Raw genomic sequence first — 144179 nt, 5'->3', positions numbered from 1 at the left:
CCTCATGATCCACCCACTTGGCCTCCCAAAGTGCTGGGATTACAGGCGCGAGCCACCATGCCCGGCGTGATAGATATATTTTAAAATGCACAACATTACTAATCATGAGAGAGATGCAAATTAAAACCACAGTGATACACTATTGCACACATGTAAAAATGGCTATTACCAAAAAGATGAAAGATAACAAATGCTGGCCAGGACATGGAGAAAAGGGAACACTGTTGGTGATACTGTAAATTAGTGCAGCCATTACGGAAGACAGTATGAAGTTTCCTCAAAAAGCTGAAATTAGAATTACTGCATGATTCAGCAATCCCACTATTGGGTATATACTCAAAGGAATTGAAATCAGTATGCCGAAGACATGCCTGCATTTCCATGTTCATTACAGCATTATTCACAATAGCCAAGATATGGAATCACCCTAGGTGTCTATCAATGGATGAGTGGAGTTTTAAAATGTGATATATATACACAATGGAATACAATTTGGCCTTGAAAAGTCAGGAAATTCTGTCATTTGCGATAACGTGGATGAACCTAGAGGACAGTATTTTAAGTGACATAAACCAGACACAGAGAGACAAATACCATATGATCTCATTTATATGCAGAATCAAAAAAAGTCAGATTCATGGAAATAAACCAGGCACAGAGAGACAAATACCATATGATCTCATTTATAGGCAGAATCAAAAAAAGTCAGACTCTGTAATCCCAGCACTTTGGGAGGCCAAGGTGGGCAGATCATGACATCAGGAGATCGAGACCATCCTGGCTAACACAGTGAAACCCCGTCTCTACTAAAAAATACAAAAAATTAGCCAGGCATGGTGGCGGGCGCCTGTAGTCCCAGCTACTTGGGAGGCTGAGGCAGGAGAATGGCGTGAGCCCAAAAAAAAAAAAGTCAGACTCATGGAAGTAGGGAATACATTAGAGGTTACCAGAGGCTGGGGATGGGGGTGGGACAGGAAAAGAAGAGACACTGGTCAACAAGTATGAAGTTACAGTTAAAAGAAAGAAGTTCTGGTGTTCTATTGCACAGCACAGTGCTATAGTTAATAATAATGTAATAATAATAATAATGTATGGTATATTTCAAAAGAGGTAAAAGGGAGGATTTTATTTTTATTTTTATTTTTTTGAGATATTAGAGTCTCACTCTTGTCACCCAGGCTGGAGGGCAGTGCCGCAATCTCAGCTCACTACAACCTCTGCCTTCCCAGGTTCAAGCGATTCTCCTGCCTCAGCCTCCCAAGTAGCTCGGATTACAGGCACCCATCACTATACCCAGCTAATTTTTGTATTTTTACTGGAGATGGGGTTTCGCCATGTTGGCCAGGTTGGTGTCGAACTCCTGACCTCAGGTGATCTGCCCACCTTGGCCTCCCAAAGTGCTGGGATTACAGACGTGAGCCACCGCACTGGGCAAGAGAGGATTTTAAATGTTCTCACTACAAAGAAATGATAAATATTTGAGATGACAGATATGCTGATTAGCCAGATGATCATTCCACAATGCATACACGTATTGAAACATCACATTGTACCCCATAAATATATACAATTATTACTTGTCAATTAAAAATAAAATCAAACTTTTAAAAAATTACCTGACGCATTGTAAATGTCCCAAAAATATAAGCTACTACATACATCAGAATTATTAAAAGTATTTTGTGAGGAATCAGAAGTATAACCTCATATCAGATTTACCTTCCTTAAACAAAATTTTTTAACTTAGCACTGCTAATTGTGAAATTTGCAGTTATCAAATCATTTCTTCCTGCTATGAAGAAATAATTTGGCTCCCAAAAATCAATGGAAAGGAATTTGGATATTTTTATTTTACTTTTTTACTTTTTATTTCACTAGCTTTAGGGTACAAGTAGATTTTGGTTATATAGATGAATTGTATAGTGGTGAAGTCTGAGATTTTAGTGCACCCCACACTCAAGTAGTGCACACTGTACCCAATAGGTAGTTTTTTATCCTTCACTGCCCTCCCAGTCTCCGCACTTCTGAGTCTCCAATGACCATTATAACATTCTATAGGCCTTTGTGTACCCACAGCTTAGCTCCTACTTACAAGTGGGAAGCTATTTCACTTATAATAATGGCTTCCAACTCCATCCAAGTTGCTGTGAAAGATATTATTTCATTCTTTTTTATGGATGAGTATTGTTTCATGTGTATATATACCACATTTTCTTTATCTACTTGTCAGCTGATAGACACCCAGGTTGGTTCCATATCTTTGCAATTGTGGATTGTGCTGTGATAAACATATGCATGCAAGTGTCTTTTTGATATAATGACTTCTTTTCCTTTGGGTAGATTTGGATTGCTAGATCAAATGGTAATCTGCTTTAAGCTCTTTGAGAAATCTCCATACTGTCTAGTGGAAGAGAATTTGAAACAGTTTATATAAAGATAAATGTTGGTTTACAGATGTTCTAAGTAGAACAAAACAATAAATCCTTTAAAAATACTTGCTTAAGAGTCAGAATTTATAATTTTGCAGTGGTGTACCTCAAAGGTGGCAGAGATATTTCTACTTAAGGAAAGTTGACAAGGTTTGTTATCTTGCTTTTATCTCAAGATAAAATTATCTCGGGGGACAAAAACTAAAGCATTTTCTTTCACTGACAAATAGAAAATTATTGGCTATGAGCAAGAACAGGCCCCAAACGCCACACACTCCAGGTGACCAAAGCTTCAGAAGTCTTCATGAATCTCAGTAAAAGCTCATGGCGCTCATACCTGTGATCATATCCTGCCCAGGAATGTGCACTGCCTCTTTGCACCAAAGCAATAAACCAGTATTGTTGCTATGTATAGATTTTATTCATACTGAGATTTCGGGAAGGTCATTCTCCAGCACCCGCTGTTTCTCTTTTCCATCTATGGACTGAACGTTTAGTTCTTGATTGTCTTAAGAATGTTTACTCATTCCCAGATGCCGGTTTTGTTCCATTTGGCAGGAGAGAGAGAGGAGGGTGCTTAGGCACAAAAGAGGCAGATGACATGGCAGTATTTTCTTTCTCTATTTTGGTACAGTAGTGATATTCACAGGGTATGACTCAATTTATGAAGTTGCTATGTTGACTCATGAAAATCGTTTTTTTCCTAACTCCTGTCCTCCTTCTCATTGCTCTAAGGATCAAAGTTTAAAGCCATTTGGGATCATCTACTGACAACAACTGTCTTTGGAATTATCTTAAAATACTAAATGCCTACGTGTAAAGTTGAAAGACTTTTATCAAGGCAATGTCCTAGCCACAGTGGGAAATAAGCCCAAACAGGAAATGAATATGAATTCATTCTGATCACATTAAGTAGGAAAATCTGGGCACACAGTGGGAAGAGCTTAGCTAGGTACAGCAAAGGGTTGGCAAGGATTAATCTTATTTTGGTACTGTGAGTATTAGGCAGGCTAACATCAGGCTCAAGATCAACCACTTGGTAGTTAGAAAGAGCTTCACTAAGCTTGGTTATACCTCCAAAAAGCACTTCTATTACAAGGCAGCATATTGAGGAACCCCTACCCAGTGAAGAATTTAACCATGGATAAAAATTAATAAGTAAACCTTTCTTGATACCTTCACTTTTACAGTGCCCTACGACTGTTAGGACTTTGTATGAGTACATTTTGTTTATGCTTCACAACAATCCTATAAAAATCACATATTACTCACCCCATTTTCAGGTGGTAGAACCTAGGTCTCTTAAACTGTCAAGGTTGGTTTCATATCTTTGCAATTGTTAAAACGAAAGATCCAGAGCTAGAATTCAGCTCTCCTAACTACTGGCCCAGTAATTTCAAGCAGTTATCTCTCTTTTATAAAGGGAAAGCATCTTCCATTCTCACAGGAAGTGCTGTAACATTCAGTTGGGCTTGAATTCCGCTGGAGGGCATGTAGTATATGTAACCTCCCCTGAGGCCCTCCACAGAAGAGACTCTGCCCTCCCAGACGTATGCCAGCACTAGGGTCCCTGTTTTCCGGGTCTCTGTTATTCTCTGGAGTCTGGATTGGAGCCCTGAGCAACACAAATCATAACAGGACTGAGGAGCACAATGTCATGTCATTTTTCCTCACCACGAGCATTTGCTTTTTGCATGGCCTTTGGGAATCCCACAGATTCAATTTGGTTCATTTCAACAAATACATAAGGAGAATTTAGTCTTTCATCCTAACAGCCAAACTGTCAGTCAAACTGAATAGGAATATAAGGAACAGAGAAGATCTCAAGGACTAATATTGTTTGTAAGCCACCTGTGGCGAAAAGTATTTTCCAGAGATGATCACAACAGCGTCACCCATCTCACCTCCCTTCTTACCACGTAATCATCACATTAAGTGGTGGGTCTGCTGGTTCCCATTCAGATGAATATGGGTGAAACTTTACAATAGCTTTTACCAATAGGGTACAACAAAAATAAACCTATCTGCTAGATCATTAAAACGCCATTCACTTTTACCTTGTTCTCTTGGGGCACTTGCTCAAAAAACCCAGTCTCCATGCTATGAGGAAGCACAAACTACCATACAAAGAGACTCAATGAAGATGCCACCTGTAAATACTCTAGTCAGACAGCCCAGCTGAGGTCTCAGGCAAACATGAGCATCAACCACCAGACACGTGAGTGACATGCTCCAAATATTTCTAGCGTCCAGCTATTGAGTCACTCCAACTTCAAGATGGAGCCGAGATCCCTTCTTAGGGGCCTACAGCTCCCCACTCCAGGCATGGAAATAAAGGAAAGTCTTGATTACTTTCAAGGAAAATTCCAAGCACCTAACCAGCCTTGAAAAGTAAATAGGCAACCTGATAAGGAAAAAGGTAATAGTAGCTTAAGTCAATAGCCAAGGAAGTTAGAGTCACAAGATATTTGGTTCCAGTACAGAAACTAAAGATCACATCTTAACATATGTCCCTGTCTTGTATTTCAGAAACGTGGACTCCCACCACACGGATCCATCAGCAGGGAGACCTCAGGAAAGAGAGAATTTGGGGACTGAACTCTGACTGTGATTCTTTTTTCTTCCTGAGGGGCCTGGAGCTCACACCTGTGAGCTGGAGCTAGTATTCTTTTCTGCTGACCCCAAATGTTTAAACAAAGCTTATCATCCTAAACCAATTGCCAATCAGAAAATTTCGGAAGCTACCTATGACCTGTAAGCCCCCACTTCAAGATATTCCACCTTTTTAGGCCAAAACCAATGTGTACCCTCCATGTATTGATTTATAATTTTGCCCCCAATTTCTGCTTTCCTGGAATTTACCTGTCTTTAAAAACCCTTACCTCCCAGTCACTGGGGAGTTCAGGATTTAAGCATTAACTGTCTGATCCTTTCTTCTTGGAGCCCTGCAAATAAACACCTTTCTTTCTACCAATGCAAACCTCAGTGTAGATATATATGATCTTACTGCACCAGGCAAGCAGACCCCAGTTTGGTCTGTAACTTTTTTATTTTTTTTTTTAGAGGAAGTCTCACTCTCACCCAGGCTGGAGTGCGGTGGTGCAATCTCGGCTCACTGCAACCTCTGCCTCCTTGGTTCAAGCAATTCTCCTGCCTCAGCCTACAGAGTAGCTGAGATTACAGACATACACCACCATGCCCAGCTAAGTTTTGTATTTTTAGTAGAGATGGGGTTTCACCATATTGGTCAGGCTGGTCTCAAATTCCTGTCCTCAGGTGATCCACCTGCCTCGGCCTCCCACAGTGCTGGGATTACAGGCGTGAGGCACCACACCCAGCCTTGTTCTGTAACATTTTTAGTGACTTAGTTTAGGCACCAGAAAACGTAGAGCGGAAGCAAGCTACCCTAACTGTGCTCTGTCCAAATTACTGACCCACAGAATGTATGAGCCGAAGGTTTCACCCCTCTAAGTTTGGGGGTAGTTGTTACAGCAGTAATAGCTGAAATAGTTGTTACAGCAGTAATAGCTGAAATTCTGTCCCTAATATGTGGTTCAAAAAAGGTTCTCTGTCAACATAACCCCAATCTGCAAACAAGTGGGTGAGTTGGATGAGACCACATTTAAAACTCCAACAGGCTTCTATCAGACCTCAGAAACAGGAAAAAACTGTCCCTTGCTTGATGACATCAGCACACCTTGTTATTGGCTGTAAGTCATGCTGAACATTATTTTAACCACTGTGAGATCCCTCCCTCTCATTTTATAATTAGACCTTTGCTGAATCAGCCTTTCCTCAAATGATCAACCAAGGGAAATTTTTATCTTCCCCAGAGCCACAATCCTGCAGCAGTTTTGAGCAAATTACTGCAGAAGCAGTATTTCTTCTAGGCCCATGGCAATTGTAATCTCTCATTATTTGCCAAATAATTAATGAATTTTGAGAATCTAGGCATCAGGGAGAGGCAGGGACAATTTTGAATCTTTTTCCTACAGTATGAGATAATGTATGCAAAGCATTAACATTTGTTAGATTGGGCTCCCCGGAAAACAAAACCTGGAATCGAGACATATGTGCAGTTTTACCAGGAAGTGATTTCAGGAGAGTTAAACCTATAAGGAAGGCAGGAATGGGCAGAGGGAGAGGCTGAACTGCAGTGTGAATGCAGCTAGTACTGTGGTTGATCTTACAATGAGATCTGGCACTAGCATGTCCCTACAGATACGTCCCAAACAGACATGTGATTTGTAATCCTGGAACCACCAGTAATTTGTTACTGGTAAACATCTGATGGTATATGCGGCATAAACCTGGGTAAGGCAGTTACTTGTGGCTGAGTACAATTCCCGTCAAGAGCGAGCTGTGAGCTATCAGCAGCTGATATTTCCAGCAGTTGAAGGATGGATATCTCAGTCCTGAAGAGGGGATCTGGGCAGAGCACCCCAGTATCTATTACAGTGCACACCGTATACCACTATTATTCACTTCTTTTTTATTATGTTTTCTAGAAACAGGGTCTTGCTCTGTCACCCAGGTTGGAGTACAGTGGAGCAATTATAGCTCACTGCAACCTTGGACTCCTGAGCTCAAGTGATCCTCCCACCTCAGCCTCCTGAGTAGCTGGCACTATTGGAGCGCACCACCATGCCTGGCTAAATTCTTTTTAAATTTTTTTTGTAGAGACGGGGTCTCACTATGTTGCCTAGGCTAGTCTTGAATTCCTGGCCTTCACCACCAGATGGATGGTCTGGTGACCAGACATATCCTGGAAAATGGTGCCCCATCTTCTAAGGGGGTCATCTCCAAGCTGGCACCTCAGCTGTGTCTCTGAGAAACCTTTCTGTCACTCTGTCAAGGCAGCAGACCCAGACCCCTACAAACTTCAGTGAGGTGGTAGGCCCCTGAATTTCCAAAGGTTTATCACCCATCCTTGGAAGCACATGTGTCTTACCAAGTACTTGTCACTTCTTGTCATCTAGCTCAATGACTATGTCATCAACATGATGAATGAATCTGATGTTCTACAGAATTTACAGATGATTACAGATCCCTTTGGACTACAACATGACTGAAGGAGGAAAGGTTAACACAGACATGGGGAAAGACTACGACAATACTCTCCTCTGTCTCATATGAATGAAAACTGCTTATGTGTCTCCTTCCTGAGAGATGAAAAGTAATATATGTGCTAGGTCAATGTGCGCATGTCCTATGCCAGAGGCTGTGTTAATCTGCTCCAGCAAAAGTGCTGCATCCAGCACGGCAGCTGCAATTGAGATTACTACTTGCTTGTTTGCAGCAGTTGAACCATCTGGTTTCTGCAGGGATCAGACCAGTGGACTTCTCCAGTGATTCACTTAGGAAATTTCTATTTCCTGCCTCTGCAATCTCTGCAGGTCTCAGGGCCTTGATTGTTACAAAGGAAATGCAATTTCACTAGATTTGACAGAGACCACCATCCTTGCATTCTTTAGGTATTTTAAGGAGTGGCATTAATCTTTCCTCAGCATTAAAAATGTTCAAGGTTGCAGGACATGGTATTTACTTTGATTCACTATCTGGGCCCGGGATAAATTGGGAAGAGGGGTCAGATTCAGAGCCTTTCACTTTGCCTCCTTCACTTCTATGAGCTCTCTTACCCCCCCAGGTCAAGGAACCAATGTGAGTGTTCTGCCAGCTACTAAGTCTGGCCCTTCCAGTTATACTTTAGGGGACAAAAGAAATAGCATCTTCATAGGTCCATGGGCTAGATGGACTCACAGTTAGCCAGTCCTGAGTCAAGACTCCATCTACCACCCACTGGGGGTCAGGGTGCCACTTTGAGTTTCCAGGTACTAATAAAGTCAGACTCTGTGCCCAACAATCCTCACAAGTCTGGGTGTCCTCCTTTCCCCAGTGCATGTTTTCCTAGCAAATGTTCATAGGTCTATTTGGGGAAAGATACAGAGGATTACACGGTATTGCAGTGTGTTTCCTTACAGGACGCTGGCCTCTCCTTCAATCAATGGGTTTAGAGTCTGAGAGTTGGCCCAAGTTCAAGAATTGAGCAAGATAGATCATGACTTTTATTGAGGTGATTGCCCTTGGTTTCCCGGTCATCCATCCTTGGTTTGTTTTGATTGTATAAATTAAGTAGTATCCTTTCGGCTGCCTGACTCTCCTGCTTCTAGGAATACAGTGTCCCATTCAGCATCTCCAAGCTTTCTGCAGATTGATACCCCTGGCTGCCCCTCTGGTTTTGTCACTTATTGTGATATTTGTATCTTTCTTCCAAGGGTTAAAATGCCATCTGGTCTCTAATATTCCAGATTTTTATCACCCCATTGCTTTCAGGGGCCCAGCTCTATAATAGTATCTGAGCCTCTCAGTGGTTCCAGTGCCCCTCCAGCAACACCTTCTTATTACTTGATTAAACTGAGTGTCTTCTGGGTTCTCCCACAGACTTAGTAGCTGGCAGAACACTCGGGTTTTCTGGCTCTAAGTGGTGTACCCACTATCCTATTCCCACTTTCCTCAATCATTTGACCTTTTCTGTATTAATCTGTTCTTGCAATGCAATAAAGAAATACCTGAGACTAGGTAACTTATAAAGAAAAGAGGCTTAATTGGCTCATGTGTTCTGCAGGCTACATAAGAAGCATAGTGGCTTCTGCTTCTGGGGAGGCCTCAGGAAACTTACAATCATGGTAGAAGGTGAAGGGGTAGCAGGCACATCTTACATGGCTGGAGCAGAAGAAAGATAGACAGAGGTGGGGGAGGGGCTACACACTTTTAAACAACCAGATCTCACAGAGCTATAACACAAGAACAGCATTGCGGGATGGCGATAAACCATTCGTGAGAAACCACCCCCCTCCCCACCCTGCCCCACATGCTCCAATCACCTCCCACCAGGCCCTACCTCCAGATTAGGGATTGTATTTGAACATGAGATTTGGGTGAGGACACAGATCCAAACCAAATCCCCTTCCTTCACCACCTGCCAGTAAATCTTAACTTTTATTATCTTAAGCAGCTCAACCTCAGTATTCTACCTATTCCTAGTTTCCATTAGTAGTTCAGATGAAAGACAGAGAAATAATGGTAAGCAGTTTGGGAGATAAGCTCCTAGAATACATAGATATAATTAAGACAAATTTAGTTTCTATTTCAACTTATATTGCTTGTCATGTCTTCAGCGAGCAAGAAAATAGCTGTCTTAGAAAATTTGCCAAATGAGTTCTTTTTATTGAGAAATTGTGTCATTATTTATTGATGCCTCCGTGAAAACCTAATAGAACTCCATCTGCCATATAGAAAGTAATTACCTTCCAATGATCTGATGATTTTATAGATATGCAGCTAATATTAGAAATTTGCTGTAGAAACTGAAAAAATTGTTGAATACCACCTTGAGCCCTGCAAAAACCAATGAAATGTATGTTTGCTTTTATCCTGGAGAAAAACTGAAATAATTTACTTCCTTGTCTCTGTTGGACCTGCTGCTAAAACAGGACCTGATTTTACCCTTGTGATTAGCCTGTTCCATTCTGGTACTTGGTCAGATATTGCCAAGTGAATTTCATTCTTAATCTTCATGGGCTAGCAGCCTACAATAACATAGAACAATTCTACCACCCTTTAGTCTAAGCAGGGGCTATCCAAAATTGTAAATGCTTTATTCCATTTTAACCAAGCAGAAAGTCAGATTCTCATAGGAGTATGTTGCTTAGACCTGTAAATCAGCTTAGAAAATTCACTGATTGTTAAATGAATGTTTCCTGAAAAACAAAGTTAACTAGTGGAAGATGGGGTGAGAGAAACTTTGGGCTAAATGGGCTACATCTTCCATGACCAGACTTGGAAAACTTTTAGATATTTACATCCATTTCTTAAGAGTAAATTTCATAAAAACAGGCCATTTGCTGATCTGATATCCTTTCTTTAGGGAAATAATCTGTGTATCTAAATGAAAGTGCTCCACCTCCACACACACACACACAAAAGAAACACAAGACAATCTTTATTAGTGTCCATCTAGCTCTCAGGTTAAAAAGACAATCCTAAAGCCTACGCACGGTGGTTTACGCCTATAATCCCCCCATGTTGGGAGGCTGAGGTGGGAGGATAGCTTGAGTTCAGGAGGTCAATGCTGCAGTGAGCTGTGATTACACTACTGTACTCCAGCCTGGGTGATACAGCGAGACCTTGTCTGAAACAAACAAACAAACAAAAAACAGTCTATCTGTTCTGCTGGCTCACCAGCCATTAAAGCTGGAATCCAGCTGTCTGAAAGTGAACTGAAAGACACTCTTACTTCATCCCATAGATGGATTCTGGTATCACTTTGGCTTGATTTTGGCAGGGAATGTTGTGGGAACAGGACCAGAATAAGAACCAGCCCTGATAAGTTCCTGCCAGGTTCTCCATGTGGGTTAAGAAATGGAGCTAGGAAAAATGAGAGGAAATCCTTTGTAAAAACACAGAATAAAATAAACAGATTTCTTTAAATTGCCAGTCAGACCCAGTGGACATATGAACATCACGAAGGCAAAGGAGAAGCTTGCAATGTACTGTTTCCCAAATTACTTTTCTCTCCCCTTGAGCTTCAAGAAAGTGATATTCCTATTTCTGGCAAGGTTCAAGTGAATTCTATTTGGGGTTGGTTTGCAGCACTTAAATTGCTTCGGGGCCTGTTATGATTGGAATTCTGTTTCCTCAGTGTCACTGTAACAAAATACGATCTCCTTAAAGTAGTAATTATCAGAAAATCAGGACCATACCACTTAGCCAGCACTATGCAGAGGGTAAGGGGAGATTGTAGTGGTATCTTAGCTTTCTCCAACCACTCTTGTTAACACAAGGTAATTTGGGGGTCTCTTGATGCCTGGAAAAACATGACATCATTGGGGGTAATCTCTTTTATCACGTATGCTGAGGCATCCAAATGGGTCTTTGGAGAGGACTTAATTAGCAACTGTGGCCCTCAGCTCCATATGTATCCTGATGACACTCAGATTTATCTTTCCCTCCCTTAAGACATTAGTGAGGAAGATGAAAAATGAACGGTCCTTGCTAAATGCACAGTCCTTAGAGCTCGCAGGAAATAAATATACTGTCTCCAAAATAAGAACTATCTAAAGAAGATAAACTTGTTGCTTCCCCTCAGTTCCCCTGATTCTCTCTACTTCCTGTTTGCTTTTTCCATTGTTTTGTTTCAGTATTTATATACAGTACCTGTAATGGGAGATAGTCAAAGAATAGATTTAATGTCCCCAAAGGCAGTGGGCTACATGTCAAAATGAGAGGTTGATTTCCAGGCCTAAGTCAACTGATTGAATAATCTAAAGTAAGGGAAGAAAATAATTCATTGTGTACATTGGGAATTGTGTTAGCTGCAAGTAACAGAAAACCAACCTAAAAGAAACTTCAACCAATAAAGTTGTAATCTGTTGTTGGATTAGCTGACTGTTGGCATAGGATTAGCAGCTCAATACTCTCAGGACTTTGGTCTTTGAAACTGTTTTGGCCCTTCACTCAGAGTTTCAAGGTGACTGTTGGAGCTCCAAGTATCATGTCTTACTCAAAACAGGAAGAAGAGAAGTCAGTACCAAAATATCTGTAAAATTCCCCAGAAAATACTCTCTGGCCAAAAGTACTTAGCATGGCCAATCCTGGCTTCAAGGGTGGCTGCAAAAGTATTTCACTTTCCTGGCCTCTGTGACAAATGTGACAAAAGGCAAGCTGATTGGGAATGACTCTTTTGCCAACACAGTCAAGAGTCTGCCATGTCCAGGATGTTGTTTTCCTCAACAGTTCAGCCATAAGAACAGAAGAAGAACAGTTCAGCCATAAGAATTATTTTTATTTCAGAAAACATTTTAGAATAAAAGAGGTGACACTGTTCAGAACTGTGCCAAAAAATAGAAGCTAATCAAGACTGCCCTGGGGAAATTGGCATATATGGCTACCCTAGCTATAGACAAAATAGTCTGAGAAATGAGCCCCTCTTTCTTTAGCAGCTTGATTGGACAACTGAAAATCTGCTTCTCTAGTGAGGAGAGTCTCTCAGGCTGAACCCAGAGTTGTCCAATGTCCTTTTCTGTTTATGCCTCCCAGCTACCCTCAGTTTTGGAGAAGGCCAGACCACTTTTCCACGGGAGCCTTTGTCATGACCATGTCTTAGTCCATTTGTGTTGCTATAAAGGAAATACCTGAGGCTGGGTAATTTATAAAGAAAACAGATTTGTTTGGCTCATGGCTCCGCAGGCTATAAAACAAGAATGGTGCCAACATCTGCATCTGGTGAGGACTTCATGGAGCTTCCACTCACGGTGGAAGGTAAAGGAAAGCAGCATCACCTGGCTAGAAAGAATGAAAGAGAGTGAGGGAAGGGAGGTGTCTGACTCTTAACCAACCAGATCTCACATGAACTAAGAGGGAGAATTCACTGGATTCCATGAGAATGGCAGGAAGTCATTCATGAGGGATCCTCCCTGATGAATGGGAGGCCCCAAACACCTCCCACTAGGCCTCACCTCCAACATGAGAGATCAAATTTCAACATGAGATTTGGAGGGAACACGTATCCAAATGATAACAGACCATTTGGCAAATAATGCTCAGAGCCCCTCTCTCTTGCTTTTATTCAGATGAAGCCTTTTGAGTACATACTGTCCTTGCCTTTCACTTGCCTGCCATCCTGCCTGTGTCCATGAAGATGACAGTGCTCCACAAGACAGAGAGTCTCACAAATGAGACATTTCTGTCATTTACAGAGAATGGAGGTGCTGTCTCCCCACCTGTCTTCATAGTGGGGTTCTCCTTAAAGACAAACAAGAAGTTTGCCAGTAGCATACATGGAAACTTACCTGAGCATTTGACTTTTCTATCCTTACTTTATACCCTTATTCATTCATAAGGACAACAAATAATGTTGGAGTGGAATTTTGTCCCTGGCACCCGATTCCAATGTGGTATAAGGTTATTTCTACTCTTATAGTTAGAAATAGTTTCTGATGCCAGAGCATATCACTGGAATACTAATAAATGTATGGCTCTATCTTGAATTCTAGTTATTTTTATATAACTTATCTTTCTAATTTGATGAAGGTTTTTATTATCCTCTCAAAAGCTTTTTCAGCTTTTCAAATTTTCTACTATAAGCAAAATGCAATGTTCCTTTTATTTTTTGTTTTTTCTGTGATTTTTTCCTGAATTTTTAAGGAATGCATACTTGGAAGAAATCAAATATCACAGAAAGAAAGAGTAAAAAGTGAAGGTTATCTATAATTGTATCCTACCACCTTTGCTAACTATCAGAGATAACCACGAATAATATTTGGTATATACATATATATACAGATATATATTTTAATGCATTACTGACATATATGCATATAAAATTTGTTTCCGTGAGATGCATACAATTTTAATTTTTCAGTCTATGAGTATATTGTACATCATTCTTTTTAATGACTATAATGTGCGCTATTATCACTAATGGTGTGAGAAATTCTTTGGATATTGAAGCCACTGTGGATTGTGGCAGTTCTTTCGAATGGGAAAGATAGGAAAATTTTACATGGCTATAGTAGCAAAACTATTAGAGAATTATACTTTACAATGGAACAAAGTATACAAATAGGCTATAGTTTTCTCCCATAAAATATTATGAAGTAAGATTTTTCCAAAATATCTTCTATTTCCAGAGTGAGGACAGAACCAGCTTTGTATGAATGCCACATTCTGTGGTTTTCACTTATCCTGGAAGTGACATTCATCCTATTAAAATTGTTAAATAAATTTAACACATTCATCCTATTAAAACTGTTTAACAGTTTTAATAGAATGAATGTCACTTCAAGGATCTTTTGTTTTTCAAAACAACAAAGAATAACCATTTCCATAGTCTAGATATAATTATATACATTAAAATAAGCCATTCTTTTAAATAAAATGTTAACATTCCCCCACATACTTGACATTTTTCTCTAATGAATACACTGTTGTACTGGCATTTTCTTATAATGTGTTATTTTAAGGGCTCCTTTTTCTAACATTGTAAATTTAACCAGCATGAGCTAATTAATGAGCTCAAGTTACCCTTCCTTTCCCTCCAAACCTTAACTACCCACCCAGTCTTTTAGAATTCATTCCCAGGCTTTAAGACCACTTAGAATTTAGAAAACTTTTTTATTTTGAGTGCACCGTGATTATTTCCCTACTTGTTTAATCATTTTCTTTCTCTACTAATACTTCCATAGCACAAAATTCACATTTTTTTGTAATTCTGCAGCTTTTTCTACCAAACCCCCAAAGCATAAACTACATGAATCTGAAATATGTGTGTTTGTTTGTTTGACACTAATTCTCTTTCTCCCACTGGCAGACAATCTTACTCCTAAGTTTATGAGGCCATATTCTCTGTTCATGGAGCACTTGGCATGTTATTGACTTAAAATTACAGAGTGGTTTAGGAAAGATCAAAACAGAATCCTCAAGGAAGTCCATTTAACCTCTTAGTATCTCTTTTAACTTTTCAGTAATGTGTGTTTGTAAAATCTAGTGTTTGCTTTATTTAATCCCTTCATTTGTGTCATCCAATCTCCAGTAATAGAAAGTGTGATATAGACACAAAAGCTTAGGGACCAGTGTGCTATAAAACCTATGCTTACCCTCTAGGGCAGCAGTCCTCAAAATGTGGCACACAGAGCCCAAGGGTCCCCAGGAAACTTTCAGGAACTCTGTCTGCAGAAACACTTTCAGAGGGTCCACAGGGTCAAAATTATTTTCATAATAATACTAAGACACTATTTTCCATTTTGTTGCATTGATATTTGCATTGATGATGCAAAAGTAATGGTGGACAGAACTGCCAGTACCTTACAAAATCAAGGCACAACATGTATTTGAAAAAAAAAAAAAAAAAAAAGCCAGTTTCACTTAAGAACGTCCTTGATGAAGCAAGACTTTTGATATTATTAAATCTCAACCCTTGAGGTACACTCTTTAATACTTTGTGTGCCAAAATGGGAAGTACGCATATCTAAGTACAATTGTTGTCTTGAGGGAAACTGTTGTGCAATTGATTTTTAACCTGAACTACCTATTTCTTCCTGGAACACCAATTTTATCAGAAAGAATGACGGCAGACAAATAATGATTTGGACTTGGATATTTGCAAAATATTTTCTCAAAAAAAGAATGAAAGAAGCCTGTCGCTTCTAGGAAAACCGATTGCATTTTTTGCTAATGATAATACTTAAACTTTCTATCAAAAATTGGTATTATGGAAAACATTTGCCTGCCATAATGAGTTTGACAACTTCCCAAGATTTAGAGATTTTTCTGATATCAGTGCTGAAAGTGACTTTTTTATATTTTAGAATTATGTCAACATTTTGAAGATCTGTATAACTTGCTGAACCAACATTTTCCAAATGATCAAGACATAATATTACAAAGTCATATATGGGTAAAAAGACCATTCAAAGTGTAGTGTAGACTAATAGGTTTTTACATGACAGAGTACAAAATGTTCATTGATATGGTTTTAGAGTTTATTTGTAACTAACCTTTAAGAAACTATAACTTGTCGGCTGGGCGCGGTGGCTCATGCCTGTAATCCCAGCACTTTGGGAAGCTGAGGTGGGCGGATCACGAGGTCAGGAGATCGAGACCATCCTGGCTAACACTGTGAAACCCCGTCTCTACTAAAAATACAAAAAAATTAGCCAGGCGTGGTGGCAGGTGCCTGAGGCAGGAGAATGGCATGAACCCGGGAGGCGGAGCTTGCAGTGAGTCAAGATGGCGCCACTGCACTCCAGCCTGGGCGACAGCAAGACTCCGTCTCAAAAGAAAAAAAGAAACTATAACTTGTCAAATTTAGGTGTAATAAAGGAAAATATCCACAACTATCTGAAAAGTCTATTAAAATTCTTTTTTTCTCCCTTTAGCATGTTAGCCTGAATTTTCTTCATAAACTTCAATCAATAGGACATATTGCAACAGACTAAATATGCATTTGAGAATCCTGCTGTCTTTTATCAGTTCAGACATTTAAAATATTTGCAAAAATAAAGCAATGCTACCCTATTCAGTATTGTTTTGCTAGATAGGGTTTTCTTTGCTTAAATAACATATTTTTATATTACCATATAATGAGTTTTTTATTTTTAAATAAAATATTTTTAATTATCAGTTTTACTTTAATACAGTAGATATTGATAGATATAATGCACATAAACAAAAGTTCTTTCAGACCTTCAGTTTTTAAGAGTATAAAGAGTTCTTGAGATTAAAAACATTGAGAAATGCTGTTCTAGTAAAATGTTCATAAAGGGAAAAAAGTGAGTATACAAATTTCATTGACTAATGTAGGAACCAAAGGATAAGAAATCAAATAAATTTTTACTAGGTCTTCCTATTGCTCAGGTTCATTTGGTTGCAAACAACCAGCTCATGGAAAGCCCACATCAACCAGGACTACTACACGTTTTAGCTTCAGCAACCATCATCAATTAACAATGTCCCTGTGGATGTATTAGTTCAAATTTGTGAGAGATCAAGCCTATTTGTCTCAGCTAACAATTATCATCTCTGGGAAGATTCCTCCATCTGAAAGCCTGCCATAGTTCACTGCTCAGCCTATGGTCGGGCCACCCCTGAGTGGTTACATCAGTGGCCACTCTAGAGGAAAGAACAGCCCACCATTGTTTTGGAGAGAAGAAGACTTTGAGTGAGACCAGTAAAAGCCAGAAGGAAAAATCAAGTGTAACAGGAAAATGGAGTGACATGTTCACAAACTCTGTTTCATAGTCTAATACAGCACACCCATGACAGGTTACTGTGACTTAGACCAGGCTTGCAAAATTAAGGCTAGGACTGAGAATAAAATCCAGGTCTCAACTTGCCTTCCAGAACCTTTGCAATTAATTCATGTTTTGAAATCTTTATCAATCTTTGATGCATTAGGGGTCATCCTCCAACCACTGCCCACCCTAGCATCCACCAGTCCTGTCACATGTTGACCCTAAACTGCCCACCTTAATCCACTTTGAACTATACTCCTCTTTCTGTAGAAACAAGCCAACCATTTGTATTCCTCTCTCCATCATTACTAACCATAAGAATAAAAAAAAGTATACCTCGACTCATCAAAGATAGAAAATGCTGAGGTTGTACAGAATAAAGCCCAGTATTTCATCCCACTTTGTTTTTTTCTGAGGCCTTTTGATCTGCACGTTTTTTTCTCCCTCCATCTCTCCTGTCTTCTTAGAAATAACATGGACTCTCCCTAGGGGATGCGAAGAGCAGACACATGGATTCTTTGACAAATCAATAATGGCAAAAAAAAAATGTATTAGTTAACAAGATTATTAGTTCCCCCTTTTCAGGGAAAAAAAAACCATCATATTGTATCATACTGTTTCCCAAGAGCTTCAGAAGCACCACTGACTAGCAACACAGAGAAAGCTACGGTCAGAGCAAACCTTTTCAAACATTTAATAATTGACAGCCCTTACCACGGAGGTTGGGGAAGCAGAACTGGTGTGACTGACCTTGAAGCATCTCCTTCCCCTCCATTCACTCCTTTCTCAAAACTTGCTTCACTTTGACACTAAGGCTTACCAAGGCAAAAGCAGACAAAATAAAGGTCTTTTAAGAACTTAAATGACACCAAAACTTTCCAATTGCACTTCAGAATAATACATTAGTTTTATTGTGACAAGTGGTCCCTCTCAATTCTCACTCACACTTTCTTTTCTCTCTGCAGCAGAAACCACTTTTATTAAGTATAAATCCATTCTCAGTTTTTGCAGTATTGTCCAATTGAAGGGCATCTCTTCCCTCAACCAGGACCTGGCCCAGTGGCTGGCACGTAGTGGATACAGTATGTTTGTGTGAAATGAAGGAATTCAACATAGCATTCATTTTGATTTACTCTAGATCTTTACTTTCATTAAGAAAACATTAAGGGTACAAATGTGAGATAATTATAAGAGAAGGTGAAGGGGTACCAAAAAAGTTTTTTAAAGTTATTTGTTTAGATAAAGTTGGTCTAAAAAATAACATGAAACTAACAGTTTTTTCTTTTTTTTTATTTTGAGACAGAGTCTTACTGTATCTCCCAGGCCGGAGTGCAGTGGCACAATCTCGGCTCACTGCAACATCTGCCTCCAGGATTCAAGTGATTCTCGTGCCTCAGCCTCCCAAGCAGCTGTGATTAGAGGTGCCCGCCACCATACCTGGCTAATTTTTGTATTTTTTGTGGAGACAGGTTTCACCATGTTGGCCAGGCTGGTCTCAAACTCCTGACCTCTAGTGATCCGCCCACCTCAGCCTCCCAAAGTGCTGGGATTACAGGTGTGAGCCACCACACCCAGCCAAAACTAACAGTTTTAAAACTAAAAAGTAAATCAGTTTAATCTGCGAGTGCTCAGCATTTCTCCTTGGATAGGCCACATATGTTTTTGGGCATCATTTTTATTTCATCAGCTAGTGCATGAAGTTATTTAAGAATTGTTTCAATGCACGTAACAACCATATGCCCCAGATTTCCTAGGGCTGTCCAAATTCCATGCACTTGCATTCTTTTCCATAACATCACTGTGCTTAACATAGTGTTATTTATCTCTCTTGGACCTTCACTTTAATTAAAAAATCAAAAAAACTTATCCTCAGACTCTATCACTTTATCCCCTTTTTGTCTTCCAGAGTTAGTAGCACAGAGCCATCCACAGAACAGAAGTTCATCATGTTTATTGATTATCTAATTAATCAATTAATCAATTAGTGGATATATGCGTTACATGGTGGCTTCCCTAAAAACTCATTCCCATCATGGAAAACATAAATCAAGTATTATTTATTTATTTATTTATTTAACTTTAAGTTCTGGGATACATGTGCAAAACATGCAGGTTTGTTATATAGGTATACATGTGCCATGGTGGTTTGCTGCACCCATCAACCCGTCATTTGGTTTTAAGCCCTGCATGAATTAGGTATTTGTCCTAATGCTCTCCCTCCCCTTGCTCCCAGCCCCCCAACAGGCCCCGGTGTGTAATGTTCCCCTCCCTGTGACAATGCGTTCCCATTGTTCAACTCCTACTTATGAGTGAGAATATGTGGCATTTGGTTTTCTGTTCCTGTGTTAGTTTGCTGAGAATGATGGCTTCCAGTTTCACCCATGTCCCTGCAAAGACATGAACTCATTCTTTTTTATGGCTGCATAGTATTCCATGGTGTATATGTGCCACATTTTCTTTATCCAGTCTATCACTGGGTATTTGGGCATTTGAGTTGGTTCCAAGTCTTTGCTATTGTACATAGTGCTGCAATAAACATACATGTGCATATGTCTTTATAGCAGAATGATTTATAATCCTTTGGGTATACACCCAGTAATGAGATTGCTGGGTCAAATGGTATTTCTGGTTCTAGATCCTTGAGGAATTGCCACACTGTCTTCCACAATGGTTGAACTAATTTACACTCCCAACAGTGTGAAAGCATTTCTATTTCTCCACATCCTCTCCAGCATCTGCTGTTTCCTGACTTTTTAATGATCACCATTCTAAATGGCTTGAGATGGTATCTCATTGTGGTTTTGATTTGCATTTCTCTAACAACCAGTGATGATGAGCTTTTTTTCATACGTTTGTTGGCCACATAAATGTCTTCTTTTGAGGACTGTCTGTTCATATCCTTTGCCCACTTTTTAATGGGGTTGTTTTTTTCTTGTACATTCGTTTAAGTTCCTTGTAGATTCTGGATATTAGCCCTTTGTCAGATAGACTGCAAAAATTTTCTCCCATTCTGTAGGTTACCTGTTCACTCTGATGATAGTTTCTTTTGCTGTGCAGAAGCTCTTTAGTTTAATTAGATCCCTCAAATATTGTTTCATTTTAAAATACCCTTAAGGAAGAAGATAATACTGCAAAATGGCTAAGAAGACAGCCTCTGAACTGAAAATTTGGAAGTATTTCTTCTCTGTGCACTCCCCTATTCACCTGCTATAACAAACTCAACACCCATTTTCCTAGACATAATATAATTGAACTCCCAAAGGGGGCCAAAGTGGAAAGATGAGTGATTATAAAATTTTGCTGAAAGATATGTTCCATTGTTTACAAACTTATAGAAAGAAGGAAGAAAAGGATGGGAGAAGAGTATACTAGATGTCTGCTCTGAGTTAGTCAGGGTTCTTCAGAGAGATAAAACCAACAAGATATGTAAGAGGGAGGGTTATCAGGGAATTGGCTCACACAAACACAGAGGTAGAGAAGTATCACCATAGGCTGTCAGCAAGCTAGAAAACAGGAGAAACCAATAGCAAGGCTTAGTCCAAGTCTAGAAGCCTCAAAAACAGAGAAGCCAACGACGAAGCCCTCAGTCTGTGCCTGAAGGCTCAAGAGCCCCTGGGAGGCTGCAAGTACAAGTCCCAGAGTCCAAAAGCTGAAGAACCTGGAGTCTGATGTCCAAGGGCAGGAGGAGAAAAAGCAGGGAAGGGAGAGGGCAAGAGCAGAGAGTGAGTATCCCCATTCTTTCCCATGTTTGTCCCAACCGGGGCTCCCAGCTGATTGGGTGGTACCCCCATATTGAGAGCTGGAAATCCTCTCTCAGTCCACTGACTCACAGCAAACTCCCCTGAAAGCACTGTCTGAAAGCAGACATACCCAGAAACAATGCTTCACCAGCCATCAAGGCATCCCTCAACCCAGTCAAGTTGTCCCCTAAAATTAATCATGACATCTTCTCAAATGGTGTTTAACATTCCCTCACTTAATTACTTCCAAATTTCCACCAAAACGCCTAAAAAGACAAAGAAAAAGATAAAACTTACCAATATCAAATAATGAGGCTGATTGTCAACCTGTTGCCAACTATAAGAGTAGCTTTCACTGTCTAGGAAGCTAATGGTCTCAGAGTCAACCCTGCAGCTTCCATGGCCCCCCTCCCCTTCAGAGAAAGCCACTCTAGAGCTTCACTGTCAGTACCCAATAGTCACTTGTGGCATTTTTAATTTTAATTTAAAGTGATTAAAATTGAATAAAATTAAAAGTCTAGTTCCTCAGTACTAGATAGCCACAGTGGCTAGTGGAGGCCACACTGAACAGCACAGATACAGAACATGTCCATCATCACCTGAGGTTCTGTTAGCCAGGCATACTTTTAGAACAGGATCTGGGTGGGCTCTGCCTTTCAATCCTGATCACTCCCCTTTGTATATGCTATATGCAAAACATTTTCTTTGTTTTTTCATTTGTTTATTTGAAATGGAGCCTCCTTCTGTCATCTAGGCTAGAGTACAGTAGCACAACCTTGGCTTACTGTAACCTCCGCCTCCCAGGTTCAAGCAATTCTCCTACCTCAACCTCCCGAGATTACAGGCGCCTGCCATCACATCCAGCTAATTTTTATATTTTTAGTAGAGACGGGGTTTCACCATGTTGGCCATGGTTGGCCAGGCTGATCTCAAACTCCTGACCTCAGGTGATGTGCCCTCCTCGGCCTCCCCAAGTGCTGGGATTATAGGTGTGAGCCACCATGCCCAGCCCATTTTCTTTGCAACTTATTTTGGCTCTACAGTGATTCCTTTGAACTAGATATTTCAAATCCTTCCCTGCTTCTTGATCAGCCTCTACCCAGGAAACTAGCGCCATTTTCCCTGTTTATGCCCTGCCCATTTCTACACAGAGACCAAGTTGTCCCCGCCATCACTGTCTATTATCTGCTGAGTGGAGGAAGGTTAGATAGTAATTCATAGAGGACTCAAGGCTAGAGATTTCCACCTATTTTCCCCAGTTTCCTTCCCTGCCCAGGCACCTGACCCTATCCTGATGAGGGACACAAGCCTGACTCTCTGAGGTGAAATTTTCTGTCCAAACAAGGAGATGTAACAAGGTACCTATAATCCTAGCACACAAGCTTCCAGAAACTTGTTGCTAAAGGTGAGAATTAGAGATATCAGAAGGTGCCAGGCGCAGTCGCTCACGCCTGTAATCCCAGCACTTTGGGAGGTCGACGTGGGCGGATCACAAGGTCTGGAGTTCGAGACCATCCTGGCCAACGTGGTAGAACCCCGTCTCTACTACAAAATACAAAAAATGAGCCAGGTGTGGTGGCACACTCCTGTAGTCTTAGCTACTCGGGAGGCTGAGGCAGGAGAATTGCTTGAACCCGAGAGGCAAAGGTTGCAGTGAGCTGAGATCGCATCACTGAACTCCAGCCTGGTGACAGAGTGAGACTCCACCTCAAAAAAAAAAAAGAGAGAGAAAGATATCAGAAGGAACTCCAGCCATCCTGTGAACCAACAACGGGTATAAAAAAGCATGGAGGAAAAACATCTGCAATACAAAGCATATAGATGAAAACAGCTCATCACATAATAAAAAAGATTAATGAGAAAAGACCCACACGCAGATATTTCTTTTTTTTTTTTTTAATTATACTTTGAGTTCTAGGGTACATGTACACAACATGCAGGTTTGTTACATATGTATACATGTGCCATGTTGGTGTGCTGCACCCATTAACTCATCATTTACATTAGGTATTTCTCTTAATGCCATCCCTCCCCCCACTCCATGACAGGCCCCAGTGTGTGATGTTCCCCACCCTGTGTCCAAGTGTTCTCATTGTTCAATTCCCACCTATGAGTGAGAACATGTGGTGTTTGGTTTTCTGTCCTTGCAATAGTTTGCTCAGAATGATGGTTTCCAGCTTCATCCATGTACCTACAAAGGATGTGAACTCATCCTTTTTTATGGCTGCATAGTATTCCGTGGTGTATATGTGCCACATTTTCTTAATCCAGTCTATCATTGATGGACATTTGGGTTGATTCCAAGTCTTTGCTATTGTGAATAGTGCTGCAATAAACATACGTCACACCTGGATATTTCATGGTTATTGACTAAAAGGAAAAAGTATTTAAAGCATCCAGATCTTTAGAGATAGGTAATCTGAAAAGAAATAAAAATCAAACTGGCCTCAGACTTCTCTGAAATAAACACTGGATTTCAACAAAGCAATGTCGACATTATTTTGAAAGAAAAATGATTTACTCTGAGAAGTTTTTCACTAGCTGAGTTATTCATAAGTGATAAAAATGAAAAGACACAAAGTAAACTGCTTACATTCCTGTATTAAAGTAAGTTTCAATAACTAGAGGTTGGGAAAGATGGAAGAGTAGAAAGCACCAGGAGTCTGGCCGTGCTTGTAGACAACAATTATACTGGCAAAATCTGCCTAATGTAACTATTTTTGCAACTCTGGAGTCTACTGTAAGCTTGCAAATTCCAGGGGAAGGTATGAAGGTAAAAGCACAATTAATTTTAATTTTAGCTCTTAGAACGGTAGCAGCTACCCATCCCCCAGTTCTTGGAGCAACTTGCATGCAGCCTATAGGATCCAGGGTGGGCAAAAAGGATGTTGTCTTCCATATATTAGAGATCTGCATCCGATCACTGATTGCTACTTGTGATCACAGAGGTGCAGACAAGAATGTGGGCAGACTTTGTTGTTGTACCTCCCTGAATTGTTGCAGGCTCCTTCCCATCTGGCTGAAGTGACTTCCAGAGGATTCAAAGGGCCAGCACCCTTTTTGTTTCCTCCCTTCATTTTTCACCTTTTGTGAATGACAGATTAGAAACCAGGATATCAAAAAAAACAGTTGCATATACAGGAAAAATTAGAAAATGATCTCACATGCCCATAGAAAGGCACAGGCTCAGAAAAGACTTGAGAAGATCTTAAGTTTACATCTCAAACTGGCACAGAGTTAGCCTACAACAATCAAAAAACAAAAACAATAAACAATAACAAAAAAAAAAAAAAGCAAACCTGGGCAAAGAGGAGAATCTGATTTCCAAAGATACATTATCAAATTCAAATACTGTTTTCAACAAAAAAAAATCACAAGACATACAAAGAAACAAGAATGTATGGCACATTCAAAGGAGAAAAAAATTAATCAACAGAAATTGGCCTTGAAAAGACCTGATGACAGATTCACTACACAAAGATGCTCAAAGAACTTAAGGAATATGTGGAGAAAGTCCAGAAAATCATGTTATTAACAAGATAGAAATACCAATAAAGATGTAGAAAATCTAAAAAGAAAACAAAAAGAAATTCTGGAGCTGAAAAGTACAACTGAAATAAAAATTCACTAAAGCAATTAAAAGGCAGATTTTAGGAGGCATAAAAAAGAATCACTGAACTTCAATATAAGACAATGGAAGTTATTGAGTATGAAGAACAGAAAGAAAAAAGGTGAAGAAAGTAAACAGAACCTAAGGGATATGTGTGTCACCATCAAAAAGACCAACTTATGCATTATGAGAATTTCACAAGGAGAAAAGAGGGAAAGAGGTAAAGAAAATATTTGAAGAAATAATAATAGAAAAATTACCAAAATTGATGAAAGAAATGAATATAGATGTCCAAGAAGCTCAACAAACTCCAAGAAAGATGAATTCAAAGAGAATTGCACCAAGCCACATTAAGAGAGAATCTTGAGAGTAGCAAGAGAAAAGCTACTTGTCACATAAAAGAGATACTCAATAAAATTAACAGCAGATTTCTCACTAGAAATTTTGGAAGCCAGAAGTCTGTGGGCTCATGCTCACACACTCAAAGTGCTGGAAGAAAAACACTGTCAAACAAGAATTCTATGTTGGACATTTGGGTTGGTTCCAAGTCTTTGCTATTGTGAATATTGCCACAATAAACATACGTGTGCATGTGTCCTTATAGCAGCATGATTTATAATCCTTTGGGTATATACCCAGTAATGGGATTGCTGGGTCAAATGGTATTTCTAGTTCTAGATCCCTGAGGAATTGCCACACTGACTTCCACAATGGTTGAACTAGTTTACAGTCCCACCAACAGTGTAAAAGTGTTCCTATTTCTCCACATCCTCTCCAGCACCTGTTGTTTCCTGACTTTTGAATGATGGCCATTCTAAGTGGTGTGAGATGGTATCTCATTGTGGTTTTGATTTGCATTTGTCTGATGGCCAGTGATGATGAGCATTTTTTCATGTGTTTTTTGGCTGCATAAATGTCTTCTTTTGAGAAGTGTCTGTTCATATCCTTCACCCACTTTATGACGGGATTTTTTTTTCTTGTAAAATTGTTTGAGTTCATTGTAGATTCTGGATATTAGCCCTTTGTCAGATGAGTAGGTCGTGAAAATTTTCTCCCATTTTATAGGTTGCCTGTTCACTCTGATGGTAGTTTCTTTTGCTGTGCAGAAGCTCTTTAATTTAATTAGATCCCATTTGTCAATTTTGGCTTTTGTTCCCATTGCTTTTGGTGTTTCAGACATGAAGTCCTTGCCCATGCCTATGTCCTGAATGGAGTGCCCAGGTTTTCTTCTAGGGTTTTTTATGTTTTTAGGTCTAACATGTAAGTCTTTAATCCATCTTGAATTAATTTTTGTATAAGGTGTAAGGAAGGGATCCAGTTTCAGCTTTCTACATATGGCTAGCCAGTTTTCCCAGCACCATTTAGTAAATAGGGACTCCTTTCCCCATTTCTTGTTTTTGTCAGGTTTGTCAAAGATCAGATAGTTGTAGATATGCGGCATTATTTCTGAGGGCTTTGTTCTGTTCCATTGGTCGATATCTCTGTTTTGGTACCAGTACCATGCTGTTTTGGTTACTGTAGCCTTGTAGTATAGTTTGAAGTCAGGTAGCATGATGCCTCCAGCTTTGTTCTTTTGGGTTAGGATTGACTTGGTGATGCGGGCTCTTTTTTGGTTCCATATGAACTTTAAAGTAGTTTTTTCCAATTCTGTGAAGAAAGTCATTGGTAGCTTGATGGGGATGGCATTGAATCTATAAATTACCTTGGGCAGTATGGCCATTTTCATGATATTGACTCTTTCTACCCATGAGCATGGAATGTTCCTCCATTTGTTTGTATCCTCTTTTATTTCATTGAGCAGTGGTTTGTAGTTTTTCTTGAAGAGGTCCTTCACATCCCTTGTAAGTTGGATTCCTAGGTATTTTATTCTCTTTGAAGCAATTGTGAATGGGAGTTCACTCATGATTTGGCTCTCTGTTTGTCTGTTATTGGTGTATAAGAATGCTTGTGATTTTTGTACATTGATTCTGTATCCTGAGACTTTGCTTTAGTTGCTTATCAGCTTAAGGAGATTTGGGGCTGAGGCGATGGGGTTTTCTAGATATACAATCATGTCATCTGCAAACAGGGACAATTTGACTTCTTTTCCTAATTGAATGCCCTTTATTTCCTTCTCCTGCCTGATTGCCCTGGCCAGAACTTCCAACACTATGTTGAATAGGAGTAGTGAGAGAGGGCATCCCTGTCTTGTGCCAGTTTTCAAAGGGAATGCTTCCAGTTTTTGTCCATTCAGTATGATATTGGCTGTGGGTTTGTCATAGATAGCTCTGATTATTTTGAGATATGTCCCATCAATACCTAAGTTATTGAGAGTTTTTAGCATGAAGGGTTGTTGAATTTTGTCAAAGGCCTTTTCTGCATCTATTGAGATAATCATGTGGTTTTTGTCTTTGGTTCTGTTTATATGCTGGATTACATTTATTGATTTGCATATGTTGAACCAGCCTTGCATCCCAGGGATGAAGCCCACTTGATCATGATCTATAAGCTTTTTGATGTGCTGCTGGATTCGGTTTGCCAGTATTTTATTGAGGATTTTTGCATCAATGTTCATCAAGGATATTGGTCTAAAATTCTCTTTTTTTGTTGTGTCTTTGCCAGGCTTTGGTGTCAGGATGATGCTGGCCTCATAAAATGAGTTAGGGAGGATTCCCTCTTTTTCTATTGATTGGAATAATTTCAGAAGGAATAGTACCAGCTCCTCCTTATACCTCTGGTAGAATTCGGCTGTGAATCCATCTGGTCTTGGACTTTTTTTGGTTGGTAAGCTATTAATTATTGCCTCAATTTCAGAGCCTGTTATTGGTCTATTCAGAGATTTAACTTCTTCTTCCTGGTTTAGTCTTGGGAGAGTGTATGTGTCGAGGAATTTATCCATTTCTTCTAGATTTTCTAGTTTATTTGCATAGAGGTGTTTATAGTATTCTCTGATGGTAGTTTGTATTTCTGCGGGATTGGTGGTGATATCCCCTTTATCATTTTTTATTGCATCTATTTTATTCTTCTCTCTTTTCTTCATTAGTCTTGCTAGCAGTCTATCAATTTTGTTGATCTTTTCAAAAAACCAGCTCCTGGATTTGTTGATTTTTTGAAGGGTTTTTTGTGTCTCTATTTCCTTCAGTTCTACTCTGATCTTAAGTTATTTCTTGCCTTCTGCTAGCTTTTGAATGTGTTTGCTCTTGCTTCTTTAGTTCTTTTAATTCTGATGTTAGGGTGTCAATTTTAGATCTTTCCTGCTTTCTCTTGTGGGAATTTAGTGCTATAAATTTCCCTCTACACACTGCTCTGAATGTGTCCCAGAGATTCTGGTATGTTGTGTCTTTGTTCTCGTTGGTTTCAGAGAACATCTTTATTTCTGCCTTCATTCCATTATGTACCAAGTAGTCATTCAGGAGCAAGTTGTTCAGTTTCCATGTAGTTAGTTGAGTGGTTTTGAGTGAGTTTCTTAATCCTGAGTTCTAGTTTGATTGCACTGTGGTCTGAGAGACAGTTTGTTATAATTTCTGTTCTTTTACATTTGCTGAGGAGTGCTTTACTTCCAACTATGTGGTCAGTTTTGGAATAGGTGTGGTGTGGTGCTGAAAAGAATGTATATTCTGTTGATTTGTGGTGGAGAGTTCTGTAGATGTCCATTAGGTCCGCTTGGTGCAGAGCTGAGTTCAATTCTTGGATATCCTTGTTAACTTTCTGTCTTGTTGATCTGTCTAATGTTGACAATGGGGTGTTAAAGTCTCCCATTATGATTGTGTGGGAGTCTAAGTCTATTTGTAGGTCACTAAGGACTTGCTTTATGATTCTGGGTGCTCCTGTATTGGGTGCATATATATTTAGGATACTTAGTTCTTTTTCTTGAATTGATCCCTTTACCATTAGGTAATGGCCTTCTTTGTCTCTTTTGATCTTTGTTGGTTTAAAGTCTATTTTATCAGAGACTAGGATTGCAACCCCTGCCTTTTTTTGTTTTCCATTTGCTTGGTAGATCTTCCTCCATCCCTTTATTTTGAGTCTATGTGTGTCTCTGCACATGAGATGGGTTTCCTGAATACAGCACACTGATGGGTCTTGAATCTTTATCCAATTTGCCAGTCTGTGCCTTTTAATTGGAACATTTAGCCCATTTACATTTAAGGTTAGTATTGTTATTTGTGAATTTGATACTGTCATTATTATGTTAGCTGGTTATTTTGCTCGTTAGTTGATGCAGTTTCTTCCTAGACTTGATGGTCTTTACAATTTGGCATGTTTCTGCAGTGGCTGGTACCGGTTGTTCCTTTCCATGTTTAGTGCTTCCTTCAAGAGCTCTTTTAGGGCAGGCCTGGTGGTGACAAAATCACTCAGCATTTGCTTGTCTGTAAAGTATTTTATTTCTCCTTCACTTACGAAGCTTAGTTTGGCTGGATATGAAATTCTGGGTTGAAAATTCTTTTCTTTAAGAATGTTGAATATCAGCCCCCACTCTCTTCTGGCTTGTAGAGTTTCTGCCGAGAGATCAGCTGTTAGTCTGGTGGGCTTCCCTTTGTGGGTAACCCGACCTTTCTCTCTGACTGCCCTTAACATTTTTTCCTTCATTTCAACTTTGGTGAATCTGACAATTATGTGTCTTGGAGTTGCTGTTCTCAAGGAGTATCTGTGTGGCGTTCTCTGTATTTCCTGAATGTGAATGTTGGCCTGCCTGGCTAGATTGGGGAAGTTCTCCCGGATGATATCCTGCAGAGTGTTTTCCAACTTGGTTCCATTCTCCCCGTCACTTTCAGGTACACCAATCAGACGTAGATTTGGTCTTTTCACATAGTCCCATATTTCTTGGAGGCTTTGTTCGTTTCTTTTTATTCTTTTTTCTCTAAACTTCTCTTCACGCTTCATTTCATTCATTTCATCTTCCATTGCTGATACCCTTTCCTCCAGTTGATCGCATCGGTTACTGAGGCTTGTGCATTCGTCACGTAGTTCTCGGGCCTTTGTTTTCAGCTCCATCAGGTCCTTTAAGGACTTCTCTGTGTTGATTATTCTAGCTATCCATTCATCTAATATTTTTTCAAAGTTTTTAACTTCTTTGCCATTGGTTCGAACTTCCTCCTTTAGCTTGGAGTAGTTTGATCTTCTGAAGCCTTCCTCTCTCAACTCATCAAAGTCATTCTCCGTCCAGCTTTGTTCCGTTCCTGGTGAGGAGCTGCGTTCCTTTGGAGAAGGAGAGGTGCTCTGATTTTTAGAGTTTCCAGTTTTTCTGCTCTGTTTTTTCCCTATCTTTGTGGTTTTATCTACCTTTGGTCTTTGATGTTGGTGACATACAGATGGGTTTTTGGTGTGGATGTCCTTTCTGTTTGTTAGTTTTCCTTCTAACAGTCAGGACTCTCAGCTGCAGGTCTGTTGGAATTTACTGGAGGTCCACTCCAAACCCTGTTTGCCTGGGTATCAGCAGCGGTGGCTGCAGAACAGCGGATATTGGTGAACCACAAATGCTGCTGCCTGATCGTTCCTCTGGAAGTTTTGTCTCAGAGGAGTACCCGGCCGTGTGAGGTGTCAGTCCGCCGCTACTGGGGGGTGCCTCCCAGTTAGGCCACTCGGGGGTCAGGGACCCACTTTAGGAGGCAGTCTGTCTGTTCTCAGATCTCCAGCTGTGTGCTGGGAGAACCACTACTCTCTTCAAAGCTGTCAGACAGGGACATTTAAGTCTGCAGAGGTTATTGCTGTCTTTTGTTTGTCTGTGCCCTGCCCCCAGAGGTGGAGCCTACAAAGGCAGGCAGGCCTCCCTGAGCTGTGGTGGGCTCCACCCAGTTTGAGCTTCTCCGCGGCTTTGTTTACTTACTCAAGCCTGAGCAATGGCAGGTGCCCCTCCCACAGCCTTGCTGCCACCTTGCAATTTGACCTCAGATTGCTGTGCTAGCAATGAGCGAGGCTCCGTGGGCGTAGGACCCTCCGAGCCAGATGCAGGATATAATCTCCTGGTGTGCCATTTGTGAAGCCCGTTGGAAAAGCACAATATTAGGGTGGGAGTGACCCAATTTTCCAGGTGCCATCCGTCACCCCTTTCTTTGACTAGGAAAGGGAATTCCCTGACCCCTTGTCCTTCCTGGGTGAGGAGATGCCTCGCCCTGCTTCGGCTCATGCACAGTGTGCTGCACCCACTGTCCTGCACCCACTCTCTGGCACTCCCATGAGATGAACCCAGTACCTCAGTCGGAAATGCAGAAATCACCCGTCTTCTGCGTTGCTCACGCTGGGAGCTGTAGACTGGAGCTGTTCCTATTTGGCCATCTTGGGTCCCAGTCAAGCAGAGTTTTTATATGTTATTGAAGTTAAGATAGTATAAATTCAAAATAGAATGTTATAACATTAAACTATTAAACGTAATCCCCATGGTAGCCACAAAGAAAATAGCTATAGAATATATACAAAAAAGAAATGAGAAAGAAATTTAAGCATTTCACTAAAATCAAAAATTAACTACATATAAAAGAAGACAGTTAAGTAGAAAATGAGGGACAAAAAAAGCTATAAGGCATATAGTAAGCAAATAGCAAAATGACAGAAGTTCTTCCTATTAGGCATTACTTTAAATGTAAATGGATTAAAGTATCCAATCAAAAGACAGAAATTAGCAGAATCCCTAAAAACACATATCCAACTTCATGTTGTCAACAAGAGACTCATTTTAGATCTAAAGACACAAATAGGGGCCGGGCGCGGTGGCTCACGCTTGTAATCCCAGCACTTTGGGAGGCCTAGGTGGGTGGATCACGAGGTCAGGAGATCAAGACCACAGTGAAACGCCGTCTCTACTAAAAAAAATACAAAAAATTAGCCGGGCATGGTGGTGGGCGCCTGTAGTCCCAGCTACTCGGGAGGCTGAGGCAGGAGAATGGCGTGAACCCGGGAGGCGGAGCTTGCAGTGAGCCGAGATCGCACCACTGCACTCCAGTCCGGGAGACAGAGCAAGACTCCATCTCAAAAAAAAAAAAAAAAAGACACAAATAGGTTAAAAGTGAAAGTATGGAAGAAGACACCCCACACAAATAGAAACTAAATGAGATGAGGGGTGGTTATACTAATATCAGGCAAAGTAGATTTTAAGTCAAAATAGTTTACAAGAGACAGAGAAGGAAATTATATACATTTTTAAAGTTCAATACAAAAAGTAGACATAACAATTATAAACACATATCTAATTTGTAAATCAAAATCCAAATACATAAAGCAAAAACTGACAGAATTAAGGGAGAAATAGACAGGTCTACAATAATAGTTGAAGAATTCAGTAGCCCATCCCCAATAATAGATAGAACTATCAAAGACAAGATAAGATAATAAAGAATTTAAACAACACAATAAGCCAACAAGATCTAACAGACACATCAGAACACCATACCCAGTGACAACAGTATTACATTCTTCTCAAGTATACATGACTATTGGATAGCCATGGATAGCGCACATGGATATTTTCCAGGCTAGATCCTATGTTAAGCCACAGATTAAGTCTCAGTAGATTTTTAAAAGATAAATATTATATGAAATGTCTTCTCCAACCACAACGGGATGAAGTTAAAAGTGAAAAACAGAAGGAAAACTGGGAAATCCACAAATATTTGAAAATTAAACAGTATACTCTTAAACAACCAATGGATCAAAGAAGAAAACACAAGAGAAATTAGGAAATTAGAGATGAATAAAAATGAAAACACAACATACCAAAATATATGAAATTCAGTGAAAGCAGTACTAAGGCAGAAATTTATAGATATAAATGTTTATATTAAAAAACAAGAAAGATCTCAAATCATAAACCTACCTTTGTAAACTTAAGGAACTAGAAAAAGAAGAACAAACTAAACCCAAAGCTAGTAGAAGGAAGTAAATAATTAAGAGTCAAGCAGAGATAAATAAAATAGTGGAGAAAAATAGTACATAAAGTCAATGAAACCAAAAGTTGTTTCTTTGAGAGGATCAACAAAATTGACAATTTTAGCTACATGGACTAAGAAAAAAAGAGGAAAGATACAAGTTGGGCATTGGGATTATTATGAAAAATTTTACACCAACAAACTAAATAACTTAGATGAAATACAGAAGTTCCTAAAAACACAAAACCTTCCAAGACTAAATCAAAGGAATAGAACATTAGAATAGACCTGTAACCAACAGAGAGATGGAATCAGTAATCAAAAATATTTCAACAAATAAGAGCCCTGTATTGACGGCTTCACTGTTGAATTCTACCAAACATTTTGAAAATAACTAACACCAATCCTTCTCAAACTTTCACAAAAAAACTGAAGACGAGGGAACACTTTCTAACTCATTCTATGAGACCAGCACTACCCTGATACCAATACTGGACAAAGACACTGCACTAAAACTACAAACCAATATCCCTTCTAAACTTTAATGCAAAAATTCTCAACAAAATACTAACAAACCAAATTCAGCTGCATATTAAAAGGATTATACACCATAACCAAGTGTGATTTATTCCTGGAATGCGGTGGCTTATTCCTGGAAGAAGTTTGTATGTGCAACATACAAAAAGAGATCAATGTAATACAGCATGTTAACAGAATTAAGGGGGGAAAAAAACACATGACCATCTCAATAAATGAAGAAAAGGCATTTGACAAAATACCCTTTTATGACTTAAGAAAACACTGGATAAACTAAGAATAGAGGAAACTACCTCAACACAATAAAATTCATGTTTGAAAAACCTACAGGAAACATCATACTCAATGATGAAAAACTGAAAGCTTTTTTTCTAAGCTGGGAATAAGGCAGGAATGCCTGCTTTCTCTACTTCTCCATTTCTATTCAACATAGTATTGGAAGTTCTAGCCAGAGCAAATAGGTAAGAAAAAGAAAATGCATCAAAATTGGAAAAGATGAAGTAAAATGACCTCTATTCACAGATGCTATGATATTATATATAGAAGCCTTAAATATTTCACAGAATAATTGTTAAAACTAATAAGGGAATTACATTGTGGATGAACCTTGAGGACATTATGCTAAGTGAAATAAGCCAGTCACAAAAAAAAAAAAAACTTTGTGATTCCATTTATATATGTGCTTACAGTAGACAAAATCATAAAGACAAACAGAAGAATGGTGATTGTCAGGGCCTGGGATGAAAGGGAAAGAAGTGATTTAATGGGTAGAATTTCAGTTTTACAAGATGAAAAGAGTGTGGAGATGGATGGTAATGATGGTTGCAGAACATTATAAATGTATTTAATACCACTGAACTGTATGCTAAGGTTAAAATGGTAAATTTTATGTTATGTGCATTTGAACACAATAGAAAACATAGAAAAAATAACTAATGGTCCTAAAATGTGTTTGGAAATGAACATTTTCAATAATGTACATATATAAGTATATAAATGTATAAGTATATACATATTATATAAATATACATATATTTTATGTAACTAAAATGTAAAAAAAATGATAAAAATAAACCTGACAAATTCTTATGTTATAAAAATAAATTCTACATTTGACTTAAGAAAACAAAAGTAGTATAATTTTCTTGCCTTGAATAGAGAGGTTTCAAAAGATAATATTTTATAGTTTACTGACAAAAAATATAGAGCAAAGTATCCTTTTGCAAGTTAAAATTAATCATTGAATTTGTCACTAATGAAAATATAAACTTGTGCATAATATCAACTGTATTAATCATTAAAATTATCACTAATCAAAATTAGAATATTTATAAAAATATAATACAGAAAAATAAAAAATAATGGGAAAGAAAAAACTGAGAAGAAAAAATAAAAAATGGAGAAAACATAAGTAATAGGAAAAGACACGAAAAGAAAATAAATGAAACAGAAGACAGAAACAAAGATAATTGCACTAGGAAAAATACTGATTTGAAAGGTCAACTTTATCACAGACTAAACTTCTATATAGTAAGATTTATGTGTATATTCTTCTATTGACACTACATTATTTATATTATTATATCTTTGGTATTTTTTTGAAAAGTCATTTCTCAACAACAACAAAAAAAGTTTTTTAAGATTTTGAAATTAAATGAAGACAAATATTTTATTCAACATAGTACTGGAAGTCCTAGCCAGAGCAATCAGGCAAGAGAAAGAAAGAAAGCCATCCAAATAGGAAAAAGGAAGTGGAGATATCCCTATTTGCAAACTATATGATTCTTTACCTAGAAAACCCCACAGTCTCTGCCCAAAAGCTCCTCGATCTGAAAAACAACCTCAACAAAGTTTTAGGATATAAAACCAATATACAAAAAATCAGGAGCATTCCTGTACACCAACAACATCCAAGCTGAGAGCCAAATCAAGAACACAATCCCATTCACAATAGCCACAAAAAGAATAAAATAGCTAGAAACACAGCTAACCTGGGAGGTAAAAGATCTCTACAACAAGAATTACAAAACACTACTCAGAGAAATCAGAGATGACACAAACAAATGGAAAAACACTTCATGCTCATGGATAGGAAGAATTAATGTTAGAATAGTCATACTGCCCAAAGCAATTTACACATTCAATGTTATTTCTATCAAACTACCAATCACATTCTTCACAGAATTAGAAAACTATTATTTTAAAGTTCCTATGGAGGCCAGCTCACACCTGCAATCCCAGCACTTTGAGAGGCCAGGGTGGGAGGATCACTTGACTCCAGAATTCAAGACCAGCCTGGGAAACATGGCAAAACCTCATCTCTACAAAAAATACAAAAATTAACTAGGCATGTTGGTGTGCACCTGTAGTCCTGGCTACCTGGGGAGGCTGAGGTGGGAGGATCACCTGAGCCCAGGGAGGTCAAGGCTACAGTGTGCTGTGATCACACCCCTGCACTTCAGCCTGAGCGACAGAGTAAGAGCCTATCACACATATACACAAAAACAAAATTCATATGGAACTATAAAAGAGCCTGAATAACCAAGATAATCCTAAGCAAAAAGAACAAAGCTGAAGGCATCACTCCACCTGACTTCAAACTTTACTACAAGGCTGCAGTAACCAAAACAGCATGGTGCTGGTACAAAAATAGACACATAGACCAATGGAACAGCATAAAGATCTCAGAAATAAGACCGCACACCTACAACCATCTGATTTTTGGCAAACCTGACAAAAACAAGCAATGGGTAAAGGATTCCCTATTTAATAAATGGTGCTGGGAGAAGTGACTAACCACATGCAGAAAAGTGAAACTGGACCACTTCCTCACACCTTATACAAAAATTGACTCGAGATGGATTAAAGGCTTAAATGTAAAACCCAAGACTATAAAAACCCTAGAAGAAAATCTAACCAATGTCATTCAGGACATAGGCATTAACAAAGATTCATTAAAATGTCAAAAACAATTGCAACAAAAACGAAAATTGACAATCGGGATCTAAATAAACTAAAGAGCTTCTTCACAGCAAAAGAAACTATCATCGGAGTGAACAGACAACCTACAGAATGGTAGAAAATTTTTACAATCTATCCATCTGACAAAGGTCTAATATTCAGAGTCTACAAGGACCTCAAATTTGGAAGAAAAAAACAACCCCATTAAAAAGTGAGCAAAGGACATGAACAGACACTTCTCAAAAGAAGACATTTATGCAGGCAACAAACATACGCAAAAGAGCTCAACATCACTGATCATTAGAGAAATGTAAATCAAAACCACAATGAGATACTATCTCACGCCAGTCAGAATGGTGATTATTAAAAAGTCAAGAAACGCTGGGCGTGGGTGCGGTGGCTCACGCCTGTAATCTCAGCACTTGCCAAGATCATGCCACTGCACTCCAGCCTGGGTGACAAAGCAAAACTCTATCTCAAAAAAAAAAAGAAAAGAAAAGAAAAAACATCAAGAAACAACAGATGCTAGTGAGGCTGTGGAGAAATAGGAATGCTTTTACACTGTTGGTGGGACTGTAAATTAGTTCAACCATTGTGAAAGACGGTGTGGTGATTTCTCAAAGACCTAGAACCAGAAGTACCATTTGACCCAGCAATCCCAGTACTGGATATATACCCAAAGGAATATAAATCATTCTTTTATAAAGATACATTCACACATATGTTCACTGCAGCACTGTTCACAATGGCAAAGACTTGGAACCAACCCAAATGCCTATCAATGATAGATTGGATTAAAAAAATGTGGTACGTATGCACCATGGAATACTATGCAGCCATAAAAAGGAATGAGATCATGTCCTTTGCAGGGACATGGACGGAGCTGAAAGCTATTTTCCTCAGCAAACTAACACAAGAACAGAAAACCAAACACCACATGGTCTTACTTACTTCTAAGTGGGAGCTGAACAATAAGAACACATGGACAGAGGGAGGGGGAAAAACACACACTGGGGCCTGCTGTGGGGTTGGGGGCAGGGAGAGGGAGAGCATCAGGAAAAATAGTTAATGCATGCTGGGCTTAGTACCCAGGTGATGGGTTGATGGGTGCAGCAAACCACCATGGCACATGTTTACCTATGTAACAAACCTTCAGATCCTGCACATGTACCCCAGAACTTAAAATAAAATAAAATAAAATAATACTGAATGGTTAAAGAGAGAGAAAACAAACATTTCTAACAAAACAAGAAAGTGATTAATATAACATACCACATGCATAAATGAAATACTGTATTTCACATCTATTGAAATTCAGTTTTCCACAAATTTAAAACACAATGAGATACTTATTTAAAAAAACTAGGATACATATAGAATATGTATGTATTTTGTACATATTAATAATGGTTCTCTCTGGAAATGAGATTTATAACTGATTTCACTTTAAACATTTCTGTTACTATTTTCTACAACGTGTCTATATTGCTTTAAAATCAGAAAAAATATGTACTTTTTATCTGATTTAAAACTAAAATTATGAATTCAGCATCCAAATGGCTGCACCCTGTGACTGAGTCCATGTGAGATTCATTACCCCAATGTGACAGCTAATTTTTCATCAAGCCCACTTGTGAATAAGCCTCCATGGCTTCCTCTATTGCGTTCCACACAATTTAGTACTTGATGATATGCTGCTTTGTGTGCTATTTGAGGCTTTTTACTATCAATGCATGTGTGTTAGTATTACTGAATTCAGTAAACGTTTACAAAGCACCATTCTGTTGCAGACTCTGTTATGCTACTATGTTCATTTGTTTTGTATTTAATTATCACAACTTTAATATACTCCTAAGTTTCCATAATTTTTAAAGATGTTAAAAGGTAAAGTGACTTGCTCAAATTCAGAGTGGCAGAATTGAAATTTCATCATAGGCCTCCTATTTCCAGGCTTGAATAGTTGTTCCACAAAAAAGAGTCTGCACTCTGAGAGAATGAGCATTACACCTTTTACTTAGTCCTCTCACCTAAGGTGACCAGAACACTTCGCACAGTGCTCTGTAGGTTAATTTCCTAATGGATATTACCATACGGAAGTAGTGTCATGATCCTCTACTTTCCAATCGGTGCATAAAACTGAGCAGTGCTTATCAAATCCTGGATTTGTGCTGCTTTGCTGAGACAGTGAGACAGCCATTCAGAGACTTATCCCAAAAATTTGCCAGTGTGCTGAATGCATGGCAGATGCAAATGTAGGTTCGGCCTAATAGATGAAAGCAAGCACCACATTGGGCAGGGCAGGCAGGAAACTGATTTTATTAGGGAAATTTACAAGCAGAAAGTGTGTGAGAAGAGGCACAGAGTTCTCCACTTTGTGGGCAACCCATGGAGAGGTATGTGGGGGCTGAGACATACTGTTGGCTATGCTCCAAGAGGGGTTCCCCTGCCCCCCTGAAACTCCACCATTTCATATAAGACAAACAAGCATGCAAATAAAGAAATGATAATATTGAGTTGTCACGCCAGCCATTCCTGAGGGTTGCATGCCTGTGCTTATATCACCTGGAGGCCTTGAGAAGCAACAGACTATGTGCAGCCACCCAGGCAGAGAGAGGAAGTGTAGCCACCGGTTCCTTCTATAGCTTTGGCTGGCTTTGCCTGACCAGGTATCTGGGATCATCCCCAGGGCAATGATCTCACCACGGAAGACTTAAGCCTTGATGTTTTATGTGACATGAAATAATTTAATCTTTCTGTTCTTCCACCATAAAATGAGAAGATTATATGAGCTGAAAGCCCACCATGGCGTCCCAGCCTAGATTAACTGTGTGCCCCACCAGTGTGTTCTGTCACCATTTCTGACACTCCTATCATGGAAACGTGCATACCTGTGTATTTGTCTGATTCGTCTTTCAAGAACACAAGACTTCCTTTGGGTTGCTCTAATTTTTTCACCAAGGCATCCCCAGCATCTAACACAAGCCAGTTATAGAGAATCAATTAATATTTAGTTACCAAAAATAAATTTTAATAAATAAATATTTAAAATATTAAATTAAATAATTTTAAAATGTATTTTAAAATAATACATTTTAAAATAAAAAAATTTAAATTTATTAAATAAATTATTTAATGAACACATTATTAAATAAATTTATTTAATTTTATTAAATAATTTAATAAACAAATTTTAATAAATTATTTATTTATTAAAAATGTATAAGTAAATGGAGGGATCCCTTTCGGCTCTTATATTCATACTTCAATCACACTGGCAAAACAGGCTTCTGGTAGCTACAGGCAGCAGCATCTAAGCCAGTTTAAGAAAAGACCCTTGGGTAACTGTGTCCCTTAATCCTACTTACCTGACTGTGCTTTCCCTTGCTCTTCAAAGTTCTCCCCACCTGAAGGTTTATCTAGTCCCAGAGTCAAGACTAAACTGAATTTAAACATGGTAACCTAATATTCTGTTAGGCTGTAGCACAAGTCTACCCACTTTGCATCCTAAATCTTTACAGCTTCTGGTCACACCCAGGGCCCACAACCCAGTGAAGGCCACTGAGATCCCACGTGGTCTGTTGGGTTATCATTCTTCTGCTTCCTTATGCCCATTTGTAGGATCAAACTTCTACTGAGGTACATTATCTCTTCTTGCTCCTGCTGGTCTTTTCCTGTTTTCAACCCTGCCCAGTACCCTAAGACCAGCCTTCTTGATGTGACAGCTGTCCACTTGCACAGTTATCCCTCTCCCCCATGTCCATGTCCTCTCACCTGAGCTTCCTCCACACCCACCTGTCAGAACACTGTTAACTTCTCTTAGAAACTTCTAAGGTGGGCTGTTGCCTAACTCATCCCTGAGCTTGGGATGTACCTTTAAGACATTGAAAGCCCTGAGATGCTGGCCCAGCTTTTCTGCCTCTCTGTCCCTGCCAGACACTCATCAGGTTGGCTGCCCTGTGTTAACGTAAACAGCCATCATGCCCACACTCAGGATAAGTCCCCTGGGCTTCCCTGGACTGCCCAAAATCAAGCATGGTTTTGGGAATCTACCAATAGCTTTCATTTCCCTCCTGGTTTGTTTAATTCGATTTTAAATATTATTATAGTAGAAACTGAATGGATATTGTTTTGTTTGTCACAATGAAAATATCAATTTATATGTTCACGTTTGAGATTTATGTCAAGACTTGGCTTAAAAGCTATTGTGTAGTCAAATAGTTTCTTAAATGATTCAAGTTTCACAAAATTTTGAATTTGATTAGTTTTCTGGACTGAAAACTACAATGAGTGGAAAGTTTTCATAAATGTGACAGCCACTTTACTTTCAAGAAGTGATTTTCTGGCCTGTTTTTAATTCTGCAGTGACACCAGCTCCTTTTCAATAAATTAGTTGCTAGATGTAATAGAAACAAATGTGCCATTATTTGTATAGTGAAGGAAAATATTTTGTAGTTCTGTACTTTGCCATGTTTCTTTCTGAGTAATCTTTTTCCTTCCCCTAAAGCATTTTGGACACTAAAGATTAGCCATGGAGGTAATTTATCACAGATGGGGTGACCAACCATTCCAGTCTGCCCAGAACAGAAGGGTTTCCCAGGAGACAGGACTTCATGCTCTAAAACCAGGACAGTCCCAGGGAAACCAGGGTAGTTGGTCATCCTAAGTCTACGGGGCCTAAGAGGGGAGGTACGATAGGAACAACAGGCATCTGCTTGAAGAAAAGGAGACGAAGGCAGCCCCTAGAAGGAAAATAGGAAAAGTAGAAATTCTATCAGCAAGAAGAGGAAGAGATTTAAAAGTGAGAATGAGGATTAATGCTTTGCCAATGTCTCTCGTGATCTAGTATCCCCAACCCTAGAGTCTCTACTCTAAGACCTGGATTGAGGGAGTAGTTAAGAACATAGAAGCCCCAGAGAGTTGGGGGCAATAAAGTAGAACTTGTGCCCTACCTCCCATTTGGTTCCTTGGGAGGAGAGCACCTTTCAAGTTAACTCTGGGCCAAGGTGGGGCAGCTGCATCAGAACAGAAATGGCAGTGTGGTGGGCACAGGTGAGGCCTGGAGATGGTATCCCACATCGAGGCAGTTAGTGGAGGGCCCACGTAAGGGACTGGAGAGAGAACCTGTGTAAAACTTGGAAGCTCGATACTAAAAAAACCCAGATGGGCTTACATCTGCAGTTGGGGTGGGGCAGAGAAGGTTGTCTGTAGCCATGCAGAGAGTATAGAGCTCAAGTAAAAATAGTCACAGTCACCCAGACACCAGAGATAAACCAGGTATCAGCAGGAGCCAGCAGAGAAGAACAGAACTTGTACCAAGGGGCTGTCTCCCTCCTTACAGGCTGTCAGGCTTCTCTACACACACAATGCCAAATTGCAAAGGAGACTGGAAGATGAGGGGAGACTTTCTGGAGAAGAGAAATAGCCCCAATAAGGAAACTGGCTATTAAACTGACTTGAAATTGACTGGAGACCGTGTTCCCTTCAGGGATACGTTTTTTGGGGTTTAATTTTCCCAGCAGCAACAAACAGGATTCTGATGACCTTTCCCTGCCACCCCCAATTATAATAAAGGACACTACTTTTTGTGCATATCTCAGTTGCAATATAAAAAAAAAATTAAACCCTGCCACATTGTCATGGTTTTCAATTCTACCTTTACTATTTATTGTTCTCTGAATTAGTTCCAAATATAGCCTTCAAATCAAGAAGTGAGTGATTTCTATTTCGCAACTGTGAGTTACTGAGATTGGAAAGATCATGACATAAAAATAGTAACAACAAAGACCATAAATATCAGAGTCATCATGAAATTGGAAGTCTTCCCCCTTTCAAAAGGAATCTTGGCATCTGTCTTGTAACTAGCATGCCTAACTCATAGCCATGTTATCGTTACCATTCTTCCTTGGCTAAAACAAGATTTTTCCTACAGCATATTTTCTTGCTTTCCTTTTTGCTCTACATCTTTGTTTCACGTATTTACAATGTAGTACTTTAAAGACACCATAATTTTGGAAATATCAAGCATTTATGTAAATTTTAAAGGAAAAAGATTTTCAATAGCTGGACCATTCCATTGCTCAAATCTTGTAACATGGGAACTTACCAACTTGGCTTATACTTAGGCCAAAATGTACTATTGCCTTGGCAGGAAAACAGAATTTGCTTTTGACTAAGAATGGATTAAAGTCTTCTTTCTAGAAAGTATGCTCACAATGGCACTCTGTTCAGAGTCAGGTCTGTGCAGGTGTGACTTGGCAGGATTTGGGAGGCATAATAATAGGAGACATTGTTGTAATTGGTGTCATTTTACTAAGAGTGTAGAGGATAAATTTCTAATCTACTCAAGCAATTAAGATTGAATAAAACACAAAAAGCATCTTTCTCAAGAGGCATGGTTTCTATGAAAAATAGTGACCTTTTGAGGCTCATAAGTTATCCCAGTGTTAATTTCCTCCATCCTGCTGTCTCAGCTTAGCCATACCCTAGGGCTTGCATTCCTTCTCAACTAGACCTAATTTTACGCTCTGACAATTTCCCCAGAAATTTGCTTCCAACGTAGTCAGGGTTGTACACCGTAATTTCAAGTCTTGATGCCTAAATATTTTCCTTGACAAAGCATTAGATTTGACTCTAGCACAGCCTTCTTCCTTTTGCAGTGTTTACCCCTGGGAAAGTGTGTTGTCAAGCAACCTTGGTGAAAGCATCATAGACTCCACAGTGTGTCTCCACAAAGATCAAAATGCCTGAGGAAAATATGATGGCATTACAGATAGCCAGTCACTCTGACTTCAGTGTAGAGGTTGGCACACTACAGCCCATGGGCTAAATCCAGCCTGCTGCCTGTTTTTGTAAATAAAGCTTTATTGGAGCACAGTCACTAATTTTGTTTTCAAATGAGAGTATTTTTGTAATATATATGGGTGCTTTCACACTACGATGGCCATGCTGAGTAGTTGCAACAATGACTGTATGACTAGCAAAGCCTAAAATGCTTACTATCTGGTCTTTTAGAGAAAAAGTTTGACAACCTCCATCTAGAATCTGACTGGTGGACCTTTCCCCTTGAAATTACTAATCAACCAAGGACCGTCTTCCCACTGAAATTGTTATGACTTCAGAATCCTTCCCAGTGTAGACAGACACCAATATTCACTCCAAGTTGCCATCCTCAACCTAGAATTTTAAAACTCTAGAGTCATATGGGGCAACAGAAAGGAAAGCCCATTCCTCACAAGCTAGGTAATCTAAAGATTAAACACAACTTGTTCTCTCACTATCCATTTTTCCATCTTTCTATGAAGAATACCAGGTCTGGTATTCTAAAGAAGATCACTGGGCTGGGAGAAACCAGAATGGAGCATTTTGTTCTTCCTTCTATCTTAATCCATTCAGGCTGCTATAACATAATACCACAGACTGAGAAATGTATGAAGAACAGAAACTTATTTCTCACAGTTCTGGAGGCCGGGAAGTCCAAGATCAAGGCACCAGCAGATTCAGCAATTGGTGAGGGTTGGCTTCCCACTTTATAGATGGCTGTATCTTCACTTGGGAGAAGGGCAAGGAGCCTCTCTCAGGACCCTTTTATAAGGGCACTAAACCCATTCATGAGGGCTCCACCTCCACAGCCTAATAACCTCTCAAAAGCCCTACCTCCTAATACTATCACATTGGAGATTAGGTTTCAATGTATGAATCTGGGGGGAACACAAACATTTGGTCTGTGGCACCTTCTGTCTTCAAGTTTTCCTACAACTTAGTAACCATACCACCAATAAGTGAACCAAACCATTTCAAAAAGTTGCTAAGAAATTTTGTAATCATTAGGAAAAGGTTACCTTCCATAGCAACCTTAGACTGTCTAATGAATCTCTATATTTGTTTTTTTATTTTCTTTTTTTTTTACTTTGAACCGATTTCATCACTCTCTGTCACTGTAGAAAGGTCATCATCCTCAGTACTTTCCCTCTTAATCAATTACCTTGCCATAAAGCTTTTTTGTTTTTTAAGAATCAGGCTTGTGAGAAAATTTTCATACTGGTGCTTCCTAGCCAAGGGAAGACAACATAATTGCATTTTTCCTTAACCACCCCCTTTTCTCTGAGCATATGCCCAGAAAAACTACAGGGGAAGAATAATTTATACTCAAGTCTTAAAATGAGGATTCTTCAGCAGCTACTTTACTCTTCTCTAACTAAATGAGAAAGCACTTAACAAAAGCACTTTAAAGTGTCGTAGAATACCCATGATACAAAAAAGAATTATTTATCCTCCACTTAAGTACCACATAATGAGATATTATTAATAAATGAAAATTGATCCACTTTGCGAATGACAAAGCTCAAATCTCTTTCCTACCCATGATGAGGTCTCTTTCTCAATGCCAGCCCACAAAGGAAAAGCGATTTCACTTTAGATAGCTCCAGTAGTATAAATCAAAGGTTTTATGGCTTTGCTGCTGGGCTCTCTAGTGATGTATTTTGCTGGTATCAAATTATAAGCATATGAATCAGTAAGCAATGAAGGTTATTAAAGGTCCCCACATTCCCAGCACACCTGAACAGTAAAATAATCACCGAGGAATAGATATTGCTTCATTAAACTTATTTTCCCAAAAATAATGTTAGCAATAGTTCAATTAGCAAGAGTTACTCTTATTTCTTCATATTCTTTGTATCTGTATTCTGTAATCTGCACTTTCAAACCTCAAGCTAAAGAATGCAAGCCTTACTTCTGCAGTAAATAGGACCAGAAAATGGCTAATTCTCTGAGACTCTGAGATTCCAAAACTTTAAGGTGTTTAAAAGTAAATCAGTATGGAAATTGAGATTTGGTTTTAAGCTCCAAAATACCTATTACATGCGGTCACTGAATTGCCACTTTTTCATAGTTGAGTTCTCCACTTATTTTTTTTTTTTCATTTTCCTTATGACGAGAGGAACAGAAAAGACAGCAAATCCCTATACCCATGCGAAAGGCTCTTAAAGTATCTGTGAAGTTTATTTTTACATTTTAACAGATGACCCAAATACTAGAGATCCTACGCTAAAATCCTGCCATAATGATAAGGCCATGCTGTCCTAAGGAAGGCAGACAGTCATGCACCATTAATATGGGAAATCAAACAACAGGGATATGAAAGCTTGGATAACTCAAATCTAAGAGTAAACTTGATAGATTATTCAGTATGAAGGTTAAATGATTTGTTGAAGGTCACAGAAGAGGCTACAAAGCAGGGACTGCATCACAATTTTTTAGGCATTTCTGTCTCCACTTTCTGGCATTTCCCAAAGACTGCCAATCCTATCTATAGTGTCTGGTAACTAATGACCACAGAAATCACCAACACTGGCAGGTGAATTCTACACTACAGCAAATTACTGTTCTACATTTGACCAAAGAAAGTAAACTCTTCCAGGCCCTTCCAAACCTCCCTAGATCATTGGATGGGAAAATAACCTAGTTATTCCCATGCTTTTGTTCTAGAATTGTATTGTAACATACAAACTCCCTAAACCTCCAAAAATTGGGCTTTTATGTTTAATCAAAGTTTGATTATTAAAATCTGAATTGTTTCATACATTACCTGCTGTCAGTTTCCCACAGATTCCTTTTTTTACATTTTTAATCATTTTTGCTCTCTTATGAACAGAGATGCTTATTGATGAAGATCCAGTCAAGTGGGTTGAGGAACAAATGCATTTTAAGGACAAATGACCTGAGGAAATAGAGAGTGAAATTTGAGGTAGAAAAGCAAACTGAAGCAGGCATTAAAAACTCTCTCCGGCATCATCAAATTTTCCCTGTCTGTTGGATTATTCTTTTTGCCTGCTTATTTCTCTCCTCTTAATAACAAGCAAACAAAAATAGATCAAAATCCTTCCCCTGCCAGCCACAGCCATATTTCCTTGCAAAATTCTTCAGAAGAGTTTTCTGCATATGCCATTTCACTGTCTCTAAGCCCTCTTCTCCCCACTCTCTTCAACCTACTTTTAAAAATCTTTTTTGTTTGTTTGTTTCAGGGGTACATGTGCAGATTTGTTATATAGGTAAACTCATGTCATGGGGTTTGGTGTACAGAAAATTTTGTCACCTGAGTAATAAGCATAGTACCCGATAGGTATATTTTCTGATCCTCTCCCTCCTCCCACCCTCCACCCTCAAGTAGGCCCCAGTGTCTGTTGTTCCCCTACACATATCCATGTGTTCTCTTTGTTTAGCTCCTACTTACAAGTGAGAACACGTGGTATTTGGTTTTCTGTTCCTGTGTTAGTGTGCTTAGGATAATGGCCTTCAGCTCCACCCATGTTGCTGCAAAGAACATGATCTTGTTCTTTTTCATGGCTGCATAATATTCCATGGTATATATCATACCACATTTTCTTTATCTGTTGACAGGCATTTAGGTTGATTCCATGTCTTTGTTATTGTAAATAGTACTGCAATGAACATGCAAATGAAACCACTTTTCTGTATAAAGGTCAGCAGAACTCACCACCCTGCTAAATCCAATGGCCAATTCTCAGTCCCCTTTTTTTTTTCTTTTTTTTTAGCTACCCTATTATCAGTCCCTTTTGTACTTGACTTCTCAGCAGCGTCTAATACAGTTGAGTTCTTCCTCCTAATACACTTTCTGCTCTAGACTACCAGATTCCCACATTCTCTTGGGTTTTGCCCTAATTCCTTGGCCTCTCAGCCTCTTTCTCTTCAGCTAGTTGCCCTTCCTCACCCTGATCTCCCTAACCGTGGTACACCCCAGGCACTTCAAAGCCTCTTTTCTATCTTTAATCACTCCCTAGGCCATCTCAACTAGACTCACAACTGTAAATGCAATCAGTAGGTGTCAGCTGTCAAACTTGTAACTCCAGCCCACACTTCAACTCCATATAAATTTCCCATAGATATCACAAGTTTAAAATATCCAAAACCAAACTTTTGTTCTTCCCCTAACTCTAAAAGCCTGCTCTGCATGCAGTCATCACCATTTCTGCCTGCTACATTCTTCAACCATTGGGACCCAAACCCTGGGAGTCATGCTTGACTTCCATCTTTCTTGGGATAGGGTCTCACTCTATCACCAGGCCAGACTGCAGTGGTACCATTTCAGCTCACTGCAACCTTCACCTCACATGTTCAAGCGATTCTCCTGCTTCAGCCTCCCACGTAGCTGGGACTACAGGTGCGTGCCACCACGCCTGGCTAATTTTTCTATTTTTAGTAGAGACAGGGTTTCACCATGTTGGCCAGGATGGTCTCAATCTCTTGACCTCGTGATCCACCTGCCTTAGCCTCCCAAAGTGCTGGGATTACAGGCATGAGCCACCACACCCATCCCCATCTTTCTCTTAAATTTTACTTTCAGTCTATCAAGAAATGCAATCCCTTCCATGTTCACACATGGCCAAAGTTAATCATAGTTCTCACCTTTTTGACACAATAGCATCCTAACTGGTCTCTCTTCTTCCTTACTTGCTCCCTAGCAGTCTATCTCACCATAGGTGCCCACTGAAGGGAGAGCAAAAAGCTAATGTTATTCTGATGGTGTACAAAGTTCCAAGAGCCTGCCTTTCCCCTACCCTTGGCCTTCCCTCCACTCCTTGCCATTAACACTCAGAATTCCTGTCCTGTTACTTTTCCCCATGCTCACTTCACTCCAGCCACTCAGGTCTCTTTGCTGTCCCCCAAGTGCCCCAGGAATGCTCCTGCCCTGGGGCCTTTGCATTGGCTATGCCCTCTGTCTAGAGCTCTCTTTCCAGAGGTCAGCCTGACATGCTCCTTTCCCTTACTTAATTTCTGCTCAGATGTCACCATTCTATGGAGGTCTTTTCTGAAAATGACATTCAAGATTACAACCACCCCGTGTCAACAATTCAGTGTCCCTCATCCTGCTCTGTTCTTTTCCTTGACAATACTTATCAATTCCCAACAATACTTATCAATTCCCAACTTTCCTTGACAATACTTATCAATTCCCAACATACCATTTAATTCACTTATTGATTACACTTATTGTTTATCATCAGCCTTCCTCCATTAGAATGCAAGCTCCATGAAGACAGGGATTTTTGTTGGTTTTGCTCATGCATGCATCACAAACACCCGGGAGAGACTTGGCATGCAATTAATGCTTAATAAATGTGTCGAAAAATGAATGAATGGTGAATCAGGAAAAAAAAAAAGAGCTAGAAAGAGAACTTGCAAATAGCAGAAATCACATTACATAAAACAAAAGAAAAACAGCCTATTCTGATTTTTGACTATAGGTCTTGCCTTACAATGTTCTTCTTCTTTCTAGAACTTCTCTGTGATCTCATTGCACTTTCTCCTTCAAAATAACTAAACATTCACAGTATTCCCCTTGAGCATGGAGGTGACAACACACATCTTTACTCTTTGAGGCTAATGAATATCTCTGGAGGGCAGGGGTTTCCTCTATTCCAGGGGCTTTGAACAAATAAGAGGTGGCACTCCAGCAAACTTGAACTCTTCCAGTAAGCAAATATGAAAACATTATTTTATCATTGCTAGGTCAGGATTTTTCTCCCTTAACAATAAAACTTAACTGGCTTTCATGGTGTTAGGTTTGTGTCAAAACTTCAAGTACTTGGAAGAAGTGAACTGATTACTCACATATAGAAAATGATAAATAGTAGCACAGAAAACTAGTTTCCTGGAATAATAACATAACTGGGTGTATTAAAGGCCAGAGGCATGAATCAATTGACTAAGCCAAATAATTCTCTTAACCTAAGTCACCCTTTCTATTGTTAAAGATCAGATAGCTCAAGATGTGCAATTACAAACTGATGCTTTTTTAAACAAAGAAAACTGATCAATTTCTTCTTTTTTCTCTGTTGAACTGACAAGCATGACTCATTCAATTCGGATAAAGGCAAACATTAGGAAATTGACCCAAATAGTTTCTGAAGCAGCACTCTACTCTAAGAAGGGCAGCAAACCCACTTGAGACATTCAAAATTACATTGTACTTACCAGCCTGTCATACTAAGCATCGGATGAGAAAGATGAAGATGGCTAATAAAAAAGAATGAAAGGATGATGCCATACAACCGTGAAAAAAATCAACTTATTTAAGAAAAGAAAGTTAAAGTCTTAAAGTCTTACTTCCTCCTGAGTTCTAACTATTGGTTTAACTATCTCAAAAGATTACAATTTTTTCATATGTCTACATTTATACTTCTGTAAAATGTCTTTATAGGTCTTTTACCCAATTTTCTGTCAGATCGTTTATCTTTTCTTACTGAAATATAGATAATATCTATATTTTATAAATATCAACAAATTGTTATGTATCAATTCTCTTCTTCCAATTTATTACTTATATTTTCATCTGCATTGCATATCTTTAGATGGACAGAGATTCTTTAACATGGTTAATTAACACAGTTATAGAAGAATTCTCCATGATCCCAGAGCAGGAAAAGGATTTTTTAAAGCAATATATAAAAAGAAAAAAAAAACATAAATGCTGTTCTTTTTATATATTGCTTTAAAAAGCCCTTTCCTGCTCTGGGATCATGGAGATATTCTCCTATATTTTCTTCTAAACATTTTAAGTATTTGTTTTTCACAGTTATGTCTTTGCTCTGTCTGGGACTGATCTTTGTATATGGCAGTATATAGGAATCCTCATTGCTTTTTTCCTATGGTTAAGTCTCCCAGCAGCATTTATTGAATAGCTCTGCCATACATCAGGTTTTCAAACACACTTGGTTTTGTTTCCGGACTTTTATTCTGCCCCATCTATCTGTTCTATATCCTATGCCAATACCACACCATTTTCATCAGTGTAGCTGTATACTAATTCTGGCTCTCTGGTAGACCAGTTCACCACCTCCACCGCCACATGCTTCATCTTCTCAAGGAGCATCTTGACTATTCATCAATCTTTGCTCTTTCATACAAACTTTAAAGTCAGCTTGTCAAATTCCACAAAATTCCGATTAGGATTTTGACTTAGTTGCTTTGAATCTATAGGTCAATTAGGGGAAAACTGACATCTTTATGATACTGACTCTACCTATCCATGAACATAATATATTGATTGATTCAGGTCTTCCATAATTCTTCCAACAAAATTGCACATCTGTTGTTAGAATTGTTCCTGGCATTTTACATTCTTGTTGCTTTTGTAAATGATACCATCATTTTCATTGAATTTTCTAACTCTTAATACTCTACATAAAATGGGATTCCATTTTTAAAATATTGATCATGTATTTAGATGGGCTATTTCTCAGCCTTTCTTGTAGTTAGGTGTAGCCATATGTTTGAGTTCCGGAAAATGAATATGGATGGAAGTGAAAAAAACCCACCTTCAGCCTATGTCATATAAACTCCCCATATGATCTTTTATGCTTTCTTCCCCTGTCTACCAGCTAGTGTTTGATACTCAGCATGATCTTGGAAATTGTATATTGTGACCATCTGTTTTCCTTGGTCCCTAAATGGCCACAGTGCACAGAAGCCCTACATACCACCTACACAGTCTCTTACCAATCAGGAACACTTGAGTTAGGCTATTTATTTAAACAAGAAATAAACCTAGAATGTTTTAAGCCATTGAAATTTTAAAATTTGTAACAATTATGTGGTTCAGATCTATTCTCTTACTGACTGTCTGCTTATCTTAACATTTACAAAGACAGTATGTGAAAACCTCTCTAAGATTTTTTTTATTTCTCCTTACATAGTGTAAATTTTTATTTTATATATTTCAAAACTATGTTAATAGGAACATTCAAGATTAGAAAGTTAAAACTTCCTGATTATTTCAAACTTTTATCAATGGTGATTCTCTTTGTCTCTAGAAATGCTTTATGCCTTAATATTTTACTTTGTCAGACATTAATACAGTCATGCCAGCTTTGGCAGAGGGATAGTATTTAAATGGTATTATCTTTTTCCATATTTGACCTACAGTCTGTGTCTTTATGTTTTGGCTATGTTTTTCATAGATAGAAACATTTAAAGCTGGGTTGTATACTATCAAGCTTAAGAGTTTTTGTCTTTTAAGAGTTTCATTTATATTACTCATAATTACAAATAGCCCATCTTATTTTTTACTTTCTATTTGCCTTGTTTTCCACAACTCCTTCTTGCTTTCTTTTGGATAGACTGAGGGCTTTAATACCCTGTGTCCTTGTTTTATTTTTCCTCTACTTCTTTTGTAATTATTTCACCACATTTCTATTAGTTGCTCTGGAGATTTTAGTATTATTGATTAGATTTACAAAGTCCAAAGTTAATTAATATGAAACAAGACCAGAACCTTAGAACCTTTTTTACTGCACTCACCACCTTCTCAATTGTTGCCCAGGATTTTAGTTCTATTTTGTTTGTTTAACCCCATCAAGCCTAATTTTTCTAAGAGCTTATTCTAGTAATTATTATTTTGTGCAAGCTCTGCATAGATTTACTATCTTAATCACTCATGTGTTAGCATGGGCTCTTAAGTGAACATTTCAGAAACCAAAGATGAACAAAAAGTAAACTAAGAAAGGAAGTGAAAAAATACAAAAATGATGTAGTATCAGATTGGCTCCCATTTCACAAACGGCTTTAAGAAGTAACCATCCTGTGGAATAGTGCATGGAAAACGGGAAAAAGAGAAAATTTATATACTCAGCTGTTTTTGTTTTGTTGTTTTTGTTTTTTGTTTATTTGAGATGGAGTTTCACTCTTGTCACCCAGGCTGGAGTGCAGTGGCACAATCTCGGCTCACTGCAACCGCCACCTCCCGGCTTCAAGCAATTCCTGTGCCTCAGCCTCCCGAGTAGCTGAGATTACAGGAGCCCGCCATCACGCCCGGCTAATTTTCTGTATTTTTAATAGAGACGATGTTGCGCCATGTTAGGCAGGCTAGTCTCAAACTTTTGACGTCACATGATCCGCCTGGCTCGGCCTCCCAAAGTGCTGGGATTACAGGCGTGAGTCACCGCGCCTGCCCATACTCAGCTGTTTTATGTCTCTTGTTTATAGTAGCTTAGCTTTACCCTAATGGAAATTAATTCCCCCTGCACTTCCAAGTTTCTCATCTGGCCCTATTGAGTAACACCTCAGGATGCAGATTCCACACCCTGTCATGCAGAATTTTATCCAAGTCCGAAAGTGGTGGAAATAGCCAGAGACACCAGGCATACAGCTGGTTATTCTGGTGGCACAACAGCATCCAAGAAGGGTAAGTCATTAGCTGTCTCCAAGCAGTGAAACTACACAAGCCAGAAAGAAATACACATAGGATGTAGCAGCTGTGAAGGTATATCTAAGTTGTATTTATTTTCTAATCTACCTGATCAAGTTTGATAGTATTGTTTCTCATATTATAATTCCATACAATCTTTTAATTTCATAAACATATTAAACACAGTTATTTTATGATTGTAATATCCACAATCATTGCATGCCTGTTTCTGTGGTCTTCTGTTTTGCTGATACAAGGATTTGTTCCCTATTTATTACCATAAATTTATGTTTCTTGGCACTCCTTCTGTGGAAATTCTTTGAAGTCTAGGCTGATGATAAATTTCTTCAAGCAGAATTTGTGTTTATTTCTTACAAGTGCATCAAACACCAATAACCTGGGACCACTTTAAACTACATTTTCAACTTAGAGCTTTTGGAATCATACATATAGTGTGAATTCCAGCCTTATGCTCCCAGGGGGTTTTTCTTTTTCTAGCTTGCCTAGAGCCAAAGCTATGAAAGATGTATTTATACATACCCACTATCTCCCTAGATGAAGTGAGTTTTGTTTTTCTGTTGTGTCAACTAACACTGCCACTTCTGGAAACACTGTGCTATGGGCAAAGAAGGAGTCTCCAATCAGACTTCATACCCTGATCCTGACCTTTTTCTTTTGTTTTCCACAGATATGATTACTAAACACACTTTCTAGACCACCCAGAATGAACAAATAACCTACAGCAAATGCAAGCTCCAGTGCTAGCTTAGCCATTTCAATTCATCTCTCTCCTGATTTCTTGCTTCAGATTAAATCTTTTACTTTCCTGACAGCATAGACATGCAAAAATGTTTTCCCGTATATCCATCATAAATTTTTATCAGAAAAGGGTTCTATGGACATCTAATTTGCTGCCATATAAATGGCATTTTAACTGATATGCCAGCCAAGATTCAAAATCTCAGGAAAAAATCTACAATTGACCTAGTTTGTGTGGCGTGCCCACTCCTTGTTCAGAAGAAAGTGAGGTCCCTTAGTTAACAATTATACCATATCCAATAAGGGGTAAATATTCAAAATAATATCAGCAGTTATTATGAGAAGAGAAAATAGAGCCTGTTCCATCAAAAGAAAAAAAAGAGGAGGATGAAAGGCATTTCCTTGGCTGTAATAATATTTATTAGTACATAATAAAATGAGTGCATTTTTTGAGTCAGAGAGACCTGGTATAAAATCCTGGCTATAAGACTATCTATGTAACTACATTCATTTTCTATTGCTACCATAACAAATTATCATACTTAGTAGCTTAAAGCAACACGGATTTATTATATTAAAGTTCTGTAAGTCAGAAATGTAATTCATGTGTGTCTGAGCTAAATCCAAGGTGTCCACAGGGCTGCATTCATCTCTGGAAACCCTAGAGGACAAGCTGTTTCCTGGACTTTTTCAGCCTCTAGGGACAGCCACATTCATTGGCTTATGGCCCTCTTCATCTGTTTTCAAAGCCAGTAATGTTGCATATTTCTGACCTCTTCCTCTCTTCACATCTCTCTATAACCACAGCTGGAAAAGTTTTTCACTTTTAAGGACTCATGTGATTAGATCGGGGCCACATGGATAAGCCAGGCTAATCTCTCCATTATAAGATCCTTAAGCTTAATCACAGCATCAAAATCCTTTTTTCCATGTAAGGTAACATATTCACAGGTTCTGGAAATTAAGATGTAGACATCTTAGGAAAGACCTACAACAGTAACTTTAGCAGGGTTAGATAAATGTTTCCTAGTCTCAGTTTTCTCATCTGTAAAATGGAAGTAATTATACCAGTGCTCATAGTAGTGGGAATATCATGGGTGAATAGTAGTGGGCATTTCATAAATACTTATTAAATGAAAGAATAAATATGTACATTGTGTGCTTGTTGAGAGTATTAAATGAGATAATATTAGTAAAGTATCTAAATACAGTGCTTAGAACATAGACTCACTCAAAAATTGGCTGTTCCTGTTGTACATATGGCACCATTCTGGATGCTTTAAAGAAATAATCAAAGTGCATAGTCCATAAAGCTTTAGAATTTTAGAAAAATGATGTAAACATGAAAACTCACTGAAGACAGCTTGCAATACTAACAAGCAAAATATTATTTTTAAATCACCCAACTACATAAAAACACATATAGACCAATGGAACAGAAAAGAGAGCCAAGAAATAAATCCACACATTTATGGTCAACTGATCTTCAACAAGGATGTCAAGAACACACGATGGAGAAAGGATCGTTTCTTCAATATGAATGGTGTTGGAGAAACTGGACATTCACATGCCAAAGAATGAAAATGGATCTTTATCTTATACCGCACACAAAAGTCAACTCAAAATGTATAAAAGACTTAAGTGTAAGACCTGAAACTATAAAACTACTAGAAGAAAACATAGAAGAAAAGCTTCTTGACATGGTCTTGGCAAAGATTTTTTTGGCCATGACACCAAAGCACAGGCAACAAAGCAAAAATAGACAAATGGGATTCCATCAAACTAAAAAGCCTCTGCACAGCAAAAAAATAAAAAATAAAATAAAATAAAATAAAATAAAAATAAACAATTAACAGAGTCAAAGGCAACTTAATGGGAGAAAGTATTTGTAAACCATATTATCTGACAAAAGTTAATACTCAAAATATATAAGGAATTCATACAACTCAATAGCAAAAAACAAAAAAAACTAATTTTAAAATGAGCAAAAGGTCTAACTAGACGTTTTTCTCAAGAAGACATACAAATAGCCAATAGTTACATGAAAAGCTATATGGAGATTCTTCAAAAAATTAAAAATAGAACTACCATATGATCCAGCAATCCCACTTCTGGGTGTATAAGGATGCTTCAAAAAGTTCATGGAAAATGCATTATTTTGAAAAAATTACACAAAGATTTCAAAATTATTTTGCACCAAAATAAACTTGTACTAATGCGTTATAACATATCTGAACAGAATCTCATTTGAGACACAAAGAAGGATAATACATCAGTTTGAAAACAGCCCCTATGACAGCAACATGATTTCTGCTAAAATCTAACCAGAGCAAACATCAAGTTTATAGTGAAGTTTTGGTGGAAGAATGGTAAAATCACTGTGGCTTTATGAAAAGTTTATGGGAACAATTCCCCAAAGAAATCAGCAGTTTACAAATGGGTACCTTGTTTTAAGAAGGGATTAATTGTTGTTGAAGTGAATTATTGCTCTCAGCAAACCATCCACTTCAATTTTTGAGGAAAAAATTCATCCTGTTCATGCCTTAACTGAAGATGACTGGTGATTAACAGTAGAAACAATAGCCAACACCAGAGACATCACAACTGGTTCAGCTTACACAATTCTGACTGAGACATTTAAATTAAACAAACTTTCCACTTAATGAGTGTCAAAACCAACTGCTCTACCCAGATCAGCTGCAGACAAGAGCAGAGTTTCCAATGGAAATTTTAAACAAGTGGTGTCAACATTCTTAAACATTTATTTGAAAAACTGTAACGGTAAATGAACCATGGCTTTACTAGTACAATCTTGAAGGCAAAGTACAATCAAAGCAATGCTACCAAGAGGTAGATGTGGTCCAGCGAAAGTAAAAGGACCAGTCAAGAGCAAAGGTCATAGCAACAGTTTTTTGGGATGCTCAAAGCATTTTGCTGGTTGACTTTCCAGAGGGCCAAAGAATGGCAACACTTGCTTATTATGAGTGTTTTGAGAAAGTTAGCCAAAGTTTTAGCAGTAAAACACCCAGAAAGCTTCACCAGAGTCCTTCTCCACCATGACAATGCTCCTGCTCATTCCTCTCATCAAACAAGGACAATTTTACAAGCATTTCTATGAGAAATATTAGGCAGCTACCTTACAGTCCTGATTTAGCCAAAGTCCTTCTGAATTCTTTTGCTTCCTAATCTTAAAGCAAATCTGTAAAAAGCACCTATTTTCTTTAGTTAATAATCTAAAAATCCACATCGACATGGTTAAATTCCTAGGACCCTCAGTTCTTTAGGGATGGACTAAACAGCTGGCATCATCGCTTACAAAAATGTCTTGAACTTGATAGTGCTTATGTTGAGAAAAAAAGTTTACATTTTTATTTTTATCTTTTAGTTTCATTTTTCCATGAACTTTATGAAGTCCCCTCATATATCCAAAGGAAATTAAATCAGGATCTCAGAGAGATCTATACCTCATGTTCATTGAAGCATTATTCACAATAGCCAAAATATGGAAACAACCTAAATGCCAGTTGACAGATGAGTGGATAGAGAAAATGTGGTGTGCGTGTGTGTGTGTGTGTGTGTGTGTGTACACACAACATAATATTATTATGCCTTTAAAAAGAATGAAATCCCACCATTTGTGACAACATGAACCTGGAGGATGTTATGCTAAGTGAAATAATCCAGACACAGAAAGACACTTCAGGATCTCACTTATATATGGAATCTAAAACAGTCGAACTCATAGAAGCAGAGCGTAGAATGGTGGTTGTCAGGGACTGTGGAATGGGGAGATGTTGGTCAAAGGGCATGCAATTTCAGTTATGCAAGATAAACGAGTTTTGGTGATCTAATGTACAGCATGGTGACTACAGTTAATAATACCGTATTGTATGTTGAAATTTGCAAAGAGGGTAGATTTTAAGTGTTCTCAATACACACACACACACACACACACACACACAAAATGGTAACTATGTGAGGTGATGGATATCTTAACTTTATTGTGATAATCATTTCACCATGTGTACACATATCAAAACATCGAGTTGTACACCTTAAATATATACAATTCTTGTCAATTATACCTCGATAAAGCTAAAAAAATTAAAAAAAAAAAACACCCAGCTATGTGTTGAACTCTAGTTTAAACTAAACTAATGCTATTCATGCATAAATATGTTAGCATATGGCCGGGCACGGTGACTCTCACCTGTAATCCCAGCACTTTGGGAGGCCCAGATGGGTTGATCACTTGAGGTCAGGGGTTTGAGACCAGCCTGGCCAACATGGTGAAACCCTATCTCTACTAAAAATATAAAAATTAGCTGGGCATGCTGGTGGATGCCTATAATCCCAGCTACTTGAGGGGCTGAGGCAGGAGAATGGCTTGAATCCAGGAGGCAGAGGTTGCAGTGAGCCAAGATTGAACCAGGCCACTGCACTCCAGCTGGAACAACAGAGCAAGACTCAGTCTCAAAACAAAGAAAAAAAATGTTAGCATCGAATTTGCTTTGGCTTATCTCATAAGGCAAAACTACTAACAACTGAGCATGTCTCTCAGGTTCACCATCTGCCTAATGTTAATGTTAATGACACAAAGTCCCTTGCTTGAGACGAAATACTCTTTTTTCCATTAGGTTAAGCAACTGCCACAGATGAAAGACAATTATCCTGTAAGTTCCATTCTGACATCTCTCCAACCCTCTTGGCTACCGTATGCTTCTCTGAGCTTAAAAAACATCATGATATTAAACAGAATTATGTTCTCTATGACCAAATGAGAGCTTATTCCGAATGATCTCCCAGTGACTAGCTATCTTCCTAACTGTGGATTGATGCTATCCCTCAATCTATTCCAGAAAGCAAAATCATTTGTTCCTTGACATGAATTTCAATGCAGTTTTGTTGATCTCCATTCATGTGGTATGATTGTTATCACTTGCCAATTTACTTAATTCTAAACATTCAAATATTCAAAACATTTCAGAGCACTCTCTATGGACCAGAAACTCTCTTAAATACACCAGACAGGTTTTTGCTCTCAAAACAATGAAGTCTAATTGAGTATCCAGGTATATTTTTTATCTATAATATAAATCAGAGTGTGAAAAAATCTTAAACAACATATACTTTAAGATTAGAGAGAAGGTGGTGATTCTTAGTTTGTTTTTTAAAATTCCCATCATAATCATTCTATACGCTACCCCGAGTTTGGATATTTCTAATCAAATAGCCTCGGAGTTTCAAGATGTATGAGTCAAACACAGGAGGAGATATGATAGTTACAGTCTGTAAATAAATAAATGTATAATTAATTATGCTAAGCAATTATTAAATTAAATAGAGCTATCTAGTAGAGCAAATGGCAAACCTATTTAATTTTAATTCTCTTTCCATTCATCTTAATTGTATAAGGTGTCATATATAGAAACATAGCTCTGTGATATTTCATCATCAGTTTCCTCATACATTTTCCCCATGGCCTCCTATAAGGTGGTGACAATTCCAGCGAATCAGATGTACCCTGACATTCTGAATTTTTTTCAATCTAGGTAAGGAAACAACAGCCCACTCTATTGGTCATGATAGTCTGGTTTATGCTATTGTAATAACCCCAAAATCACATGCCCCAAAATCATAGAGGCTTACTTCGACACACCCTCATCATCTTCACTGAGGGGTACAGGCTGATGAGGCCTCCTCCATCTGGAACATCGCCAGTCAGTGGAACATGGATTAAGACACTTGGAAACTCCCAGTTTTGTTCCAACAGACTTCTGCCAGAAAAGACTCTCATCACTTCAGCTATCTTTCTATTGGCCACGTCGAATCACAGATCCATGTCTAACTTCAATGCCTGGAATGTGTCTGGAAGGCAGGCAGAATGATCGGTGAACATCCTTCATGACTATGGCCATTTTCCAGTTAGAATTAGCTTCCACATAGGGTTACATACCCCCTCTCTGATGCTGTGTTTTTTACTCTTTCAACTATCTACATCCTTCAGAACCCTCATTTAAGATGCTCCTCTCCAAACACATTAAGACTTTGACTTCCTAAGCTGCTAACCTCTAGAATGCTTCTGTACCTATTTAGACACCATAATTTATATATATAGCATAATATCTTATGCATAAATGCAGACTTGCTGTTCAGGTCAAATAAAATCCAAACAGTGTTGGCACTTAGTCATAAAGCTCCTATTATATTTAAGGAAAGCATTCATTGACAGTTTGACATATTATCATATTTTACTTCCTAACAGTATCAGCTAAGAATTCAGAGGAGGTAGAGAGCAAGGGCACAGCCCTATTGGAAACTGGAATTCAAGCTGAGCCAAAATGGACTTCCTGACTTCACAGTGTGAATCTGCAACACAGTCTCCCAATCACTAAGCATTAAGATGATTTTTACATGTTTTTCTTCTAAAAAGAAGGTCAAACACTATCGTAAAGATTAAAATTACACTTCACCTCCAAAAAGCTAGTTTTTAAAATGATACAGAAGTAATTAACATGGCGATAACAGCATAAATAGACTTACTCAACTATGGGATCTAATACCACACACAGAAAGTGATAACCCTTCAGTAATTTTATGGAAGTTTTCAGGGATGATCAAGAATTTTACACAACACTGGGCGCAGTGGCTCACACGTGTAATCTCAGGACTTTGGGAGCCCAAGGCAGGCAGATCACTTGAGGCTAGGAGTTCAAGAACAGCCTGGCCAACATGAAACCCTATCTCTACTAAAAATACAAAAATTCTCGACTTGGTGGCAGGTGCCTGTAGTCCCAGCTATTCAGGAGGCCAAAGTATGAGAATGGCTTGAACCCGGGAGGCAGAGGTTGCAGTGAGCTGAGATCATTCCACTGCACTTCATCCTGAGAGACAGAGTGAGATCTTGTCTCAAAAAAAAAAAAGTATGTTACATGAAGTATTCAAGGAGTTTTAACTCTCATATTCTGAACTCTCCCCTCCAAGAGATACATTCTTCTGTTTCCATTTATTTTGTTTCATTTCTTTTACTACTAAAGATAGTTTGTGGGGGCTCTATTCAGGTGTAAACTACCATAATTGTGCTATGGAAAACCCAAACTAGATGAAGATCAATGAATAACAGAGGAAGAATATTGCATACTGACCAAAAGTCAATGTTAATGGAGCACAACATTTAACAATTGATGAGATACCTAGTACTTCTGCTTCTAATAGCTTTGTTTGTTTGTTTGATTGATTGATTTGGGGGAAGGAAGGTTATACTTTCTTGGAAACTTAGATAAGCCTCACAGAAACAGCCGGGAATTTAGCACTGCTAGCAACACAACAAAATGGACACTCGAAAGCTAAAAAGCAAGTTGAGTCAGTTGGATGCAGAAGCCCACCAGGAAGGTTGGGGATGGGAAAACAGGATGTTTCAGACAGAGAAATTAGCACATGCAAGGTAGCAGAAGTAACAGGATGAGTGAGCATTACATGTACAAGTATCTGAAAGATGTTCAGGAAGGCCAATTGCAGAGAGATAAGAGGTAAGAGAGGGGTTCAGACCTTGTACAGCTTTTTAAACTTTAGTCAAGAATTTAGACTTAATTCAAATTGCAAAGAAAACCACTAAAGGATGTTAAGCAGAGACATGGCATGATTAGGATCCTTGTTATGTTGTTGCTTAATGTAAAAACAACACAAATTTAAAATAGTCATGCTCTAACTTGTTCCATTTTCATTAGGAGAAACTGATTGTGTCTGGAGTTGCATTTGAAATCCCATCTTGGCTTAAGAGGCGCTTTTCCCCATCTACTGGGAGTCTGAGTGTATGCCATCCCCTCAGGAGAGGAAAGCCATGATGCAGTTAACTTCACAATTGCACAACTTGCCATGTAACTGCCAGTGCTCCCTTCACAGTATTCGTGTTGACCTAGTTTTAGCTGCACAGTTTATAACAGTGATAATTTCATTTAGTCTTCCCTCCACAACGTCAGTTTGTTTGCACTGCTTTTATTTCCTTGGTATTTTCTGTTCTGTTAGGATTTTTTAAGTTTAAATTGCTAACCATTGAATATCCTATGTGGGCTCCAGTAGTAAGCATACTCTTAAAAGAACATAATCATTATAAAAGAAATTAACAAGGGCAGACACACAACTGTATGACAGTGATTAAGGCAGAGAAAATGATTTACTTGTGTACGCTAAGGTAACCAATGTTATCCTGATGTTAACTATTAAAATCATCAACTGTTGGATTCATTTAACAAAATGTGTCATTCTAATATAAAATGAGTGCCCATTTGGGGTTTTAGTGATGCATAGAAATATCTGTCTTTTTTTTTAATTTTATTATTATACTTTAAGTTTTAGGGTACATGTGCACAATGTGCAGGTTTGTTACATATGTATGCATGTGCCATGTTGGTGTGCTGCACCCATTAACTCATCATTTAGCATTAGGTGTATTTCCTAATGCTATCCCTCCCCCCACCCCACAACAGTCCCCGGAGTGTGATGCTCCCCTTCCTGTGTCCACGTGTTCTCATTGTTCAGTTCCCACCTATAAGTGAGAACATGCATAATGGTAATTACATCTTTTTATTTTCTAGACGATGCACACTGCTTTCGGGAAATTTTATCAGGCAGATGGTAAAAGATGTTCCTTTGCCAGGATTTCCCAATGGCCCCACTGTTGACATGATTTGGGCCACATCATTGTTGTGGGGCTTTCCTGTGCACTAGAGAATGTTTAGCAGCATCCCAGGTCTCTACCCACGAGATGCCAGTAGCACCTCGCCCCAGTGGTGACAATCGGAAATGCCTTCAGATCTTGCCTAATAGCCCCGGGTTTCTGAGAACCACTGCCCTGAACCAGCGCAGTGACTGATGCAGTAGCTACAATAGGTGGCTTTACTGCAGGAATGGAGCTGAGTCAGGTACACTGAGGAGTATTTGAGAGGAAGGGACATCTGGATCGGTGACTGATAGGATGTGGGAGACACTAGAGGAAAGGAAATTAGGTTGACGGTGAGGTTTATACCATGAGCAACTGCATGGCGCCATCTACTGAGCTAGAAGAATAAGAGGAGGAGTAGGATGGCGGATATCAAAATCATGAATGTAATTTATTCATGTTGATTTCAGATATCTAAGGCATACCAAAATCAAGAATTTTGTTAATAATGCAAACGTTTGGGACAATTTTTTTGTTGTTTATCGACTTTTTATTTTTGTTGTCTATTTAACAGCAAGTACTTTATTCTAGATAGATAGCAATTTTTAAATTTATATTAGGAAACAACCATGCCACGAGCAAATGTTTTTGTCAGGGCTCTTTTAAATGTATAAATGGGCCAGGCGTGGTGGCTCATGCCTGTAATCCCAGCACTTTGGGAGGCAGAGGTGGGCGGATCACCTGAGGTCAGGAGTTCAAAACCAGCCTGGCCAACATGGTGAAACCCCATCTCTACTAAAAATACAAAAATTAGCCAAGCATGGTGGTGGGCACCTGTAATCTTAGCTCTTTGGGAGGCTGAGGCAGGAGAATTGCTTGAACCCAGGAGGTGAAGGTTGCAGTGAGCCGAGATCCTGCCATTGCACTCCAGCCTGGGCAAGAAGAGCGAAACTCTGTCACCAAAAAAAAAAAAAAAAAAAAAAAAAAAGTATAAATGGACACTAGTATCTTTTTTCTTTTTATTCTAAATGAATTTCAAACTTACAGAAATATTGCAAGAATAGTGCAAAGAATTCCCGTGTACCCTTTACCCAGATCACCAATACTGAATATTTTGCTAAATGTGACTTTTTGTTTTTGAAAAAAATGTCAGACTTACAGGAAAATTTCAATAGAATTCAAAAGAATTCAAAAGAATTCTTGTATACTTGTCTGTACTTTCCCTCAATCTTATGAGTTTACTTGCTTTATCCTTCTCTCTATTAATGTGCATATTTTTTTCTGAGCTATTTGCAAGTAAGTTACAGGCATGATGTTCCTTTACTCCTAAATGAACCATGTGTATTTTCTAAAAGCAAGCTCAGTTATAAAAGTCAGGAAATTAACATGGTTGTTGTTATAATACTATCATCTAATCTACAGACCTTACTCAAATTTTTGCCCATTCTTTTAATATTGTCCTTTATAGCCAAAGAAAAAGAAATTTAGATCTAGGATCAACTTTGGGAACTGCATTTTCTTCTCATGCCTGACCTTGGTGTCTTTAAGTATACATCATTTTTTTTGCTTGTTTTTGTTTTTTTTACTTTTATTTTAGGTTCAAAGGCACACGTTCAGGTTTGTTATACAGGTAAACTCATGTCATGGGAATTTGGTGTACAGATGATTTCATCACCCAGGTACTAAGCCTATGCCCAATAGTTATTTTTTCTGATCCTCTCCCTTCTCCCATCCTCCATCCTTAAGTAGGCCCAGTGTCTGTTGTTCCCCTCTGTGTCCATGAGTTCTCATCATTAGGTCCCATTTATAAGTGAGAACATGTGGTGTTTGGCTTTCTGTTCCTGAGTTGGTTTGCTAAGGATAGTGGCCTCCAGCTCCAACCACGTTTCTGCAAAAGACATTACGTCATTCTTTGTTATGGTGTATATGTACCACATTTTCTTTATCCAACTGGGACAATAATTTTAATGTCCAATTTTACTGTTGTGATTCCTAATCTATTTGCTAGGAATTTCTTACTCAGATTCTATCTCTAGATTTCTTCCTCCATCAACTCTGCAACTGTGAACATGACTGAGAATTTCACTTTCAGCCCTTTTCTCCATATGCTTTTTTCCAACCTTAGATCTCAAATATCATTACCGTGCATAACATTATAACCCGTCTATTAATGAATATTGTAACATTAATTACCTCAGGTAATTAGTTTTGTACATGGCACAAGCACACAGACACACACTTCTTTCTCAGCACACCTGAAAACATTTGAAATATAGAATAAATATTTTTGTTTAAAACCATGGCAAATTTAGCTAGCATTTAAAAAATGCCTACTATATGCCCATAAAAAATAAAAATTTTGGCTGAGCGCAGTGGCTCACGCCTGTAATCCCAGTACTTTGGGAGGCTGAGGCGGACAGATCACGAGGTCAGGAGATCGAGACCATCCTGGCCAACATGGTGAAACCCCATCTCTACTAAAAATACAAAAAAAAAAAAAAAAATTAGCTGGGCGTGGTGGCCATGAGTTCTCATCATTTAGCTCCCACTTATAAATGAGAACATGTGGTATTTGGCTTTCTGGACCTGTGGTCCCAGCTACTGAGGAGGCTGAAGCAGGAGAATGGCATGAACTCAGGAGGCGGAGCTTGCAGTGAGCCAAGATCGCACGACTGCACTCCAGCCTGGGTGACGGAACGAGACTCTATCTCAAAAAATAATAATAATAAAAATAAATAAAAATAAAAATTTTTAAAAATCATAATATTAGCAATATCATACATTATGTGAATAGACTCCATTTAGATACCCAGTCTGTAAAACCCAATTACCTTATTGATAACAATTCTTTATCCCTTTCCCACGACAAGGAACAAGAGGCCCTTAGGGGCCCTTAATTCTAAGTTCAACTTCCAAGCATTTTCTTGACCAGTACAAGCATTTAATCTCATAAGCGGTCAGAAATTCCTTTTTATCTCTACTTTGGTCAAACTATAACCTCTCTTCTCTGTCAGTCCTGGCTCTATCTCCCTCCTTGCTGTATTTCCTCATTCACAATCTTTCAGGAAGCCACTGAATGACACTACCTATGTCTTATCTGGCCTGTTTTCTGCATGCAACACTCATGTTGTATAAATAGGAGATATTGCAGAGGATGGGAAAAATCGTTTTGTTGTTGTTGTTGTTATTGTTTTGTTTTTTGCTTTTTTTCTTTCCTCTACTGTTTTTCAAGGATGTGTCTGATAGGCAGTTCCCATTCCCAATAACCAAGCTTCCAACTATTTTCTAGAAGATAATATGCTTTAGATCTGTGTCTGCGCCCAAATCCCATGTCAAATTATAATTCTCAGCATTGGAGGTGGGGCCTGGTGTGAGGTGACTGGATCATGGAGGTGGTCCTTCGTGAACGGTTTAGCACCCTCTCCTAGTGCTGTTCCTGTGGTCGTGAGTTCTCCCGAGATCTGGTTGTTTAAAAGTGTGGAGCACCTCTTCCTCTCTCTCTTACACCAGCTCTGGCCATGTAAGATGTGCCTGCTTCCCCTTCCACCATAGTTGGAAGTTTCTTGAGGCCTTCTCAGAAGTTGAGCAGATGCCAGCATCATGCTTGCTGCACAGCTGGTGGAACCACGAGCCACTTAAACCTCTTTTCTTTATAAATTACCCAGTCTCAGGTATTTCTTTATAGCAATGCAAGAATGGAGTAATACAGAAGGCAATCCTAAATTATTGTCTTATCATATGGGGGATTAACTCGGAAATCTACATCTCTAGGTTTGACCTTTCTGCTGCATCCCACTCTAAATTTGCAAATCCCTGCCACTTTCCTGAGCCTTCATCACCTCCTCCCCACTCCTATAAGTTTCCATTCTCCCAACAAATGGCACCACTTTTTTCTCATTTGCTTAGGCCCCAAACCTTTTATGCATCTCCACCACCACCACCACCACACCCAATCTGTCAGCTAATCCAACTGGCTCTACACCAAAAACATTATCTAGAATCTGACCACTTCTTGCCACCACCATCACCACCTCCCTAACCCAAGCCACCACCATCACTTGCAAGAGCTTTCTCATTGGCCTCACCACTTCTGCTCCCACTTCCACTGAGTCCATTCTGTTCTGTGACCAGAGTGACTTTTTAAAAATGTAAATCAGAGAATCTCTTTCCCTTGCTTACTACTCTCCAGTGTCTTCCCATGTGCTCAAACTTACTTATGTTGAAAGACCCTACAAGTTGACATCTCTGCTTGTCCCAGTGTGAACTCATTCTCTCCCTCTGTCACCCTCAGCTTTACTGACTGGGTGCTTCCTGAACATGTGTGGCTGGTTCCCACCTTACCGCCTTCCCACCTGTCATCTCCTCTGCCTGGAGTTCCTGTGCCTTTTGTGACTGGCTGCTTCTCATCACTGAAGTCTCCATTTGAAAGTCTTCAGAAAGACCTTTCCTGACCATTCTAATTAACAGTTCCCCCACCCCTAGTCCCTCTCTTTCCATTCCCTTGTTTTATTTTCTATTTGGCACTTGTTAGAATCTGGAATTTGAAATTATCATCTATTTTCTGCCTGGTTCTCCTAAAAGTATGCTTTTTGAGAGCTAGGGCTTACCTGTGTTTTTTGAGCCTCTTAGTTTGTTTTGTGTTGCTACAGAAGAATACCTAAGACTGGATAATTTATAAAGAAAAGAGGTTTATTTAGCTCATGGGTCTATAGGCTGTGAAGTTCAAGGGCATTACTCCAGCTTCTGGTGCAGGCTTTTGTGCTGTCTCACCACATGGCAGAGAAAGTCAAAGGGGAAGCAGATATGTGTAAAGAAACAAAACCTGAGGGGGCATCTTGGCTTTACAACAACCCAGTCTTGTGGGAACTAAATTGTGCCTGGGAGAACTAACCCAGTTTTGCAAGGACAAGAACTCACTTGCTACCCCCAAGAACAGCACTGAGCCATTTATGAGGGATCCACCTCCATGACCCAAACATCTCCTACTAGGCCCACTCCCCACACTGAGGATCAAATTTCAACATGAGCTTTGTTGGGAACAAACAAACCATATCCAAACCATAGCACCTCTGTATTCCCAGCACCTAGAAGAGGGCCTGTCACTTATTCATTTGTTAACAAATGAACAAATAATTTTAAATAAAATGCCACAGATAGTTCAGGCTCAACAGTTTCAAATTCATCTCATTTTCCTTCTTCATCAAAATTGCTCATCCACCTAAATTATCTGTTTCAGTTAAGTGGCATAATCTTCTACCTTGTGGTAACAAATATGGAATCTTTTAATTCATATTCAGTTGTCTACCAAAGCCTTTTCATTCTACCTTTAAAATGTCTCTGAAATCTACATCTCACTTTCCCTTCTCAGAGTATTCAACATGTAAACTGGCCCCCTAATGGGTCGTTCTCTTCCTGATGGTTCCATTCTCTAGGCCACCCACAAAATTACCTTTCATAAAATGTAAATCTTGTAATGTTTATTTTCTTCTTAAAAAGGGTTCCAATTACCCACACACAAAAAATCTAAAACTCCTCACCATGACTTTTAAAACTATTCCCAATCTTGTCCTCTACCTGTTTTTCAGCTGTGTTTCTATCTCATTTTTAAGCTCCATTTCCATGTACTGCCATACACTGTGTGCCTACCTCCTACTATTTCTTTAAAACATCATACACTTGAGGCCAGGTGCAGTGGCTCACACCTGTAATCCCAGCACTTCAGGAGGCCGAGGTGGGTGGATCACCTGAGGTCAGGAGTTCAAGACCAGCCTGGCCAACATGGTGAAACCCCATCTCCAGTAAAAATACAAAAAATTAGCTGGGCATGGTGGCAGGCACCTGTAATCCCAGCTACTCGGGAGGCTGAGGCAGGAGAATTGCTTGCACCCAGGAGGCGGAGGTGGCAGTGAGCCTAGATCATGCCATTGCACTCTAGCCTGGGCAACAAGAGTCAAAACCTGTCTCAAAAAAAAAAAAAATGCTAAAACATCATGCACTTGAAAATCTTTCTGAATTTTCCTCAAACTATATCCACAAACTAGAATTCCCTTTCCTCTTCCTTCCAGGCAGTGAAACCCATTTATCTTCTTCAGATCTAAATCAAATGCCACATTCCCTGTGGAGTTCACTATCCTGTCTGTGAGAAATTAATAACTCCTTCCACTGTTCTCTGGCAGCCCTGACACAGGCACTTCCATCACAGCACCTAACACCATCAGACCTAGAGTAAAACAACTTTGTATGTAGCATGCCTAGTAAATTATGAGCATCTTGAGGGATAGAAACTGACTTGTTCATCTTCATAAGTGTCCCATGAGGCCTTGAAAATTATCTGAATATATATGCTTTTAATAGATACTTGTTAAATTAAAATAAAGGAATAGATAAGCCTCTGGGGTAATCTGAACTGTTGACTTTGAGGCACGTTTATTTGCTAAAGAACAATAGTACTAGCGCTAGCTAGTAGAATAAGGGGAGAGCAGAGTTGTCAGGGTACCCAAATGATTAAATGACTGTTACCAAAACAGGTGTTTACTCCAATACAGCATAAGACTCCGTTAGAGTAAATTAACTAGTGGCCTAATTCACTGTTAAGAAGCTAAGAAGCCAAGAACAACTCCTCTAACTTTCCTCAGTGGGTTACTGTATGTGACTGAGAAGCTTGAAAACAAACTGGCTGGGCACAGTGGCTCATGTAATCCCAACAATTTGGGAGGCCAAGGAGGGAGGATCACTTGATGCCAGGAATTTGAGGCCAGCCTGGGCAACATAACAAGACCCTGTCTCTACAAAACACAAAAAATTAGCTGGGTGTGGTGGTGCACTCCTGTAGTTCCAGTTACTTGCAAGGCTGAGGCAGGAGGATTGCTTGAACCCAGGAGTTCAAGGCCACAGTGAGCTACAATCATGCCATTGCCTCCAGCTTGGACAACAGAGCAAGATCCTATCTCAAAAAATAAATACATAATAAAAACCAACAAAACTAAGGGCTGCAAAGAACTAAAAAAAAAAAATTGCTCCATCAAAGTTGCTCCCTACCCTAGCCTGAATATTTGTGTCCCCAAAATTCAGTTGAAATCCTAACCCGCTATGTAATGATACCACAAGGTGGGGCCTGGCCTCAAGGAGGTCATAAAGTTAGAGGATTTATGAATGGGATTGGTTCCCTTCATGAAGGAGACCCCAAAATGCTCCCTGGCCTACTGTACCATGTTAGGACACAGAAAAGAAAACTGTCTATGAACCAGGAAGCAGGCCCTCACTAGACACTGAATCTGCCAGCGCCTTGATCTTGGACTTCCCAACCTCCAAAACTGTGAGAAATCAGTTTCTGTGGTTTATGAGCCACGCAGTCTGTGGTATTCTGTGACAGCAGTCCAAATAGACTAATATACTCCCCTAATGCAGAGGAGCACCACGATGAGGAAACAAATAAGACTTCATTCTCAACTGGCCATCCTATTAGAAAATACATTGTTGGCCAGGTATGGTTGCTCATGCCTATAATCCCAGCACTTTGGGAGGCCAAGGCGGGTGGATCACCTGAGGTCAGGAGTTTGAGACCAGCCTGGCCAGTAGAGATGGGTGAAACCCCATCTCTACTAAAAATACAAAAAATTAGCTGGGCATGGGGGCACAGCAGTCTGTGGTTCTAGCTACTCAGGAGGCTGAGGCAGAAGAATCGCTTGAACCTGGAAAGCGGAGGTTGCAGTGAACTGAGATTGTGCCACTGCACTCCAGCCTGGGCGACAAAAGCGAAACTCTGTCTCCAAAAAAAAGAAAAAAAAAAAGAAGAAGAAGAAAAGGGAAAGAAAAAAGAAAATACAGTGTCTTCCTTCTCAATGCCAGCTTCAAGGGTGCTGCTGCTGTCACAGCATCCCAACTCCTTGCTTAATTTTCTCACAGTCTACCTGAATGCCAGTGTATATTCCCACAAGAGAACAATCAAGTTCTATTTGTAAAAAGCCAGGGAGGGAGGGCATTGTTCTTTATGTCCCTAAGCTTTCATCCTTCCACCCTCAGATAATACTATTTAAGGGAAGAAAGTGAAAGGATCCACCCTGTGCTCTCAAGTGCAAAGTAATCACAGAAAAATACACTTACCTAAAGTTGCTGAATGACACAAGTCTGTTAGATGCTGTTGCTCATTTTTAGGTGTTGCCGTGATGCATCTAAATACAAGCACAGTAGCTTGCAAGAAGCTGTGATGTGGTAGAAAGAGCAGTGATCTCAGGGATCTGCCACTAGAGAAATGTGGGGTGAGTGGCTTCTGAATCACAGCTAAGATGAGAGTCACACAGCCCATCACACGTGGAAATGGGGTAATAGATGTGATGGCACCTTTGATCCTAGAGCCCAATCTAAATGTTAAGAATCACTACAACAACTTTTGTTGCCTTCCTGAAAATTAAATAGTAATCATAAATTTGTGGTAGAGAAATAGACTATTTTATACTTGTCCTGTACCAGATAGAACATCAAATTCCTAAACCTCTAGTAATTCCTAAACGTCAAAATCCTTAAACATGAAAAAATTTACAGTGTATGAATTCAATAAGTGTATCAATTGCAATTACATTTATTTGAAAAAAAACCAACCTATCATATTGGTAAGTAGAATATACTTTCTGCCCTTTTGGTGCCCCTGGGGGTTGTTAATTTTCTGATAAATTAAAGGGTACATACTTATTTTCTTTATCAATTAAAAAATAAGAAATCACATAAGTATGCTAGTTCTTGCTTTTTTTTTTTTCTTTTTTGAGACAGGGTCTCACTCTGTAGCCCTGTCTGAAGTGCAGTGGCATAATCTTGGCTCACTGCAGCCTCAACCTCCTGGGCTCAAGTGATCCTCCCACCTCAGCCTTTTAAGTAGCTGAGACTACAGGCACATACCACCACACTCCGCTAATTGTGTTTATTTTTTGTAGAGACTAGGTTTCACTATGTTTCCCAGGATGGTCTTGAATTTCTGGGCTCAAGCAATCCTCCTGCCTTGGCTTCCCAAAGTGCTGGGATTATAGATGTGAGCTACTGTGCCCAGGCAGTTCTTGCATTCTTAACAATAAATTAGGCCTCTTGATCTTTTTTATTCTAATAATATCCATCGCTAAGTATTAGCAAAGATCAAGTTGAAAGGCAAGTCATGTTATTCAATAAATAGGAAGACCCACTCCTATCTTATTCTGTTACTGGCAATTGCATCTGCCTATGACATAATCCTATCACCTGGCACACACTAAGCACAAATCATTTGTCAAAAACTATCTGAAGTTTTCCACACATATTAACTCATTTGTATTGTATGTACTAACTGTGAACAGTTTTCTATTTTAACTAACTTGGAATAATTTTCTTTTTATGACTTTATATTTTGTTTTGTCTACAATTTTGCCATTCCGAGAGCGAATGAGAAATGTTTTCACCTACCATCAAAAGGAAGTTCCATTCAGCAAAGGAGACAATCAGCAGAGTGATAAGGCAACCTTCCAAATGGAGGAAAATATTTGCAAACCACATATCTGATAAGGGGTTAATTTCCACAATATATAAGGAATTCCTAAAACTCAATAGCAAAAATAATAATAATAATAATAAATTTAAAAATAGGTAAAGGACTTGAATAGACATTTCTCCAAAGAAGACATACAAATTACCAAAAGGTATATGAAAGATGCTCAACATCGCTAATTATCAGGGAAATCTAAGTTAAGATGACAGTGAGGGCCAGGCGCAGTGGCTCATGCCTGTAATCCCAGCACTTCGGGAGACCAAGGTAGGCAGATCACCTGAGGTCAGGAGTTCGAGACCAGCCTGGCCAACATGATGAAACCTTGTTTCTACTAAAAATACAAAATTTAGCCAGGTGCAGTGGCGCATGCCTGAAGTCACAGCTACTCGGTAGCCTGAGAAAGGAGAACTGCTTAAATCTGGGAAGTGGAGGCTGCAGTGAGCTGAGATCATGCAACTGCACTCTAGCCTGGGTGACAGAGCAAGACCCCATCTCAAAAAAAAAAAAAAAAAAGACAATGAGATATTACCTCATATCTCTTAGGATGGTTATTATCTAAAATAATAAGTGTTGGTGAGGTGGTGGAGAAATTGGAACCCTTGTACATTGTTGGGTAGAATATAAAATGGGGCAGCCACTATCAAAAACAGTGTGAAAGATGCTCAAATAACTAAAAACAGAACTACTATACTATTCAGCAATCCCATTTCAGGGTATATCTAAAACAATTGAAATCAGGTTCTCAAAAATATACCTACATTCCTATGTTTATTGCAACATTATTCACAATAGCCAAGATTTGAGGGACGAATAGATAAAGCAAATGTGGTATATCCATACAACAGAATATTATTCAGCCTTATAAAAGAAAATCCTACCTCTGGTGACAACATGGATGGACCTAGAAGGGATTATTCTAAGGAAGTCAGTGATGGAAGGATGAATATATGATTCCTCTTATAAGAGATATCTAATATCATCAAAGATATAGAAGTAGACAGTAGAATCGTGGGGATGAGGGCAGGGGATATGAGAAGTTGTCATTTAATGGGTATAAAATTACAGTTAGGCCACATATGGTGGCTCACACCTGAAATCCCAACACTTCAGGATGCCAAGGCAGGAGGATCACTTGAGCCCAGGAATTCAGGACCAGCCTGGGCAACATAGAGACTTTATCTCTACAAAAAAAAAAAAAAATTTTTAACTAGTCAGGCATGGTGGTGTACACCTATGGTCCCAAATACTTGGCAAGCTGAGGCAAGAAGAATACTTGAGCCCAGGAGATCCAGGCTGCAGTGAGCTGTGTTCACACCACTGCACTATGCTTGGGCAACAGAGTGAGAGTCTGCCTCAAGAAATAAACAAATGAATAAAGTTACAGTTATACTGGATAAGTAAGTTCCTGAGATCTGCTGTATGACAAAGTACCTATAGTTAAGGTATTGTGCACTTAAAATTTTGTTGGCTATCCATTTGCAGAAAATTGAATCTAGACCCCTTTCTCACACCTTATACAAAATTAACTCAAGATACACTAAAGATTTAAAAGTAAAACCCAAAACTATAAAAACCCTAGAAGAAAATCTAGGCAGTACCATTCATGACATAGTCATGGGCAAAGATTTTATGATGAAATTGCCAAAAGCAATTGTAACAAAAGCAAAAATTTACAATTGGGATCTAAGCAAACTAAAGAGCTATTGCAAAGCAAAAGAAACTATCATCAGAGTGAACAGGCAACCTACAGAGTGGGAAAAAAAATTTTACAACCTATCCATCTGACAAAGGTCTAATATCCAGAATCACAAGGAACTCAAACAAATTTACAAGATAAAAACAAACAACTCCATCAAAAAGTGGGCAAAGGACATGAACAGACACTTCTCAAAAGACGACGTTCATGCAGCCAACGAACATATGAAAAAAATCTCATCATTTGTCATTAGAGAAATGCAAATCAAAACCACAATGAGATACTATCTCACGCCAGTTAGAACAGCCAGCTCTGCCTCCCGGGTTCACGCCATTCTCCTGCCTCAGCCTCCCGAGTAGCTGGGACTACAGGTACCTGCCACCAGGCCCGGCTAATTTTTTGTATTTTTAGTAGAGATGGGGTTTCACCGTGTTAGCCAGGATGGTCTCGATCTCCTGACCTTGTGATCCGCCCATCTCGGCCTCCCAAAGTGCTGGGATTACAGGAGTGAGCCACCACGCCCGGCCACAATTATATGCAGTTTTTTAAATACCAGTTATACCTCAATAAAGCTGGAAAAAATAAAGTCACAAGGTAACGTATCAAAAGGTAATAGAATGTTAAGTGGCACTGACATTAATAAAAAGGGATCATTTGTTTGCAAAAGTAATAACTCTTTTATCCAAAGCCATGACCTAAATAACCTAGCATGCATTCACCGCCTACTGGATTTTTTTGTGAACATGCTTGATTGCATGATTACAATTTAAAAATGGCAAATTGAGCATATGTCCTCATTATCTGTGAATAAACTGTCAAGTTGGTTGACTGACAAAAGAGAGTTCCACCCCAGTACAATGAAATGACATATATTTATGTCAAGAACTCTAAAGAACTCCAAGTTTATTTCAAGTTTTATCTATAAAAATAAAAAGAGGCTGGGCGTGGTGGCTCACACTTGTAATCCCAGCATTTTGGGAGGCCGAGGCAGATGGATCACGAGGTCAGGAGTTAGAGACCGACCCGGCTAAGATGGTAAAACCCCGTCTCTACTAAAAACACAAAAATTAGCTGGGCATGGTGGCCAGTGCCTGTAATTTCAGCTACTCGGGAGGCTGAGGCAGGAGAATCGCTTGAACCCAGGAGGTGGAGGTTATAGTGAGCCGAGATGGCACCACTCCACTCTAACCTGGGCAACAGAGCAAGACTCCATCTCAAAAAATAATAATAAAAAGAGTGGGTGGGCACAGTGGCTCACATCTATAGTCCTAGCACTTTGGGAACCCAAGGCAGGTAGATCAAGAGTTTGAGACCAGCCTGGCCAACAGGGTGAAACCCTGTCTCTACTAAAAATATAAAAATTAGCTGAGTGTTATGGTGCATGCCTGTAATCCCAGCTACTCAGGAGGCTGAGGCATGAGAATCACTGGAACCCAAGAGGCAGAGGCTACATTGAGTGGAGATTGTGCCACTGCCCACTGCACTCCAGCCTGGACAACAGAGCAAGACTGTGCCTCAATAAATTAATTAATTAATTAAAAAGTGTACTTTACCCTCATTATAGTAAATAGGTTAGTCAATTGAGCTAAAAATATTATATAATTACTGAATTCAAATTTTCAAAGAAAAATTCAGCAATGGATATCTTTATATAAACAGACAAAAATATACACTACTTCTAATTAATGTTTCAAGATAGTAATCATTTTTTCTCCAAAACATTGAAACTCTATAAGGAACTCTATAGCTAAAATTCCAAGAACATAATTTCCATCAGATATAATTGTCTAAGACATATCTCTACTGAGATTAATGAGAGAGATAAATTGAAAAGAAGTGGGCAAATGCAGATGGTTTAAAATATCCACCAAACCCAAGAAGTGAATTCTACACCCACATGAAAAAATCTCATTTCAAATACAAAATTGAAAAGCTTAGATCAGTGCATTTAAAGGACTCACCACACCTGCAGGCTTACGACAGTCACCCGCTCACTGCTTACTGGCTTCTGACCGTCAATGACAAAGTTGGCAGAAGCATCCCAAAGCCCCCTTTCCCTCCCTGCAGGAAGGCTGCTGTAAAGAGGAAGCTGGAGATGTTTCTCGAAGCCAGGCAGCCAGTGAGAAAGGCACGAAGCACTTGGCAAATGCTGTGCCTAGCAAGTTACATGTCGTTATCTCAATTCTTTCAATGTCACCCATGAAATACTAGCTACAATCACTCTCCATATTTCACATTGGAGAAACGGAGGCTTAGATGGGTCAAATACTTTATCAAAGGTCTCACAGAACAAAATCAAATGCAATTCTGATTCCAAAGTCCACTTTCTTAACCACAACACTGTATAGCCTAAATATGATGGCCTCCACCATAGAAAATTATCACTTGAATATCAACTGCCTAATTCAGGCTACTCATACATCTTCTTTTGTGAAACAGTGTATCTCACATTAAAGAGAATGACCCATCTTTCGAGACAATTATCTATCTTTTTTAAAAAGGAAAATATAAGTCTAAATCTAAAAATCTCTGTTGATTTTGAAGTGTGTGTATTGAGGATAATGTTTGTTCCAAATATAAACTTTGGTTACTCTTATATGCTATAGAACTACTTATTTATTAAATTATTTAGTTATGATTTAAACTCATCAACAATATCCACATCTAATTAACAATTCTAAACAGCTCTATAGTAATAATCTTGCTAAATATTTGTTTTCTCCACGCTATTTTTTAAATTATCTTAATTTAGAGTTTTGAGTATCATACTGGAATTTAGAAAACTAGGTAGCCCTCTTTAGCTCCATTATTTAATTCCTTCTAAAATATGAGGTACATCAATTTAAATGTCCTGCACATTGAGAAACGTAACAGGCAAAATAAGTAGACCGTATGTGTGATTAAATTCTAAATAATATTATTTTATTGTTAATTCAAGAACTTATGTGACCTTAATTTCCAAGGTAAAATAAATTTGCCTAAGTTCAGTGGGAAAAAAAAAGACACTTACTTGCTGATATGGTTTGACTGTGTCCCCACCCAAATCTCATCTTGTAGTTCCCATAACCCCCATGTGTCATGGGAGGGATCCAGTGGAAGGTAATTTAATCCTGGGAGCAATTACCCTCATGCTATTCTTATGATAGTGAATTCTCACAAGAGCTGATGGCTTTATAAGCAGCCTTTCCCCTCTAGCTCAGCACTTCTCCTTGCTGCCACCATGTGAAGAAGGAGGTGTTTGCTTTCCCTTCCACCATCATTTTAAGTTTCCTGAGGCCTCCCAGCCATGCTGAACTATAAGTCAATTAAACCTCTTTCGTTTGTAAATTATCCAGTCTCAGGTATATCTTTATTAGCAGCATGAGAACAGACTAATACACTTGCATACTTTCCTATTTGCATAGTTGACTTATCACCCACTTTAAGTTTTCCTCAAATGCTAAAATCTCTGGTCCTTCTTGTGACAGCATGATGCAAATTCCAGAGGTAGCCCATGCTGGCCACCAAATACAAACAGCGAGGATGTTTTGTGGATGCAAGAAACCTGGTCTTGGCAATAGTCACAATCCTGAGTTTGACTTTAATTCTGATTACCGATGTCCTCATGAAGATAGTGGCACTGGTCAACCATGACCTACCTACTTCCATGACTCTGGTTGTTCACCTCAGTGATGAGTTTCTCTACAAAACTTTTGGGTTTACATTCTAGAATTGGAAGAAATGACAGGGATCATCTCTATATACCAAGCTGCTTATTTTATAAATGAAAAATTGAGATTGGAGGATATAATTTGCCAAAGGTCACTCTATTTATAGCTTCAATTTTTGGTGCTAAGATTGCTGGAATAACATGAGAAGTAAGCTGAGTAGAAGAGGATAAGTGCAGCTTCTGGAGAAGCTCAAATTTGAGAATGTCTAGATTAAAAAGCAGGTCAGTTGGGTGAGTTTTAATTCTGGTTCCACTCATTTCTAATCTTGGGGAATTCACTTAAATTCATGAATCTCCCTTTTCTACTCTGCAAGATAAGCAATCAAAGACTCTCAGAATCTCCAATAACCTTGAGCAAATGAGGAAGGTAAAATGTGTATTCCTGATTGTTGAATAGAGAACAAAATTTGTGATAACCCCAAGACTGGAAGTGTTAGAATATAATAATAGCTAACTTTTATTGATCATTTACTATTTTCTAAATATGGTGGTAGATGCTCTACGTGCATTTTTTTATTTAATCATCTCAACTTTGAGATAGATTCTAATACTATGTTGATGTTGCAGGGGAGGAATGGAGACTTAGGTTAAGTAACTGATTCAAGGTTTCTACCTATTAAGTGGGGCAATAAGGATTTTAGCCCAGGTTGTCTAACTCTAAAGCAATGCTTTAAATACTGCACTGCCCTTTGGATAACTCATTTTGCTGGCATGTTTCTCAACGAGTCACTTTTCTGGACTTTTTTCTCTGAGAACAAACACGCTTCTCCATGACTCCTGATAAAATCCAATTCCTAGCTCTGCAGGCAGCCATTCACTCCATTTCCGTTCCCACTGGCATCTGTAAATTAGCCTCTGGTAATTATCTGTGTGGGAAGCAGCCAGCAGCGCAGAGAACATTGTAACTGTTGGTCAGCTTCCAACGTGAGAATTCAGCATTCCTGAGTCATAAATCAACTGACCATGGCCCAACTGCCTCATGGCCCATGAGGATGTGTTTGCTCATGCTTTAAAAATAGGCTTAAATTCCATAGTGGTGGGCAAATACACCTTTTGATATTTACCTGAAATACTAAATCCTCCATCCAACAGAAAGAACAGGTGTTCACACCTTGCCCTCAAAGACAATTGATTCCCACTCTGTTTGACCAGATGGTGAGTACAATTTTGGAGCATCTGTCCCCTCTTGAGAGTGTCTTGTCTTTAGTTCCAGAAGTCATATTCCGGGACCAGAAATGCTGCCTTAGAAATAGCTTTAAGTAATTCAAAAGTTAAGGTTTAGTGTGATAGCAGGAGAATAACTTATTCCCTAAGAGGTCTAAAATTTCACAGAGTTCTATTTTGTTACATCACTGGACACTGGAACACTTTTCATAGTGTTTCATTTTAGAGGAACTGAAGCACATGGGGAAGATGAAACTAGAACTACCCAAAAGAATAGGGAATTTTGGGCTTACGTCAGGTGTGTCTGCAAACTACAGTATGTGGGCCAATCTGCCTGCTGCCTGTTTTAGTAAATAAAGATTTATTAGAACTCAGCCACATCCACTTGTTGGTGTATTGTCTATGGCTACTTTCATAGGACACAGCAGAGTTGAGTAGTTACAGCAGAGATTGTATAATACGTAAAGCCTAAAATATTTATTACATGGCCCTTTACAGAAAAAGTTTGCTGACCACTGGCTTAAGGCATGGAGAATGGGAAAGTTCAATGTACTTACTTCTTTGGAAGATTTTGTAAGTTTTTTTATCATTTTATCTTTAAAGGAAAAAAGCAGAAGTACTCAGATCAGGTTACCCATTGTATCTCATTTAAGAAACTGCAAACTAGGTATCTGGAGACTACATATTGAACTGGGCCAGCAGGAGGAAAGGGGAGAGTATCAGCTGTTCTAAATGGCATCAGTTCTATTAGCAGATGGTCACAGTGCCACTCCCATAACAAGGAACAAAACTTCAAACTCTACCATTAAAACACTCAATACTCTGTTAGAGGTATCCCACAATAGCAAGCTGTACTTATTGACATAAGAAGGGAAGAGAAAGAAAGAAAGGGTGCCAGACATATGGAAGACACATCTGAGGGCACTGAAGACGTTATTTATCTCATCGCAATGTCTAGGCCTGGCCATGTAATCCTCTTTAAAAGTATGTGGAAATGGGCCAAGAAGAACCTAAACAAACAGGTCTTGCTGGATGTTCCCCTCAGTAGTATATTAGTATTAGATCATACCCTTTCTGTCTGATCACTTTTCTACATGGCTGTCGATACTTTGCTGAACCTAACAATAAACATGGACAATTTTTAAAAATAGAACTGCCATATTATCTAGCAATGCCGCTACTGGGTATTTATCCAAAGGAAAACAAATCAGTATATCAAAAGAATAGCTGCACTCCCATGCTTATCCCAACACTATTCACAATAGCAAATATATGGAATCAATGAACAGATAAGGAAAATATGGTATGTGTACACAATTAAACATTATTCTGCCATAAAAAAAATAAAATCATATCATTTGCAGTAACATGGATGAAACTGACGGTAATTAAGTGAAATAATCCAGGCACAGAAGGACATATATTACATGTTCTCACTTATACGTGGGAGCTGAAAGAAAGTTGATCTCATGGAGATAGAAAATAGAAAGATACCAGAGGCTAGGAAGGGTTTGTGGCTGGGATTGAAGAGACTAGTTAGTGGGTGCAAACACACAGCTAGATAGAAGAAATAAGCTCCAATATTCTATAGCAGAGTAGAGTGACTACAGTTAGCAACCGTGTATTGTATATTTCAAAGTAGCTAGAATAGAGGACTTGAGATGTTATGTTACCAACATATAGAAATGATAAATACTCAAGGTGATGGACACTCCAAATACCCTCACTTGGTCACTACACATTCTATGCATGTAGCAAATACTCACATGTAGCCCATCAATATGTAAAATACTTTGCATCTTTTTTTTTTTCAAATGGACACTTTTCTGTGTCTCTTTGGGTTTTCATTCTGAAGGCTCCCATGTCGTGTAAAACTATGACCAAGTAAATTTATATGCCTTTTTTTCTTTCCTATTAAAAACTGTGAAAAAAATAAGAAATCATGTAAAATAAGTCTTCTCTGAGGGCTGAGACCAGACCCTAAAAGAACAAAAAACATGATTGATTCTTTGGTCTAAGCAGGAGATGAAGAACAGACTTAAAGAGACAGCACTTAAAATAAATAAGCCGGATCCTAAAATAAAAGACTATTATAGTTTTCTGCTGAGAATCTAGTCTTCAACATTTATATTTCAAAATACCTCAGTCTCTTTTATTCCTGAATGATCTTGGGATTCCACTGAGAAAGTAGCAACTTAAATTAGATTGGCAGGTGATTAAGGAAATGACCGAATTAATTTTTACCTTCAAAACAGTATCCCATTGTGAATAGTGCCGCAATAAACATACGTGTGCATGTGTCTTTATAGCAACATGATTTATAATCCTTTGGGTATATACCCAGTAATGGGATTTCTGGGTCAAATGGTATTTCTAGTTCTAGATCCCTGAGGAATCACCACACTGACTTCCACAATGGTTGAACTAGTTTACAGTCCCACCAACAGCGTAAAAGTGTTCCTATTTCTCCACATCCTCTCCAGCACCCGTTGTTTCCTCACCAAAGACTTGGAACCAAGCCAAATGTCCAACAATGATAGACTGGATTAAGAAAATGGGGCACATATACACCATGGAATACTATGCAGCCATAAAAATGATGAGTTCATGTCCTTTGTAAGGACATGGATGAAGCTGGAAACCATCATTCTCAGCAAACTATCACAAGGACAAAAAACCAAACACCACATGTTCTCACTCATAGGTGGGAATTGAACAATGAGAACACATGGACACAGGAAGGGGAACATCACACACCAGGGACTATTGTGGGGTGGGGGGAGGGATAGCATTAGGAGATATACCTAATGTTAAATGACAAGTTAATGGGTGCAGCACACCAACATGGCACATGTATACATATGTAACTAACCTGCATGTTGTGCACATGTACCCTGAAACTTAAAGTATAATAAAAAAAAAAGGAAAAAACAGTATCCCAGAAATACTCAAATTTAAAAATTTACTGAAGCACAAATTGGTACTGCATGTAGGCTTGGTGAACTGAAATTAGTCCTTTAAGCAATGAATGAGCATATCTGACAGCCCAGTGCTCCCATCCCAAAGTAGCTTGTTAGTTCTCAGTTCACCTTCTACATAAAGCAACATTGAAAAACTGATTATAAAAATAGTTCTCCAAGGAAAGCCACCTGCTAGTGCTAGTAGAGAAAAAAAAAAAGTAAAGAAGGCTAAGAAAATGATAGCTTTCTAAAGCCATAAAATAGAAAGCTATTGGCTACATGCTATATTGTGATAGTCATGAATGTGCGCATTTCAAAGTACTATTAGCCATATCCCATGCTCATGTCAAATGAGTTATCAGGACAGGGAGCAGTATAAAGAAGTCCAGTTGTGGTACTGTATCCTCTGGGACTTGTAGTGTATCATATATACATTGGCCCAAAATATCAATTAATTTAGCAGTGGGTTTCGAATGCCTCCTTAGTAGAGGAGGACCATATTCATGAATGTTAGATTCTAGAGGTGAATGTAACCATAAACCAAGTGCAGAGAGTGGGGGCAAGTACAATCTTCACATACTGTTATATTGTGATACAGTGATTTTGAAGATTCAGCATATTTGACAGTCAATAGTAAAGAAAAACTAGTGTGGAGGCTTTAGGTAATAATATTGCAAGACAGTGAAAGATAAAGTCCTTCTGGAAGATCAAATGAAGAGCAAATACCTGGAAGTTATCTACTACAGCATCCAACAGGAAACTTCACAGAACTATTTGGCATTCTCGATAAAATGTATTTTTGAATTTTCTACTATAAAATAATAGAGTACTGCTATCTGGAGAGAACAAGCCAGAATAAGAAATTTAAAATATGATGAAAATGGTAAAAATTTGTAAAAAAAATAGATGAAATGAAAATGAAAAATGTAATGAGACACAGATGAATATGCAGGAGTTTAGGATTCTACTCTGAGAATTCACAGGGGCATACATGTCTGCTCATCAGTTTTCATTATTTTTATTATTTGCATGTCTTTGGATGGAAATATGTATGCATTTTTAGGATATAAGCCAGTCACTGGGTTATAAAGTATATGCACATTCGATGTTAGTAAATACTGTCAAACAATTTCCAAAGTGGCTGTACTAATTTGCATTCCCATCAGCAGTGTATGAGAGAGTTCCAATTACCCCCATCCTTGACAACAATTGACTTTTACAGTAGCTACTTTTTCAAAACTAGAATTGGTGTGTGTGTGTATTTGTATCAATTTCTGGTTTTAATTTGCATTTCTCTGATACCTAGTAAATGTGACCAACATTTTATATGTTTCCTACCCCTTGGATATACTTTTTTGGGTTCACATCTTTTATCCATTTTCTACTGGACATTCTACCTTTTTCTTATTAACTTGTAGGAGTTTTTTTTTTTTTTTTTTTTTTTTTTTTTTTTTTTTTTTTTTTTGAGACGGAGTCTCGCTCTGTCGCCCAGGCTGGAGTGCAGTGGCACAATCTCGGCTCACTGCAAGCTCCGCCTTCCAGGTTCACGCCATTCTCCTGCCTCAGCCTCTCCGAGTAGCTGGGACTACAGGCACCTTGCCACCACGCCCAGCTAATTTTTTTGTATTTTTAGTAGAGACAGGGTTTCATCGTGGTCTCGATCTCCTGACCTCGTGATCCGCCTGCCTCGGCCTCCCAAAGTGCTGGGATTACAAGCATGAGCCACCACGCCCGGCCGTAGGAGTTCTTTATATATTATGAATACAGGTCCCATTCTGAAGCTTGCCTTTTCATTTTAATAATTTTAATGAACACAATAATTTATCAATTTCCCCTTATAATTGGATCTTTTTGTGTACTATTTTGAATACTATTTAAGAAATTTCTGCCTAGATTTCTTAGGCAATTGTTTAGATGTTTTCCCCCTCCCAGATGAAAACTGTCTGTATTTTTTTCTAAGAGCTTTATTGTTTTACTTTGCCTATCAAGATCTATGATTCATCTGCAATTTATTTTTGTGCATCAAGAGTCAAGAGACACTTTTCTATATTGATATCCAGTTGAACCAACACTATTAACAATGAAAAACCTTTGACCATCAATATGGTCACCAATCAAATGACCACATATGTGAGTCATCATTGACATTTGTGTGATGTTGAATCTTCTTATCTACTGGTTCTGACCTAAAGCTAATTCTGGTGCATCTAGAACACTTAGTGCAATCTTCAGATCACAGTGGAAGTTCATGGAAGCCACGTGACAAAAGGAGTTACAACCTAAGTCCACCACATGGTTGGCCCAATGGGATGCTGAACCTATTCTTCAGATATTTTTTTAGTTTCTGTGTATATGGTTGGAATAAACAATCAGCAGCTGACAAACATCCACATTGGCTTCCTAATATATTAAGAATTATGCAAAGAAGAGCCAGTGTATCTCCCTCTCCCTACCAAAATATTAAATCAAAAGTAATATATCTTTATGGAAAATTCTGAATTTAATGCTACCATAAATAATTTCAAAGATACAGATTGATGACTCCTGTCATACCACCATTTGAATCACCATTTGGTCTATGCAAGAAGACAACTGGAGTTTGGGAAGTAGCATTAAATCATTGATAACTAGGTGATAATTTTAATTGGAGTTGCTCTTCCAGATGTGGTCTCTTTATTGGGATCAAATCACAGTATTAAAAAAAAAAAGCAACAAAACCCCTATTACTTAGTGGCAGATATTATCCTGGTAAATGCTTTTTTTATATCCCCTGAAACAAAATTACCAGAAATATTTTGGGTTTTACTTTTTAAAATTCATTTTTAACTGAGAAATAATAATTGTACATATTCATGGGGTACATAGTGATGTTTTGGTACATATATGGTGATCAGATCGGGGTAATTAGTATATCCATCTCATTTATCTTTTTTTTTTTTAAAAAAAAACAAACTTTTTTTAACCTTTTAAGTTCAGGGGTACATGTGCAGATTTGTTGCATAGGTAAGCTTGTGTCGTGGGGTTTGTTGTAGAGATTATTTCATCACCCAGGTATTAAGCCTAGTACTCATTAGTTATTTTTCCTGATCCTCTCCTTTGTCCCAACCTCCACCCTCCAATAGACCCCAGTGTATATTTTTCCCCAGTGTGTGTCCATGTGGTCTCATCATTTAGCTCCCACTTATAAGTAAGAACATATCATATTTGGCTTTCTGTTCCTGCATTACTTTGCTGAGGATAATGCCCTCCGGCTCCTTTCATGTCCCTGCAAATGTCATGATCTCATTATTTTTCATGGCTGCACAGTATTCCATGGTGCATATGTACCACATTTTCTTTATCTAGTCTATCATTGATGGGCATTTAGGTTGATTCCATATCTTAGCTCTTAGCATTTTGTTTTCATTTGGTAGGGTCAGAAGCACAACTTTTCAAAAATTTGACACAATGGTATCTCACCTCTCCAAAACCAAAGGCTTCAACTTCCCACGTGACATTGCACTGATCTACTGTATCCTGCTTAATGAACCTGATAAGCAGGACGTAGCAGACACCAAGATGCATGCCAACAGATGAAAAACAAATTCTTGAAGAATCGCCACACTGTCTTCCACAATGGTTGAACTAGTTTGCAGTCCCACCAACAGTGTAAAATTGTTCCTATTTCTCTACATCCTCTCCAGCACCTGTTGTTTCCTGACTTTTTAATGATTGCCATTCTAACTGGTGTGAGATGGTATCTCATTATGGTTTTGATTTGCATTTCTCTGATGGCCAGTGATGATGAGCATTTCTTCATGTGTCTGTTGGCTGCATAAATGTCTCGAGAAGTGTCTGTTCATATTCTTTGCCCACTTTTTGATGGGGTTGTTTGATTTTTTCTCGTAAATTTGTTGAAGTTCTTTGTAGATTCTGGATATTAGCCCTTTGTCAGATGGATTGATTGTAAAAATAACCATCATTCTGAGCAAACTATCGCAAGGACAGAAAACCGAACACCGCATGTTCTCACTCATAGGTGGGAATTGAACAATGAGGGCACTTGGACACAGGGTGGGGAACATCACACACCAGGGCCTGTAATGGGGTGGGGGGAGGGGGGAGGGATAGCATTAGGAGATATAACTCATGTAAGTGACGAGTTAATAGGTGCAGCACACCAACATGGCACGGGTATACATATGTAACAAAACTGCACGTTGTGCACATGTACCCTAGAACTTAAATTTTAAAAAAAAAGAAAAAGAAAAACAAATTCCATGTAGAGGCTGGGTCAGTAAAGTTTCTAAGGACTCCAATGGTCTGAGTCATACTAGAATATCCCTTTCAACATGAAAGGCAATTTGCTGCACATTAATCTCACCAACAGAGTATTGATCGATTTTGTGGCCCACTTTAAGAAAAACATGTACCATACTTGGGTGTGATATGCTGACCTATTTATTGAGCATTCTAAAAGACTGTCAAACATGAGTGGGCTCAGAGCAAGAGAAGGCCTGTTGTTCATTGTTCGTTGCAGAGCATGCAACTCTGCCACTTGAACTTTATGACCTAGCAAAGTCAGCAGTTCTCAGATGTGCACAATTAGAATACTGTGTAAAAATTGTAGCAATCCCCAGTAGAGTACTCCTGGAGGATTTTGCTGTAATTATTCTTTTGATTAAAACTTTTTGGTGGCTAGTGGACCTTGTAGAGTCAATGCTTCAACATGGGACACCCAATGAACATACAAGTGGAGTTATCTATCCTGGACTGGGTATTAGCTGATCCCCTAAGCCATAAGTCTAGGGTGCCCAGCCAAGACCCCATAATCAAGTGGAAGAGGTAAATATATGAAATTGAATTCAAATAGCTGTTAAGGCACAAAATATGAGTTTGCTTTCTATCTCCAGTGTGCATACTCATACTGTAATGTACTGTTGCCAACAACACGGGGTACATAGTGATGTTTTGATACATATAATGTGAAAACATAAGGAGGGCCCTACATTAAGTTGATTGAGAAGGAAAATACTATTTCCTGCTTTACCAGCTAGCTCTGGATTATATGAGAGTAAATCAGAATTTCCAACTTTGTTGTTGCCCACTTTATTCAGAAAAAAAAAAAATGGTCTGAGGTGTGACTCTTTCTCATTTCTTTGGAAATAGCTAAGAGTTTGTCCATATATATATATATATATATATATATATATGCTAACAAGCTAATAGAGGAATACCTGATTAACACAAAACAAAAGGACATAAGACAGATAAGACAAATAGAAAAATAGCAAAGTGATGGAACTAAATATAACTGTATCAGTAATCACATCAAACGTAAATGGTCTAGATATCCCTAAAGACAGATTAATTTTAAAAAGGAAGACCTGCCTACTGTCTACAGGAAACACACTTCAAATACAAAGACATAAATTGAGTGTAAAAGGATAGAATATCATACAAACACTAATCAAAAGAAAGCCAAAATGGCTATATTAATTTCAGGAAAAATAAACTTTAAGACAAGGAATATTATTAGATCCAAAAAGGAAATTTTATAATGATAAAAGGGTTAATAAATCAGGGAGATATAACAAATGTAAAGGTATATGCCCCTAAAAGCTTTAATATACATGAAATGAATAAAATGAAAAAAGGGATAAATGGAAAATTCAAAACATTATTTTTAATATACCTCTTATAGTAATTGATCAAATGACTGAGCAAAATGTCATGAAAGATAAAAGATTTGAAAAACACTATCCACCACTTTAATTTAGTACTATAAAAGTCTTAAAAGTACACATTTTGATCAAATAATTACATTCCTAGGGATGTAAAGAATCAGAAATATGAACAAACCTGTAACACAAAATATCCATCTAACTTCATTTCTAATGGTAAGACATGGATATAACCTAAATTTCTTATTTTTGTTTTTTAGAGATGGGGGTCTCACTATATTATCCAAGCTGGACCAGAAGTCCTGGACTCAAGTGATGCTCCCAGAGGTATCAGCCTCTCGAGTAGCTGGGTCCACAGGTGTATACCAGTGTGCCTGGCTCTAAATTTTTAATAACACTGAATTTTAGGTATTGCAAATGATCATATGTATATACAAACACTAAAAATGTTTATGAAAATATGTTAACCTAAGTATTTTATGTAACACTGTCTGAGAAAAAGATAAATTTTTAACAATAGTCATAGGCAGGTAGTGGGGAGGTAAGGGAACTTTGGCCTTCTGTAGTTTATATTTCTACAATGTTAAAATTTCAAAATTAAATCTATATTACTTTTTTAATTAGAAAAAAAGTATTAAGAAAAAGCAGACTGTGAAATTGAATACGCAGTAGAATTAACTATGTAAAACTTAGCTATGAATACATAGAGAATATGATCCCTTCCCTTAAGAGACTTAGAACTGTAGGGGCAGCTGAGAGATACTCAGGTATAGAGTGATTACAGCTGCCATGAAAGTACATGATGTGGCACCTGTCTGAGACTGGGATGGGAGCGGGTGAGCAGTATGTGGGAGGCTTTGGAGAAACAATCTTTATGGAAAAGCTAAGACAGAGAAAGTTACTCATTTGACCCATCTGCAGCATTTGGCTGCTAACAATTTCCTTCTTAATTTCAAACACTCCTGGTTTCATCTTACATGTCTGACCACTTCTCTGTCTCTTTGATTTGCTCATCTTTTTCTACCTGTCTTTAAATCTTGAAGTTCCTCAAAACTTGGTGTGGGAGATTCCAAAAATGGCTACAATGCTAAATTGTAAATAATAGAGATGCTGAGGAAACTGAGATGGCATGGGAGGAGCCTAGAGACAGTATACAATTCTTTCCCCTCTTTACAATTTTGAAGTTCTCGTTTGTTTTTTTTTTGTTTTCTTTTTTTTTTTTGAAATGGAATCTCACTCTGTTGCCCCAGCTGGAATGCAATTTGTTATCACAACAATATGCAAACAGGCCAGGCATGGTGGCTCACACCTGTAATCCCAGCACTTTGGGAGGCCAAGGCGGGCAGATTACCTGAGGTCAGGAGTTCAAGACCAGACTGGCCAACATGGTGAAACCCCCGTCTCTACTAAAAATACAAAAATTAGCCACGCTTGGTGGCAGGTGCCTGTAATTTCAGCTACTCAGGAAGCTGAGGCAGGAGAATCGCTTGAACCTAGGAGGCAGAGGTTGCAGTGAGCCGAGATCGCCCCACTGCACTCCAGCCTGGGAGAAAGAGTCAGACTCCATCTCAAAAAAAAAAAAAGTTTAAGAAATCAAATAATATAAAACTAATCATGAAAAGAGGCATCTCTCCTCTACCCGTCTGTAGCCTTCTTCTCCTCCACCATCCTCCTGGTGTAGTTCTAGCCCAGCTGTAAACTAAATCATGATAGAGTGTTTCCATCATTGGGAGTGCATTAAGAAAGGTCTTTCTTGTCCTGTTGTCTGGATTTTGGAAAAATTATTAATGCCTCTTGCTTTTTTTTTCTAATTAGAAACTCTCAGGGTCTCCCACACATTGTAAATCCTTGTCAAAACTATTTTCTGTGTGGTCAAATGCATCAGATAATCTACGTTTCTAAAACCACACCCTCTCCATTTTAAATTCTCTGTAGTTAGAGAATGATTTCTGACTCCTGAGGCAGGCAAGGGTGGTTGGTTGGCTTCTCAGTGGGGAGGTGGGCACGGGGGATGGCGTCAGAAAGTATGACAGAAACTTTCAGGTAACCCCCTCTGCTTTTAGTCCCATGACTTAACCTCATCCTCCATGGAGCCTGCTGCTACCAAATCCTGAAAAGGTCTCAATTCTCATCAGCAGCGCTGGGTTTCCATCTTCCTCTGTTCTGCTTTCAATCTTAGAAAAATGTGTTTACATCTCTTGTCCATTATTGCCTCTTCTCTTTCTCTAAAATCTTATGGTTTAACTTATTTTACTGTCAATTTAGTGAGAATTGGGAAGGGCAGAAAGAGGAATGTCTTCAGTCCATCATTGAAACAGCACTCCTATTCTTACCTTTTTAATCAACTTGTACAAAAGTTACCTTTTCTTCTGTACAATTCCTTTCTCAGCTACCCATGTACCTGTGTGTGCCCCTCTCCTAACCCATGTAGTCAAGTTCCCACTTCCCTTCTTCCCTCACCTGGCCGATCTTGATCTCCTATTAACCTTTTCCTGTGGAATAATGTCCTGGACATCAGATGCAGACAAGAAGAAACAAAAGAAACTGGAGAATATTTTGAATATGGTTGTTGTTCTCTGAGAAGTCATCTGGCTCCTTCCCTCAAGGAGAGGCCACTTCCCTAACTCAATGTTCTCAGGAAAAAGTTAACCTTGGTAGCTCACCCATCAGCCGTTCATCATGCACGGCTCCCAGGTCACAATGAGGTCCAGCCAGCTGACCTGCAATGCATTCTCATTCCTGGAATGTTGACGTGTCCCTGGTAACAATTTCCATGGGTTCTCACGTCTTTTTATGTTGCCATTTAACAGAGTATTGAAAACTGCAAACTTTTCTGGAATTCTTACTGAAATTACTTTCATTTGGGGACATTATACTAATCCCATTATATAGCAGGCTCAAATTTCTAAAAGGGTCCTTGGGCACACGTACTACGAAATACCCACATGTATGCCTATCTTCTCTATCTATACTCACTCCTCGGGTGCCCTCATCCCATTTATGCTTTTACATGCCATCTCTATGCTGGTGGCGCACACATTTATTTCTAAAGTCCTGGCCTCAACATGTATATTTGACTGTCCACTCTACTTTTCTACTTGGTTTTCTAATATGTATCGCCTAACACAATCAAAACCAAGCTGTCAGTGCAGCAAACTTTAGCTCTGGTAATCTTTTCATTATTAGATTATAAATGATTTTTTAAAGTTCTTTTATCTGTATATATCACCAGCATCTGACTGAGAAATTGACTGTATTTTGGTTTCTTAGTCGTGGACTCATCAGGTATCCATCTCATCAAGGTATCTATCTTAGGGCTGTTTTGAAGATCTGGGCTTTTATGATCCCGTGGTAGATCTAAGGGAGTTTGTTTAAAACAAAAAAACACCAACAACAACAAAAGCAGATTTTCTGAGGCATGGTTGAAAATAGAAAAGGCTGCCGGGTATGGTGGCTCATGCCTCTAATCCCAGCACTTTAGGAGGCCGAGGCAGGCAGATTACCTGAGGTCAGGAGTTCAAGACCAGCCTGGCCAACGTGGGGAAACCCTGTCTCTACAAAACATACAAAAATTAACCCGGCATGATGGCACATGCCTGTAATCCCAGCTACTTGAGAGGCTGAGGCAGGAGAATCGCTTGAGCCTGGGAGGTGGAGGCTGCAGTGATCTGAGATCACACCACTGCACTCCAGCCTGGGTCACAGAGCAAGACTCTGTCTCAAAAAAAGAAAAGAAAAGAAAAGAAAATAGAGAATGCTTAAAGAGTCGACATGGGTTGTGGAGGTGGAAGGATGGGAGGAAAAATGGTGAGTTCCTCAAGGGGTGTACATGCCCCCAACACTTGGAGATAAACAAAATATATTTAACCACTTATATTAATTCTAAATATATATTTAAATATTAATATTAATTTCATTTAACATTGTAACAAACAATAAAAGTTCTAAGTATAATTTTAAATGGCTGTTCTGTATAGATCTAATACAATTTACCTTCATCATTTCCTGTTCAGTGGATATTTAACTTGTTTCTATTTTTCACAGTTATGAATGATGCTATATATTTTGTGGAAATCTGCATTTTGGATTATTTCCTTAGGATAGATTCTGAGAACTGGAAGTGCCAAATCAGACAATATTAACAGTTTGAGAGTTTTCAATATACACAAAGTGTCATACAAGCATGTAATTACAATTTAAACAAGTATGCTCAAGCATTAGACATTTGCTGTTTGATAACTGCATACTTAAAACAGTATATCATTGTTTTATTTTACATTCATCTGATTATTTTGTTGCCAGGGGACAAGGTCTCACTCTAGCACCCAGATTGTAGTGCAGTGGTGCAATCAGGGCTCACTGCAGCCTGGACCTCCCAGGCTTAGGCTGTTCTGCTGCCTCAGCCTCCTGAGCAGCTCAAACGATGGGGGTATGCCACCATGTAGTTTTTTATTTTTTTGTGGAAATGGGGTCTCGCTATTTTGACTACGCTGGTCACAAACTCCTGGGCTCAAGTGATCCTCCTGCCTCAGCTTCCCAAAGGGCTGGGATTACAGTCATGAGTCACCATTTGAGAGTAAAATTTTTAATGTTTCTTGGGTAATTCTCTGAATTGTTCACAACTTTTTCTCTTTTACTGAACTTGAGTCTCAATATATTTTTATTGATTTGTGTGATTTATTTATATACTAAACATGATATTCCCTTAGAGAGCTGTTAAAAATACTTTCCTTCTTTGTTATTGGTTTTTTACTTTGTATTGTTTTGTTTTCAATTTTTAAGTCAAAACAACTTTTTAAATTTTCTTTAGGTAAGAAATCAAATCAACCAGTCTTCTCTTTCATTGCCTTTGGGCTAAATATCCTGTCCAATCTCTGGATCAGAAGACTATTCATTTTTATTTACATTTTGTTGTTTTTAAATGCAGTCTTTTAATCTATCAGAAAATAGGTGAGCATTTAGTAAAATAATTCTAAACAGACTGTTTTCTAATTACTTTATAAGTAATCATTAAATAATCCTACCCTTTATTACTTATGTTAGTCATTTATCAGATATTACATTTTATTTGTATCAAATTCTTCTTAATTATCTATTTTTTACTTATCTGCCAGTACTCTACAAATATAATTGCTATGCTTTATAATAAGTAATAAATATTTTCAATACAATCCAGTAAGCTTGTTTCTGCCTCATTATACTTTTTCAGCATTTTCTTAATGTTGTTATATTTCACCTGTTTATTCTTCTAAGTGATACTAAAAAAAAAATTGGCAATTTCCAAAAGCAAAAAGAAATCCAATTTAATTTTTATAGTAATTACATTAAAACTTAGTTAATTTGGGAAGAATTGACATTTCCACATTAATCATGCTTCTCTTCAGAAACATTTCACATGTCTACATCATTCAAATTATTTTGTCTCTCAGATAAATTTCATCATTTTCTCCACAAAGATTCACAGGTTTCATTTTAGTGTTATTCATAGACATTTTCTCTTTTTTGTTGCTAATACAAACAATCTTTTTTTTATTGTAACTGCTAACTGGTTACTGCCACAGAAATTAGCCACAATAATTTTAACCACAAAAACTTAAGTATTAGCAAATGCTCATTCATGTAAAAGAGAACAACAATCTCTGTAAAATCCTCATTATGCATCTAACTTCAAGAGTTGTAATTTTCTGGTGAATCCTCTAAAATAAACTTTATATGCCCCAAGGTAATTAAATAAGTTGATCTGTTCAATTATTTAAGCAATAAACTTTTGGGTAAAGTATACTACTTACTAAAATCACCATTATTAGTTAAAATGGTTGACCTGGGATCATAATTTTTGCCAATGATCAGATCATAGAGCCAGTTGTGTACTGAGATTTCTCCTAGTCTGTGATAATAAAGCCATGCAATCTGCATAAGGAAGAATGCTTAACTTTTTCTCCTCTCTAATGGGGACCTGCAGGGAAGAGGGCAGGTGTCCCCCTTGTTTGAAGGTGGTGCAGTCTCTAAGAGACATGTGCCATACAGAAGAAAGGCCAGAATGTGTCCTTTTTGTAAGGGCACATTTCCCATGAAAATGAATTAATCTGGGCAGACTGTCAATGACTGTCAGTGATTACATGTGACAGAATTTCAACTCAACCCAGCTTACGGCAAAAAAAAAAAGCAATTTATTTACTCGAATCACTGGGAAGCCCAACAGGAGACCAGGTACACTCAGGGTTTTCCTCTCCCTCATGGTTTCATCTGCCTCCTCATTTTTCCTTTTGGTTCTGCTTGTCTATGCTTCTTCCTTATTGGCTTCACTCTCCAGTGGAGATAAGTACAGTTTATCTCTAACGCTGAAACTCATGTGTCTTCCCACATATTTGCCATGTGTATTAATCTGTTCTCATGCTGCTAATAAAGATATACCCAAGACTGGGTAATTTATAAAAGAAAGAGGTTTAATGGACTCACAGTTTCACATGGCTGGAGAGGCCTCACAATCATGGCAGAAGGCAAAGGAGAAGCAAAGTCACGTCTTACATGGGAGCAGGCAAGAGGGCTTGTGCAGGGGAACTCCTATTTATAAAACCATCAGATCTTGTGAGACTTATTCACTACTAGGAGAACAGTATGAGGGAAACTGCCCCCATGATTCAATTATCTCCACCTGGCCCCACCCTTGACACGTGTGGATTATTACAATTCAAAGTGGTATTTGGGTGGGGACACAGCCAGACTATATTACCATGTACTTCTCATTTTCTCTGGTTAAGATATCATTAATACAATAGACTAATATGAAGTTCTGAACAATGTCCAGATAATCCAAGTCCCTTCAGACTGCATTACAACAGAGGGAAAGACAGCATAGTCCAGACGAAAGACCATAAATGCATACTGTGGTTCAATCCACAAAAATTAAAACTGGTTCTCAACTTTCTTCTTGATAATGAAAGAATACATTCACCATACTGATAGCTGTAGACCATTTATCCAACACTATGTTAATGTGTTCTAGGAAAAGTATATTCAGGCATTGCAACCACAAATGATGCTACTATGTGATTATATTTGTGGTAGTCCACCATCATCTACCAGAAATTATTTGGTTTTTGTAAGATTAAAACTGGTGAACTAAACGGAAATGTGATGGGATGACCACTTCTACCTTTTTTAAGTCTTTGCATAGAGGTGTTAATCTCTGGAATATACTTAGCTTGCAATATTTTTTTCATTTACTCTCTTGACCATGAAGTACGACAGTTTCTAAGGCTTCCAGGTGGCCTCTCCATATAACCTCTCCTAACCCAAAGGCCAAGAAACCAATATGAGAATGCTACCAACTTCCACATATGTCCATTCTAAGAAGACTTTTCTTCTTTTCTAATATAATCATTAAAGGCTACAAATTCCACTCTAAGCATTACATCTTACAATTTTGATGTTGTAGTTTTATTACCATTCCATTTGAAACATTTCCTAACTTGCCTTGTAATTTCATTTGAAAAGCATGGATTCCTTCGAAGTGTGCCCATTCTAATTAATTATTTTGGAAAAGGGGAAATGACTACTGAGTGGGTTTGTGGGTCCTTTTTGAGCTGGACTTGGCCAAGACTCCATTCATTACCTAGATCCCATATGCCATCATTCTGAGAGACATAATAATGCTTTTGGTCCCCAGATATCAGTGTCAACTTGGACCCTGTGTCCAAGAGTCTTCAAAATGTTGAGGTATTCTGCTTTACACAGGGTGGGGTTTTCCCAGTGCAGCACTACCTGAGTAAAGAGCCACCAGCTTTTTGGAAAAGAACTTGGAAACTAATTAATGCATACACCTGCATGGCACTTCTGCATGCTTCCTCACAGGAAAGACTTTCTCCTGCAGTCAGTGTCTGGGAAGTGACTCCATCCAAAAATTGGGCAAGAATAGTGACTTTTTTTTTTTTTTTTTTTTTTGAGACAGAGTCTCACTCTGTCACCCAGGCTGGAGTGCAGTGGCACGATCTCAGCTCACTGGAAGCTCTGCCTCCTGGGCTCAGGTCATTCTCCTGCCTCAGCCTCCCAAGTAGCTGAGACTACAGGCACACGCCACCATGCCCAGCTAATTTTTGTATTTTTAGTGGAGATGAGGTTTCACCATGTTGGCCAGGATGGTCTCAAATTCCTGACCTTGTGATCTGCCCACCTTGGCTTTCCAAAGTGCTAGAATTATAGGCATGAGCCACCGCGCCCAGCCCCTGATCATTCATCCTGATTTCTTTTGCTTATATATTAACAAATGAAGCAATACTCTTATCAACGGCCATATCTCTTTACTCTAGTAACATGATGTGCTATTAAACATTTCCATAACTTTCTGAAGTTCAAAGGCTGCCTGGCTACCATTCCAAACCCGCTACTTATTGAAAGGTGAAGCCATCTGGACTTCCTGGGTGGAGTAGGGACTTGGAAAACTTTTCTGTCTTACAAGGGGATTGTAAAATGCACCAATCAGAGCGCTGTAGCTAGCAAGAGGTTTGTAAAATGCACCCATCAGTGCTCTGTAAAAATGCACCAATCAACACTCTGTGGCTAGCTAGACGTTTGTAAAATGGACCAATCAGCAGGACATGGGCAAGGACAAATAACGGAATAAAAAGCTGGCCACCCCAGCCAGCAGTGGCCACCCCAGCCAGGCCACCAGCTCGGGTTCCCTTCCACGCTGTGGAAGTTTTGTTCTTTCGTCCTTCACAATAAATCTTGCTGCTGCTCACTCTTCGGGTCCATCCCATCTTTAACAGCTGTAACACTCACCACAAAGGTCCACAGATCCATTCTTGAAGTCAGCGAGACCACGAACCCACCGGAAGGAACCAACTCCAGACACATTATTACAATAATTTGCACCCATTTTGCTTTCAATGGGTAAGCAGTGCCACCTGGCCTCCATCACAAAGGACAGTTCTGTAGCAGCATCTCCTGCTATCAATTCCGACCTACAAAGCTCTCAACAGAGGCCATAGCTGATCCTGTGATGAATTCTGTGATCTGGACCTTGGATGAGTCTTCAGGGTTGTCCCAGATTAAGGCAAGTTGGCCATGCCTTTGTACCCCTGAATTGACCAGTCATTGACTGCAGACTGCACAAACATCCCCAGGAGAAAGTGTAACTTTCGGTGGAGCAGCTCCCTTCAGCCCACAACTCCCAGAAAGAGAGGGAGCTGGGGGCTGTGACCAGCCAGCATTCCCAGCAGCTGGGAAAATGAGGGCCTTGGTACAGAAGCAGGGGATCTGAAACGGCATGCCAGCATTCACGACAGCGGCATACATTTGAGGAACGGTCAAAAAAAAAAAAAATATATATATAAATATATATATATATATATAGTTCTTTAGAGAGTAGGAGAACAGAGAAATGCCTTTTTTTAAAAGAAAAATTGAATTACACTCTAGCTCAAGCCAGCTGAAGCCATTTCCACAGAGTTAACAAATAAATTCAGGAGATTAGGCACATAGTTCTGAAGTAGTCATTTAATAACTCCCAAGGCAGGAAACTTTCTGTGATATTGTGATTTCCTCTAAGTTCCAAATTTCAGAAGTGATACATGTCTTTTTGTAGGTTGAGATGACTGATAGTGGGGGGGACCCTTGGTAGCCTCGGGATGAGGGTTGATTGCCAGGGGAGCCAACCAAGTGATTGGAGGGTTGGAACTTTCAGCCCCACCCCCTTACTCCCTGGGAGAGGAGAGGGGCTGAAGGTTGAGTTGATCGCCAATCGCCAATGATTTATCAACCATGCCTATGCAATGAAGCCTCCATCAAAACCCAAAAGGGCAGGGCCAGGAGAGCTTCTGGGTTGCTGAACATATCCATATTCCGGAACAGTGGTGCACCCCAGCTCCACGGGGACAGAAGCTCCTGTGTTCTAGACCTTCTGAACCTCTCCTATGTATCCCTTCATCTGGCTGTCCCTTTAAAATATCCTTTGTAATGAATCAGCAATAGTAAGTAGAGTGTTTCCCTGAGTTTTAAGCCACTCTAGCAAGTGTAAATCCGAGGAAGGGGTGATGGGAACCTCCAATTTATAGTTAGTTGTCAGAATTTGCAATTGGCATCAGAAGTGGGAGGCAGACTTGTGGGACAGATCCCTTAACCTGTGGTTTCTGACTCTCTAGGTAGATAGTGTCAGAGCTGAATTACATTGTAGGACACTCAGTGTCAGAAAATCAGTTGGTGTGGAAGAAAAACCCGACACATCCAGCTCTGTGTTGAGTGTGACAGTAGCAAAAACAATCTAGTTTCTCCTATCTCCAGGACCTTTTCTGGGTACATTCTTTCACTTCAGCTTTATGAAGAACTAGGGTATTTGGATTGCACACTGGTGCCCTAAAAGTCCAAAGATGTCCACAGATGTATTTTGATTGGCACACAGAGTATTTTCTAAAAATTTAATTTGATGCAGTTAAAATCAGTAAATCTTTAAAATATGATTGTTGATTTCTCTTGAAAAATGGCAGCTCTAGGAACACTGGTCCAACAAGAGTACATTTTGAGGAGTAGGCTGCCCTCTCCCCAGTGTTATACTCAATGGCCAGCACCCAGCCAAGCTGGCCAGTCCCTGCTGGTGAAAGCTCTTTTGATTGCCCAAGGCATAACAGATCGGAGTTGGCAGAGGTTCAGGCTGCAGTGAGTTTGTACCACTGAGCAGCCAAGAGCCTGGAGTATATTTTTTTATTTCCTAGGCTTGCAAAGCATCCCTAATAGAATTTGCAAACACTTAGATCCATTTAATTCTTTAAAACCTCTAATCTCTAAAGGCCAACCATGTAAACAGACAGAGGCTGAGACAACATGCCAAGGTTAAAAGAGAACTGATCACATTTTTGGACAGTCCACAATATCCTCCTTTAAATGTAGTAATAAACAGAAATTATGCTGTATCCCATAACGCTGGCTTCTGGGCCAGATTTTTTTTTAATTTCCCCCAAATTATCTCCCACTCTACCATTTAGTATTAAAAGATATTTTGTAAGAACTTTTCCATTTTAAATATGAGCATCTTCATGAAACGAGGAGTAAGACAATCCTCCTGCTCAAAAGAAGGTTGTCACTGGACACAAAGCATGCTATGGCATTCAGATTCCTGAGATTCATAACTGTGTTGCATAATATGTACAGTTGACCAACGAATTCTGAGTGACTGTGTACTCAGACAGCAAGCACCACCAAAAGGAAATTTAAACATTAAGAGCAATCATACCTAAACGACGGGGTAACCAAGTAAGAAATGGCATGCACAGATTACCATCATTTAAGACTGGGATTGGGACGCAGCCTCCTTAATGTGAACAGGGAAAATTGTGGTTACTTTTATTTCTAACAAAGTCCGTTGGGTTTTCTTCCTTCATCACAGAGAGGGTCAAAGTTCAAAACCTTGACCATGGTCTGAAAAACAAATCTCTTGAAATGAATAGCACTCAAAAAACAAACAGTGGTTCACGCCTGCAATCCAAAACTTTAGGAGGCCAAGGTGGGAGGATCGTTTGAGACCAGAAGTTTGAGATCAGCCAGGCAAACATAATCAGACCCCCGTCTCTACAAAAAATTTAAAAAATCAGCGGTGCATGGTGGTGCATGCCTGTAGTCCTAGCTACTGGGAAGACTAAGACAAGAGGATTGCTTGAGCCCAGGAGTTCAAGGCTACAGTGAGCTATGACTGCACCACTGCACTCCTGGCTGGGTGACAAAGTGAGACCCTGTCTCTAAAAATAAATAAATAAAAATAAAAGAAAAAATAAAAACAAGCCATCAGGATCTTTATATACAAACCCCAAATGGTGACTAGTAAAGTCTTCCTCCTAGGGTTCAGGTAGGTGTTTCCTAATAACCCTGTTTCTTTGGTAATAATGGATTTGGCTGATGCAAGCAGAACAAGGAGAAAGATGATGTGATGCCCTGGGAAAACCAGGAAGGATCCCGACATTGGACACTTTCCAATGCTAAGATGAACCCATCTCACTGCAGTCTTGTGGGAATGAGGTAATCAAAATTATGCTATGGCCTATTATGCATAGAATGATGAACAGATGTTTTTGATCTCCTCGGAGGAGCCAGCACATAGGAAAGCGCACACACAGCATGCAGTCACGTTTCTGCAGCCTTAATGTGCATCAGCATCACCCACGGAGTCCGTCTTTCAGGGTGGGGCCCAGGAATTCACATTTTTTGGCAAATAGCATAGGTGACTCAAATAGAGGTGGTCTGTGGACCCTGTTTGCATAAACCTTGCATATAAGTGAACCAGAAAGAACTTTCTAGAAATTGGGAGCTAAATCTCTAGAGCTTTCCTAGTGACCGGCACAGTGTCTGGAAAGCAGAGGAAGGGGAGTTGAGACAAAGTGGCTTGTTTTTTTGAGACAGGGTCTGGCTCTGTTGCTCAGGCTGGAGTGCAGTGGCACCATCACGGCTCACTGCAGCCTTGAACTCCCTAGCCAAAGCGATCCTCCTGCTTTGACCTCCCAAAGCAGTGGGATTACAGGTGTGAGTCACCACACCCAGCCTCAAAGTAGCTCTTTTTTTAGAATAAAACCTGATTGGCTACATCAGCAGGAGGCTAAGAAGTAAAAATTACAGTAGAAAGAGGTCTAGAGTAAGAATAATGTTGTTGGAGTTCTTGTCTCCCATCAACTCTGACAGAGTAAACTTCAACAAATCATGTTACTATTTGTGTTTCTTTGGACATGATTTTCTACATGAATAAAATGAGATTGGCCTACAATATTTAGGTGCCCCATCTTTATTTTCTATTTCTTCCTAACAAATTACCACAAAATTAATGGCTTGTGTATTAGTCCATTCTCATACTGCTAGTAAAGACATACCAAAGACTGGGTAATTTATAACGAAAAAGAGGTTTAATGGACTCATAGTTCCACATGGCTGAGGAGGCCTCACAATCATGGCAGAAGGCAAAGCAGGAGCAAAGGCATGTCCTACATGGCGGCAGGCAAGAGAGCGTGTGCAGGGGAACTGCCCTTTATAAAACCATCAGATCTCATGAGACTTATTCACTATCACAAGAACAAGACAGCAAAATCCACCCCCATGATTCAGTTACCTCCCACAGGGTCCCTCCCATGACATGTGGGGACTATGGAGCTACAATTCAATATGAGATTTGGGTGGGGACACGGCCAAACCATATCACCTTGAAACAGCAAAAGTGTATTATTTCACAGATTCCTGTGGCCAGAAGTCTGGGATTGGCAAGGCTGGGTTATCTACTCAGAGTCTCACTGAGCTGAAATCAAGGTGTCAGCCTGGGCTGCCAACCTGAATTCTAATCTAGAGTTCAGGGTCTTCTTCTGTTATGAACTGAATTGTGCTCCCCCAAAACCCATACATTGAAACCCCAGCTCCCAACGTAACTTTTATTTGGAGGTAGGACCTATAACGAAAAGGACTGGTGTTCTTATATGAAGAGGCGGTGGCCAAATGTGATGGCTGATGTCTGTAATCCCAGCACTTTGGGAGGCTGAGGCAGGAGGATCACTTGAGGCCAGGAGGAGTTTGAGGTTACAGTGACCTATGATCGCACCACTACACTCCAGCCTGGGTGACAGAGTGAGACTCTGTCTCTAAATAAAATATAAACATTAATACTTTTTAGAAATAAAAATAAAAAGAGGAGGTGATACCAAAAATAATCTCTCCCCCTTCACTCCCACATGCTGCATGCAGAGGAAAGGCTGCAGGAGGGCATAGCGAGACAGTGTCTGACTGCAAACCAGGAAGAGAAGCCTCACCAGAAATCAACACTGCCAGCACCTTGATTTTGTACTTCCAGCCTCCAGAACTGTGAATAAACAAATTCCTGTTGTCTAGGCCACCCAGTCTATGGTATCTTGTTATGGAATCCCAAGTGGACTAATACATCTTTGAAGCTCACATGGTTGTGGCATAATTCAGTTCCTCGTGGCTGTAAGACTGAGGTTCTGTTTCTGTGCTGGCTGTCAGCCAGGAGCTGCCCTCAACCCCTAGAAGGTGCCTACATTCCTCACCAGGGTCCCTTGCATCTTCAAGTCAGCAATGGAGAAATTCCTACACACTGAATCCTCTTGGTGCTTTGCAACTTTGTCTTCCTCTGTCTCTGACCTCTATATCTTGATCTAGATCTAGATTTAAAAAGCTCATGTGGTTAGGTAAGTCTCACTCTGATAATCTGTCCACTTTAAGGTCAGCTGATATGGGATCTTAATTACATCTGGACATATCTACATATCTCCCTAAGCAGTCCATACATTCATGTTTAATTAAACAATGGGGAAGAGGTGTGGGTGCACCAGGGTGCAGGAATCTTGGGGGCCATGTTAGAATTCTGCCTACCATATACCTTCCAAAAAAATCAGCTAAGCTCTAATATTGTATAGTTTTATAATGTAAAGAAATTTCCTTTTTTTATTTCATTTATAATGTCATATTTCTAGCAAATCTGGACATACTATACAGTACCATTGTAAAGTTTCTAATCTTATGTTTTTCTCCTCAAAAAAATAACATCTGTGGTCATTGGCTTTTCTAAAATTTTTTATTTTGTATTTTCGTGGGTAACATAGGTATATATATTTATGGGGTACATGAGATGTTTTGATACAGGCATGCAATGTGAAATAAACACATCATGAAGAATGGGGCATCCATCCCCTCAAGCATTTACCCTTTGAGTTGCAAATAATCCCATTACACTCTTTAGGTTATTTTTAAATGTATAGCTATTATTCACTATAGTCACCCTGATGTGCTATCAAATAGTAGGTCTTATTCATTCTTTCTAATTTTTTGTACCCATTAACCATTCCCACCTCCTGAACAGCCCTTATTATCCTTCTAGCCTCTGGTAACTATCCTTCTACTTTCTATATCCACAAGTTCAACTGTTCTGATTTTCAGATCCCACAAATAAATGAGAACATGCGACATTTGTCTTTCTGTGCCTGACTTATTTCACTTAATGATTTCCAGTTCTATCCATGTTGTTGCAAATGACTGGATCTCATTCATTTTTTATGCCTGAATAGTACTCCATTGTGTATATGTATCACATTTTCTTTATCCACACATCTGTTGATGGACACTTAGGTTGCTTCCAAATCTTAGCTATTGCTTTTTTATTAAAGAGGTTAAGCAGAGTAGAGATTAAAGGTTAGTAGGTTTTTCTTCCCAAAACCTCAAAAATAAGCAGAGAAATACATTTGGTCTACTAATTTCCACCTTTAAAAGGATAAAACTGAAGATATTTAAAATCATTTGATCCACTAGTTTTAAAATATTTCTTTAGCTGAGGTATTCTCTAATCAAGTGAAATCCTACATAGAACTACAGATAACAATTAGGCTATTCTGCTGAAGTAAGAAATGGAGTTCCACTTGGTCCACAGTAAATATAAAAGCACATCTGTGCATAAAAATCATCTGAAAGTCACCAATGTAATTCTACTCCCCTGCTATACTGAGACTTTCAAGCGTAGAGATAGGATATGTCTTGTCAAGAGAAGACTATATTTTAAAATCAGAGGTAAAGTCAAACCTAGAACTCAGATTTCCCAAGTCTTGATTTCAAGTACTTTACAGTCAGCATGTGTAGTAAACTCTGGTTCTTTCCCTGAATCTTTTCCCCCTCCTCAGCTTTATGTATCCATCATATAATTATCGGAAAGGTAGATTAAGACTACTTACAGGGAGAGAGCCTGATTATTTGAACCTAATCAAGGTAGTCCCTTTACAGTTAACTGGTTAAGGTAAACCAGACCTAAGCCACTGTATAAATAGCATTCCTTGGGCCAACATGATTGTGTCAGAAATTAGCATATCACCCCATACAGGCCATTTAATCCTGAAGGGAACTTTATTGCCAAAGAAAATCCCTGGCTGAGTGCAGTGGCTCACGCCTGTAACCACAACACTTTGGGAGGCTGAGTCAGGAAGAATTATTTGAGCCCAGGAGTTTGAGACCAGCCTAGGCAACATGGTGAAACTCTAGCTCTACAAAAAATTAGCTGGGCACGGTGGCACACACCCATAGCCCCAGTTACCTGAGAGACTGAGGTAAGAGAATCACCTGAGCCTGGGTGGTTGAGGCTGGAGTGAGCCATGCCTGCACCACTGCACTCCAGCCTGGGCAACAGACACAGACCCTGTCTAAAAAAAAAGAAAGAAAAAAAAATTCCTCAGTCTCTTGAATCAGTAAAAGCCAGTCCTCACAAAGATTGATGCTGAGCTTTGAAACATCTCAGTATCTAACTGGATTAAGATAATCAGCCCATCCTGCATGTCTTCCAGAAGCAAAAGTAAATCATCATGACCTGAGAAAGACAACATTGCCCAGCCTCAACTTTTTATTATAATTTTTCATAAACCACATAGAGCATTCAACCTAAACTTGCCAGACATCAAATAGACAAGAATTGTCTGTAGTTAAGAAATAAACAGACAACAGAAACAAACCCACGGAAAACCCAGATATTTTACTTGTTAGACACAAAATTTAAAATAACTGTGGTTGATATATTCAATTTAATAAGGCATGATGGAAATTCTCACAACTGAAAAGTATTTTAAAAATCAAATGAAAATTTTGAAACTGAAAACCACAATTATTTATATGACTCAACTGAAGATAGAATTAATGACAAAAAGATAATTCATAAGAAAATATCTGGAATGGATTATAGAGAGAAAAAAACTGGAAAATACAAAAAGTTTAAGAAATCTAAGGAACGTGATTAAAATGTGTAACAAATATAATTGGGCTTCCAGGATATGAGAGAAGAATGGGAATTAAGTGATATTTATGTCATAGTGCTAACAATTTTCCAAAAATAATGAAAGACACCAATCCACAAATTCAAAAGGAACTATAAACCCTAAGTAGGATAAATATAAAGAAAGTCATATCTAGGTACATCAAAGTAAAACTGCTGAAAATCAAAGGAGAAAATGTTTAAAGAAACCAAAGTTTAAAAAAAAATTGGCTGGGCGCAGTGGCTCATACCTGTAATGCCAGGACTTTGGGAAGCCAAGTGGGTGGATCATGAGATCAGGAGATTGAGACCATCCTATCTAACATGGTGAAACCCCATCTCTACTAAAAATACAAAAAAATTAGCCAGGCATGGTGGCATGCACCTGTAGTCCCAGCTACTCGGGAGGCTGAGGCAGGAGAATCTCTTGAACCCAGGAGGCAGAGGTGGCAGTGAGCCGAGATCGCACCACTGCACTCCAGCCTGGGTGACAGAGTGAGACTCTGTCTAAAAAAAAAAAAAAAAAATTACCTTCAAAGGAAAAAACAGTAAGACTTGGGCTAACTTTTCAGAAGAAAGAATGGAAGCCAAAAGATGATGGGATATCTTCAAGCACTCTAACATAACATTTTATACACAATAAAAATACCTTTTAAAAGTGAAATTCAATAAACTTATGCTTAAACAAATGAGAAGAGAAATTTCACTACCAGCAGACCCATAAAACAGGAAAATAGAGAGGGAGAAAGAATGAATTGGAAAAATATAAAACAAATAAGGTGAAAGATTTAAACACAAATATTTAAGTAGTTATACTAAATTCACTCTGACTAAATACTCCAACTAGGAGACAAACATTAGATATATAGATAAACATATAGATTTAAAAAACCAAATAAAAAAACTTATCTCTATGCTCCTTATAAGAGATACATCTTAAGTATAACGTCATAAAAGGCTTAAAGCAAATGTTGTAATAAGATGCACTATGCAAATACTAACCAAAGGAGAGTTTGTATACCTATAAAAATACCATACGAAGGCGACATTCTGGCAATAAGCATAATTACAGGTGAAGCATAATTACAGGTGTATAATAACAAGGAGACCATTGTAGTAGGAAGTCGTAACAATTTTAAATGCATACACACCTACTGATATAACCTAAAAATAGATAAATAAAACCTTGACAGAACTAAAAGAAGGAAGTAGACAAATACACAATCATGATGAGATTAACATACCTCTCTGAATCGTTGATAGGACAAGCAGACAAAAAAATAATAGAGATAGAAAAATTTGAACACAATTAAATGTATCTACTAATATAGAACACTGACCTTAGCAACTACAGAAAACGCATGGAAGACTTACCAAAATTAAACATAAGCTGGGTCATAGAGCAAGTCTCAAAAATTTCAAAGGATTAAAATCAACCAATATGTTCTCTGGTTATAATGAAATTAAACTAGGACTCAATAACAGAAATGCAACTAGAAATTACTCACATTTTTCATAACACATTTCAAAATTACCCATGAGTCAAAGAAGAAATGACAAAGTTAGAAAATACTTTTAGCTAAATTAATAATGTTCACAAAGATGCAAACATGATAAAAATTGTGACAAACAGCTAAAACCATATTTAGAAAGAAGTTTTTAGCCTTAAATCAATATCAGAAAAAAAAAGAGACCAAAAATCAATTATCTTATCCATACAAGGACCCCAGCCATTGAACTTTGGGTCCACCCTCATTTTGACTTAATTATATCTGCAAAGAACCTATTTCAACTAAGGTAATATTCACAGGTATGGGGGTTAAAACTTCCACATATCTTTTGGGGTAACATCATTCAACTCACAATACTTAATTGAAAATATGGCCTTTCTATCACATTTGTGTTTAGATTTAATGCTCTCTCAATCAAAACTGGGGCAGATTTGCTGTGGAAATTGACAAGATGATTCTAAAATTATATGGAAATAAAAGCACCAAGAATAATCAAGGCAATTTGAAAGAAAAAAAGTCAAAGAGCTTACACACATTCTACAATGTCTAAAATAAAAACATTGACATTGACAAGCATTAGCAAGAATGGAAGCAAAGGGAGCCTTCATACGCTACTGTTGGAAGGATAAATTGGAACTATCACTGTGGAAGATTGTTTGGTAGTGAGATAACACAAAGAATTGAAAAATCACTCTTAAAAGATTCAGAGATCTTACCCCACCATCAACAAATAATCACAAGGATATAGGTAATTGTGAGACAAGAAAAGCAAGACAAGATGGTTGATCACCAACGCCACTCTCCAGTTTCTTACTTGTCATGTTAGGGGGCCTATAAGCAATGCATACGTGGCATCATGTTTACAAATAGAAGCTATTTCAGTTATGAAACATCTATACTTTATATTCTTTTTTGTTCTGTTTTGTTTTTGTTTTTTGAGACGGAGTATCGCTCTGTCTCCCAGGCTGGAGTGTGGTGGCGCGATCTCGGCTCACTGCAAGCTCCGCCTCCAGGGTTCACGCCATTCTCCTGCCTCAGCCTCCCGAGTAGCTGGGACTGTAGGCGCCCGCCAACACGCCCGGCTAATATTTTTTGTATTTTTAGTAGAGACGGGATTTCACCGTGTTAGCCAGGATGGTCTCGATCTCCTGACCTCGTGATCTGCCCTCCTCTGCCTCCCAAAGTGCTGGGATTACAGGCGTGAGCCACCACGTCTGGCCTATAATTTATATTCTAATAATTACATTGCTTGGTTGTCATTTTTCTGGAATCTATGTTCTGTAAAGACATGCATTCCAGGTACATTCACAAAAAGCAACATGAACTGTTCTAGTATATGCTGCTAAAAAGAATTCCCTAGATAAGGATTCTGCCACCAGTAATTACCATTAATGTTTTTGCAGGAGGTCTTTCATTAGTGCCTTTACTAGATGATTTACCTGAGTCACTTTTCCTTTTTTCCCAGGCATCCCCAATAAAGGGAGAAAATTGATTGCAAAATTGCTGCCAACTCTTTCCTTCCCAGGTAGCATTTATGAAAGCTGAACATATGCACAACCTGAATGCTCAGTATTTCCACTCCTATATTCTATTCAACAGTAATTAATTATATGGGCACCAAAACAATCCCACTTGTGGTAGCCTAAACTGGAAGCAACCCAAATGTCTATCAACAATAAAAAAGAAAAATAAATTGTGGTATATTCATAGATGGAACACTAAATAGCAATGCAAATTAATGAATTATTTCTATACCTAACAACATGGACAAATCTTGAAAACACAATCTTGAGCAAAAGAAAGGAAGCATCGAAGAGTACACACTATATTATACCATTCAAATAAAGCACCCATAAAAGGCCAAATTAAACTATGGTGTTGTAAGTCAGGTGACGGTTACTTTAAAGAGTATTAGCAACTTGTTAGGGGAATGGTAAGAGTTTCTAGGGTGCTAGTAGTATTCCATTTCTATGAGTGGTAGTTACATGAGTGGAATTCCACTTTGTAACAATTTATTGATCAGTATAGGTATGATTTGTGTGCTTTTCTGTACTCATTTTAACATTTAATTTTAAAGTTTGTTTCCTAAATTCCTCATTCTTCACCAACCCTGCCTGAACACCCACCATCTCATTGTGAGTAGATGACTTTTGATCCTACTTCACAGAGAAAAGAGAGGTCATTGGTAAGAATGCTTCTACTTTCTGGCTGCCTGATCAATCACTCTCCCTGCCAAACTCATCTGCATCTAAACCTAACCCAGCTTCCTCTCCAGGGACAGTGGAAGAGCTAGACCATGCTTGCTCAGAAAAAAAAAAAAAAAAAAAAAAAAAAAAAAAAAAAAAAAAACTGCTCTCTCTGTATTCAAAGTTGCCTTCTTGGGAACTTCATGCCATGCCCTGGTCTCCTCCTCTCATCTTTACCCACTGTTTTGTTTTTCCCAATAGCATCTACACTTATCAATTAGGAAAAAACAGACTATGGTCTTAGGTCTTCCTCTTATTCTCCTTCTCCCATACGGCTTCGTGAAAGACCTATCTGTGTTTGCCTTATCTATTTCATTATCTTACATTTGCTATCACATCATTGCAATCTAATTTCATCCATGCCATTCTACAAGATGTGCCCTGACCCCGTTTGCTAGATTATAAAACTGGTATTTCTCATCCCTTGTTGTACTTTATTTCTATGAAGCATTTGGCATCTTCCTCTTTAAAAGCCACTGCACATTCTTCTCTCCACATTTCTTTACTACACAGAAAGCTCACAACTAGGTTGTTTGCATCTTCAATGTTAACAGGAGAATGTCGGCTGCTACTATTCTCTTTTAAAGGCTACCTAATTAGTCCAGACCCACTCAGAACAATCTCCCTTTTGATTAATTCAAAGTCAACTGATTAGGAACCTCAATTACATCTGCAAAATTCTTCTGTACCTTTTCCATACAACATAACATAATCAAAAGAGTGATATCACATCATATTCGTAGATTTGCCTGCACTCAACAGGAGATTATACAAGATCATGGGTCACTGGGGGTCACCTTGGAATCCTGCCAACCACAAGGGACATGACTGGGAAAGACCTCCTAGGGAATGAATTTTTTATGGGGAACTTGTAGGATGAATATGAGATTTCACCAGTATGATGGTTAATTTATGTGTCAGCTTGGCTGGGCTACAGTGTCCAGATAAATGGCCAAACATTATTCTGGATGTTCTTGTGGCTGTGTTTTTTTTAAGCAATTAATATGTAAATCAGTGGACACTGAGTAAACGAGATTACCCCCCCTAATGTGGATAGGCAATATCCAATCAGTTGAAGGCCTGAATAAAACAAGACTGACTCCCTCAAACAAGAGAGAATTCTGCAGCAGATGGGCCTTCAGATGGCAAAATCAGCTCTTCCTTGGATCTCCAGCCTGTGCTGCAGATTTTGGACTTGCAAGTCTTCATAATTGCATGAGCCAATTCTTTAAAACACAGCTTTCTATATACACACATTGCTATAGCCTGATTGCTTCCTCCCAAAATGCAGAAGTTGAAACTTAATCACCAATGTGATAGTATTAAGGGGTGGGACAGAGCCCTCAGGAATGAGACTAATGATATTATAGAAGAGGTGCAAGGGAGCTGTTTGGTCCTTTTGCTCTTCTGTCCTTTCCACCATGTGACAACATGGCGTTTGTCCCTTCCGGAGGATGCAGCAGCAAGGCATCATTTTGAGAGCAGAGAGCAGCCCTCACCAGACATCAAATGTGTTGGTGCCTTGATCTTGGAACTTCCCAGCCTCCAGAACTGTGAGAAATAAATGTCTGTTTTTTACGAATTACCCAGTCTTAGGTATTTTGTTATAGCAGCACAAATGTTCTAAGACACACATCCTGTTGGTTCTGTTTCTCTGGAGAACCCTAATACAACCAGAAAATAAGTCAAGGGAAGGATTGTGGATAGAGAGAACAGCAAATTCAAATACTAGAAGGTAAAAAGAAATACGGTTCTATTGCTTATAAAAGAGCAGAGTTCAGTGTGGATGAAAAATAAGCATTCTATGGGGAGCCATGCTGTTATAAGATACAGGTTTTTGTCCACAGTTCCTGGTTCATAACTCCCATATCCCTTGTTACAGTCTTTTGTTATTATGTTGAGTGTATTAGGCATCAGGGGCAGACCTCAGGAATCTCTTGGGCCTTCTCCTGCCTTCTTTTCACCTGCCCCAACACAGGACTCTAATCTTCCCCCGCCTTTCTGATTATGGGTCTTAAGACCCTTCCCTGAGAGGGTCCTTCCTCATACCCTACGGGAAAGAATGCTGACACCATGAAGCTTCCATAAAAATCCAAGAGGACTGGGTTTGGAGAGTTTCTGGACAGCTGAACACATGTAGATTCCTGGAGGGTGGTGCCCAGGGAGGGCATGAAGCTCCACGTTCCTTTCCCCATACCTCACCCCAGGCATCTCTTCGTCTATATCCCTTGTCATATTAATAAACCGGTAAATCTAAGTAAGTGTTTCCCTGAGTTCTGTGAGCCACATCAGCAGATTAACTGAACCCAAAAAGGGGTCATGGGAACCCCAACTTTAAGCTGGTTGGTCAGAAGTTCTGGAGGTCTGGACTTGTAACTGGTGTCTAGGAGGTGGTGGGGGGCAGTCTTGGGGACTGAGTTTCCAACCAGTGAGCTCCCAACCTGGTTGAATTGGAGGAGGCCTAGCTGGTGTCCACTGCGTGATGTGTGGGGAAAAACTCCCCTACATTTAGGTCACCGAAGTCTTCTTCTATTCTGATAATTGTTGTGGTGGTGGTGTGACAGCAAATGAAGACCCAGTTTGAGAAAGTTCTTCCCTACACCTTTCTCAAACAGCAGCAAAAAGATAGGCGACATGGAGAAAACACGACTCTACTAAAAATACAAAAATTGGATGGGCATGGTGGCACATGCCTGTAATCCCAACTACTTAGGAGCCTGAGGCAGGAGAATTGCTTGAACCCGGGAAGCAGAGATTGCAGTGAACAGAGATTGCACCACTGCACACCAGCCTGGGCAACAGAGTGGGACTGGCAGGGAAGGGAAAGGGAGTGAAAGGGAGGGAAGGGGAGGGAAGGGGAGGGGAGACTACACAATTTAACCAGAGCTTAGTTATGGGGGATTTTGCCTTCAGACTAAAGAGCTTGGACTTTGTTATTTAGACCAGTGTTCCCCACCATTTGTCTCATCGTGAAAAATACGGAAAATAATATTTGAGTAACAGAATGGAGAAAGCTGCTTCCAGCTTCTCTAGATCCCACTCAGTCGCTCAGAGTTTGCTGAGAGGATCATTTTCTTTCCACCCCTAAGAGCCAACACAAGTCCCAAAGTGCCTTGTCACAGGGCTCAGAAGTCGTGCCTTCTGCAACGACTAGCCTTTGGATGGGAAACGTTCCCCTCAAGGCAATGCCCAGGGAGTGGGGAATGGGCGGGTGGGGGGGCAGGGAATCAAACTCTAGAAAAGAATGTGATGGATTTTAAAAAATATATATTCCTCAAAAGGTCTCATGGGTTTGGAAAAATTGAGAAATGTTGCATTCAGTATTTTTGCAGAAATACATAAATGCTTACTCAAATCTAAGTGAGAGGGGGATAGCATCAAAGCAAGGGCAGAGGATTGAGCTCAGGAGAGCTCCTGCAGCCGCCCACCCACTGCTTCGTCCCCAAGGCGGAGCACTGTCCCAGGCATAATGGGCGACAGTATCAGCTACTGGCTATGGAACTCCTACTGAGCAGTCTGCACTGGGCATAGAGCTTGATGCGAGCTGTCGTAGCCTCCCAGCAACAACAGGAGGTAAACAGCTTGTAGTTGAGGAAACTCGTAAAGTAAGTTGTCCAAAAATACCAGCTAGTGAGTGACTTTGCTGGATTTAGCCTGCATGTGTCTGACCCCAGGGGTTGCATTCTTAAATCTGATGCCAAATCCCTACCAAATAATCCCAAGCACCAGCTCTGTGCCTCACAAGTCTAAAGGTTTGATGGCATCACTTCATTCATGCCTCCAGACAGCTCCGTGCGTAGACAGCAGGGCTATGTTACAGTAAAGATAGAAAGCGCCTTCCCCAAAGATGTAAGTGCCAAAATCAGACCTCAAATTCTGATCTCCTTAAAGTCAAAGTCTGAATTATTTCCATATTTAGAATCTTCCTTTTGTAATTGAGAAAAAAAATAAAAACCAAAATCTGGAGGCTACTAAGCAGACCTAGACTTGCTAATTACAAAGGTGAGAGTTCGTCCTATGTCTCCCTCCTTTCTCCACATCCCTCCTCACCTTTAGCCTTTTATCTTACCCCATCCCAGACTCATTTCCTCGAAGCACCTACATGCAAAACAACTCATCTAATCCCAGCTACTCGGAAAGCTGAGGCAAGAAGATCACTTGAGCCCAGGAGTTCAAGGCTGCAGTGAGCTATGCTCGCACCACTGCACTCTAGCCTGGGCAACAGAGTGAGACCCCACCCCTAAAAAATTAAAAATTTAAATAATCCATCTTTTACGCCTTGGTATACACTTAAGACAATACTTTACCTTTCTAGGGATACTCAATTTTAAGCCTCATTTCCAAACGTTGGAACAAACAGCCTCTCCCCCTGTTAGGGAATTTTAGGCAAAGATAGGTAGAAATTGATAGGGAAGCCTCCAGAAGTTTTGCCATCGATTGTCAACTCACGTTTCTCTGGCTCTCTGCAATTGGCTGTCTAATAATTTTCAAAATAAGAATACTTATTATACATAACAGAAGTTTTGTTTTTGTTTGTTTTCAGGACAGTTGGGAATAATGAGAAAAAAATATTATCTAGTCTTCTGTGTTAGGGCTTCAACTCCCCCAGTATCATTGAAATAATCCTGAAACATTCACCAAAACAAAACCCTGTTATTCTGCCCTTGGACACAACTTAGGCCTATGCTGTTTTCTACACTCGTACAACTTCTAGAAATTTTTCTAAACAGAGAAATGTTGGGTGTTCCCAGCTACAGTGGAAAAGATCGGCCTTCCAGAATGCTGGCATCTTCTCTTCTCGTTCTGCTTTAGAGACATCGTCATCACCTTCAGCATGATTTGCCCTTACTGAGAGTCAGGCATTGAATGCACACAACCTTTCATCCTCATGCGCTAAAGCAACCTCCGGAATTACGAATTAGCTCATTTTATAACGAGGAATCTGAGACTCCTGCATTGAGAACCTGCCCCCTCTTCCACCTGTCTCTCACCTCACTCCAGACTAAGGGGCACATTAGATACGTGGTTCTCAGGGGAAAAAGCAACTTGCCTAATTAAGGAACAAAATTTGATCACTGTAGTTATTTGACACCTGGTTGTCTAAATGAAGTTTTATTGACTGAAATCTCAAATCAAGTGTCCTGGAGGGGGAGGGCATAAAAAGGCACTAAGCTTGTGTAAGACACACATCACACAGTAAATGCCCAAACTGATTATTCAAAACAAAGGATAATTCTTTCTACGTTTCCATCCTCTCATTTATGCATAGAGGCTAATATTTGCTTCTATTTCCTCCGTTTTATATTCTATTATATATTTTCAGATCTTTATAGAATATATTTTTCTATTCTGTTTCCTCGTTATATTGCTTCCTTTTGATAACAATGTCAGAGAAGGAAACGTCTGGTGAGTTGGTTTGCGCATTTGTGAATTGAGCCCGCCCCCCAGTGGTGAACATAGAAACTGCAGACACGCACAGGGCACGGTACGAGCTTAGGGCATGATAGTTAAGGCTGATTTTCCCAGAGCCATTTCTCCTTGTTTCTGCTAATTGCAACTTCCAGCTCCAAAACAAGAAATCGTTTCTGGAAAACAGTTCCTTTAATCCCAAAGTACACTTACCTTTGACTTTGTTGAGCGGAAGAGAGAAAGCAGATGGAGAGTGAGGCTTAATGGATAAAGATGTCGGTGGAGAGAGACTCAGTGCCAACTTTTAGGTTCCCCTTTCTGCCCTAAACGCTCCTGATATGGTTTGGCTGTGTCCCCACCCCAATCTCATCTCCAGTTGTAGCTGCCATAATTCCCATGTGTTGTGGGAGGAACCCGGTGGGAGATAATTCAATCATGAGGGTGGTTTCCCCCATACTGTTCTCGTGGTGGTGAATAATTCTCATGAGATCTGATTTTTATAAGGGGAAACCCATTTCACTTTGTTCTCATTCTTTCTTGCCTGCTGCCATGTAAGATGTGTCTTTCTCCTTCCACCGTGATTGAGGTCTCCCCCGCCATGTGGAGCTATGAGTCCATTAAACCTTTTTTCTTTATAAATTACCCAGTCTCAGGTATGTCTTTATTAGCAGCATGAGAACAGACTAATAATACACCTCCATCACTCCTGCCATCTCCATGCACTGAAGGTGTCAGCAGATGCCTGTCTGTCCAAAACTTCCACCTACTGCCAAACTTCACCCACCACCAACCTCTACCCACCACTGCCAGAGCTGCCCAAACAATCGTTCCCTCACTCAATTCCTTGTAAGCACACAGAACTCAAATTCCCCAAGCTCATTATCTTTTCCCCAAAACTCATTCCTTCGCTGTGGTTTGCTCTCTCAGCAAATGGCACCCCATGACCTAGACATCTTCCTGTCCCACAGAGCTCCCATCTGACCGGCACGAGTCCAGCCCAGGGGCCACCTGACTGTCCCCAGTTTCCCCATACCTCTCTTTTGCCACTATTAGTAAAGCCCTAAATGATCTTTCTGTCCCTATTCCTCTCCCATATGCATCCCTCACTGTTCTCTAGGTTGCTATCCAGTCAACTTTGTGCAATCTGTGTTCCTTCTGTCTAACCATATTAGACAATGCAGCTAGGTATAATTTAAGGGGGGAACAAAATATTTCTCGCAATATGTATGAGATCAACCAAAAAAGTGAAAATGTAGATGATAGATGCATGTGTACATACATAGGTACATCAGAGTGGAAAAGACCTTTCTTAACATAATACAAATACACAAGCCATAAGGAGAGGATCAATAAATTTGACTGCAGACCAATTTTGAAATTTAATAAAGAAAAATTATATAATAAAGGTACATAAGGGATTTCTTGGCCAAATATCAGAGGATACGCCCCTTCCTTTGGTATATTTTAACATACATATATGGCAATAAAAAAATCGGAATTCTAAAAGGCAGTCAAAATCTAGTATTCAAATGATTAGTATCTACTCAAATTATTATTAAGCAATAATCAGGTATCACAAAAGCTGCTTTCTCAAACTTCTGCTGAGAGGGGCTCTTTCTTTTCATTGATACGTCTGGATGATGGAGACCTCCCTCCACCCATCTTAAGAAGGACCAACGGAGAGGTTTGTCCACCACCTAAGCTCCAAGGATGAGAACGGTTTCTTACCCAACAGTGAAGTTACCCAACCCCCTTTTAGATTCAAGTGGATAAGGAGGATGAGATGAAATTATAGCTCTTCCTACTAGGCTCACTTAAACTGCTTGAGCTTTCTCTAACAGTGATATTACAGAGTAATAATTCCTCAACAAGCAAAAGACTTTAGAAATTTGGAGTATATTTTATTCTTCTGTCATTTTCTCCTCTTATAACTTGAGTAAATTTATTTTTCAGAATGAAATTGCTCAGGTCTTGCTCTAAGAACAAAAAATGACAGTCTATGAAGACTCTGTCTCTCTCTCCAGGGAAAAAAAAGACTGTCAAATGTATAATAAGGCAAAGAAATGTAAAAGGCCAATACCGTATGCCCTGGCCATGCAGGATTTTTCCAGAAAGTCTCCTCACACAAATACCGAATTGTCAGCTTGAATAACAACCTCTCCATGAGCCCTGAAGGCCCCGGAGAGGTCTGACCTGACTTAACTACCTACAGACGTAACACTGAGAAGTTAAAACACAGGAGAGAGTGCAGAACAGGGAAACCTGTGACACCAAACTGAGAAGACAAAGCTTAGTAAAAAGCTCTGTAGGAGCCGGGGACAGGAAACTATGCCATGCTTGAGCAGTGGCCTCTGGGTAACTTAACCTCTCCTGACAGAAACACTTGATCCCAACAAGATGAGCCCCTCCCTGAAAGCAGGAATGGTGGAGGAGAAATTCCCTTCATAACAGCAAAAATTACAGTGGAGAAGCCTTCCCTTCACCACTACCACCAGTAGCACCTCCCAGTTCACACACGCACACACACATGCACACACGCACGCCCACATACACGCACACAGCCTTTCCTCTTTTACCTCAGCACCATAACAAACAAATTCAACATGGCTGCCTCTCTCAGGGGAGGAAGCCCACAGCATGTCAGGGAACTCCTGCTTCCTCTTTCAACCGACCTCTCCATCCACACCTAACCCTGATTCCTTGGGCTCATGTGGTTGAGATTTGTGTACCTAAAGCCTCTGAAATGGCCCAAATTGAATGTTTACTAAATTAACTTCAAGGCCAAACTGCACCCTGAACCAAAACTCACCCTACACCTCTTTCCCATCTCAAATCATGCCTTGCTGCATGGTCTAACCTACCTCACCAAAAAGTGTGCAAGGAACACAAAGGACATTTTTAAATCCCCAAATTCTTTAGCAACTATATAACAGAATGTACCAAATTGAAACAATATGAAGCCCTTCAAGTAGTAAGTGGATAGAGAGAAATTGGGCTCCAGAAATAAGTCCTCTTATATATTATAGCTGAAAAAAAATCAATCCCAAAATTTTCACCCTCTCCAAAATGCTTATTCTGCTTAGCCTTAGACAGGGAGTCTCACTTTGATGCCTGGGAGGGTCAGGCCTCTGCTTCAGGAGACACAGCCTGAAATGTCACAAAATAAGCGCCTTCATCACTTCCCAAGTTGAATTAACCAAACTCAAGTCTCTCCCTTAAACTACTTATCCAAAGAATCAAAGTAAATAGAAAAATAAGACAGCAAGCCCTACCACCCGAGGCACAAACTGTAGAGAACACAAACAAATAACCAAGCCCCACCGTAGTTACTTCAAACAAATTATCTTCCCAAAATCTGGTATTTAACACAATCCAGAATCACATTAGGAGAAATATACCATAAAAAAGCTAACTGTGGCCAGGCACAGTGGCTCACATCTGTAATGCCAGCACTTTGGGAGGCTGAGGCAGGAGGATGACTTGAGCCCAGGAGTTCAAGACCAGTCTGGACAAGATGGAGAGATCCTATCTCTACAAAAAAATAAAAAAATAAAGGTAATTGTGATGGGATGCACCCCTTTTGCCAGGTAAAATAATTCACCTATATATACTGCACCCTCTCCCAGAAGGACATTTGAAACATCTCTGCCTTCTAGCAAAATACAGATATTTTTAAGGTGGTGCCTCCAAGTCTTCAGGTCTTCTCTGAGACTTCACTCTCCCAGCAATGCCCACCTCATCTATTTTAAAGCCTTTTTTTTTTTTTTTTTTTTTTTCTGAGACAGATCCTTGCTGTGTTGCCTAGGCTGGAGTGCAGTGGCGCAATCTCGGCTCAACGCAACCTCTGCCTCCCGAATTGTTTGAGCAGCTGGGATTACAGGCGCCCACCATCACGCCCAGCTACGTTTTCATTTTTTAGTAGAGACAGGGTTTCGCCATGTTGGCCAGGCTGGTCTTGAACTCCTAACCTCAGGTAATCCACCCACCTCGGCCTGCCAAAGTACTGGGATTAGAGGTATGAGCCACCAAGCCTGGCCTATTTTAAAGCCTTTTAATGTCCAGTTTCCCTTTGAGCCTTGTGTTCATACCACCTTCATACCTAATTGGTTCAGAATTCAGACAGGGAACAGTGACATTTATAAATGGGATGCCCTTCAAACAACAATCTACTAACTATAATAAGATCCCCCTTCCCAAGCCCCTTCTGTAAAGAAACACAGATATGACATATTTCATGTCTGTCTGACCTGACTTGTAAGACCTCAATTTGTCTCCTAAGAAAATTCTTTCCTTCCTCCAGCTCAATTAACAACCTTTCCTTAGTTTTCCTTTCACTTCCCAAGTATTTCCATTCTAAAGTCAAACCCAAAGCCTCATTTTTAAACCATCCTATTTCTCCTTCAGTTTCAAGACAAACCTGATTCTTCCATTTCCTTTCATTTCCTTCTAAATTTTAGAGTTTAGAGTAATTCAAATGAATTTATTCTCGGCAGGGCATCGTGGCTCATGCCTGTAATCCCAACACTTTGGGAGGCTGAGGAGAAAAGATTGCTTGAAGCCGGGAGTTCAAGACCAGCCTGGGCATCATAGCAAGACGTTGTCTATACAAAAAATAAAAAAATTAGCCAGCATGGTAGCACACATCTGTAGTCCCAGCTACTTGAGAGGCTGAGGTAGGAGAATCACTTAAGCCCAGGAGTTTGAGGCTACAGTGAGCTATGATGGCACCACTGCACTCCAGCCTGGGCAACAGAGCAAGACTCTGCCTCTTAAAAATTTTTTTTAATTTTAAAAAATTTACCCTCATCTTCAGCATAAAAAGATGAGGCAACCCCTATACTTCAATGACCTTCAGTGACCCTTGAGTTTATAGCATTTGACACAAAACAATTGTAAAATGCAACGGTAACAGTAATTAAAGGAAATACGTGGGTTGCATGAGACCCAGCATCTCAAGAGGTAGTTTTGCTCCACAAATCAGTTTGTGCATATTTTTTCCTCTGGAATTGATGGATCTCTTACGCATATTTATACTGTCCCTCCTCAAAGGAAAGATCAGTGTCTTCCCTTTTTTTATTTCCAGCTTTAAGCATAATATCCTACATGTAGAAAAGGCTCTGTGGAGTCAAGCGTGTGGCTCAGGCCTGTAATCCCAGCACTTTCGGAGGCTGAGGCAGGTGAATCACTTGAGTTCAGGAGTTCAAGACCAGCCTGGCCAACATGGCAAAACCTTGTCTCTACTAAAAATACAAAAATTAGCCATATATGATGGCAGGCACCCATAATCCCAGCTACTTGGGAGGCTGAGACAGGAGAATTGCTTGAACCCAGAAGGCAGAGGTTGCAATGAGCTGAGGCCGTGCCACTGTACTCCAGACTGGGCAACAGACTGAGACTCCATCTCAAAAAAAAAAAAAAAAAAGCTCTGTGGACCAGGCATGGCAGCTCACAGCAGGACTACAGGTGTGAGCCACCACACCCAGCCCACAGCACTTTGGGAGGCTGAGGTAGGAGGATCGCTTGAGTACAGAAGGTTGAGGCTGCAGTGAGCTAAGACGGTGCCACTGTGTTTCAGCCTGGGTGACAGAGCAAGGCCCTGTCTCGAAAAAAATAAGAAGGAAATAAGAAAGGGCTCCGTGACTTGGGAAGCACCCCTATGCCTCCACAACTAAAATCTGAGCCCTATATTCTGTTGTGACCAATTCTCCCCACACTTGTCTCTGAGCCAAGAGAGCAGGGTCTGGTTTCTGCCCAGGCAGTCAGTGGTTGCATAACTCTGGAGGGTGCTTTCACCTCAGCAGGGCTCACTTGCCTCAGTTATAAAATGAGTGGATGGAACTTGAGCTATCTCCAACATCTCTTCCAGCTCTGTGTTGCCATAAGAATTACTCTTCCATCATTTAAAGAAGTGGGTGTTGTGTTTGGTTTTGTTTTAACAGAATCTCGTTCTGTCACCAGGCTAGAGTGCAGTGGCGAGATCTCAGCTCACTGCAACCTCTGCCCCCCGGGTTCAAGTGATTCTCCTGCCTCAGCATCCCGAGTAGCTGGGACTACAGGCATGCGCCACCAGGCCCAGCTGATTTTTGTATTTTAAGTAGAGACAGGGTTTCACCATGTTGAGCAGGCTAGTCTCGAACTCTTGACCTCAAGTGAGCCACCTGCCTCGGCCTCCCAAAGTGCTAGGGTTATAGGCATGAGCCACCATACCAGGCCAGAAGAGTGCACTTTGACAGTTAAGATGTTATACCTGTGAGAAGAATATAAGTCACTGTGAAATTCACGTATAAGAACTAACTTATTGATTGTTCACGTAGAGCAGTTCAGCAGAGCTTCAAAAAGTACATATGTCATTAGACAGTGAAATACTGAGTTTAAAGTAGGAAAAAGGGGTACATGAATCTACCCTTCAGTAGAACTGTGAGCAGGCAGCAGGCAGCCTGAGGCGCCCAGTGCTTCAGAAGGCTTATCCACAGAGGCAGAGGCTCTCAGGGGAAGTTGACATGGAGACCAGGGCCATCCTCATGCTTGGCACAAGTCTACCAAGGGGCAGCCTTAGTTCTGCAAAGAAGAGGGAGTTGAACTGATTATTTACCTCTGACATGACCCAGGAAGCTAGCATTTGCAGATTCCCTTTTTTTCTTTAGATAGGTCAATAATTCTTTCATAACTGTGCTTTTCTGTCTTGAGTTCCTGCACTTTATTGGATCTGACTGTTGCCTTTAATAATTCAGCCCACAGTGGCATCCTCACACAGCTGGGTTCTAAGTGTTCTATAAATGGACATACTAATATCTACGGGGCTTCTCGGAGCACATCTGCTTTCTCGGACTTTCAAACACCCCACCTTGGTGAGAATGCCCTCTCTTCCAATAAAGGACTAGGTGTCACGGCATTTCAAAATACAAGTCCTGGACACACACAGCACACTGTTGGTTCAGGATATCAAAGGGGCTACTGGGGAGAAAAGCTATTAGGGACAGCTGGCGGGCCTGATTCTATAAAACAGCAGGGTTAATGGCACATTTATCCAACAGCTAAGATCAGGAATTAAACCTTAATACTCTTTAAGAAGAGCAAACAGAAACTCAATCAGGCTTAAAGAAAAATTGTGTATCACTGAGAAGTGAAAAATAAATCAATTCTTCAATCACATTCACAGAGTTTCCCAGGGAGAAACTCCAGTGTTTTGTTTTTTTTTATCTATAGGCCCAAATTCTACTCACTGTACTCAACATGCACAAACACACAGACATGGGCACACACATTCACATACACAGAGCTACAAAATATTTAAATCCCACCGATTTCATTTACATACTTAATTATACCAGTCAACATTTTAGCTGCTGATAAATGCACAAAATTGTGTTTCAAATTTTTTTATTCTATTTGTTCTTGCAACATTGAGCACACTGAATGGTGTTTTTGTTTTGGTTTGGTCTGGTTTTTTGAGACAGTCTCTCTCTGTCACTCAGGCTGGAGTGCAGTAGATTGATCACAGCTCACTGCAGCCTCGACCTCCCAGGCTCAAGCGATCCTCCCACCTCAGCCTCCTGAGGAGCTGGGACTACCAGTGCACCGCCATACCCAGCTAATTTTTTTATTTTTATACAGATGAGGCCTCACTCTGCTGCCCCGGCTGGTCTGGAACTCCTGGGCTCAACAATCCTCCTACCTCAGCCTCCCAAAGTGCTAAGATGACAGGCGTGAGCCACTGTGCCCAGCTGAGTGGTGTTTTTTTAACCTCACTGGATACTCAACTCATAGGTCCCTCATCTTCATCAATAAATCAGACCACATTTTTTCCATATAACCAATATCTCTCAATTTAGTGTCCTAGATTACTTCTTATAACCAAAAACTTCTCACCAGAAGAGGTTTTCCATTCGCTTTAGACTTCATGTAGAGTTTTCCTAAAACTCTGATGGAAACTCCAAGACAAACATAGAAAGTGTCTTTCTCCATGTAGGAGATGGGGTCACTTGGAAAGGATACCTGTTAGATGAGAATCTTCATATGGAGGCTTTTACTGTGAGACAGGGGAAAAGGAAAATGCTAAACACAACACTCTAAGAGCACCTCAAAGCAATAAACCCTCTAAACATAAAAAGTCACACAACTGGGCTGGGCACGGTGGCTCACACCTATAATCCCAGCACTTTGGGAGGCTGAGGCAGGCAGATCACAAGGTCAGGAGTTCGAGACCAGCCTGACCAATATGGTGAAACCCCATCTCTACTAAAAATACAAAATTTAGTCAGGCGTGGTGGCACGCACCTATAATCCCAGCTACTCAGGAGACTGAGGCAGGAGAATCACTTGACGCCGGTAGGCAGAGGTTGCAGTGAGCCAAGATCTCGCCACTGCACTCCAGCCTGGGTGACGGAGCAAGACTGTCTCAAATAAAGGTCACACAACCATGTGCAAATAACCAGAACACACACAGGAATAATCCTACACCAACTCTTAACCAATTGCACGTCCATCCACCACCTCAACTCCTTCCTCATGTCCCATCCAGTTGCAAAGACGTGACTGCCATCTGGTATGAAAAGACAATTATGATCTTGATTCCTCCTGGTACCTTCATACAGCTGGGTTCCTTCCATGTTTTCCATGAGTAACACACAGATATCCATGGGACTCTACCAGCCACTCACAGGCAACTCCCTCAACCATTGTACTTCAGTGCAAAACACTCAGGACTTGACTTCACTCGCTTCCTGGTAGTCAATCACATGCTGGAGGTAGGATCTTTAAGGCTGCTTATGAAAATAACACCACGGTTTGAACTATTCTTGGCTGAGGAACCCAGGGAAAGTAATCTCTTTTACAACTTGTTAAGTGGTTAACATACAACTTGCATTTTAGATATCATAGGATTGGGTATAAAACAATGAAGTTAATATTTAAACATTGATGCTCTTACAATCATAAGTAGTCTGACTACCTTTTTTTTTTTTTTTTTTAAGTCCCCCAGGCTGGAGTGCAGTGGCGCCATCGTAGCTCACCACAGCCTTGAACCCCTGTCTTCAAGCAATCTTCTCACTCATACCCCGAACTAGCTAGGAGTACAGGCACACGCCACCATGCCCAAATACAGGGATTCACTACATTGCCCAGGCTGGTCTCAAATGCCTGGGCTCACGGGATCCACCCACCTCAGCTTCCCAAAGTGCTGGAATTACAGGTATGAGCCACCACATCCAGTTATTTCTTTTCTTTTGACTTATAAGTACACACCTTATCTTTTTACAAAATGAGTAGCAGAAGGGAAGTAACTCTTAAGCTGTATGTTATATCAGCATGCATGTAAATCAAGTTACAAATAATTAAATCATTTTAGGTGATCTCACAAGAAGGTTTTTTTTTTAAAGCAAACACTTATAATTTGTGATACAGTGATGCCCCTAAACTTATACCATTGATAAATTTCCATCTTTATTTCCTAAGATATTATTTTAAAGTGAAACCTGCTTGTATCAACTAAAAAATAAGAACTAATCATGAACTAGGACCTCTGACAACAAAGGAAAATTCATCTCTCTTATCCTCCACTGCCGGCAGTCACCTCAGAGAAAATGTTTTTGGATTTCAGGTGTAAGAAAATATAGGAAGGCCAAAGCAGGAGGATCACTTGAGGCCAGGAGTTCCAGACCAGCCTGGGCAACATAGCAAGACCTTGTTTCTACAAAGAAAAAATTTTTAATTAGCTAGGCATGGTGGCATGCAACTCTAGTCCCAGTTGCTCAGGAGGCTGCAGCAGGAGGATCATTTAACCCAAGAAGTTCAAGGATGCAGTGAGCTATGATCACACCACTGCACTCCAGCCTGGGCAACAGAGCAAGACCCTGTCTAAAAAAAAAGAAAAAGAAAAAGAAAATATAGGTAACTCTACTTTTTGCAACTGAAGAAACAACAGGAACTTCCCCTGAAGAGCTTCATCATAGTAACACTCCACTAGCAGAAACGCCCACCATTCTGAGCCTCAAGGAAACTGAGAAAGACCTGAAGGATAGTTCCCACCATGCTGCGAAAGGCTAAAAGAAGTAAAAATAAAAAGCAAAGTTCTGGATCTCCCATCCTCACGTCTTTCTACAGCCTCCTAAAAAGAAGCTCCTTAAGATGTTTACCCAGTTTAAAACTTTTAATAGTAAATGTTATTTAAAGTTATTTTAGGCCAGGTGCAGTGGCTCATGCCTGTAATGCCAGCACTTTGTGAGGCTGAGGCAGTCATATCACTTGAGCTGAAGAGTTCAAGACTAGCCTGGACAACATGGCGAAACCCCATCTCTAGAGAATATACAAAAATTAGCCACGTGTGGTGGCACGTGCCTGTAGTCCCAGCTACTTGGGAGGCTCAAGTGAGAGAATCACTTTGAGCCCAGGAGGTCAAGGCTGAGTGAACCATGGTTGTGTCACTGCACTCCAGCCTGGGTAACAGAGCAAGACTCTACCTCAAAAAATAGTAATAAAATAAAAATAAAGCTATTTTAGAGCACTGTCAGAAGGAACAAGGCTACTGTTTTCACTGCTGCGACTGTCAGAGGCGTTCGAACCAGAGTGACTCCATTTTGAGTGAGGGCTAGGAAAATGAGGCTGAGATTTGCTGGGCTGCGTTCCCAGAAAATTAGGTATTCCTAGCCTCTAGATGTTTATGGTTAAGGGAACAAATTTATAATGTTTACTGAAACAGACCCAGACTTGGGAGTGTCCAGATATTTCGATATCTGGAGAACAAAGGCATTCCTAATTTTGTTTTAAAGATAATAATATTGATTCTTACAAAATACAGTAATTAAGAAAATTAATCCTTTATCACATCACTCTCGCAGCAGAACACATCTCCGCATATACACAAGTATTGTACCTAGGGTGGACGCATTCCTTCTCTTACTTTCAGGAACATCCTGCTCTGTCTATGGAGTAGCTGTCCTTTCACCACTTTACTTCCTTAATAAACTTGCTTTTACTTTGCACTGCAGACTCGCCTTGAATCCTTTCTTGTGCGAGATCCAAGAACCTTCTCTTGGGGTCTGGATCAGGATCCCTTTCCTGTAACACAACTGCTGTTCTGAAGCAACAAGCAGGGGTAGCTGAAGGTGACCTCGAACCGTGTGTTGCTCGAGATCACAGGTTCTGGCTTTGTAAGGCATGGCATGTTAAACCTTAAAGCAGATGGCCTGGGCAATGTCACATCTCCTGAAGACTTTTCCAGTCATCAGTTCAGAGACTAAAGTGTCCATCCAAGAAACGTAAGTTCCAACGCTCTTGGGAAGTGAACCTTCTGGTGACCCTGAGTGGGTGCCAAAATGGACATTTGTTCTGCAGACAGATTCTCTTCTCATCGCTTTCCTCATGACCTTCCCAGGAGAGCGTTTGGAGTTTGGATTGATACACACAAGCTATTGAACAGTGGGTGGGTTTCAAAGATGTGGAGGTTGGTGACTTACCACTATCTGAGAGAACATTAGTCTATGCTACATAAACACCCTGGAAAATAGGAGACATCCACAAAGAACCCTAAGAAACAAGCATTAAAAGGCATAAGCCTGCTTTTCCCCAAGAAGTGGGAACTTGTTTGAAAGAGAATGAGTCGTTCAGAAATAAAGATGACTTTCAGATGGATCTTGAGGGGTTCCCCTGGAATCTGCTTAAGAAACCTTGAGTGCCTTAAAAGTGGCCCCAGAAAGGGGAGTGAGTCACTCATTTCTTTCACAGATTAAGAACAAGGAAAGCCCTGGCAGGCACCATTTATCATGACAAAAGGCAAGAAAGCCTCTGCTAATTGCAGCCCTGGAGGGAGGCAGCACTTCCTGCCTGTACACTGGGCTGTCACACAAGTCAATCAACACCCTCTGCTGTAGCCTCACTGGGAGGCAGCTCAGGGTCCCCTGAAACTGCACTATCTGGAAAAGCCTAAGACCAAACGATGACCAAAGTGTGTGTGCCTCGTATCCCCACAAAGTGCCCTTTCCCTCCAGCTTTTGGCTCCTGAGCAGAAGCAGAACAGCAGCTCCTCTCACCTGAGATACAGGGCTTTTCTAGTTTGCCTTACTGCTAGGACATTTCTGGAAAAGAAAAAAATAGCCCAACTTCCACCTCTATACACTTCACAAGAACAGCTCCAATCCCAATCTACTTCTCTAGCCTGGAACTCACTCCTGAATTCCGAATTCTCTCTCCTGTTTCCAAAGGCAATCTCTTCTACATTGCTATCTGTATCTTTTGATGGGAGAGGTTTGTTGAGGTTTGATTGTTTTGTTTTTGTAGAGACGGGGTCTCCCTATGTTGCCCAGGCTGGCCTCGAACTCCTGAGCCCAAGTGATCATCCACCTCGGCCTCCCAAAGCGCTGGGATTACAGGTGTGAGCCACTGCACATGCAGTCAAAAACCCACATGTAACTTTTGACTCTCCAAAAACCTAACTACTAGTAGTCTGACTAGAAGCCTTGATAATAACATGAATAGTCCATTAACATATTTTCTGTGTTATATGTATTATATACTGTGTTCTTACAACAAAACAAGCTAGAAAAAAGAAAATGTTACTAAGAAAATCCTAAGAAAGATAAAATGTATTTACCATTCATTAAGTGGAAGTGGATCATCCTAAAGGTCTTCACCCTCATTGTCTTCACATTGAGTATGCAGAAAAGGAAGAGGAAGAGGGATTGGTTTTGCTATCTCAGGGTGACAGAGGAAGAAGAAAATTCAAGTATGAGTGGACCCTCACAGCTCAAACTTGTGTTGTTCAAGGGTCAACCACATATCATAAATCTGGAAGAAATTTGACAGTCATTTCTACCAGGCAGGCCAGCACTTGACAACATGTTGCAGTTAGGGCCTAGGCTGGGTATCTTCTACTTGTTCTATTTTATTTACTCTCAATCTTTCCCCATACCAGTTGAGCTCAGGAGATTGATGACCCCCATGAGACAACATCAATGGGATCCTTTGCCTTCTGGCTTGTGAGAGGATGTGACCAGTGGAAAGCACTGGGGAGTAATAGGGGAGAAGAATAAAGTTAAGGGGTTTGTTAACTGCATGTTCTCACTCATAAATGGGAGTTGAACTATGAAAACACATGGACACAGGGAGGGGAACATCACATACTGGGGCCTGTCGAGGGGTGGAGGGCAAGGGGAGGGAGAGCATTAGGACAAATGCTGAATGCATGTGTGTATGTGGGGCTTAAAACCTAGATTGATGGGTTGATAGGTGCAGCAAACCACCATGGCACATGTATACATATATAACAAACATGTACATTCAGCACATATCCCAGAACTTAAAGTAAAATTAAATAAAAATAAAAAAAGAAAGATGGACAAAGGGCCCTAGGCAGTTAATTAGCACAAATAAACTACGCACTGCCAATAAACAGAATAAATATGAAAGAAAAAAAGAAAGAAAGAAAGAGAAAGAAAGAAAGAAAGAAAGAAAGAAAGAAAGAAAGAAAGAAAAAAGGTCTGTGGGGGGTGGAGCCGAGATGGCCGAATAGGAACAGCTCCAGTCTACAGCTCCCAGCGTGAAGGACACAGAAGACGGGTGATTTCTGCATTTCCAACTGAGGTACCAGGTTCATCTCATTGGGGAGTGTAAGAAAGTGGGTGCAGAACAATCGGTGCAGCACACCGAGAGTGAGCCAAAGCAGGGAGAGGCATCACCTCACCTGGGAAGTGCAAGCAGTCAGGGAATTCCCTTTCTAGTCAAAGAAAGGGGTGACAGACAGCACCTGGAAAATCGGGTCACTCCCACCCTAATACTGCACTTTTCCAACGGGCTTAACGAACAGCACACCAGGAGATTATATCCTGTGCCTGGCTCGGAGGGACCTATGCCCACAGAGCCTCACTTATTGCTAGCACTGGAGTCTGAGATCAAACTGCAAGGTGGAAGTGAGGCTGGGGGAGGGGCGCCCACCATTGCCAAGGCTTGAGTAGGTAAACAAAGCAGCCAGGAAGCTAGAACTGGGTGGAGCCCACCACAGCTCAAGGAGGCCTGCCTGCGTGCCTCTGTAGGCTCCAACTCTAGGGGCAGGGCAAGGCCAAACAAAAGGCAGCCAAATCCTCTGCAGACTTAAATGTCCTTGTCTGACAGCTTTGAAGAGAGTAGCGGTTCTCCCAGCATGCAGCTGGACATCTGAGAACAGACAGACTGCCTCCTCAAGTGGGTCCCTGACCCCTAAGTAGCCTAACTGGGAAGCACCTCCCAGTAGGGGCAGACTGACACCTCACATGGCCAGGTACTCCTCTGAGACAAAACTTCCAGAGGAACGATCAGGCAACAACATTTGCTGCTCACCAATATCTACTGTTCTGCAGCCTCTGCTGCTGATACCCAAGCAAACAGGGTCTGGAATGGACCTCCAGCAAACTCCAACAGACCTGCAGCTGAGGGTCCTGACTGTTAGAAGGAAAACTCACAAACAGAAAGGATATCGACAGTGAAACCCCATCTGTACATCACCATCATCAAAGACCAAAGGTAGATAAAACCACAAAGATGGGGAAAAAACAAAGCTGAAAAACTGGAAACTAAAAATCAGAGCATCTCTCCTCCTCCAAAGGAACGCAGCTCCTCACCAGCAACAGAACAAAGCTGGATGGAGAATGACTTTGACGAGTTGAGAGAAGAAGGCTTCAGACTATCAAACTACTCCGAGCTAAAGGAGGAAGTTCGAACCCATGGCAAAGAAGTTAAAAAGCTTGAAAAAAAAATTAGACGAATGGCTAACTAGAATAACCAATGCAGAGAAGTCCTTAAAGGACCTGATGGAGCTAAAAACCATGGCACAAGAACTATGTGACGAATGCACAAGCCTCAGTAGCTGATTCAATCAACTGGAAAAAAAGGATATCAGTGATGGAACATGAAATGAATGAAATGAAGCGAGAAGAGAAGTTTAGAGAAAAAAGAATAAAAAGAAATGAACAAAGCCTCCAAGAAATATGGGACTGTGTGAAAAGACCAAATCTACATCTGATTGGTGTACCTGAAAGTGACAGGGAGAATGGAACCAAGTTGGAAAACACTCTGCAGGATATTATCCAGGAGAACTTCCCCAATCTAGCAAGGCAGGCCAACATTCAAATTCAGGAAATACAGAGAACGCCACAAAGATACTCCTTGAGAAGAGCAACTCCAAGACAAATAACTGTCAGATTCACCAAAGTTGAAATGAAGGAAAAAATGTTAAGGGCGGCCAGAGAGAAAGGTCGGGTTACCCACAAACAGAAGCCCATCAGACTAACAGCTGATCTCTCCACAGAAACTCTACAAGCCAGAAGAGAGTGGGGGGCCAATATTCAACATTCTTAAAGAAGAGAATTTTCAACCCAGAATTTCATATCCCACCAAACTAAGCTTCATAAGTGAAGGAGAAATAAAATACTTTATGGACAAGCAAATGCTGAGAGATTTTGTCACCACCAGTCCTGCCCTACAAGAGCTCCTGAAGGAAGCACTAAACATGGAAAGGAACAACCGGTACCAGCCACTGCAAAAACATGATAAATTGTAAAGACCTTCAAGGCTAGGAGGAAACTGCATCAACTAACAAGCAAAATAACCAGCTAACATCATAATGGCAGGATCAAATTCACACATAATAATATGAACCTTAAATGTCAATGGGCTAAATGCTCCAATTAAAAGACACAGACTGGCAAATTGGATAAAGAGTCAAGACCCATCAGTGTGCTGTTTTCAGGAAACGCATCTCACATGCAGAGACACACATAGGCTCAAAATAAAGGGATGGAGGAAGATCTACCAAGCAAATGGAAAACAAAAAAAGGCAGGGGTTGCAATCCTGGTCTCTGATAAAACAGACTTTCAACCAACAAAGATCAAAAGAGACAAAGAAGGCCATTACATAATGGTCAAGGGATCAATTCAACAAGAAGAGCTAACTATCCTATATATATATGCACCCAACACAGGAGCACCCAGATTCATAAAGCAAGTCCTTAGAGACCTACAAAGAGACTTAGACTCCCACACAATAATAACGGGAGACTTTAACACACCTCTGTCAACATTAGACAGATCAACGAGACAGAAAGTTAACAAGGATATCCAGGAATTGAACTCAGCTCTGCACCAAGCAGACCTAATAGACATCTACAGAACTCTCCACCCCAAATCAACAGAATATACATTCTTCTCAGCACCACACCACACCTATTCCAAAACTGGAAGTAAAGCACTCCTCAGCAAATGTAAAAGAACAGAAATTATAACAAACTGTCTCTCAGACCACAGTGCAATCAAACTAGCACTCAGGATTAAGAAACTCACTCAAAACCACTCAACTACATGGAAAATGAACAACCTGCTCCTGAATGACTACTGGGTACATAACGAAATGAAGGCAGAAATAAAGATGTTCTTTGAAACCAACGAGAACAAAGACACAACATACCAGCATCTCTGGGACACATTCAAAGCAATGTGTAGAGGGAAATTTATAGCACTAAATGCCCACAGACAAAGAGGAAAGATCTAAAATTGACACCCTAACATCACAATTAAAAGAACTAGAGAAGCAAGAGCAAACACATTCAAAAGCTAGCAGAAGGCAAGAAATAACTAAGATCAGAGCAGAACTGAAGGAAATAGAGACACAAAAAACCCTTCAAAAAATCAATGAATCCAGGAGCTAGCTTTTTGAAAAGATCAACAAAATTGATAGACTGCTAGCAAGACTAATAAAGAAGAAAAGAGAGAAGAATCAAATAGACGCAATAAAAAATGATAAAGGGGATACCACCACCAATCCCACAGAAATACAAACTACCATCAGAGAATACTATAAACACCTCTATGCAAATAAACTAGAAAATCTAGAAGAAATGGATAAATTCCTCGACACAAACACCCTCCCAAGACTAAACCAGGAAGAAGTTAAGTCTCTGAATAGACCAATAACAGGCTCTGAAATTGAGGCAATAATTAATAGCTTACCAACCAAAAAACGTCCAGGACCAGTTGGATTCACAGCCAAATTCTACCAGAGGTACAAGGAGGAGCTGGTCCCACTCCTTCTGAAACTATTCCAATCGATAGAAAAAGAGGAAATCCTCCCTAACTCATTTTATGAGGCCAGCATCATCCTGATACCAAAGCCTGGCAGAGACACAACAAAAAAAGAGAATTTTAGACCAATATCCCTGATGAACATCGATGCAAAAATCCTCAATAAAATACTGGCAAACCAAATCCAGCAGCACATCAAAAAGCTTATCCACCATGATCAAGTGGGCTTCAACCCTGGGATGCAAGGCTGTTTCAACATATGCAAATCAATAAACATAATCCAGCATATAAATAGAACCAAAGTCAAAAACCACATGATTATCTCAATACATGCAGAAAGGCCTTTGATAAAATTCAACAACACTTCATGCTAAAAACTCTCAGTAAATTAGGTATTGATGGGATGTATCTCAAAATAATAAGAGCTATCTATGACAAACCCACAGCCAATATCATACTGAATGGGCAAAAACTGGAAGCATTCCCTTTGAAAACTGGCACAAGACAGAGATGCCCTCTCTCACCACTCCTATTCAACATAGTGTTGGAAATTCTGGCCAGGGCAATCAGGTAGGAGAAGGAAATAAAGGGTATTCAATTAGGAAAAGAGGAAGTTAAACTGTCCCTGTTTGCAGATGACATGACTGTATATCTAGAAAACCCCATCGTCTCAGCCCAAAATCTCCTTAAGCTGATTAGCAACTTCAGCAAAGTCTCAGGATACAAAATCAATGGGCAAAAATCACAAGCATTCTTATACACCAATAACAGACAAACAGAGAGCCAAATCATAAGTGAACTCCCATTCACAATTGCTTCAAAGAAAATAAAATACCTAGGAATCCAACTTACAAGGGATGTGAAGGACTTCTTCAAGGAGAACTACAAACCACTGCTCAATGAAATAAAAGAGGATACAAACAAATGGAAGAACATTCTATGCTCATGGGTAGGAAGAGTCAATATTGTGAAAATGGCCATACTGCCCAAGGTAATTTATAGATTCAATGCCATCCCCATCAAGCTACCAATGACTTTCTTCACAGAATTGGAAAAAACTACTTTCAAGTTCATATGAAACCAAAAAAGAGCCCACATCACCAAGTCAATCCTAAGCCAAAAGAACAAAGCTGGAGGCATCACGCTACCTGACTTCAAACTATACTACAAGGCTACAGTAACCAAAACAGCATGGTACTGGTACCAAAACAGAGATATAGATCAATGGAACAGAACAGAGCCCTCAGAAATAATGCTACATATCTACAACTATCTGATCTTTGATAAACCTGACAAAAACAAGCAATGGGGAAAGGATTCCCTATTTAATAAATGGTGCTGGAAAACTGGCTAGCCATATGTAGAAAGCTGAAACTGGATCCCTTCCTTACACCTTATACAAAAATTAATTCAAGATGGATTAAAGACTTAAATGTTAGACCTAAAACCATAAAAACCCTAGAAGAAAACCTAGGCAACACCATTCAGGACATAGGCATGGGCAAGGACTTCATGTCTAAAACACCAAAAGCCATGGCAACAAAAGCCAAAATTGACAAATGGGATCTAATTAAACTAAAGAGCTTCTGCACAGCAAAAGAAACTCCCATCAAAGTGAACAGGCAACCTACAGAATGGGAGAAAATTTTTGCAATCCACTGACCTGACAAAAGGCTAATACCCAGAATCTACAATGAACTCAAACAAATTTACAAGAAAAAAACAAACAACCCCATCAAAAAGTGGGCAAAGGATATGAACAGACACTTCTCAAAATAAGACATTTATGCAGCCAAAAGACAAATGAAAAAATGCTCATCATCACTGGCCATCAGACAAATGCAAATCAAAACCATAATGAGATACCATCTCACACCAGTTAGAATGGCCATCATTCAAAAGTCAGGAAACAACAGGTGCTGGAAAGGATGTGGAGAAATAGGAACACTTTCACACTGTTGGTGAGACTGTAAACTAGTTCACCCATTGTGGAAGTCAGTGTGGTGATTCCTCAGGGATCTAGAACTAGAAATACCATTTGACCCAGCCATCCCATTACTGGGTATATACCCAAAGGACTATAAATCATGCTGCTATAAAGACACATGCACACGTATGTTTCTTGCGGCACTATTCACAATAGCAAAGACTTGGAACCAACCCAAATGTCCAACAACGATAGACTGGATTAAGAAAATGTGGCACATATACACCATGGAATACTATGCAGCCATAAAAAATGATGAGTTCGTGTCCTTTGTAGGGACATGGATGAAGTTGGAAACCATCATTCTCAGCAAACTATCACAAGGACAAAAAACCAAACACTGCATATTCTCACTCATAGATGGGACTTGAACAGTGAGAACACATGGACACAGGAAGGGGAACATCACACACTGGGGCCTGTTGTGGGGTCGGGGGAGGGGGAGGGATAGCATTAAGAGATATACCTAATGATAAATGACAAGTTAATAGGTGCAGCACACCAACGTGGCACATGTATACTTATGTAACTAACCTGTACATTGTGTGCATGTACCCTAAAACTTAAAGTATAATTTAAAAAAAAAGAAAGAAAGAAAGAGAAAAGAAAAAGGAAAAAACAAAAACGAAAACAAGAAAGGTCAAAGGGTTTATTTTCCCTGCTCCCTCCTTTGAGTAGCTTCCTCCTTCTCCCAAAGGCCAGGCTTTGACAGACAGGTATCTGCCCAGAGCTTCCCTCTCCAGATCCAGGACGATCCTCCCCTGCCTCTTCCAGCCTGTGCTGTCAACTCCCCACAGTTACTAACCCATAGTCCTATAATAACATTAGCTAGCTTCCTTAAACCTTACCTGCACCTCTAGACATGGTCCCCTATTAAATCCTCTTCCAAATAACTAGTTTGGGCATGGCATTTGTTTCTTGACAGGACCCTGACTGATAGAGTCATTGTTGCCTGGAGTGAAACTAGGAAAAAGACTTTCCAAATGGGATTCTTGGTTGAGCTTATCATACCTATTTGAGAAGCTCGCAAATAACCTCCTTGTTAACCTCCTTGTTAAAAGGAAGTGGGATTCTAATAACCCATGGCCTGTGTTGGCATCACCATTACTTAGATTATCACAGGTAGGGATGGGATGAACTGCAGGTAGGAGGCAAGTTGCTGAAAAATAAAGAGTCTGGGATATATCATTGCTATGGCAACAACAGTACTTATAACACATGTAGGGCTGATTATAAAGATTATGGGACCAGCTGGCTTTTTCTGATTTCCCTAGAGAGGATACCTAGGGGGAAAGAAGAAATTGGAGTTGGTAATCATTCAACTCAAAACAAACATAGAAAACCAGGCCAGGCACAATGGCTCACACCTGTAATCCCAACACCTTGGGAAAGCAGGAGGCTCACTTGACCGAAGGAGTTCAAAACCAGCCTAGGCAATGTAGACCCTGGCTCTACGACCAAAAAAAAAAAAAAAAAGTTTTTAAGTAGTCAGTTATGGTGGTTGCACACCTGTGGTCCCAGCTACTCAGGAGGCTGAGGTGGGAGGATTGCTTGAGCCCAAGAATTCAAGGCTGCAGTGAGCCATGATTGTACCACTGCACTCCAGCCTGGGTGACAGAATGAGACTCTGTCTCAATAGGAAGGGAGGAAGGAAAGAAGGAAGGAAGGAAGGAAGGAAAGAAGGAAGGAAGGAAGGAAGGAAAGAAGGAAGGAAGGAAGGAAGGAAGGAAGGAAGGTTAAGAGTCCTTTGTCTTACGCAGTAACAGAATGAATAGCTGAGGCCCAAGAGCAAGCCTGTTTTTAGGAGATGTCAAGTTGAAAAACCCACTGAGTGATCAGCACTATCATGTCTGTTCACCAAGATAAGGGTATTGGTTGGTGATGAAGGAGGGGAAGCCTGAGTTAGGGAGGAGGCCATCTGAGCAATCAGAAATGAGGTTGAGTGCGTTGAACCCCCAGATCTTTTTGAACCTTCCTTGAAAGTGGAATCAATCCCTCCCTACTCTGAGTTTCGCTGCCTTTTTCCTGGGGCAGAAAAAAAATTTCAATGATTGTACCGGGGGTAGTTGCTTCAAATATGAATGTTTCTTATGCTCAGGACCTGGCCAGACCCTCAACTATTCTTGACTCCAAGTTCATCATGACCGTTCGATCCTAACAGAGAGAAGACAAAGAAGTGCAATGTCCCCTACAGGTTTCTGAAGGGTATGTATGGGAGCGATTTGAAGGGCATGGCACCAAGAAACTGAAATATATAAAGCTGTTTGGACTGCATGTATTCATATGGGTACTTGTAACCCAGAATTATAATTTAATAAACTGGCTTCAGTGCCAGGGAGTAGTGTTACCAATCTACTGGATTGGTTAACTGAAGCCTGGACTCAACAGTGAGAAGCAGTCAATGAGGTTAACATGCTAAAAATCCTCTGGTTTACTGTAGAAGAAGAAATCCAAAAGCTCAGTGAGGCGGAGATGTTGAAACAGATCTATTATGAGCGACCTCCATAGCCACTCCTACCCCTACCCACTAGAAGGACCTGAGGACACTGCCTTCACCAAGACATTGGAAATTAAGTAATTCATTGATGAGAGGGGAAGACATTTGTTGGTGGGAAAGGCAGTAATCGGCATCTTTTAAAGGTCTGCAGTAGCTCTTCTCCATAAGCCAATGATGATAGAGGGAAACGCTGCAGAAGAACCAATGCTCCCTGGCTTTGGTGGGGAAAATGGGACCCTAGTGTACTGGAGGATAGGCAGCAACCCTGACCACCACAGGTGAGGGGGGCACAATGATCACTAAAGCCACAAGAACTCAGTTGTTATCCGAGGGTTTAGACTCGCAGGATTCTGGGGTTGTCTAATAGATCGTGGAATCCCTGTCAATGAAAGGGGTGGACAGACTATGAGGATGCTGCTTGGTAATTATAAATGGAAGAATTCCAGGTCTGCTGGGCAGACACCTCACTCTAGCTGCTGCAGCAAGGAATTCACAGCCTCTTAACTAGTCTCCACATCTAAGTGAGTTCACCTGGCTGGCCCAGTGGCTCATACTTGTAATCTTTGTGCTTTGGGAGGCCAAGAGGCAGGAGGATCAGTTGAGCCCAGGAGTTTGAGGCTGCAGTGAGCTTTGATTGCATCACCGCACTCCAGCCTGGGCAAGAGAGGGAGACTCTGACTCTAAAAAACAAATACATAGTATATACTCCCAAAACCCTTTGAGCAAGAACTTTGAGGAAGGATCCTGCAATGCAGCCACAGATGTTCACGCTAAATCATCCTCCAGGTCTTTCCCAGAGGGTCCTACTGCCATTTAAGAGACTATCTGGATATTGGGGAAAGTGAAATACCTGACCTTCTGCGTTATTAGGTATTGGCTGTGAAGACCAGAGACCCACTCTATCTATGATCATTTCCCTAACCCCAGAATGTACAGTGGGAATAGATATATTTAGTAATTGGTAGACTCCTTACTTTGGTTCTCTGGTCTGCGAAGTGAGGGCTATTTGGGTAGGAAGGGCAGAGTAGAAACTTCTGGAACTGCTTCAGCCTTTACTGAGATAGTAAACCAAACACAGTGCTACATCCCCATGATAACTGCAGCAATAATTGCCACCATCAAATATTTGAGAATTGCAGTGATAATTCTTCGTTGTTTTGCTTTTAAAAAAATTATAAAAAACACATAACATAATTTACCATCTTACCCAATTTTAAGCACACAGTTCAGTCGTGTTATATATATTCACATTGTGTGATGGATCTCCAGAACATTTTCATCTTGCAAAACTCAGACTCTACACCCATAAACAACAACTCCCTATCTCCCCCTTTCCCAGCCCCTGGAAACCACCATTCTACTTTGTTTCTCTGAATTTGACTACTTTAGACACCCAGGGTGATAATTCTCAACACAACACCATTAAATGCATCTGTTTTCCCAATGCCAAAGCCAGAAAGGGCACAAAGATGACTACAGACTGTCACAAACAGTAGCAGATGGTGACGCCAACCACTGCTGCAATACAAATGTGGTATCTTCACTAGAGAAAATTAAAACAGCTCCTGGAAATTAGTGTGCACTTAGCAATTTTCTCCATCCTTATTAGCAATATAATTAGAGGTAGTTGCCTTCATATAGTAGAAAGAACAGTATACCTTTACTATCTAGCCTCAGGGCTGTATATATTTATAGATAGATATAGATACCAACATTCAGTAGACAGACAGGGAATAAAAAGACAAAGAAATTAAATATGAAAAATACAATTTAGTAAAAAAAGAAAGGATCAGGAGATCTAAATCAGAAAAATAGAAATTCTTTGTAAAAAAAGGAAATAGAAAATAAATTATCTAAAAAGAATTTTTTAACATTCAGATTAAATAACATGAATTTCTCAGTTTAAAATATCCACAATTTTTCATCCACACCATGAATTTTTTTTAGGAAAACATACACCAAAGCACGTCATCACGAAATTTCAGAAGCCTGGGGATAAAGAGAAGATCTTAAAAGCCTCCAGAAGGACAAAACAGTTCAATACACAGGATTTGTAATGAGGATGGTCTCAGACGTCTCAAAATCACTGAATGCTAGAAGGTAATGGAAACTTGCCTTCAAAATTTTAAGGAAAAAAATAATTGTAATCCCTAGCCCCCAGTGTGGCTATGTTTGGAGATGCGGCCTCTAAGAAAGTAATTGAGGTTAAATGAGGTCATTTACATAGAGCACTGATGTGATAGGATTAGTGTACTTCTAAGAAGAGACACCAGAGAGCTCACTCTTGCTATCTCTGTCCCTGTGTCCACTCTTGGAAGAAAGGCTTTGTGAGGACACAGCAAGAAGGCAGCCATCTGCAAGCCAGGAAGAGAGCCCTCACCAGAAACAGAATCAGCTGGAACTTTGAGCTTGGACTTCCAGCCTCCAGAACTGTAAGAAAATAAATAAATGTCTGTTGTTTAAAACACCCAGTCTGTGGTATTCTGTTAAGGCAGCCCAAGCTGACTAATGTAGAGTTGAAACTCATTCAAGTGTAAGAGTAGAATAAAAATATGTTTGAACATGCAAAAATCTTTAAAAATCAACCTGTGATGTGCCCTTTTACATGATGTACCCTTTTACGAAAAGTTTCAGGGGGATGTGCTTGACCAAGTATAGCAATAAACCAAGAAAGGGGAAGGCATGGAATCCAATTCAGGAAAGAGGCAAACGAAATTTCCACGGTGACAGTAGAAGGAAAGCCGGTACTCAGACATCTTCCTGGAAAGAACTCATCCAGGTTGGAGCAGGGGAATCTGGGGCTACAGAATGAATGTCACCAGTGGGGGAAATGAAAAAAGAGAGAAGGGAGAGAGGAAAAAAGGGAGGGTAAGAGAGAGGGAGGGCAGGCAGGCAGACAGGCCTGCCCACTACATTTGAATGTATTGTGGGGAAATTTGTATTTTAACAGATAGAGTTTGGAACTAACTTAAGTAGGTAAGGCCAAGCATGGTGGTTCACACCTGTAATCCCAGCGCTTTGGGAGGCTGAGGTGGGCAGATCACTTGAGGTCAAGAGTTCAAGACCAGCCTGGCCAACATGGTGAAACCCCCTCTCTACTAAAAATACAAAAATTAGCTGGGGGTTGTGGTGGATACCTGTAATCCCAGCTACTCAGGAGGCTGAGTCAGGAGAATCTCTTGAACCCGGGAGGCGGAGATTGCAGTGAGCCAAGATCACGCCACTGCACTCCAGCCTGGGTGACAAAGCGAGATTCTGCCTCAAAAAAAAAAAAAATTAAATAGGTAAATAGAAAGGTTAAAAATGTAAAATAGTATACTTGATCTATAGAAAGCAAAAAGTTAAATAAAAGTAAACAGAATTATAATACACTACAAGGCACAGCAAGGCACGGCAATGGATACTATTTGCATAGTCATAATAACAAATATTGATTTATCAAATATGTATTAATATTGGTAGAATAGGGTGTTACATGTGTGGAGGGGCGGGGGGAAGTGTAAAAGTATTGGTGGAAATTGGTGGGAAGGGAGGAAGAAGAAATAGTGATGTCTATGCATTATTTAGAAATATGGGGGTGAATAGCAAAAAGAATAGCTAAAATAGTGAAAAAGAGAAAGCAAAGTGGAAAGTAGTTGGGCCTTGCCAAATGTTTTAATTTACTTACTCTGGGCTTTTTTTGTTTTTAAATGTAATAATAATTATAATAGAGCACGAAAGAAAGAGAATATTCCTTCAGAATTATCAAACGACAATTTTCATGGTAGAATCTAATACTTCCTCTTTAAGTTCTAACAGGAAGAACGTAGTTGATGGCAATTTTCTAAAAAGAGTAACTCTTTGAGTCCCAGTGATTCTTTTACTTAAATAAGCAAGAAGTTTACCTTTTAGGATTTTTTATTTCAGATATTAAAACATCAGCACAAATACTTGTATTTTTTATTAACAGGAAAAAAAGAAAAAAGGAATTCCCTCTAGTGAATTGTATGGCTTTAATGCCACAGATAAGGAGTGACAATAATAAACACTTGGCCCTGCTGTATATTGCTATCAGAAGGTGTTACTCAAGATCACCTATTCCAAAACAAAATCTGAGGTTTTGGTTCCATGTCTAAAAATCCCACGTTGCGAGACTATTTGGTTACTGAGGGGTATTTAATACAATCACTTTACCTTGAAGGATTTACCAAAAACTAATATTACTTTAATCTAGATGTCTTCTTTTTCCCATTTATATTGGAAAGACTAAGGATATCATGATTGTACTATATTGTATAGAACCATGGAATTCATGGTCCCATTTGTTTTTGTATTGGAAAAACACCGGCTTTTTTATTTTATAAATAAGAATAAAATTACATCAAAATGGAATAAACAATGCGCTTCATCCATGAAAACAACTTTTCTGAATTTGACATCTGGCTATGCCCACTGCAACCATCTAATAAAGTGTATGTATCTTCCCCAAATTGGAAACCTAAAACACCATCCATCGAGAATTTGTAAGAGTGTAATCTCACTATTCTCTCATCCAGAATATTGATCACAAGCTCAGTATCAAAGCATGATTTCATGGGTAATTGCTTGATGATAAAAAGACCATTATTTCCTGATGACCAGAGAACTAGATACCAGGACCACATCACTTTTAATCCTCATAGAATGACAAACACTGAATTGTGCAGTGGCATTGTGCCAGCTGCTTGCTTTGAAAGCTATAATAAACAGCTACACAGAAGTCCTTATAATATCCATTTAACAAATTCTTGATCAGCACGTATTTGTTGTAAACCTCCTGATTCTGAAATATTTTTCTAAAAAATGTATAAACAACTTGCTCTAGGATACCATTCCTGTGTTTTCCCAGTGTTCTGCATGCTATGATAAATTCTTAGACAGTAAGAGTTGGCCCAACTCATGGTACCATCCACTCTCAGCCAATGAGCTCTAGCACATCACACTGCACCATTTAGTCAATGAGGGTGGTATCTGTGTTGTTATTCCATCTACTTTGTGTTCTAATGAACGGTTTTGACTCATGACAAAAATTGTGCAAGAGGCAGCACTCAACCCTTCTGAAATAAACAAAGGAAGACTATTATGGTGGATGTTAAAGAGGCAATTGCAGGCCAAGCATGGTGGCTTCTGCCTGTAATCCCAGTGCTGTGGGAGGATCTCGAGGCCAGGAGTTTAAGACCAGCCTGGGCAAGACAGTAAGACCCCCATGTCTTCCAAATATATATATATTTATATATAGATATAAATATATCTATATATTATCTATATATAATTATATCTATATATATTTATATCTATAAACATATATTTGTGAATATCTATGTAAATATATATTTATATATATCTATATATAAATATAGATATCTATATTTATATCTATATATATAGATATCTATATATTTGTATCTATTATATATAGATACATATATATGTATCTATATATACATATTATATATAGATACATATTATATATAGATACATATATATAGATATATTTATATATAGATATATTTATATATAGGTATATTTATATATAGGTATATTTATATATAGATATATTTATATATATAGATATATTTATATATCTATAGATATATATATATCTGGGTGCAGTGGTGTGTGCCTGTAGTCCCAGTTACTCAGGAGGCTGAGGTGAGAGGATCCCTTGAGCCTAGGAATTTGAGACTGCAGTGAGCTATGTTCATACCACCGCACTGCAGCCTGTGCAACAGAGAAAGACATTGTCTATGCGAAAAAAAAAAAAAAAAACTTCATTTCATTGCATCTTAAGTGCTTTCAAAGAAACAACAAAAAAAAATAGAAAGATTGATATATAATCAGAGGTTGCTGAATGCCCTCTTACATTTGCAGTGAATTATAATCATGACCATAGGACTCACCAACAATCATCAGCAGAGAATCAAGACTTGTCACGGCTTCATGGCTTCCAGAAAATCTGAAGCATCCTGATGAGCTATTGCCAGTGAATGATGGAGGGGAAAAATGCATCTCCACAGGGACCATGTTATAATAATCCTGTCTGCCACTGACCAGGTTAGTGCTACCAAATTCAAAAAATTAATTTCCCACTACTGTCCAAAAGACAGATACCCAGACAGTGGTGTGAAGAGTGGATTAAGGGTGGCAAGACTGGAGGCATGATTAACAGTTTGGCTGATTTTTAAAATGGGTTTACAATAGGGCTTTTATTAATCAGGGGAGGTTAACATATGCTGCAGTAGTAAACTCCAAAATCTCTGTGATTGAACAAGTTAAGGATTAATTTCTTGCTCATGAAAAGTTCAAAGTGTGTTGAAGGTCACACCACTTAAAACTGATGCCTTCCAAGATCTATGCAAAGGGGAAGGAAGAGCTGGAAGAGCAAAGTAGATGACATCACATCCATGACATTCCAATAGCCCATGCCCCACTGGCCTAACTAAAAGGGAGACTGGAAAACGTAGTCCTCCTGTGAGCACAGGAAGGACAAATGGGGTTCATGAGCCTCCATCAGCCTGTATCACATCGATGTTGCTGAGGACGTTAACACTAAGTCAATGCACTACTCTCTTTGTAAATCTCAGTACCAGGAATGGACAACCCACTTTTCGTAGGGGGACTTGCATTTTCTTTTCCTTTTTTTTTTTTTGAGAAGGAAACTCGCTCTGTCACCCAGGCTGGAGTGCAGTGGTAAAATCTTGGCTCACTGCCACCTCCACCTCCCAGGTTCAAGCAATTCTCATGCCTCAGCCTCCCGAGTAGCTGGGACTATAGGCGCCCACCAGCATGCCTGGCTAATTTTTTGAATTTTAGCAGAGACAAGGTTTCACCATGTTGCCCAGGCTGGTCTCGAACTCCTGACCTCAAGTGATCTGTCTGCCTCGGCCTCCCAAAGTGCTGGGATTATAGGCCTAAGCCACCGCACCCAGCCTGGGACATGCATTTTAGTATATAATTTTACCCCAAGAGTCCTCTTTCTCTCCCTATCTACCCCCAATTTCTTCATAAAATGCTTTGTTCTCTTGCTCTTTATTTTTATAAAGTATTTTAAGTTCTTTGGGAATGAGGTTAAATACCAATGATTTTTTTTTTTTTTAAATAAGCCAAACTGTTAATCCTGCCTCCATTCTTGTCACCCTTAATCCACTCTTCATACCGCCATCTGGGTGACATTTTCTAAGAAGCACATTTTCTAGTAAGCTGTTCAATGGGTGGCTCCCTACAAGTGTCAAGTCCTCAGCATGGCATTCCCAGTCCCGGTGATCTAGCATCAGCCTCCCCTTTCCAGCCTTATCAACTGTCATTCCCAATTTTGAACCCTGTGTGCTTCATCCATACACACTAATCTTCCCAAGTGGTCTAGAAGTTGGGATAAAAAATTACTCTTTCCTTTTTTAAATTTTTTTATTTTAAGTTCTGGGGTACAAGTGCAGGATTGTTACATAAACATGTGCCATGGTGGTTTGCTGCACCATCAACCCATCGCCGAGCTATTACGCCCCCCATGCATTAGCTATTTTTTCTAATGTTCTTCCTCCCCTGACCCTACCCTCCAACAGGCCCCAGGGTGTGTTGTTCCCTTCCCTGTGTCCATGTGTTCTCATTGTTCAGCTCCCACTTATAAGTAAGAACATGCAGTGTTTGGGCTTCTGTTCCTCCGTGGGTTTGCTGAGGATAATGGCTTCCAGCTCCATCCATATCCCTGCAAAGGACATGATCTTTTTCCTTTTTATGGCTGCACAGTATTTCATGGTGCATATGTACCACATTTTCTTTATCCAGTCTATCAATTATGGGCATTGGGGTTGATTCCCTGTCTTTGCTATTATGAATAGTGCTGCAATTTATTCTGTATCTTCGTAACAGAATAAATCTTGCAGTTTCTAATCACTAGACATGTGTGCTGGCCCACATGTTTAAGGACAAAGGTGTCTGGGGAAATAAGATCCTAGAGGAGCTTTCTTAATTGACCGAAGTCCTGCGTACTTTTAACTCATTTTGAATTACTTGCGTTGTGGACAGCTCATTGTAAATAATGGTATTAATTTATTGGGTGTGTTAGAAGCAGCAAGATTTTTTGGCATTTATTCATTGATTGAACACCTAGAAGTGGCAATAAAGAACTCTCAACCACCGGAGGATCATTCACCAATATCCCAAAAGGAATTTGTCCGATTTTTGCTAGCAACTCCAACCAAGTCAGAACTGCGATGCCAGGGTTTGAACTTCAGTGGTGCTGATCTTTCTCGTTTGGACCTTCAATACGTTAACTTCAAAATTGCCAATTTAAGCCGCTGCAATCTCGCACATGCAAATCTTTGCTGTGCAAATCTTGAACGAGCTGATCTCTCTGGATCAGTGTTTGACTGTGCAAATCTCCAGGGAGTCAAGATGCTCTATTCTAATGCAGAAGGAGCATCCCTGAAACTGTCATTTTGAGGATCCTTCTGGTCTTAAAGCCAATTTAGAAGGTGCTAATCTGAAAGGTGTGGATATGGAAGGAAGTCAGATGACAGGAATTAACCTGAGAGTGGCTACCTTAAAAAAATGCAAAGTTGAAGAACTGTAACCTCAGAGGAGCAACTCTGGCAGGAACTGATTTAAAGAACTGTCATCTGTCTGGGTGTGATCTTCCAGAAGCCAACCTGAGAGGGTCCAACATGAAGGGAGCTATATTTGAAGAGATGCTGACACCATTACCCATGTCGCAAAGTGTCAGATGAGAATTTTAGGGGCTGGAAGATGTAGAAAATGAGAACGTTTTCCTTATCACTTTTCTTTCTCCACCCACTCAGTTGTCTAGAAGAAGTAACACTGTAAGGAAATTTTTAAAAATCATTTAGAGGATTATGCTTGTTCTCAGCGGTGCATAGGAGAAAAAACTGACTTTTTTTTCCATATTCTGATTTTTAACACAAAAGCACTCATTCAATAGATGTAGGGAAACTAAATATTTCTGCCTTTTGAACGGGGTCGGGGGGGTTACCTGGTTTTATGAGCAGGAATAGTATCTATTATATTTGCTTTTAAATAGGCGTGATGTGGAAATACCATCTTGGTTTGAGAGGCACTTGAGGATTTTAATTTATGAAAAGCATAACACATGCAATTATATTTATTGAATATGTAGATGCAGTATGGATATTTAAATTGTTAAAACTTTATGAAAACTTGGAAAACGTTGTTCAGGTTCATGAATAACTTTAGTGATGCCTCCCCTCTTTAAATACCTGTCACACCATATGAATATGGTGAGACCAGACTCCGTAAGACTCTTTTCAGGCTCATTTTCATAATGTTTACTTTTTAGGACAAAACAGTAGCTAAATTAAAGTAATACCCAGTTCTTACCGATTGAGACAGAGTGGAAAGAAAGACATCGTTGTACCTCACTGTCATTCCAAAGGTACAGTGGAACTCCGGATGGAGGAATAACTTACCTATCGCTACAACACTTATAAATGAGAATTTCTCAGAATTTCATTCTAGGCAAGTTCCACTCAACACCAGACCAAGCAATTCTATCTATTTACACTGTTAGCCTAGTTTTCTCATACAATCATCACAAGCATAGGAAGATACTTCAAAACCAAAAAACCAAAGTCTATCATTAATATTCATTTAATTCAAATACCAAATAGTTTATACAGCTTAGAAATAGATACTAAATCCAGAGCTACTGCAATCAAAGCTTATATGAATGAAGATGGTAGAGTTGCCTGTTAAAAGGCAATGTAATATAACTGCAGCTAGAACCCCACAGTAGGGAATGAGGAATTTTAAACACATTTGATTACAGCCACCGAAAAAAATATATAAAGTAAAAATAAAGGCATATGGCTGGTCCAAGATGTGATACCAGTCAGCACCTGTGATTCTTTTACTTTTTTTTTTTTTTTAAACAAATTTTAGCCCAGTTTTCTTGAGTCACTGCCTCTCTGCAGCAGCAGAGGAAGGGCCTGTACCTCCCTACCAATGACCTGGTGTCCTTATTTCTACCCCAAGAGCAGGGATATTAGCTGTGTCCAAATGGGTTCTGAATTCTACAGACTCATCAACATGAGGCAAGGAATCATTGGAAAAACCCCTGTGTTTCCTTTGGGAGAATGACATATCTTTAGTATTTATGTAGCTTATTCTTCTATATCTACATATGCAAAGCTTTCCTTAACAGTAAAGGGTACATATACATAGTGGGAGGAGATCAGACCTTTACAAGTGAAGGAAAGCAACTTCAGAAATGAATTATTTTCTTTGCTTTATTATTTTTACCAAGACAGAGAAGCATTGTATTGAGAGATAATCTATTTTCATAATCAACATGCACCTAAATTATATTTAAATTATTTCACTCTATACTATATTTTCAGGAATTACAGAATGTGTTATTCATTCACCTAAAGGTACCTCTGTAGAAATAACCTAAAACTGCAAAAGGATCTGAAAGATCTAAACATGGTGTGCTTAGAAA

The 144179-nt window shown here is 39.5% G+C and overlaps 1 pseudogene; it reads left to right on the top strand.

Moving 5' to 3' along the window:
- Nucleotides 1-90003: 90003 nt before the first annotated feature.
- LOC100597000 lies at nt 90004-142431 on the top strand (annotated as a pseudogene).
- The last annotated feature ends 1748 nt before the right edge of the window (nt 142432-144179 follow it).

The sequence above is a fragment of the Nomascus leucogenys genome, chromosome 8 (genome assembly GCF_006542625.1).
Source record: "Nomascus leucogenys isolate Asia chromosome 8, Asia_NLE_v1, whole genome shotgun sequence".
Lineage (NCBI taxonomy): Eukaryota > Metazoa > Chordata > Mammalia > Primates > Hylobatidae > Nomascus > Nomascus leucogenys.
The sequence above is the reverse complement of the archived record's forward strand: the minus strand, read 5'-3'. Positions and strand labels throughout refer to the sequence as shown.